General features: G+C 36.3%; 1 protein-coding gene across 1 annotated transcript; it reads left to right on the top strand.

The window, feature by feature from the left end:
• Window positions 1-3,936: 3,936 nt before the first annotated feature.
• Window positions 3,937-118,975, top strand: epha4b (eph receptor A4b). The gene is made up of 17 exons (XM_058796558.1): window positions 3,937-4,138; window positions 18,273-18,337; window positions 24,288-24,948; window positions 63,476-63,631; window positions 66,824-67,159; window positions 69,827-69,939; window positions 73,777-73,939; window positions 75,620-75,728; window positions 90,787-90,854; window positions 91,152-91,277; window positions 92,675-92,860; window positions 105,298-105,359; window positions 108,018-108,227; window positions 110,145-110,294; window positions 112,264-112,457; window positions 114,780-114,917; window positions 115,912-118,975. The coding sequence occupies exons 1-17, from the start codon at window positions 4,036-4,038 to the stop codon at window positions 116,009-116,011; spliced, it is 2,940 nt and encodes a 979-aa protein (XP_058652541.1). The 5' UTR covers window positions 3,937-4,035; the 3' UTR covers window positions 116,012-118,975.
• Window positions 118,976-144,179: the final 25,204 nt, after the last annotated feature.

The raw sequence follows: 144,179 nt of genomic DNA on the forward strand, positions 1-144,179 counted from the left end.
AATGGATATGTATGGGCACATTTTAATTCAAATGTAATGTTCCTATAAGCACTTTTTGTGATTTGTTTTTGTGTGTGATTATTGTTAATGTGTTTAATGGGATTAAAAAAAAAAAAAAAAAAGTTCTATTATCATTTACTGATCAAAAGAAGATATTTTGAAAAAAAATGTGGTAACTCCTCAAAAAGAAGAACAGTTTTGTTTTGCTGTCCATTGACAGTTTTGCTAGTCATTGACTTTTATTGTAGACATTTCTGTAAAATATCATCTTGTATGTTTCACAGAAGACAGAATGTTTTTGAGGTTTGGAATGACATGAGGGTGAGTAAATAATGACAGTTTCCGCTATTTTTGCTGTTATAAAAGCAGCTGCTATGTGTTACAATCATTTTTACCACAGTTTTACATGCCTAAAATTCTTGGCTTATTGCTTTAGTCTGTATTCCGATTGCTTTTTTAACATGCCTTAATAATTTAAGGCAATAATTTAAGAATTATATGTAAATAATTATTTAATTATAATTATTTGCTTTTTCCAAACTAATATGAGACATTTCATTATTTTTTTTCTGCCTAATAATGGCTAACTGTGGCACAATAATGATAAAATTTCAGCAATAAGATTTGAAATAAGTTGTTTAAGTTATGAGCCATACAAAAAGACACACACTTAAAAGTGTGATGAACAGCACACTTTTTTTTGTTGCTCTGTCAGGTTTATCATGACTGCAGTATTACAAGATGTGTCTGAAATCTCATATAGTGTGCTAATTGAGAGGACAGCATTTGTAGTGTCTGAAACCATAGTGGACTAGTGTACAAATACTAGTGTATAACCGATGTACCTGTTTATTGAATTCCCACGTCTCCACAGTGGTGGTCTCCAAAATGCAAGTTGTATCAGCAAGCACAAACTGCGAAAAGCAGCAGCCCTTTTGGTGCACTCAGTGTCCATATTGGTTCACTGGTTTTCACTCACTCTTTCAAGTGGACTATATACACTGTTAGACATTTCTGTAATTTCTGCAGTTATTTACTGTATATCACCTAGTATAATACTGCAAATTCCCTTTACATTAAATAACTGTAATACCCTTTGCATCATGGGAATTTTCTGTGACGTCAGACCCCACATACAAAGACTTACTATATTTTTAAAAATTGCTGTATACTACTGTATTTGCTGTAACGGCCTCTTTGGCGCCATTCTATTGAGGTTGTTTTATTTTCCTCATTTCTTACATTTGGATCGACACGATTTGCCCTGCACCATGTCCATAATGCCGCAACAGCTTGGGACTGACTACACTGGATGTGTTACATCGCTTGTAATGATTGGAAAATCCGTTTGTACTTCGTGTCAGAAACAGCGCGAGCGCTTGGAGTGCATCTGTACGTCAGAAATACACCGGGGCATCACTTCACTGTCCGCATCCACTGTAGTATATAATAATACTGTATATACTATATATAATGGGTTCTATATTGTTTTTTATCGAAGACACAGATCCAGTGGAGCAGCGCCGCGGGTTTTTCCCGGGGATGTGGGAAGCTCCGGAGAACATCTGCGCTGTGTGTCGATGCACCTTACGAGAGAATAAGACCAGCAAGCAAGGTAAAAATATATGTACGTTTGTCTGTGTGTTTGTGTCAGATTTTTGCACACCAGTTTACCTATCGTTAGTAACATTTACCCATCAACATGGCGGTAACAAACTTACAGAGAAGACATTTCTGTCACTAACAAAGTGGATGGTGAGCAATGGTGGTGGCCACGTTTTGGAGCAGCACCTGCGTTTTGCAGATGTTTGTCTTTATTCTCCATTATGTTTCGGTTGCCTAAAGATTCTTTGTGAGGATAAATCCAGAGGACACAACAAAATGCACTGCAAAACGTCCTAAGACAGGAGAAATGGTGAAGATGCACTGTTCCGGCATTGGAAGACTATATTTTTAAGTGTTACATCCAATGTTTTAAATAAAGAATTTGATATGTTGTAATTATTGTGTCTGTTTTAACTGAATGCCAGTAGTACCTATGTACAGTAGAGTAATAATAAAATGAATTATATATAAAAAATAATCAAATCTAATGAAATCTATATTAAAATGAATGAATTACAGTAGTATACTGATGAATTGGATTTTTTAAAAGTAATTTACAGTAAAACAGTACAGTTTGCAACTGTAAATCAAACGCAGTTTGCTACTGTAAATCTTAATTACAGTAACTTAGGTTACTGTAAAAACCCTCTGAAATGTCTAACAGTGTAAGTTATGTAGGGAATAGTGAATGGCAATATGTAAGCGATCTGATGACCCCTTTAAGGTAATCATGTTAAAATAGCTATCTGTTTTTATTGATTTTTATTACATTTTTATATCTAAAGGTTAGTGAAAAGAATAAAAATACAAAACTTTAAGATATCAATCATTATAAGCCTATGTGATGATCATTGTTGTATGCATATGCAAAACGCTTGAACTGGAAGCGGCGACACATGTTAACAGAATGCGTAAGTCTGTTGCGCACAGTATTGGGCAGTAACTAGTTACTAGTAACTTAGTTACTGTAATAATATTACTTTTTGCAGTAGTGTAACTAATTACTAATAAGATTTCAGTAATAATATTACAGTTACCATCCATAAAACAGCTTAATTTTGGTTCGTTTTTGATACTTTTGATGCCTCAACCCTGCTGATTTAAAATCTAACAATCAAATAATTCCTAGATTTTCATAATTGTCACGACTCGCACATGCATGTGATGTCCCCAGTGCAGCAGGCAAGCTTGGAATATGGAAAAGCATACATTCAGCAGAGCGGAATATTGCATTATATTGATTTTGTCAGGAAAAAAAGATGATCTGAACACTGTTGTGTAAGTTGTGGCTTTACTTTACTCTGGCATTACATCCAACCCACATCCCTCTGATCAGCATGTGGTACATTATGTTACTATAATTAAAAATCTTTTGGAAAAATTAAACAGTTTCTTACACACTTATGTGATTTGAAAATACATAATGAAATATAATCGTATATGGGTAACGGAGAAATTACTATTAGCTTCAAGCTACACATGACAATCAATGAGGTAAATACAACACTTCTACTTGAATGTCACTATCAATCACCACTGAGTGTTTGTAATAACTTTTTGTAATAACTTTTGACTGTGATCCAATGTGGATTTTGGTCAAATGATGAGGCAGAAATATGTTGTTAGTAATATTCTAGAAGAATTTTATGTGGAAGATACACAGTTACAACTTCTGTGGGGCATGAAGAAAAAGTAACTAGTAGTGTAACTAATTACTGTTGCCAGAAAGTAATAAGTAAAGTAACAATATTAGGCCTACTTTTGAATGGAGTAACTAGTAATGAGTAATATATTACATTCTTTGAGTAACTAGCCCAACACAACTTGCGCATAACCCCTACTGCAACTGAACAAAATCGCATAACTTGCATAGCTAGAAGCGCTATAGTACTTACCTTAATTTTTACCTTAAATTGACCTTTGACCTTAAATTTTCTTAAACCTATACTGTATGTCAACGAAGTGCAATTTTATGGCTAAAAAGAGGATCACTTAAATTATTCCATGTTTGTTTATTTCGTAGTAATACGAGACGATTTCTTTTTTCCCGCCTAATATAGCTTACTTCAGAAACTTACACCATCAAACAAAGTGTCCCTACTACTAAACTTACCTCAGAAAATTAGAATTAAGCAGTTTTAAGCCAGTCTAAAATGAAATGTGACAGCTGTCATCGTCCGCGCTTCCTTCAGTTTCCGTGTGGCGGTTGAGATCTTTATCGAGCTCGCTCCTTTAAAAGCAGCCGCGCGCCTCCCGCCGTCCTCCGTTTCCCTGGCAGCCCGGGATGATTGACACTCTCCGAGGCTAGTCCAGGACCCTCCCTCTCCTCTGCTCTGCTCTCCTCTCCTCTCCTCACTTGAGCTCTGATCGCGAGCCTCAGTAACTTTCTACAGCGAGAGGGATGCAGCGCGCGCTCAGCGCAGCCTGAAAATGGCAACCCTTTGGATTTATCCGTCCCTTCTTTTCTTTCTTTTCCTTCTTTTCCCCTCCCTCACACCGAGTCAAGCCTTACGGAATTACCCAGAGAATGAAGGTAAGAGGGCTTTTTGTTTATTAACTAAGAATAGGATTAATTAATGGCTGAGGTTTTCGGGAGACACAGTTTCTGAAGTGCGCTCTGGATGCTGTGGTTTCTATAAATCATGCATAAGGTGAATGAAGCAAGCAGGGGAAAATAGCAAGTGCATGTGTTTTTAAATAAGGTTTATTGAAATATTAGGGTACAACACGTTTGTCCTGTAGAACTCGCTTTTGAAGTGCTCCCTGTGGATTGCAGTTGGACATTTTTTAATTTTTTTTTACACTACACACGTGCCAGTTATTAGGATAATGAAAACGATTGCACACGATCAGATCACAGATGTGAAATTTTAAGAATTATTGTAATGCACGTTTGCTACCACAGCTAATAAAATAAAATAAAATAAATAAATAGAAAATAAGCTGTGAATACTCTTATACTCTACTCGAAAGTCACAGTACAACAGTAAAGCAATATATTTTTTAGTTTATTTATTTATTCACCCCCAGTTAAAAGTTAACTGGAAGAACTATGACTATGTGTTAAAAAGTTATTTAATATGTTATTATTTAATATTATAGCAAGTGTTAAAAGTTATTTGAAAGCACATACATTTGCTAAGGATTAAAAAGCAAATAAAACTAAACTAAGAATATCATTTGAGCAGGTAAAAGTCTTATGTGTCCAGAAATTGAGCGGTGTGTTGTGTGCAATGTGCCGTATGGCCAGCTGGAACAAGAGAGAAGTCTCTATAAGCCTGATCATTTATCAGTGACCATAAGGTGATTTGTTAATGGTGACTGCATCTTGTCTATATAGCAGTCTCCATACACGCTAGAAAAATCTGTTCCACAGTCTGTTAAATAAATAAAAAAATCCTAAAATAGCATATAAGTACCAGTTCTCTGCCACAAGAATGAGAACACATGAAACTGGCCAAGTAGTTTATCACTTTATTTAAAAATAAATACATTTGTAATAGTAATTTATGCTTATGTTAATGAAGGTTTATTTTCATTATCTCAAAAAAAAAAAAAAAAAGAGCATGTTTCTCTGTGTGTGCCAGAGGTTTGAGTTGTCCAGCAAATATTTCAGTATGGTTTTTTTGTTGTTTTTTGTTTTTTGTAATAAAGACAGTCAGATCTTATGAATGCAAAATGCATCCTAGATAGACAATGAAGATAATGCTTCCATCGAGGCAGAGAGATTTTGCAGTAATTTCCTATCCCGAGCAGAAGAGTGAAAAAACTTCTCTTTTTTCTGGGTCCTTTCAGTGAATTCATTCATAAATGGAAGAAATCAGCTTTTTGAGTGAAAGAAGCATTTAGATTGCACCAATGCCAACTCTCAAAACCTGAGGAAAATGTATTTTGTTGGATGAAAAATGCATTTTAGAAGATGATGAAACTGTGTTTAACCAGTGGAAATGGGAGACAATTCATTTTGTGCCCAACAGAAGGACTAAACAGTGCTTTAAAGGTTGGTGTCTCTGGCCGTCCGGTGACTGAAAATCACTTTCGCTCTGTTTCTTTTTCCCTGTGTTCCCTCCCAGCAGGGCTTGTTCTTCTAGCCTCTTTCTTCTTTATAATGTTTTCTGCTTTCTTCTGAACCCTCCACTCTGTTATCGGCCTAATTGGCCGACTTTAGTCGACTGCCCCATGTCTTTGTATTTTCGTAGTAGCATGTGCTGTGTATGTGAGCAGAGTGCATAACAGCTCATCCAGTGGCTTCCAACGCCTAAGCACGGTCTCTTCTGCTTTGTCTCTGCTATGCTCCGTGGTGCTCTATGTGACTGTAAATAACGTCTTCTCATCTGGAGGACGCCCGCTGTGCTTGCTCACCGAGCCGTAAGACTGACCAGCGTTTGTTATTTTAAGCCGCAGTGGGAGTGCGGGTGCCATGTTACACTGGAGCAATGCGAACACAATGACACGGGAGTCATTTGCCACATATGGACCAAAATGTGGAAGTCATCTAAGAAGGAATTAATTCAGAGAGGTCAGGGGACAGTGCAGCAGCTGGTGTGAACAGCAGAGGGCGCCGTGTAGCACACAAATTATTTTGTCAGGGTTTTGTTTTGCGGTGCATCTCACAGTTTCGTGAATTTAGAATATGAAAAATTTGGGGCAGAACCAAAAAAATTGGTTTTTATTTTGACAAGGGTTGGGATTTTGAGCCCCATTCATGGAGATCTTAGCACAATTATGCCAAGACATCACCAAGCGTGTTTTCCAGAGTTTCAACAAGCACACGACTAGACACTGATTCAAAACTAATTTTACAATGAAATGAAGAAGAGCTCTGTTTAGTCTCTTGCAGTCTGCCAGCGGAGGGTTCATACCACCTGCTTGAGAAAAGATTAGATTGAGTCTGATCCGGGTTGGTGAGCTTAATTCGGTTTAATGGCTTAAAAAGAACATTTAATCTTTTTGCTGAACCCCTGGAATGGTCATCGATTTTATGTTTCTTTTTTTCTTCTTTCGCTTTAGAATTAGTATTCTAGCTCCACCATGGGCTGTTTTCACAGCTCTGATATTCCTCTCTCTCTTTCCTCCCTTCTAGCGAGTTTGGGTGACCTGTCCCTGTTGCATGCTTTCATTTACTGGGCAGCAGGATTAGTGGCTCAGCTTCCCCCCAGGGGAAGAGGCTCTGTTTGTGAAGGAGCCTCTGTTCTCTGCCTTTTCTCCAGGTTTAAACAGTCTGGATTAGAGTGCCCTCATGGCCAAATGCCTCGGCTAAAACAAGCAAGAGAGCAGGACACACACACACACACACACACAAAAAAAAAATCAAGTGTCCATGCTCTTATAATAGTCAATGTTTGATTGACAAGCTCACTGTAAGTCAAGGTATTCTAAAATGTTAAATTAATTTAAGATTTGGTTTACAATTTGTATCGAATTATAAAATTGCATAAATCTGTCTATCTGTCTCTCTCTCTCTCTGTCTGTCTGTCTATCAAGACCCTCTGAGTAATTGTATATATAGATATTCGGCTAAATAGACATCAGTCTTAGTTCTCAGAGTTTGCATCTTCTTAACATTTAGGAGACATAATGAAGTTTCAGTAATGTGTCAGGCAAAATAATAATAGAAACAAATGAGACATTGTGTGTGAAGAATACCTCAGATAATTTGATGTTGGATAAAAATGAAATGAGAAATGTTTGACTTTTGGTCATGTACTCTCATGTTGTTCCAAATAGTTCCTTCCATCTGTGGAAAACAAAAGAAGAATTACTTTGAAATTTTTTTGTTGTTTCTTCATCAGTGGGATCCAGTGTTCTTTGGGACCCCATTGACTTTTATTGTTTAAGCTGTTTTTGTCCATACATTCTTCAAAATATCATCTTGTATGCTCTTCGGTAGAGAGATGAACAATCCCTTTAAGATCTCTTCGAAACTCTAGAGTCTTTCTTTTAGGAGAATAACTATAGATCTATTTATTGATTACACTTGTTTAACTGTATAATGAGAACGGGAATCATAATATAATTTTATGATTAATCACATCAGTGTAATTGGATTGCTTTTATCACCATCATTATTTTGTTCATGACCTTGAGCTGACGTGGGCATTGATTGGCTGCCTCACCGCACTGATTCACCTCTATTACTGGGATTACTGATGGCTTTGCGCTGTAGGTTGCACACCAATGTGCAATCATAAAAAAAGACCTTAGAGAGCCTCTTAATTTCCCACCGTACACACCATTATTACCACACACGAGCAAAGGCTGAGAGCAAATGATTTTCTGGACACACAATGGCTCGAGCCAGGTAATTGATTGCCAATATTATTTGCAATGAAATTAAAATGAAATAGGTAGGGTAGACATATAGCTATTGATTTTAGGACATCATCAGCCTTGAATTGTGCACAATGGCCTACAAACAGTGTGAATTGGCAGATCGCTGTAGTTTCTTTGTAAAAAAGGATCATTTTACACGATTGGTTATTTGTTTTGGTTGAACTCGGGTCATTTGGGCTCTATCTGTTGTTTTTGTAAAGGAACCCTTCCTATGACATGCTGGGCTGGTGACCTGTATTCACTGGGATGCCCTCTGTTCTGCATTGCCCTGTCAGCTACGAATACTTCTGTCTCCAACAAATGAGCCGCTCAGTCCTCCCTTTTTAACTCTCTCACTCTTTCCTTTCTGTTTCTACAAATGAACGCCTCTGACACTCATGTTCGGCTCCTGGTTCTCTCACTGGAAGCTCATTAGCAGGCTAGTCAACACAATGGAGCCTGACTCTAAACGTCACGCTGTGCGCTCCGCTCTCCCTGCGGTCTTGCTGGGTCCCAGTCTTGACCTTTTATTTGTTTTAATTGAATTCATCTGTCTGCCTTTGGCCTTAGCTTCTCTCTTTTTTGCGTGGTTTGGAGAGGCGATTGTGCTCAGAGAATTGCCGCCTTACCGCAGCGCTAAACAAACAGCAGGGTTTTTCAATTTGCTCGGCTCTGTGTTATTGACCGGGTGAAATCTCTCAGTGCCTGTGTCCCGCATGCTTCAAGTCTCTGTATTCTGTTTGTCAGAGGTGATGGTGGGCTGTTTGCTCAGCTCATCTGTGCCGGCTCCTTCTGTGTGGTGGGTCAGACGATGGTTAGATTCACATTTCCATGCAATGCGACCTTGCCACTCGATGAACATCTCTTTTTCAAAAGCCAAAACCAACATCCTGCTCCGGACGGCTGTTTCCTGGGTCATTCTGATATCACATGCTGTCTCTGTGACCTGATCCAGTCTTATGCGGTTCTTGAGACGGCACTTTAGATGGTCAACACACAGTGATAAAAGAGGTGTAATTTAAGTAATGCACCTCTTAACTGGAAAATAATACAGCCTGGTCATGTTATAAAGATCGGGGAGCATTTTTGGTAGGGAAAATAGTTAAAGTGATACGATAATGCACCACAAAACTATTGGTGGTCACAAGTAAGTGCACTGAAAATGGATGGAACGAGGTTTGTGAGTAGATGATGGTGAAAATTAATTCTCGTCTTCCTTTGCAGATTTAGGTTTCTGGTGTCATACGACCCACTTCTACAACCACAATGTGACAGAACTACAGTGACATAGGTCAAGAACTAGTAACAATGTTTTGAAATGAAGTAATGTATCTTTTCTTTTGGCTGATATTTTTAAATATTTCAAATATTTCAATAGTTTATTTCAATAGTTCAATAATTTATTATTTAAAAAAAATTAATTATAGCTGCAGTCTGTAACTTTTGGCGCTCTAGCGGTTAATAAACAGAACTGCGTGCATCTTGCGGAAGAACATTGTAGCCGGAGCTACTTCTCTCTCTTTATGTCTATGACGAATCATGCAGGGACCAGCTACTCCGCAGCGGTACCTACCCGAACCAGTCTAAATAGTCTGAATATAAACACTTATTATAGGTGTACTGTAGTGATTCAAGACATGCCAAAACCACTGTTTGGAAAATGGATTCATGGTGTACTCGCTTATTTATTATATAAATTTTGTAAATTTTGAACAAAAAGTTACGGACTGCAGCTTTAATTGTCAGTTGAATATATATATATATATATATATATATATATATATATATATATATATATATATATATATATATATATTAGTGCTGTCAAATGATTAATCCCAATTAATCGCATTCAAAATAAAAGTTTTTGTTTACATAAAATATGTATGTGTACTTTGTATATCTATTATGTATATATAAATACTCACACATACAATATATATTTTGAAAATATTTACATGTGTATATATATATATTATATTATATTTCATATTATATATAAATATATTTAATATATAAACAACATATTTTTCTTAAATATATACATGCATGTTTGTATTTTAAATTGAAATAAATTTTTATATAAATTTAATATAACGGATGTTGCCCAAATTGTAAAAATAAATAATAATAGTAAATTATATTTTATATATATATATATATATATATATATATATATATATATAATAAATATACACAGTACACACTCATATATTATGTAAACTAAAACTTATATTTTGGATGCGATTAATCACGATTAATCGCTTGGCAGCACACACACACACACACAAAACATTTTTAAAAAATAAATATATATATATATATATATATATATACTGTATATATATATATATATACTGTATATATATATATATATATATACTGTATATAAAATATAATTTACTATTATTATTTATTTTTACAATTTGGGCAAAATCCGTTATATTAAATTTATCTGAAAATGTATTTAAATTTATTTATTACCTCACAGGATTCCTTACTAATCAGAGATACTCCGGTTTGTGAATGGAATCAAACCTTTTCCATCTCGCAGCCAGGTGATTATGGGAATTTTTGTGGTCTTTTTGTTCAATCCATGTAGAGCCTGATGGCCAGTGGGAAATGGCAGAGGAAAATGAGAATGAAAGAGATGAAAAGGAGAGGAAAAGAGTGGTCATTGTCTGAGGGCTTCATTCTCCATGCACTCTCCAGACTGGGCCTGATGTTGGCAGCACAATAGCAGGGCGACCTGGCAGCTGATAGGGGGAAAAAAGAGGTAGAATGGAGATGTGTTTGTGGGAAGGATTTGTATGCCAATGAGCTTTAGCCTGGACTGACTGAAAGTCTCTCTCTTTCTCTCTCTTTTTCTCTCTCAGTCACTCACACTCTTTTCTCTTCCAGCTTTCTCTCATTCTTTCCCTCCTGTGGCCAATTTGGTGCCGAGGGACTTGAGGATGCTGTCATTCAAAAATCTTGTCTTCTAAAGCTTTGTGTTCCCATGACTCTAAGCTTTGTCCTCCTGTGTGATTGTCAGAGTGCATGTGTGTGCGTAAGCGGGTGTATTCAGTTTTCCTTCTCTCCTGTCCAGTTTTGTGTGTGTCTGTGCTTGCTTGGCTTTGCGGTGCTTCAGATAAATTCTACAGTACTTTCAGAGGGCTAACAAATACCAGTATTTTCAGTTTGCAACATTTTTACATTTACATTTACATTTATGCATTTAGCAGACGCTTTTATCCAAAGCGACTTACATTGCATTCAAGTTACAGTTTTTACATTTTATCAGCTCTTGCTTTCCCTGGGAATCGAACCCATGATCTCGGCGTTGCTAGCGCCATGCTCTACTATTTGAGCTACAGGAAAGCCTTTTTTTCTCAGTATTTTACAGTACCAGATTGAGAGAATGCTATTTAAAATAAGAACATATACATTACAAATCTGTATCTCAGATGTCTAAATTGTGTTGTTGCTGGCAGCTACATTTTCTGAATATAGATAATTAAAAAAAATAAATAAATAAGTTGCAAATAAAAGGTTATTGGAATAGGTTTACAAGAAAATACTATTTTAGTCTTAATACACACAATTGCATGTTTAATTCAGTGTTCCTTGCCATGTCTTTGTAAATAATTGTGAAATTTACTAGCAGTGTCCGAGTGAAAAGTATTTCTACATCATTGTTTTTTTTTTTCAGTAATGTGAACAGTCATGGTTAATGACTTAATTTCATTAATTTCACTTCTTCAGCACTTTTTACAATGTACATTGTTTCAAAAGAGCTCTACATACACACACTACAGTTCCAAAGTTAGTAAGATTTGCATAAAATATACGATGCATTGCATTGATTAATCTTTCTTTTGAGCTTTTATTCATTTAAAGATCCTGAAAAAAAGTAGTGCTGTCAAACGATGGATCATGATTAATCGCATCCAAAATAAAAGTTTGTTTACATAATAATGTGTGTGCACTGTGTATATTTATTATTTATATAAATATGCACAGTACACATTTTGAAAATATTTACATGTATTTATATGTATATATTTATATTCATATAATTTATATTATATATAAATACATTTAATATACAAACATAACATATTTTTCTTAAATATATACATGAATGTGTGTATGTATATATATATATATATATATATATATATATACACACACACACACATAATAAATATACACAGTACACACACATATATTATGTAAATAAAACTTTTATTTTGGATGCGATTAATCGTTTGACAGTATTAAAAAAATATATATTTTCTTTTCCTTTTTTGAAAATTGACAGTTTCCACCAAAATATTAAAGCAGCAAAACTGTTTAATAAGAAATGGTCATATTAGAATTTGATGGCCAATATTATTTATTTTAGTGTTCATACTAAAACACAGATCACAAATTTTATATGCTATTAATGTACAGTAATTTTGGGTAAGTGTTAAGTACTTTTTTTGCCTTGATATTATCTTCAGTCAGACAGATTCTGATTAAAAAACCAACCAACAAACAAACAAACAAACAAACGCTAATACTGATACAGTCACTGAAATATCTGGCATCTCTGTCTAAAAGGGTTTTATATACGTCTTTCCAAGCAAGCTGTGAGTTTGGAAGAGGAAGCGGTCTCTTCCATATGCTTTTCTGATGACTTTGGCTCATTATGGATTCAGCCCATGATGCTGGTAGCTGCTCGCAGGTACACTGACTCGGCCCTCAGCAGTGATTATGTGCTCACTAATGTGCCATTGGCTGCCGAGTGACCCAGTGTGGAGAGAGCTGACCAAACCGCACCGACTCCAGCATTCCTTAATGTCTTACTGCAGCGAGAACCACAAATCTTCAGTTTCCCCCTTGCTGTACCCCTGTACCTCCCTGTTACCACGACAACACTCTGGCCCCTGCCACTGAGAGCGGAACGAAAGACCCTAAGCACCATTGACGGCCTCATTCAGATGGAGAAATGCATCGGAGAGGTTGAGAGGTGTATGTGTTGTGCGTTTTTGTGCTTAATCTATTATAAACTTTATGTTTTTAGACCTAATGTGTTCTATAGGTAGGCTGTTTCAGTACACCTTTTTATCTTCATATTGATTCTGTTTTTCAGTAGGCAGTCCGTATATTCACACCTGTGACAAAGCGTGTGTTTTGGGCTGCCGCCCTCATTGTGAAGTCGTGCGGCTCTGCCTAAGGTATTGGAAGGGCTGGCGGGGCGTTTGATTGCTGGCAGGTAGATTAAAGCAGCTCTTCCGCCGGGATTAGAAAGCGAAAGGGGATGGAAGTGGAGATCACAGCCAGAGGAACACTGAGCTCTCCCCACTCAAAGCGTCCGTAATCACCCCTGGCCTGGACTCAAGCACTTCAACAGCAGGCGAGAGAGAGAGAAAGCGAGCATCATGGGAGATCTGGATAAAGAGAGAGGGCTAGAATGAAAAAGGGAACAGTTTTGATGTTGGTCTCAATTTCTGGATGTATGTTGTTATGCTAGTGATCGAGCGAGTGAAATTGTTTTTTCAGTGGCTGATACCAGATGACAGCCAGAGAATTTTCTTAGAAAGCATGTAGATTAACGAAGAATTCAAAGATCTTGAATATTTTTTAATTTATGTGCAAAAATTTCAAAAGCGGTGCTTACCAAGTCTGCATTAATTCGATCAAAATATAAAAACTGTAATACTATTAAAGATTACTCTTTAAATCACATGATCTATCAGAAATTACTTTAATATGCTGATTTGGTGTTCAAGAAACATTTCCTTTGTTATTATGTTGAAAACAGCTCCTAAATATTTTATGGAATTTATTTTAATATTTTTATTTTATTTATAAATGTTTTACTGTTGATTTCTTGAATGCTTGTATGCTGAATAAAATAAATAAAATAAATATTTTATATACTGTGTATATATATATATATATATTATAATTCAAACAGTGTATAATATAAAATGTTAATGTTAAATAAAAAAAAAAAAAAAAGTGCAGTAGCGACCTAATCTATTCATGTGATTCAAGCAATTTTAATCACTGTCCAATGCCGATCATCTTAGTGTGTGTTTAAATTTGTTGTTTGCTTCTCTTGGATCTTTAAGTCTGGACCAGAAAAGAAACATGGTATATTTAGTCCTGGTTCAGTACAGATAGTGTTCACACTGCAAATATATTTTGCAAACTTACTGAACTTACCAAACATGAAAAAGGTGGATCTCGGTCCACTCGTTGTGCACCAAGGTTCGGTATGGCAGCCTTCACACTTATTCAAATGAACAACACTAACAGAGCAATCGCACCAGAGTCTGTTCAAACCAAGCCTGCCAAGTGTAAACACACCCTTAAACTGTCCAAATGTCAGCTAATTTTTCAGCCTGGCCACAATGTATGTCAGACAATAACAAACATTTTTCTTCCCCATATGCTTCCAGTACAGATTCACTAATGCAATGAACTAAAAGTGCAACAGATCAATGGATTATGATAAAAGTGTTGTATTTAATGATTTATTACAATAAAATCCTGGAGTGGACTCTAGCTTGTCTCTGGGGCGTCCTGTTCCAGTAACATGGTCCCACAGTCTCTCTGCTTTTCTTGCCCATGTACAATGCTGCCTGCCGACGATAATCGATACATGAGCATGCCTGTTTGAAACCAAACCCTGTGAAGAGCCCATGCAGTCTGCTCCTGCAGACAACAGAGGCAGTCATGGGAAAATGATTCACATGTTGTGTTGAGAGAAACATTTATCTCTGCAGCAAACATGAATCCTTTAAAATCCTTACAGTAAATCCTCAGACCCATTTTATGTAAGGCGATGGAACTGTGTGATAAGGCAGTGTTTTATTTGCCAGAAGTGTGAGATGAGGCGAGATATGAATCTTACTGTAAAGTGTTTTGCTGGCTTTGATCTGGTATCGAGTCATAGATGGTGTTTTGTATCTGGTTTTATTGGATGATGAATCTGAGCAGGGCTGGGACACAAATGGACAAAAGTCTTTTAGATGTGAGAAAGCAAGTCAAGTTAGAGTTACACTTGTAGATGAATTCACTTCTCTAGGGACAGAAATAGAGTGAGATAAGTAAGAAAGAACAGAAGAGACAAAGAGATGAGAAATTAGGAAGGTTGTCTGTCTGTCTGTCTGTCTATCTGTCGTTCTATTTATTGTTCATTCTATCGTTTGTTCTGTCATTCTATCTATCGTTCTATCTATCTATCATTATATTGTTCTATCATTCTAATGTTCTATCTGTCTGTCTGTCTATCTATCTATCTATCTATCTATCTATCTATCTATCTATCTATCTATCTATCTATCTATCTATCTGTCTATCTGTCTGTCTGTCGTTCAAGAGTTCTATCATTCTACTGTTCTATCATCTATCTATCTGTATGTCTGTCTGTCTGTCTGTCGTTCTAGAGTTCTATCTATCTATCTACTCTTAAAAATAATGGTGCTTCAAAAGGTCATTCAAACGATGCCATAGAAGAACCATCTATCTATCTATCTATCTATCTATCTATCTATCTATCTATCTATCTATCTATCTATCTATCTATCTATCTATCTATCTATCTATCTATCTATCTATCTATCTATCTATCTATCGTTCTATCGTTCTCTCGTTCTATAATTCCATCTATTGTTCTATCATTCTACTGTTCTATCTATCTGTCTGTCTGTCTGTCATTCTATCTATCTATCTATCTATCTATCTATCTATCTATCTATCTATCTATCTATCTATCTATCTATCTATCATCTCGTTCTGTTGTTCTATCATTTTATCTATCGTTCTGTCATTCCATCTATTCTTCTATAGTTCTACTGTTCTATCTAGCTGTCTGTCTGTCTATCTATCTATCTATCTATCTATCTATCTATCTATCTATCTATCTATCTATCTATCTATCTATCTATCTATCTGTCTGTCTGTCTGTCTGTCTGTCTAGCATTCTATCTATCTATCTGTCCGTCTGTCCATCTGTCGGTCTGTTATTTTTTAACAAAACAACTAATACAAGACTTTGTAAAAGCAAATGCAAACTCAATTTTTTAAAAAAGTTTATTTAAATTTCATTTCATATTAATTCTACTTCCTTGCATACAGTTTGCAAGTGGTTTTCACTTAAAGCCTCTTTAGACACACAGTTATGTTTGTGAAGCGTCAGAGCTGAACTGTGATGTGTGGTGTTTAGTTAAATAAAGTCTCTTTTGTTTTGCCACCACAGGCTTTATCAGAAGCTATGTGAGTAACTGATATAACAGTCATCCACCTGTGTTATCCGCATTATCACTGGCTTCCTCTTTCCTCTGCCATTTCGTAATTGTTTATCCCGATTTAACGCGTCCAAATTAGTGGTTCTCATCCGCAAGGCGGTTGTATTGGGTCAGCTTCCGCCCTCCATTAGACGCTGTGCTATTAAAGACATCAGTAATCACTAGGTTTAACCAAACAAAGACCACAGAAATGCTCTTTATCTGTTGTGTGTGGGTTTTAAAGAGCGACCTTTCCTCAGAGAAAAGGCTACCTGTTCACTGAACAAATGGCCTCAGCAAACACTCTGACACACTTTCGCTGCAACTTTATTTATTTGCAAATGTCACCGTCACCGGGGCGTAATGTGTTGCATCAGGCGTAGAGCTCTTTGGAAAAGCGCTCCTCATCAATCCAGAGGATTTAGATGGGGACAGAAGAGAGGAGGAGGGGGAGGAGGAAGGGAGATGCATCTGGCTTCACTGAATCACTCCATATGAACACTTTTTTTTTTGTTTCGTATTGTCTTTTATGTACATAGAATATTAGGCTATATAGGCGAAAGCATTTCTATTAAAATGCATTTTATTCAAATGGCCTCTTCTATGATTGGTTAAACACTTTGAATGTGAAATGAGCAATTTACATCAGCTCTGTGTCGCTGTAGTTGTTTGGACATTTTATGCAGTGCACAGTATGTGAGGCAGAGCAGATCCTCTCACCGCTTAAGGATTACAGTCATTCTGCGGGAAAATATTTATGATACATGACTCCATTAATCTTACACCGACACTGCACTTGTCACTATAAATCAAACACACATCCCACTCTGCTTCATACACGACAGCTAAGGATACAGTGGTCATACTTTTGTTCTCTACCTTTTTTTTTTTTTTTTTTTTTAAATCCAGTTAAAACATTGACTTCCGAGAGGGTGAAAGACAAACAAGGCTATTAAACCACTTAAGGTCTGCATGCCAATAAATTGCATGTGTGCCAATATAAAAAAGGTGCTGTGCTCAGCATTTCTTTATGCGGATATCATGAAGTATTGACTAGAAGAAGTTGTGATTGTCTTTGTGTGTGTGTGTGTGAGAGAGAGAGAGAGAGAGAGAGAGAGAGAGTCTGAGTGTATATCAGTCAATTAGGCTGAATTATTTTTCTAAAAAGAATAATGTAATGATCGATAATTCTATTAAATGTATTATAAAACAATATTTAATAAAGGCATTAATATGTCATGTATTATTAAAATGTATAATATACATATATTACATTTGAATAAATATAAATTCTGATTTTGATCATTTCATTTCTGTAATGTCAATGTGACAGCTGGTAACACCAACAACAGTGCCACCATATTTATATAGGAATCAAATATATCTAAATCAGTGTTTTGTTAATTTTGTCTTTTAATTCTGTTCATGAAAAGTAGAACTGAAATGTAGAAAATGGTTTGCAACACTTTATCAAATGAGCCGTGTATATGTTTTCCTCAATGTGAAAATGCAACATCAGAGGTGATTAAAAATTAATAGCTGTCGATGCTAAGACCTTATTTACCCTGGAATGTAGATCATAACAGAAAAACACAGTTTGCGATCAGCCGTGCAAGGAATAGAGAGAGTAGTATGAGAAATTAAATAGCCTTTTAGATGGTTTGTTGACCCATTCCCCTTGGCATACACACGCATACTCATACATACTCCAGAAATGAAAATGAAAACTATCAATACTGCGATTGAGGGCAAAATTTGTTTTGCTGGTAATGCTGTGTAAGACATGAATGTGTTTTTATTGATATATCTGATTTACAAAACTGTCTTTCTCTCGTAACGGGTTCCCAGCATTGGGTTTCGCCGCTGGATGAAGGAGGGCATTGTGGGAATGATTTAAACCGTGGGCTAGACTCTCGTCCCTCAGGCTACGGACCTGATTGTCTGCAACTACTTTGTGATTTACTTGCCAAATATGCAATCTCATCTAACCAGCTTGTTTTGCTCACAATATGTCACGAGGTTGAGTGAACTTTAACAAATCATTACTTTTTTTCTCTCCCCTGTGTACTCTTTCTCTTTCTTTCTCTCTAGTTACATTGCTGGACACTATGTCTGCTCTGGGAGACCTTGGCTGGGAGGCCTATCCAGCTGAAGGGGTGAGTAACACGACCAATCAAAATCAAGACACAAACACACAAGCCCCCCAAATGTCTTTAATCAATTCTGACTCTTTCAACCAGCCCAAATTATGGTGCGTTTTGTCTGCGCCTGTTTTACACAAAATGATTTGAACCACGCTGGGACAAACTTTTTAAAATGAAAATGAATCTATGCTCCTGGGCTTCGACACACTTTTGAACCCCTCTAGCACATTTTTTTCTTGCAAACAATCATCTGTAATCACGCTGTCGCATTTCAGATGTGCTGGAATTGCATATGGTTAGACCCGACCTGCGCATGTATATTCATGAGAGTGGATACAGCATATTTCGGGCTCATGGGAAAGAAAGGCTGTAAGCAAATTCTAAGATTCTTATAAATAGGAGCCACTGTTTTTTGTGTGTGTAAATTGTAGGATGTGGTGTCAAGGTCATGTGGAGTCTAGTGAGCTTAGACCTGTTTCCAGCCAAGAGGCGTTCATGTTCGGCTTAACACCAACTTCCCTGGTCTCTTACTTCCAATTTATTTGAGGAAGACGTCAAGATTAAGAGTCTCTAAAGCAGGAACACAATCCCCTGTGCCAAAGAGCAAAAGAAGGAGCCTTTATTTTGAGTATAGAAGGCCTGTTCTGTCTTTTTTGAGGCACCCAAAGTGGTCTAAAAATAATTGAGTTTGCAAAAACCATGGTGAGCTTAAAAGAAAATCAATCTTTGGGATTTCACAGCCGCCTTTTAAATGATTTAATAGAGCCATCAGAAGCTAGATCAGATTGTCTGTGCCATACACGCGTGTCTACGAGACGTGTCGTGTAGCAGCTAAATCTGGAGATGAGCGGAATTTACAAATGATTTTTTGCTGAAAATAGTATGGCAGACATGAAGTCTGTACCCCCTCTCAAACCGAGAAATATTAGACTTGCATAATAGAGTATTGCATTGCATAACAGGCTGATACATTGTCAATAACTCAAACCCGCTGCCTCACCCTAGGAGAGCATGTGAATACTGAATGACATTTGAAAGTAAAGTTGTGGAAACAATGCAAATCCTATAGAGCAAGATCTTCAAAACAGATACATCCTATAAGCCAAACTTAGGAGTTATGAGATTTGTCATGTTTAATAGTCAAAGTATTCTTTGCAGGTCTCTTACATTTATATAGAGGAGATTAGCTTTTGTAAATGGCTCGGATTGCTGTAGTGGGGTTGAGCGCTGCGCTGTAGTGTGAGTGAACCCATCACCAGCCTCTCAGCAGATGACTAGAGCGTCAATAAGGGGCTGTTTCTCTACGACTGCATTTCAGTTTGCGTACTATCTGTCCTAAATATTACACTGCATAGGAATTTGTGTGTTTTAGGGATGCATGATATTGGGATCAAATCACTTATATGATTACTTTTACTACCATCTAACACTAACTGAAATGGATCGTGCAATTTATTTATTTATTTTTACTTTACAGTACAAGGTTATGATGGCATGTGGTATGTAGTAACATTACTGATCTGAATTCTTTATTTTCTTTCTTTATTTATTTATTTATTTTTAATAGAATGCAGATTTTTTTAGGCCAGTCCGGAAGTTAGCATCACTCTGGTTTCATTAACAAAAATACCAAACAGGTGTGCACATCCCAAACACCCAGATCGGGCTCAGGTGGAGAACAACTAAGTAATTAACGAAAACAAAAGGATTGAAATCCGCACACTGAAAATAGCTGTTTAAAATGAATTTATTAATAGCAACGTTTCAACCCTATTTAAAGTTGAGGCACGTTGAAGTACAATAGCTCCTCCCTTATCTGCGGGACGCACTACCACCGTATTGTCTTTGCTAAGATCAAGTAAAGCATCCCTCTCAATTTTCGACAAATTATTGTAGACTTTATATTGCCTCTTATTCTTAAGTACATTTTTTACATCTGATTCCACAAGTCTACAATAAGTGTCTAAGGACGAATTTCTATTCTTAGATGGAATAAAGGTAGATTTCCTCTTGAAAGGAAGACGAGCAATAGACTGTTCAAGAAGAGTTTCCTGTTTAGCGTGATGATGTTTAACGTCCTCGACGACCTCTTTTAGTCCCATGTAGACACTTGTTATCAAACATTCAAGAGTTTAAAAATAATCATGTGTACAGTATAACTGATGCATTTTATTTAGAATGAACCATGAAAATACCTTGAACTTGTGTTAAAAACTCATTGACATTGGGACAATTGAACCTGAAGTGCAAAAATGCTTAAAATGCTTTTAGAACTCATTCTTGCCGCACTCTATGCTATAGATTTTTAATGTCATCCATTTAATCATTCATTTTGAGTTCTGCTAAAGAAATAAAAGTCTTACAGCCTGTGCACAGAGGAGATGTTGTAGATGTCCCAACGCTGTCTTATTCAAACGTGTGTAGTACACATAAACAGCTTTTAAATAGATAGTATTCCTTTTTTACAGCAAACCACTAACCAAATTTAACCATAAATTATCAGTTTAAGAATCCAAACTAAGACACTTTAGTTACTGGATTGGGTGACTCCTACATACTGTGAGAGTCTCTCCCAATTGGCCTGTTTCAACATGACGTCTGTTAAACTCTTCAGAGAACATTCCTCCCTGTCCTCGTGCGCTGTTTACCTTAGATTCAATGATAGTAGGAGTCTCTTTGTTTTGCTGGTATGGCAGTTATTTAATGGGAGTGAACTGTAAGGCTAAATCAGGTCTCACAGCTGCGGCTTGCGTTTCATACTTGAGGATTATCGCGGCGACCCGTGACCCGCTGAACCCGCTGATGGTGCGCTGTTGTGGAGCGGCTCACAGGAAAGCCGACATGTTCCCAAAGCGGCCGCTTCACCTCCGCTGGATATTTACCTTACTGACTCAATCGACTGCCACTTGACCTTCGCAGGTCAAGACTAATACAGCTTTCCCTGTCCCAGATGTGGAAGGTTTGTTTTGGATCGGTTATCAAATGGCCATAGTCATTTAGGGTATGTGTGCGTGTCTGTTACTAAAATAGAAGGGAGTAATTCACCTAGAGTGATCGAAAACAGATAACACTAATAACATGTCCTCCAAAAGAGGCCTTCTGCCCAAAAAAACAGACGTTCTTTTAGGGATTTAAAGTCAATTGCACTTAAGTATCTTAAACTACCAGATGATTGTGGGCCTGCAATTAAGTTAAGCCAATGAAGGACTAAGCAGACCCCCTGTTCTGACATATTTGCTTGGCTTCAAAGCGGTCAGACATTGTGAAGGGTGACTGGGGAATGGAGTTAAGGTATTTCGGATGAGACTCTAGGGGAAGCGGCCAGCTGGAGACGCTAATTAACAAGACGCCCACGTCACACTTATAACCGCTACGTTGATTGAGAGTGGCTAAGCTTTACCTCCTGTCCAAATAACCTGTTTTTCACTTAACAATTGTGAGTGTGTGTGGAACTAGCTGCACGTAGGAGGATTTATGAACGCTTTTGCTAGAGGTTTGCTAGTTTCGTTCACGAATATATCAACTGCACATGGCCAATTTCCTTTCAGATGGCTGTGCCCTATCGTGGCATACTAAAATGCGTAACTAAATTGTATATGCGCGTCTGGAGATCTGGAGTGTGTAACACAACCCTTTAGACTTTTGTATAACCACCCATCTGTGGTAAAATTCTTCATGAATTCAGACAATGCGTTCCCAAAGAAACTTTCCGTAGCGGTTGGATTCAGACCGAGTTTTGAAAATAAATAAACAGAAAGGCATAAACCTGCCTTTATCCCTGTATAAATATTCCTTCAGATGTCATAATTATTGCACTTGAAGGGAAAGAACGTACCCAAGACGTTCAGTGGCTGTGTCGCTTTGATCTGTAATGTCCGCCCATTCCCACCAGTCAGCATATGGCTCAGTTTAAAGCCAGACTGCGCAAGCAATTGACCCTCGTGCCTCGATCACTTTTTTAAAGCTATAAGCTAATGGCAACGTGTCATAAATGCTCTCTTTGTTGCTATGACATAATGGCTAGAAAGTGATGTGCACTCCAGACTCTGCTGACGCATGGAATAAAATACTTGAAATGCTTGATTGCGCTGATGTGGAAAATGGCTCTTTTGGAGACATTCTGATGTACTCTGTCTCCTTGACCATTTGTTTAAATGTGCACCCATATTCAGCTGCCAATCAGTTTAAGGGTTGTTAAAGGATTAGTTCACCCAAAAATGAAAATGCTATCATCATTTACTTACTCTTGTTTCATGCCAAACCCATTTGACTTTGCTTTTTCCTTGGAACACAAAAGGAGATGTTTCATGTACTGGTTGCTCTTTGCCATTCAGTTATGAATATTGAGGACTGGAGCTTTAAAGCTTCATAAAGAAAACAAAATGACCTTAAATCATACGTTTAAAGGATTCACATTCTGTTTTTTAAGTGTTACCCTTTTAGTATGATGGACAGACTGAAAGTTGATCTGTTATCTGTAGTATCTGAATCATTAAGTCATTGGGTTTGATTTCATGAAACAAAAAAAATAATTCAGATTGATGGCGTCAACCTATTCGTTGAAAATATTTGAATCAAAAGAAACATGTGTAGATGATTGTAACATAGATACTTGCTGTTTCTCATAAAAAAAATAGATTAAAAAAAGCCATTGCATGGCTTCTGAAAAAATTGCACTCGTCAGTTACTGATCACTTTTATGGCGTTTTTACACCCTTTTTGGGGCTTGAAAGCTCCAGTCTGCATTTACTGTAATTGGAAAAGAGTGGATAGTTCTCATTTTGTGTTCCACCAAAGAAAAAAAAAAGAAAAAATTCATACAGGTTTGGAACAGCACGAGGTTGTGTAGATGACAGACTTTTTATTTTTATGCGAACTAGTCCTTCAAAAGAACATAGTGCTCTTTAAAAGAACCAGCTATAACTTTCCATGCCTTCTTGCAGTCACAGTGGATTGCTCCCATCATGCACTGTTCAAGAAATCTTGAGCAGAAATGATGAGGAATGTCTTCAAGTGGCAGCTCAAGTGGTCAAGCACCAATTTCTGAATTCTTAGTATTTGAAGTCTAGTATGTTACTCGCTGATTGATCAGAAGCTCGAATGAATCCCTAAAATCACTTAGAACTGAGCCGGTGGTCCTTCAGCTCATTTCTGCTGCAAATTATATAGAGAAGGAATAGAATTTATTGAAGCAAATCAGAATCTTTTTTGAGAAGCAGCCGTTCAAGAAATTGCCCACCCCTCTAAGACTCCCTGGATGGTTTATTTTCTCTCCCTTTAAGGAGTGAAATGTTACTTATGCATGAAGTGTTCCAAATGAAGGAACCTTAGACAAGTGGAAGCAGATGGCAAGAGATGATGGGAGACGAGTCCCTTAAACATACTCTATCTACTGCTGCCTATACTGGAGACATACACACACGAACATAACTAGCTGAGGCACACTATGTGTTCCATAAATGAAATAGAAATAATATAGAAATGCATGATGAAAATAGAGATACATGAATTAGAAATAATATATAACAAAAAATATGCATGCAATATTTAAGCCCAGAGTTCAGAACTGATTTTCATTTTTTTTTTTTTTTAATGTATTTAAAAGTCTCTTATGCTCACCAAGGCTGTTTTCCATTTTAAAATGTAATTTTTCAGGATTCTTTGCTAAATAGAGATGAAGTTCAAAAGGACAGAATGTATTTGAAATGGACATATTTTCTAACATTATAAATGCTTTACTTTCTCTTTTGATGAACTTAAAGCATCCTTGCTGGAAAAAGTATATATATATATATATGTATATATGTATATATATAATACACACACACACCAAAGCTTCTAGAATATAAAATAAGTTTATTCTACTAAATAAACTTGAGACAGAAATGTCACAGTTCATATTACAATTGTGAAAAACGTTAGTACGTTTTTGCAACCATAACAGTTGTTCTGTCTGTTGCAGTGGGAGGAAATCAGTGTGATGGATGAGAGGAACACTCCCATGCGCTCCTACCAGGTGTGTAATGTGATGGAGGCTAATCAGAACAACTGGCTACGCACACGCCACATCCCACGAGATGGAGCGCAGCGCGTCTACATCGAGATTAAGTTCACCCTGCGTGACTGCAACAGTCTGCCTGGAGTCCCTGGCACCTGCAAAGAAACTTTCAATATGTACTACTACGAGTCCAACAACCCCAACCTGTGGTTTATCAAAGAGAGCCAGTACATAAAGATCGACACTATCGCGGCCGATGAGAGTTTCACGCAGACAGATGTGGGTGATCGCGTTATGAAACTAAACACAGAAGTGAGGGACATCAGTAACTTGAGCAAGAAGGGTTTCTACTTGGCTTTTCAAGATGTTGGAGCCTGCATCGCTTTGGTGTCCCTGAGGGTCTTCTATAAGAAGTGTCCTCTTGCCGTTCTGAACTTGGCCCAGTTTCCCGACACGGTGACAGGAGGAGATTCGGCTTTGGTGGAGGTTAGGGGATCTTGTGTGAATGACTCGGAGGAGTTTGAGGCGCCGAGGATGTACTGCAGTGGAGATGGTGGATGGCTGGTGCCCATTGGACGCTGCGTCTGCAAGCCAGGCTTTGAGGAGAATAAGGACTACTGTCAGCGTGAGTTTTCTATACAGCATTTTTTACTCCTGTATTGGCAACATTTGATATACAGTGGACCTAAAAAGTATTTAGACACTTTTGTACTTTCAAGTTACACTTAAAAATGCAGGGATGCACATATAATTTTATCGACTGATATAAATACTTTTATTGGTCAATATTGGATATTTAATTGTGCATGCTCTTTTCCCCTCTTTTTACATTAAGGTTACATCATCTGATGCTCACATAAAGTTAATATTTAAAAACGCTAATAATAATACTGTTAAATGTAATATGTAGGATATCTCAAAAAGCATATCCATTTTTCGTACTGTACATTTTAATGTTGTGATGCTTAAATTCATCTGTTGTTAGCCATAATAAAATTAATTTCAGCTTATTAGAAGGTACTGGCCAGAATTGTTATATCAGTGCATCCCCACTTATGTGTTTAAATGTCATTGCATTACATAGATATATCAAAATATCAAATATCAATATCATGATTCTAGACCTATCAGAATGCTTTCAAGGTATTTTTTTTTATTTAATGTGTGAAATCATCAAATATGTTATGTTTCTTTAAAATTAATGCTATTTGGCTTGATATTTTGTTACATAATGCAATGATATTCATGTGTTTTAAATGTGGCAAAAGTGTCCATATACTTTTGGGGTCACTATATAATAAAAAAAAAAAAACATGTTTTTCTGACTTAACAGGACAGTTTATTGGGTAATATGTGACACATTATGTAGTGATGAAATGTATCCGCAGTCAGTTTTTTAGCAGTTGCGGTCCCTTTGTTTGCTTCTGAAGTGAGCGTGTATGCGTGTGTTTGTGAGTGAATGCAAATAAGTTTGCAATGAAAGTAGCTGAGGGCTTCAGTGACTCATTCAGATTCACTCTGTGCCTCGTTTCCCTGTGTTGGGGAAGGTAGTTGTGCTCCAGGATACAAATTATTGAGACATAGCATTCCACAGACTATCTGTTTACTTGCTCTGCAAATCCATAGGCCTCCAGCAGGCAGACTAACTTTTATTTGAGAGTGTGTGTGCATTCGTTGGATGAGTTTGTAAAAGTTTACTCCATAGAAGTCTAAGCCAGCTGTTGATTTTTTAAATCTTTTTATTATTATTATTATTTTTTTAATCTGCTTGCTTTTTGCATCATTTGAAGCTTGTGTAATAGTACCTCAAACCCCAAATCTTCTTGATTCATTTGGTTAATATTGAAGCAATAAGGTATGAGAGGCCATGCTGCTAAAGGGTGTTGTTTAGCACTGTATTCACAGTATAACTTTTTTCAATGTTTACTACAAAACACATTAAAATTTATAATTTTATTTTGTCAAAACATTATTTTATTAAGCAAATCCATTATTCAAATAGTTATATTCAGTATAGTCCCTGACATGTAAGCTAATGTTAAAGGCCTTTGTGGCTAGGTGGCTAAGAGGGGTTTTGAGTTATAGCTGTTGCAAAGTTTTATACTATATGGTTTTGCTGTATTTATTTTAGATCTGTTTTTATTTGATCTGCTGAGATCATACTAGCTTCAATTGCTCCTAATTCGTCTTGTGTTGTTCTTTTGCTGTTTTGACTTCTGTGCAGCCTGCAGTCACGTCAAAACATAAAAAAGAAAATATCTAGCAACCCACACAGCTCTCGCAGGTTCAAACCTCTTGTTGATTGAAACTCCTACTTATTTTATTTATTTGCATGGCATTATTATGCAGTGTATGTTTCTTTTATCAAATCTGAGATCTTGGACGGCTGTGGAAGCGAGGAAAGCATGACGGGCTCCTGTGAGTGTAATCGTGGGGCTATTGTTCTCTTTCTTTGTGCATTTGGCTGTTTCCCATCTAATGGCTGCTGAGTGGCATCATGTTGTTTGCTAATGGGTAGGCTAGAGCGACACAGAGGGACCTGCTGAGGAGCTAATGACAGCACCTTCATGATGAAACGTTAGCAGACTTCACACAACTTGCAAACAGATAGCATCTCCATTTTTCTGTGTTAACTACATTGATTTTGTGGTTTTAGCTCTTTTGCTATGTACTGTTTTTTTAGGTTAGCTTGTGCTACTTTCAAAGTGTCAGTTACTTCCTGACAATTTTAAGGTGACCGTAATATGTTCTCTTTTTGTCCTGGCAGGAATTTCTTAATTGCCTAAAATGTTATGATTTTGGCTTTGTTTTCCTATTGTTTTCGTACTTTAAGAAGGTAATGACTGAAAAGTAGTTTAAAGGTATAGTTCGCCCCAAAAAAGAAAATTCTGTCATTAATTACTCACCCTCTTGTCATAATAACTTTAAAAGTAATGACTTTATTCAACAATTTCTTCTCTTCCATGTCAGTCTTCTATGCGCATCCGGGTTTTACGTCAGAACGTCAGCTCCTGTGTAAGCAGCATCACATGCATGCATTGTGGTACTCTTGTGAACGTGCGTTGACTAACACAGAAGAGAAGAAATTGTTGAATAAAGTCATCATTCTTGTTTTCTTTGTGCACAAAAAGCATTCTCATAGCTTCATAAAATTAAGGTTGAACCACTAATGTCACATGGACTATTTTATCAATGTCCTTACTACTTTTCTAGGCCTTGAATGTGGTAGTTTCATTTCTGTCTATGCAGGGTCAGAAAGCTCTCGGATTTCATCAAAAATATCTTAATTTGTGTTCCAAAGATGAATGAATGTCTTATGGGTTTGGGGCGACATGAGAGTGAGTAATTAATGACAGAATTTTCATTTTTGGGTGAACTATCCCTTTAAGAAATATCATGTAGGTATTGTACATAATCGACTAGTCGTGTAGTGAAATAAAGTGTGTTCTACAAAGAACTAGTTATTTTTTATTTAATTTTGTCTAAAAATATCCAAAGACCTCTTGGGTGTCCAATAATAAAAATGCTGAAATTTGAAATCGCTGCTGATATTGCATCCAGGACGTTCATCACCGTAAAAATGAATGGTCATATTGAGAACATTGTGGGATACAGTATCCTATATAACTTTCCCCTATTGGATATTGCAGAAATAGTGGTATGGTATTAAATTTCAAATGTTTTGAAACCTTCCCTCCTCCTCAAGCAGCAGTTCAAGGAATGGTCACTCTTTGCAAAATAATCTTATCAGAACGTGCCAGTGTAATGAATTGCTCTCTGACGGTCAATTAACCTTATTCAAGACAAAGCTAGCTGTATCTTTTCTGGTCCAATCGCTCAATCAATCATGCGAGAGGTCAGTGGAAAAGAGAAATAAGAACTCACTGAATGCCTTGCTAACAGAGCGCAAGACTCAATAAATAGAGATTGACCGTGTTGAGCTATTTCTCAGTGTGGTGGTCCGTAGGCCAGCATGACGAAATGGCTAATCATGGAGTTCTATTGGCAGCGCAAGGCCAGAGGTCGTCTAATATATGGCCTTGTCCTTCATCTCAGGCAGTGAATTATAGCTCTATGTGTGTGGGTATGTGTAAGCGCAGGTTTTTTTTTTTTTCTTTTTTTTTCGCTTTCACCATAGTGACTGCATTACACATCAGGCCGGCAGATGGCTTTTCATATTTAGTACATGAGTTATCCCTGTAAGCTCTGATTATACTGCGGATTTGTGAATGATCCTCCATCTGTATTAAGCTGACAGACTCTAGAAATGGATTCTGCTGGTAGTACAATAGCTGCCTTGGAGACCACATGGTTGTTTAATCGACAGGTAGACATCTAGCAGATATCGGAAAGCTTAGCGTGGGATTAGGAATCATGGATCTATTGCTTTGTGCTGTAGGCCACTTTGGGTTAGCGTGGAGCCTTATTGTTGTGGTGGGAGACAATCGACTACGATAGAACAGCATAATTAGAAGCGCTGATGCTTTCCAGTAGTGAAAGAGTAAAGATGTTTCATAGCAACAATATTTAAGGCTTTAGTTCACTGAATTTGAAATCATTATTTACTCTTACAGAATGAGTAAATAATGATTGCTGAAGTTTAGCAAAAAGTAACAAAAGTAACTGAAAACAGATAAAGTATGTGACAGAAGTAACTGATAAAGTGAATTTCGAACTCCAAAAATAAAAAAGCACCAATAAGTAAATAAATAAATAATAGTAGTCTCTTGTGCTATATTGGTATATTGTTAAAAAATTTGGGATCAGTAAAAAAAAAAAAATTCTTTTTGAAAGAAATTAATACTTTTATTCAGCAAGAACACATTAAATTGATCAAAAGTGAAAGTAAAGACAGTTGAAATGTTAAAGAATATTTCTATTTCAAATAACTCCTGTTCTTTTGAACGTTCTGTTCATCAAAAAAATTGCTGTGTGTGTATCATAGATTCCACTAAATATTAAGCAGAACAACTGTTTTCAACATTGATAATAATAATAAATTTCATTAATAAATGCCAAATCATGATTTCTGAAGGATCATGTGACGCTGAAGACTCGAGTAATGGCTGCTGAAAATTCAGCTTTGCCATTGCAGGAATAAATTACATTTAATATATATTAAAACAGAAAGTGGTTATTTTAAATTGTAGTAATATTTCACAATATTAAAAAATGCAGCCTTCCTTAGTATAATATACTTTTTTTTTTTTAAACATTTAACAAATCTATAAATTAAATCTCCTTCAAATCGTTTTTGAATTCATGTATTTCACAGAGATGCATATCAAGTTTGATTTAAATGAGATTTTAGCAAACAATGCTTATATTTCATTTTTGCTTTTATTATGACTTTTCCCATTGTACTTGACAGCCCTTTTTGTGTGCCACAGAAGAAAAGAGACTCATACAGGTCAGGAACAATGATGACAGAATATGCATTTTTTTTGGGTGAACTAAACAATCAAGTATGTGGGCAAGGACATTTGGAGTATTTAGAGAGAAATTTCACAGCAAAGTGAAATTCAGAAACACAATGGGAACACTTCATTCTTTTCGCAGTTTGTTGATTGCGAGCCAAGGTGAAATGATTGTTCATCTAAACAGCAAGCTTTTCGAATGTTTTCGAGGGCTTGAGTGCTGGCTAAATTTGGAAACATTGCTTGACTAATGCCCACACGGGCAATTGTGTTACCTCTCCAGGACTGTTAGCAGCTGAAAAAAAGTAGTGAGCCGCTGGCATCTCAATGAGTCAGTAAAGGCAAAAGGTGTTGGTTTCTCACACTTGCTCCAGTGTTTATGCCCAGGAGAGCTGAATCCGTGCTATCCTCGGAGCCAGTGCTCAGCAAACAAAAGGTCAGAGCCCTCGGAAAAGCGTGTCAGCTGCGCTGAATAGCCTCTGCAGTGAAACTGTCAGCAGGCTAATGTATTAAAATGAGGCTTTTTTGCTTGTCTTCTTTATGCAAGGTAGGTGCTAATGGACTCATTAGCTGGGCCCGCTCTGCTTCTGAAATGGCAGCCAGCTCTAATTACTGACATTTTCCATAGTGCTGTTTTTGTAATATCCGTGTTTTTCTTCAGCTGTTCCATGGTCGAGTTTCGGTAATGGTCACCCCTCCTTCCCGACGCGGGCTCTAGCGACGCTCGGAGACCACTCAGGAGATGAGGCTGCTGGTCCCTGTTTAAATATTCATTAGGACTCATGGATCCAACTGTCTCTGCGAAACGTGAATAAAAAAGGCTAAGTGCTTTCATTTAAAAAAGGCAACAAATAATGGAAAATGATGACATTCAATTAGGCTTGGCTATGTGCTGCCCGTCAACGCTTCTCATTTGGAAGTCAGCAAGGAAGTCCATTTGAATGCTGATCAGCGTATGTTTGTTCAAGACTGCGTTTTTTTGACAGTCGTGCATAAATGTTTTTGAAAAGGCACGAGCGTGTGCGTTTGGTTGAGCCGTGTTGTCCTCTGTGCCGGGGCAGCGAGGCAAGCTAGAGCACTGGTACATTTCCATAGGGACTTCAGGACGAAGCACGTTCCCTCTATGGTTTTCTCAGATGACGCAGACAGTATCGTTCTGCTTATAAAATATTAATATCTTTGTGGAAACGTCTTTTAAAGTTAGTTTTCAATGAACTTTTTGAGTATAACTGCATTTATCAGAAAGATAGCTTGTTTGTGGCAGGTGAGTAGATCGTGATATAGTGCACTGCCAAACTTTCAGAGGACATCAAATTATACGGCCTCCTTTAGTTTTGGATGATTAAATAAATATATTATAATGGTTTAAAATCACTTATACTTAACATATATTTTTGTTTTAAAGGATCCGTTCACCCCAAAATGTTAATTGAGTCATTGTTTACTCTTCCTCATATTGTTTTAAACCTGTATAACTAAAAATGTAACCGTTTTATTGAAGATAAATGTATTGGTCAATCTTTTTTAATGAAATTACAGTAAAACAAGATTGGAGCTTTCAAGCTACAAAAATCAATGTAGAATATATGTAGATGCAATATTCCATATTAATATTTAAATATTTAAAAGTCGTGCAAAAGCATATATGCCATTATTTAATAATAATATTTTCCTCAAGTGAGCTGTGACTAGATGATGGAGTCAGTTGAACTGAATCAGTTTGATTTGTGAACGAGTCATTCAGTCTGGTTTTGTGGACTGGATCAACTGATCAAATAAAATAAAATAAAATAAAATAAAATAAAATAAAATAAAATAAAATAAAATAAAATAAAATAAAATAAAATAAAATAAAATAAAATAAAATAAAATAAAATAAAATAAAATAAAATAAAATAAAATAAAATAAAATAAAATACAATTGAATGAAATTAAATGATAAAATAAAATAATATATTTTTATCATTTGTATGCAGTTCATAATGACTCAATTATGTTAGAATTTCAGTGAGTAATGACTTTTGCTGCTCAACAAAGTTATGGAGACAGTCATGATGTTCTTCCTTTCTTTCTTTCAGTATTTTTGAAGTTTGACAGCATCAGTCCTCATTCACTTTCATCATATTTAAAAGTGTAGCCAGAATATTGTTCTAAAAATTCACACTTTTGTTTCACAGAAAAGAGAAAGGATGTGGCTGAGTAATGACAGAATTTAAATGCTGTGGTTATGTTTTGTTATCCCTTTAAATAGATGTGATAAGGGTTTGTCAGCAGTTTCACAGCAATGTAACACAGAAGGCCATCATTTACTCAGTTCAGCTTAACACACACCTTGAATGCTGTTTTTATTATTGATTCCTTAATGTATATTTAATGCTGGATCGGATGTGGAATTTAGTGATTTGAATTGGTCTGAAATATACTAAGATGCACTTAATGAGTTTACAGTAAATCTATCATCTATCTTACCAGAATAGCCCATCTTCTGAACTCAGATGTGTTCTCCATCGACAGTGGATCTTCCTCCTGAGTGGTTCACCCTGCTGTGTGGCTTCTTTTATTCCTGCATGTGGCATTTTGAAATGGGCCGGTCCAGAACCTTTGCACCCTGCTAGGTAATTAACATGCTCAGGCTGCCCTCAGTCTCAAGGGAGCTCTCATTTGCTCAGTCCTCTTTCAGTGGGCTTTATTCACAGCGTTGAGGGCCTATCTGATAAGAGCTGCCTGTTCTCGGGTCAGTTATTGTGTTTCTGCTGGCTTCTCATATCAGCTGTTTGAATAAGGCTGTTGCTTTCTTGGTTTGAAGTGTTCAGGATGGGTAGACAGGGCTTGTTTCTGTTGAGCTCATATTGCTTGCATGAATAGAAGAGTGCACATTTGTCTTTGCATATGTCATGTTGAAGGTAGTCTTGTAGAGCCAGATTTCTGAAAATCAGCAAAGCCTGGGCCTTATATCAGTACTAAATATATTATAGCTAGTTTTAAAATGCATTTGTATCAGTTGATATTGAATAACTAATTGTGCATTCTCATGTCACCTATTTTTACATTTAGATTACCTTTGCCATCATCTAATAATTTAATAACACTGTTAAAAATATTTCAAAAAGCAAATTTTAACATGAATGTCCACATTATAATGCTGTCATGCCTAAATTATCTTGTAGCATTTAAAATTATTGATTTTTGGTTTTAGTCTATTTTCTTTGACAAAATAGTATTGATCAATTAATCAGCCATACCATAAAAATCATTTTTGACTTAACGGTAATTTTAGTGTTGGTGATTCAATATTTAATTTAAATGTAGAAATATTCATAGAATATTTGGATTAAAAAATAGTAGAAAAAGAAAGATTATAATGCTGAAGGAGTAAGAAATATTTAAAATTATGCACTGATTCCAGATCACTTTTTAATTAAATTAGCAAAAACTTAAAACTCTTTGAAAATCTTCAAGAGCTTCCATGCAACAAAGTTCCATCAGAACATTTTTCAGCTAGACTGTGCTGTACTCATTCAAACCTTTCCACCCGTATTCCCAGAAATTGTATAAAACCAACCATTCAGATTGAGGCTTGGTATATAAAAAAAAAAAAAAAAAAACTCTTGCATCAGATGCATCAGATGAAACCCCAATGAGATGTTTTTAGGTGGGTAGATATTTATAATGAATGTTTTGGGCTGTTCCTGTGTACAATTTTTAGATTCTGCCAAATGTGTTTGTTTCTATTTTGACACAAGGCTGTGTATTTATAAGATACAGTCAGTGTGTCGTATTCAGACTTTCGTGGTACCCAAGGTACTGATGTCAGATAGTGTCTCACTGATTAAACAGAATAACTGACTGTACGAGTCCCTGTGCGCTGAGTAGATTTCTGCCATCCTTTCTATCTCTCAGAGTAACCCTACACGTCCATAGCAAAAAATAACCTGATGTGTACTGTCACAGGGATTATATCATTATGAAATTGAGATTTGCTGTCAAAACACACCACTGGATACATATCCTCAATTGCACTCATTGCACACTGTTTTGGTTCTGTCTCTTCCTCTCTTTCCATTTTCTATCACGGCTTTGAGTTTTTTTTCTTTTTTTCTTTTCTCTGTCTCTCTCTACCTGACCCCTGGAGGCCTGAAGCAGGCCATTCATGCTGTCTGCGTCTGCCACAACCAATTACAGTTCCAGCAGAGACCAGAGCAGCCCAGACACCTGTCATCTTCCACTCCTCTGTCCTGGAACCCAATATACTTTCTCTCTCCACTGACTCACTCTTACTCCTCCTGTATGACGTTGGCCGATCGCTCCTACTTAGGTTCTTTCCTTCTTTCTCTTCAGTTGGCGTATTTAATTTCTCTCTGTTCCAGTCTTATGCCCTTCAGTAAGTCCGGCTGTCTTGCACTCTTTTGAACAGTATGTCGTGCAGGATCCAGGAAATTGTATGGGATCAGCGTGATGCTTCAAACGGGTGAACAGGTCATTTTGTGATACCAGGATCAAAACACAGTTTTTGTTTTTGATGTGATGATTCAATGTGAGGTGGGACAAATGTCAGAATGACCATATTTGTGATATGTTTTAACTACCAGTGAGAAACTCAGCATTTTCTCAGAGTTATGTTAGTGTTGATTACAAAATACATAAGATTAATCATTTTAAATGTGTGATACAATTTTACTATACCACTGTATAAAAATAGTCATGTAAGTGGTTTGCACATCCTGTGCACAGCTAATGCGCTCTTCAATTTGATTCACTAATGCTAAAAAGCCTCGTGTTTTTGACGGTAGTTGAAAAAGAGTGAAAAATGTGAAATTCCCCAGTGCGTTCATTTATTTTATTCAGCTCAAAACCACTTGAACATGTGTCACTTCATATTTATAATTTCTGAACTCAAGAAGGAACCTCCCAGGATTACTTGGAGGCAGCATAGAATGAAAAAAATGGAAATGTACTTCATGGTGTAACAATACTGTAACTAGCCAAAATATTATTTAATATGACTTAATCAACCTGATTATATTAGGTTGCATCATTTACAGCCACATTAGGAAGACCGTTTTACTTTACTTTACTAATGGTGTGGGCTCTGGGATATTTAGTGTTCTAACATTTCTGGCTGGGTCCAGCAGCACACACTGGGTCAGTTTGCTAAAGATGCCCAGAGCTTTCTGGGTCGTCGAAGTGACAGCAGAATACAGATTCTGGCCGCTGGTGAAAGTGCGTCCTGGCTGATTGCCTGTGGGTCCCTCTTAAAAGCGATTAAGACCAGACTGATTTGATTTCACAGTAGGGAAAGTGGGTCATGGCTCTCAGCAATGAAAGAGCTGGTGAAGCTGGTCAACCAGCCTCATTTTGTTAGGGGAAGTCTTGTTGTGGTTTAAAGTCTGGTGAGGACACCAGCATCTTAAAACATATGCTTGTAACCACCAGTGTTGTTCTTTTCATCAGGGAGGACAATGATTCATTCTTCAGCCTTTGCACTTCCTTTTTACACTTGGGTCACTGCTCTCTGCTGTGTATTTATACAGTGACCCCCCAAAAATATTTGGACACTTCCTGGTTGTCAAGCATTAGTGGATTATGTCTAGTTTATAATGTGATAAACTACACATGTGGTTATTCTACTAGGACCTGCACTGTATTAACTTGAGGAGAATTGAACAGCCACTTAAAATTATAGTTAGTTAAAAGTCAGAAATGGCTTAGAAAAGAATGAGTTCTGAGAAATAGTGTAGGTCTACAATCATTTGTTTGCAGATTGCTATGCTAATTCAATGACATTTATACTAATTTATACTTTTTTTGTCCATGGCTTAGTGTCTAAACTTCTTGTAGTCCAAAAGAAGTAGTCCATTGACTTTTAATTTAATTAAATCAAGGAAAATTTGTAATGTAAACTGAAAAACATAAGGTTTATCACTATTTGTAATATCACAAATACAAAATTATATTATGAATAATATTTCCGTTAATATATTTCAGACCTAACCCCATATTGACAATTTAACTTCTTTTTTATTTATTTTTTAAATAATTATTTTTGAAAAAGAGGCAAGATATAACAATTAATTTCTTTGGAAGTTCATGGAATGAATTATCCAATTAATTATCCATCATTTATTTTAAATAGCCTTAAAATGGTCATAATTTATTTTAAAACGGCAAAATGTTTTATGGATTATTCTTCCTCCTGCAAAGTACACAGACTTATCTTACCAAATGTCTGAAGCCGTCTTAAAAGTAATACAGAGGTCTATCAAATCTTTGTCTCAGATATGTGCTCAATGAAGTTTTGACTGAATCTCTCAGAGGAGAATGACTCTTTGTAGCTCATAAGAAAAACAGACTTCATCTTTTAAAAGAGAGCTCCATGTGATATATGAACTCATAGTGATATATGAACATGTTAGAAGTTAAAACAGATGTTATGAAAGGTTATTCTTTAGTTCTGCAAAACGCATTTTAATCTTTTGGGGGGCATTTTTAGGCAGATCTTTTGGCAGATCATGTTCAAATAACCCCTCTTCCTCTCACCAGCGTGTCCTGTCATATATCAGAGGAGGTGTGTGTGTGTGTGTTAAACCTGTATGTGTTGGCAGTGTGAAGCAGCAGTCAGTCAAGACCCACCTGATCCCTGTTAAGTTCATCTGAAACAGCGGAGGATCTTTGAAGGTCAAGTGCTCCCTGAGCGGCTACATTATTCCTGAGTCCTCTCTCGTTCGTTCTTTCTTTCCCGTGGTAGAGGGTCAGTCAAAAGCCCAAGACCTCTCGCTGAAAGAGAGCTCTTGAAGCTCTGTGTGCATAGGGGCAATTTTACCTCATGCCAGATGTTTTGTGAGGGGGACTGATGGGCGATGTGGAACGACTCCTTGAATAACAATCTGGGGGCCGTTTCCAGCCCCCCTTTGCTCACATCCTCACAAAGCTTCAGTGTTACTCACTGCCGACCTCAAATACACAGCTGCACCTCATTTTCAGACTACATCACCCTCTCTTCCTCTTCCTCCTCCTTCTCTCATTCTCTCAGACTCTGAGCAAGTGAAATGAATAACATTTATTCCCCAGTATTTCAAGTCTAGGGGAAAAACAAGGCCAAAGAATGTGCGTAGCAGTAAATAGATGTACAGTTGGAAAATCTGAGGTCTAAATATAGATCGTCTTTTCCCCCATGGGACGATGCAGCCGTAATAGTTGTGTAGAACACCACAGTTATTCATATATATATTCATAGCTCAATACATATTTTTGCTGCAATTGGGGACATCAGAGCTCATCTTTGCTTGGACGGTGGAATATTGCAGATTGTTATGAGTGTTAGACACACACACACACACACACACACCAGCACCAAAAAGCTGAACTGTGAAACAGAACAGCAAATTATTATTGTAAGGTCAACATGAAATGCTGTTTGCAGCCTATTTTGCTTTCATAATATGATGAATTATCATGTGAAACAGTATCTACAACAAGAAAAAATAAATAAAAGCAGGATGGGGCTTGATTTTATTCATTGGGAATAGATTGGATTGTGAAAGTGCATGTTATTTACTGGTGGAGGAGGTGAACAGTAAAATGAAATAGTAAAAGAAAAAAGAGAAAAAGTAAAAGGAAAGTAATTTTAGGGGAGGAGCAAGTACTTTAAAAATAAATAAATAAATAACTGGTGAATTATCAACAATAAGATACAGGCCTGTTGCATAAATTTATTTATCTTTTTTTATTTCTTTAAGACTTGTCATACCCCCCTTTAAAAAAAAAAAAAAAAAAAAAAAAAACATGGTCTAATTTGAGAATGAAAATTAAGACTGGTCCTTTGGCTGACTAGTTCTTAACACACAGTCATATTATTATTATTATTTTAGATATTTTACACTTAGAATACCTCTGCCATCAGCCGATGCTCACTTAAAGTTATTTTTTTAAAAACACTAGTAATAAATAATCACTGTACTGTGATTTTTAGCAAATCTCAAAATGAATACCCATTTTCATATACAGATTTATAATGATGTGATGCTTACATTCACTTGTATTTTAGTTTGTAGTGTTTTATTTTCAATTTGTCTTATACAAAAATAGTGTAGAATTTTGATGTTAGCTCTTTTATTAGTTTTGACCATAAAATTCAAATAAGTATCAGCTCATCGTATCAGATAGAATTTTAATATCCAAAAAAATTTATGTAACATTTTACAATTTGATGCTATTTGGTAACATCAGTTCAGTAGATTACTAAACATGAATTAACAATGAAATACACTTTGAAACATCTGTAAATATTATTTAATGGACTGTAACATGAACTAACGATGCACAGTTTAACAAAGATGAATAAATACTGTAACTAATGCATTGTTAGTTAATGTTAGGTGATGCATTAACTGACATTAACTAATGGGACGTTATTGTTAAGTGTTACCAAATATCAAATAGCATCAGAGAAGATAAAAAGTGGATTTTTAAACGAATCGTGGGCTTGCACAAGAGAAGCGATGAGCCAAGAGGGACAGAGGTGAAAAAAGGATGGGAATATATAAGAGCTGGAGTTCTACATAAATTGCATTGCATGTTTGGAGGCAGCTGTCTCATTCCTGAAGGAAATGGAGAATTTACTCCTCTGATCCGTGGCGATAAATTCCAGATGTGTTTGAATGTTGTCAGACCGACAGCCGTGTCCGCATTGACCTCTGTACTGACAACACCAATCACAGCTCTAAGAGTTGGCGGCCGCTGTACGAACGAGGCCTGCTGTGTTGCTATGTTATCAATAATGCAAAAGCTCCGGTGCTTTCGCCTGCAGTCCATGTCTCTCATAACCCAATTTGCACCTCAGATCCCTGCTTTGCCTTCCTGGAGACTGCAGCCTTTTGTCCTCTCTAAAGTGCGGCTGCTCTCTGTCTGCTCAAACATTGTCGCTTTGGCACTTGAGTTCAAGGGCACAGAGAATCACAAAAGCAAATGGTACTTTTAGCCACACATGCTGAGTTTTTTTCCATCTTTCTAAGTTATTTTAGACCGTTTTTCTATGCTTTTGAGGCTGTGAGTGCTGACATGCCTGCTATTGTACAGACTGTAGGCCTGTTATCACACCAACATCACATAAATGTAACACGCTTGAACATTTTTTGTGTTTGCTTAATAAAATGTGGTCAAGGCAGGAACAGAGGGTGTGATATGAGATATGTGCATCTGTGATGTATTGGAGAGTGCAAGCAGGTGATAAGTATCGCTCTGAATTGATTAGTCTGTCAGAGGAGGTAAAGATCTGCACCTGCTTCATCAAACAACACTTCACCCCCACAGATTTATAACAGCCATCCACCAACTCTGCCCACCACCACACCGCAGGAAAACCAACTCAGCAACCCTGCAGGAAACAACCATGCACATGACCATTTACTGCACATGAAGTATATTTTTGTGTATTTTCATGCAGCGTTTTCATGTACCTAGCCTTACTAGGCCAGACTTTTGATTACTTGTAAGTGACAAAGTCACTTTTCCGCCTGTTATATGCCAGAAACATTTGCTTTGAAAACGTCTGGCCAGCATGTATATTGCCATTTCTTTTTATCCAATTTGTGTTTGTAAAAGTTAGTTCTTTTAGTTTTTATGTGACATTTGGAGGCAGATGGTTCTGAATTCAGTGATGCCACTATAATAGACTGTAGTAGCAAAAATAGCAGTGGTTTCTGTCAGTGATTGCATAGAGAACAGTGAACAGAATTCTGTCAGTCCTAAAATAATTAAAAAAACATTCAAAAGTTGTTTTTTTTTAAACGTTTTTGAAAGAAGTCTCTTATGCTTAGCAAGCTTGCATTTATTTTATCAAAAATACAGTAAAAACAGTCATACAGTGAAATATTATTACAGTTTAAAATAATAATTTTAGTATATTATAAAATGTATTCCTGTGATGGTAGAGCCATTACTTTCTTCGGTGTCACATGATCCTTCAGAAATAATTTTTATATGATCTGGTGCTTTAAGAAACATTTCTCATTGTTATCAGTGTTGAAAACAGTTGTGCTGCTTAATACTGTCTTAATATATATATATTTTTTTTTCATCTTTGATGAATAGGAAGTTTGAAAAAAAACTGCATTTATTAGAAATATGTATAAATATATTTATTATCGCTTTTGGTCAATTTAATTTAATTTAATTTAATTTAATTTAATTTAATTTAATTTAATTTAATTTAATTTAATTTAATTTAATTTAATTTAATTTAATTTAATTTAATTTAATTTAATTTAATTTAATTTAATTTAATTAATTCATCCTTGAGGAATCTAAGTATTAATAAATAAATAACCCCAATATTTTAAATGTACAGTATCCTGAACATATCTGAACATCAGGTTTGCAACTTTTGAAGCTGCCAATTTCACAAACTTTGGAGATTAGTTATTCCTCAAAAACGGTAATTGTAGAAGCCTGGTAGCTCATACGTGCAGACTGGTAGAAACCAATCCACTCTGATTTTTTGGAGTTGTGATTTAGACAATCATTTTTGAGTTTGAGAGCTTTGTATGCAGTATGCATCATATTGCATATTGTTTTTTCAGGCAAGAAAATCATTTCATCTGTTGAACAGTCTCCTCACAACCCAATCCCTTCTTGATAAGTGGAAAATATCACTAAACAATGTGACATTTGGAGCCTCTGTGATGAAATTGAGCTTTTCATGATGGACAAGTTCCAAATGTTAGAATCCGAGAGATTCGCTATTGATCCCTGTGGGGAGATTCGGTTTTATGCTCTGGATGGAAAAAAGTGAAAACAAAATCAATCCAGAAAACCGTTGTGAAATATCACCAAGCCAGCAGTTGTAACCAAAGCATTTAATGTCCTAAATCTGATGTACCCTTTTACTTCATTAGCCCAAAAATACCAGTTGCAATATCAAAGGGTGTTTTCTATCAGTGCTCACTGCTAAGTGATTTGATATCTCTGTAAACCGACCACTGCGGGGGCTAGTATTAGCAGTTATTAGCGTACGGCATTTGAGAGGCGGTGAGCTAATCAGTACTAATCGTAGCGGAGCAGTGTCTGTGTTCGCTGTTGCGATCTGTGGTCATACTGTGAGCGGAGCGTGTTGAACAGCTTCATTACACCGAGCTGTGAGTTGGACATCGCTGTGCTAATTATAGAGAGAGCGGTTTTCTGCGCCTGCCTTTATCATGATGCCGGCCGAAGCAGGCTATTACTGTTGTTATGCTACTCTACACTTTGGTTTAGAGTTTCGGCTCTTTGCCATTTTTACTGGAAATGACTGGGAGACGTTAAAACAGATGTTACTGCCTTCATTCACTGCGATTGGCTGTTGCCTGGCATTTTTCACCTCATTTGCATCATGTATTTCTAAACTTTCTCATGCTCTCACTGCTTTCTGTGCCAGCCAAGTGGATGCATACAGTTAAATAGCGGTGAGGTGGGAACGTGGCACAGAAAGAGTGAGCACATCGTTGGTTTTCAAGCCACCTCCAGCCCCATTTTATTTTAAGTTCATCTCTCTCAATAATTCATAACCTCTGTCCCAAGAGCGCACAGTAACACGTCCACAAGTCTCATAGCCCCTTTATCAGCTGCACCACGCTGTTCATTCTAATCACCAGTCCTGTTGACCACTATTTATTTATCTAGTTACTGAGCTACAGGGCCACAATGGTTGAAAATAGGGCTGGGCCTATATGTTTTTTTTTTTGGCAATATTTATCAGGTGACATTTCTTCACAATGTTGCTATTCATAAGTTGTATTCACCAAGGCTTTTATTAGGTTAAAAATACAGTAAAAACAGTAATATTGTGAAATATTACAATTCAAATTGACTTTTTATATTTTAATATATTTAAAATGTAATTTATTCCTGTGATGGCAAAGCTGAATTTTCAACAGCTATTACTCCAGTCTAGAGTGTCAGGAACTTTTTTTAAAATGTCCTTGCTGAATAAAAGTATTAATTAAAAACATATTTAATAAAAAATACTGAAAAATGATCTAGAAACAGTTTTCACTCAGAAATTGCTTGTAAATTTCACAAACTGTTATGGAGAAATGACAAGTAACACATTGACTTAAACTTAATTCTGAAAACTGAAATCATATTTTCTTGTAAAACGTACTCCAATAATCTTTATTCACAAGTACAGTGTATCTACACTGCAGTGTCATCTAAATCTCTATGTCTATATGTGACCCTAGACCCTAGAACACAAAACCACAAAAAAAATTAAGTGTCAATTTTTCGAAATTGAGATTTATATATCATATGAATATATTTGGCCGAGATACAACTATTTGAAAATCTGGAATCTGAGGGTGCAAACAAATCAAAATATTGAGAAAATCGCCTTTTAAAGTTGTCTAAATGAAGTTTTTAGCAATGCATATTACTAAACAAAAATGACGTTTTGATATATTTACAGTAGTAAATTTACAAAATATCTTCATGGAATATGATCTTTACTTAATATACTAATGATTTTTGGCATAAAAGAAAAATCTATAATTTTGACCCATACAATGTATTTTTGGCTATTGCTACAAATATACCCCAGCGACTTAAGACTGGTTTTGTGGTCCAGGGTCACATATTTATATGTACATCTGTATCTATAGAGGCCAATATTTGCTTTGAAGAACCAGCTCCTGCTAAATATTATTGTGGTAAGCCTATTAGATGTGCTTAGTGCGAAGAGCATTCACAGTGGTTTTCATTTTTGAAGCTATATTTATATATGTGTAAATCCTTGAATGACCTGGTATCAGAAGGCTAGCTAAATGAATTTGATTCCACCTGGTAACATCAGTCTCTAGACGGGATGCCTGGACACTGTATATTCTCCTTTATATTAATATCTGTCAGTGTAAGTGAGTAGGATTCTCAGAAGGCTCACTAATGCCCACTAATTCAGTACCATTAGCTCACTTGGATGGGTTTGAAGGGTTCTTGGCATTTGAATCAAGGAGAAACAGGTGTTTTTAGGCTTGAATTCTAATCTAGATCCATTCTATATTTCTTAGCTTGTGGTGATATGGCTAGACAGTAAGTATGGTAGACATGTCAGTTGGCAAGACTGCTTTACATCATTTGCGTGTGATTTTAACTCTTATGATGTGGTTTCTGTTGTTAACTGGACACAAAATAGTCACAAACTAATGAATCAGTATTATCTAAATCAGTTAATGAATGAACATCTGTCTGGAGATATCTGATTTGTTCTTTACTTCCTATACTTGAAAATATGGATGGAAAACTCGTGCCTTCTCATCTGTCCTTCAATATCAGACACTGCTGAATACTCAAACCTAACCTTTTGTGTAATATAGTTACAGGACTCAAACAGGCTGGACATGCAAGCAGAAGTGTCATTTTTTTATTTATTTTTTTTCTGGAATCGGTGAGCTGAGCTCATAAAGAACCCGCCTGGAAAGCTTCCTGGAGAGTCTATGACTCAAATCAGTCCAGGACAATAGAAAGCAGCGGCCCGCCACAGAGGGCGAAACCCGGATATTATTGCGCTTATCAACGAGGAAGAGCTCATCAGGGTTCATTTGTACTCTCAAAGAAACGGACACTAAAATCCCTATCAGCCAGACTGAAAGGAGCGAGCTTTTCCTATTAATTCTGACAGAGGGAGCATATGCTTCATCTGAATCAGTATGCAGTTTCCAATCTGAAATCCATAACCTCCCATCTGAAGATGAAAGGAACAATGGCCCGCGGACAATCTGCCAGCTTTCTCGCAGGAGTTTGGCGGTGTGTGAATGAGTGAATAGGGATGAGATATTGTGTCAGGTCAGGCCTGTTATCAGTGTTTGATAGTGTTTGCTCTCATACAATGTGTGCATGCGTGTGTTTCTGTGTGCCTGTAGGCAAGAGGAAGCGTCACTTGCCATGTGGGCCGGGGGGTCAGATGAACGGAGCCAGGATGTAATTTGCCGAAACCTAATACCTGCTAATGACAACAGGCAAAAATTAATTTTACTCTGGATCTAGTGATTTCAGTTATATCGACTTTCCTAACTGAGAATGAAAATAAAAAAGTGATGAAACAATAAAGAAGGAAAAGAAAAATCTAGTTTCTCTCACTTACTGCATATTTATTTCGGTAAACACCCTAGTTCCCAAATGATTTCCTTTTGGAAATTAATCATCATTAAAAAGGGATAGTTCATCCAAATATAAAAATAAAAAAAAAATCTGTCAGCATTTTTCATATGTTGTAACTCTTAAGACTTTCTTAATGTAGTCCATATGACGTGCTTTAAATAACATCTTCTGAAGCCACATAATATTGTGTAGTTTAGTATTTATTTATTATTATAAACAATCATTTATACTATACATATTATTATGATTACTTATTAATGTTGTGATTATCATTAAATTATTTTAATTATTAATCATCATTAAGGGATAGTTCATCCAAAGTAGAGGGATAGTTCATTTAAATATGAAGAAAAAAAATCATTTTTCATCCTTGTTGTTCCAAACTCTAATGACTTTTTCTTAATTTAGCCCATATGACATATTCTTTTTTATAACAAGACTTTTGAAGCCACATAATATTGTGTAATGTACAGAAAGCATGTCTTTATTATTAGTATTATGATTATTTATTATTATTTGAAATATATTGTGTGTATACATAAACATATATAAATACACACACATATATGTACAAAATATAACTACACATTTAAGTATAAATATGTATTTGATGTATATTTCCTATAGATTAACTTTGACAATAATAGTCTTTGTTGATATAAATTGAACCATTATTGTTTTGTTATATATATATTGTTCAGCTTAGTTGAGTTTGCTTTTGCCCTAGACACTACACTTTCCATTTCATTTTTCTGGAATCCCTACTAAAAGTACTACATACTGCTTGGGACATTGAATGATACTTTTAAAACATTTGATCAGACCAAATGGATGTGTTTCTCCTGATTCCTGCTGAGCAGAGAAATAAAATTAGGCTAGTTCTTATGAGTTCAGAAACACATCTTGACTCTGGTCTCCCAGTGAGAGATGTGAGGTTTGGAGAGCAGGGGGTTGTTTGTATTTCCTCATGTCAGATATTTCACGCACAGAAGAGCTCAGAAGGAGGTTTTGGAGTGGTGTGGTTGCAGAAAGCTGGGCCGCAGTTTTATAAACCTTTATTTAAATGCTGCTCAGTTTATCCTGTAAATGGCACAGAGCGGGGCATAGTCTTGGCGTTCCTCCATCTGAGAAAAAGTACATGGACAAAAACTTCTAAAGCTTACAAAAACTAACATGGCACTAGGGATGTGCAAAACTACATACGTCTGTCTACGCGTGTATATGGCTGTAGCTTCTGTCTAACAACTAAAACGCAGTTGGTGTTAGCATTCTTATTTTAAAGCACAGGCATACAAATGTAAAAATCTACAGAAGACTACATTTGTGTGTATGATTTGCATTTTGCACTAGTTGCCGAAGACTGAGTGTCACGACATATTATGTGCATGTTTACTTTGGTAAGAAAGCATCTGGTGGGGAGATAGATGTAAATGTTCATGTAGAGAGAGAAAGAGAGCGGTCTCCAGACAGCAGGCGCAGGGCTGTAGCACCTGCCGCAGCAACGTGAGTCCCAGCCTGCAGCGTTAAATATTTACTGCTCATCCTCACACATGACAACACAGATCACACAGCGAGCTCCCATCACTCTCTCTGCATCCCTCACTCCTGAATCAGCCCTATCCTCGCTCTTCTTTTATATTTCCTTTTCTCTAGTAAGCTGTTTTCTTCACCTTGCCGTTTTTCTGTTTCTAATCACTGTGCTCTTGGTTTGTCACTCTCTTTACACTTTCTAGTGTAAGGCAAACAGCAAAAAACAAGACATTATGATTCCGCTCCAACACTGCTGCAGCTAAAGGCCTGTTCACAGAGCGTGAATTGCTGCTTTCCACTGCAAGCCTTTCAATTGAAATGATTCACTTTTTTTGAACTATTAAAATTCATTTGCATTGTGACTTTTTTTTTTCCCCATGGAAGTGGAAAACACATTTTCCTCCCAAATTATCATAAATTCTTATTTTGAAAAATAATATTTTTAATAATAATGTCAGTTATTTAATATTAATAATAAAGGATTCTAATAATGATAGTGGGAAAATAATAGGATAATTTGTTAATAATTATAATATAATTAATATAATGTAATATAATAATAATAATAATAAACACTGATATAACAACAATAATAATAATAATAATTTTCTTCTCCTCCTCCTCCAACCTAATTATTATTAATTCCAGCAATGAGAATAAGGTGTTTTTATATTACAGTAGGTTACTGAGATTTAGTGGACTTATTTATTAATGTCTTTGTTTGTTTGTTGAATTACAGGACATAAATTAAGTATTGCTTTTGTTTAGGTAGGTGAACTTTTTGTAGAGCCTGAGGAATTATGAAATTACTTGAGGTGAAATTTTGGTAGCAATTTTCATTGTCAGTGCACAAAAATGTGTGTCGTTGCTCCTGTTTTGCATGAACTTGAAATGCTTAGGACGTTATATAGCAGAACCAGCACATGCTGCTGTCCAGCACACAAACGCTTTATTCCTCATCCTCTCTCTCATTTCTTTAGGCTCAGTTCCTGAACACATGCTGCGTCCAGCTATACTCACATAAGCAGAAATGCAGCTGGGATCGATTTAGGTTTTGTTGTGTGTTTGGGTGATTATAGTGTCTGTAGGCATGCATGAAATTAGTGAGTGATTAGTGTGGCTCACTGCTGAGTATCTGGAGCGAAGCAGTAAGCCTGGGACGTCCAGCTGAGATTTACCTCACTGAGTTATTTTTCTGTTTCTCTGGAGATGTTTTTTTTCCCCCTCATCTTCCATATTTCTCTCTTGCTGTCTTTTAAGTGTTGTCCCATCTCCTTTCAAACAGTTGGATGATCCTTCTCTTTTTCCAGCACTCTTTGCAGGGAGTGTTCGGGAAATAGAAGAATGAAACGGCAGGCCTCACTCCAAGCTTTTTTTTCCTAACCCATTTAGCATTCGCATCAACATTTACGGGTAGTTTTGGGGATGGGAATGTCTTCAAAGATGGTTTGTGTGTGTGTGTGTGTGTGTGTGTGTGTGTTTGCCTCCTGCTGTGGCTGTCTGTCAGACTCTGACCCTGACCCCTCCAGAGCTCCTGCACTAATATTTATTTAATTTCAAATGGCCAGCACAATGCCGAGAGGTCAGAGAGGAATAACAATCACAAACTGGCAGACGGAGACCAAAGCTTGAGCCCTGACTTCCTGTCTATCTATCCGTCTACATATCTGAAGGCATCTCTTTTTTCTAGATTTATCTGTTTGACTGACTGAGGACTGGACTGCAGGGCCACTTTTTTTTTTTTTTTTGTGTTAGTGAAACTGTTTTAGACTATCAGAATTTTATAATAATACACACACGCGCACACACACACAAGCGCGTGATTAGCATTGTAGATGTGCAAGTTTAGACACTGTCCTATGTACAATACTTTTCAATGCCCCTGTTGTGCGGTAGTACACTAAAACATTTAAATAATTTAAATAATAATAAAAACTTGAAAAAAATATTTAACATGAACCAGAATACATTAAATAGATATTGTTCCATGTCACATAGAAATGTCTCATATTTAACCCTCAAAAATAAAATAAAATATATTTTTGGACATTTTGGCATTCTGACATTACTTTCAGGGCAGCTAAAAACATTTTCTTACAAATTAACATTAACGTTATAATTATTATCCAGCGATGGGAATAAGATTTTTCCAAATTACAGTAGGTTACTGAGAATTAATGGATGGGTTATGTTGTTAACTATTATAAAAAAAAATAATAATTAAAAAAAAATTAACAACATTAATAATAATGTCACCATTGCTGAAGATCTTAGTCTTAAGATCTTGTGATTTTGGGATGAAATATCACATTTCTTCACATATACTAACATATAGTAACTCTATAATGAGAAAATGATTCAGCAAAATCAGTGAAACTAGAATTAACCATGAAATGAAACTAGAATGACTCATGAAAAATATCATGTTTCTAAAAACACATGTTCTACAACTATTTGTACCTTAGTGCAACAAAGCAGCAATGCCTCATCCCACACAGTGCTGCTGTCCCAGAGATTGATGGGAAATGAAGTTTTGTGGTGGAATGGCCTAAATCAGCGAGCCAGGAGAAACATGCTGTTCCCCTTCACTGATCTAAATAATTGGAACGGGTTTACTCAGTTTTGGAAAGGTGCTCTGCTAACATGTGGCAATGCGGGCTGACTAGGGTTTTTTATTTATTTTTATTTTATTTTTAAAGTGTGCCTGTGCATCCAATATCCTTGTGTGCATGTTTGTTTGTTCATGTGTGAGAGTGTGAAGACTTGTGCATGTTTTTTCCATTACAAGAAGGGGTGTCACAAAGCTTGACCCAGGACGTCTGGGATATTTCCATTCAGCCCCTTGATCACAGACGCTCAGTGAGGACATCTATTGGAAATCTCTATAGAAAAAATATTTAAATTTTTTGTGTGAAAACCATATATGCCAATGATATATTTGTAATATATCATTATAAAATATTTTTGTAAAATTATAACCTTTTTTAAAGAATTTATTATAATTTTTTTAATATAAAATCTGCTGGACTGTGGTGTGTTTTTGCAAACTAGCAAAGTAACCTTATCTAACATTAACTATCTACTTACCAAATGTTAGTTAAAATGAGATATAGCGTAAACTACTTCCATGCATGCTGTAAAAGTGTGCGGTCACTTCTCTCCTTTGCTACAACTGTTTTAGATCTTCACTTTTTTTGCACCTCAAGCCGCAGCTGTTATTTTTCCCTTTAATCTTTCTTTTACCAGCAATCTTTCCATTGACAGAGATAATTATTCAGTGACCCGTTTAGCTCAGAAAACAGCAGCCGACGAGATAAATGCATTTTGTTGAGGCAACTCCCGGGTGAATAGCTGCCCCGTGCATTATTGTGGGCCGGCTGTAGCTATTACAGAGAAAAGCCCTTAGTTCAGCTCATCTGGAGCTCTGCTCAGCCTGGAATAGCGACATGTTGATTTTCTATTGATGCACTGCAGCGCTCAGGCTTAGCATGAAGAGGAGAGAGAAGAGTTTAAAGATGATTTTCAGAGAGTCTGTCCTCTCTTGGATGACACAAAATCAATATTGTAGAGAGGCCTGGCCCGGCCTGGTCCGGCCCACTGCCCATCAGGTGAATGAAAATGGTGAGAGAGGAAGAATCTCTTGGGTTTTTGTGAGGCCGTCAGCAGAGTTTCATGTTGAATTATGCTTCTCTGTATTTTAGTGCTATTTTACTATCGTCAGTACCACATTAAAAACCTATTATTATTATTATTATTATCAATATAATAATAAAAAAAATAATAATTATTATTATTATTATCATCATTGTTATTTTATTATTTATATTTATGAGATGACCCTGACACACATGAAAAAGCAATAAAAAGCAGGATAACAAAAATAAATAAATAAATAAAAATACACACACACACACACAAAGCTGATGTATTAGAAATCATACTTGTGAATATTTAGCTAATTAAATGATTAGTTAATGCCTTATGAAAACTTACCAGAGATGTTATGTGTGTGTATATCTATAAGGTGTGGTTGGTTATTTAGTTATTTATTCATTAATTTATTTAAATATTAATAATATTTATTATTATCTATCTGTCTGTTTATTTGTTTTTAAAAACATTTAACATTTAAAAAAAAAAAAAAAAATCTTATTAGTAGTAGAAGTAGTAGCAGTAGTATTAATAATAAAAAATAAAATAATTTATCAAATTTATATTTATATTTGAAGTCATATTTATATTAAGACCACTGGTTTGTGTGTGTGCTGCCCCCTCATCTGAGGTTAGATGAGTCATGGTGTCTGAGCTGTCCCCTTCACAGCTGATTGGCAGCCTGCCGTCTGTCTCTATCTCCCTCTGAGAGAAGCCGAAGGACCGAGGAGGAGAGCGAGAGGAGGAGCGGCGCGGGGATTTGGTTTGCTTCAGTGCTTATTAGGATTTAGCCCTGATTTGGGCTCTTACGGGGGAAAGAAGGCACTCAGGTTGCATTTAGCCAAGCTGTGAATGTCTCCATTTGGCCTCCAGAGCTTTAGCTCAGTGCTTGCTAACCGGGCAAAACATTTCAGGTCACAGTTTTCTTTTATGTAACCCCTGAGGAGAGCTTATAACCCTGGTGAGGTAACAGCTGTAGACAATATTCAGCTCAGAAGTTTCCAGAAGGCACAATAAGAGCTGGTTAGAGCCAGAGTGATTTTAGAAATTAATTGAGAGCGTGACTAGGGATGCATGCTGTTAAATGAAGGAGGAAGAGTTTGTACCCAACCTGGAACCATTACCCAACCGGGAATCCTTTAATCTGAAAAGTAGAAGAACTACTTGCTAAAACCCTGTCCTATGCAGTCCTGACAGCTTATTTTATTTTATTTTATTTTATTTTGTGTTTAAATGTCTTTTTACATGGTTAGAGAGAAGTTTTATCATTTTACTACAGGTTCAAAGATGGGGTTAATGTTTTATCTATTTCTAGAGTTTTTAACCTAAAACATTCTGTAAAAATTAAAATGCTTACATATTTTTATAGACAGTCCATTCCAGTGCATTGTAGTAGTGTCGGTTCATATGGAAGCAGAATAATGACAATAGTTTTTGAAACATAAAGCATGCTGAATTCCACAAATCGAAAAAAGATGCATTGCAATTAACAGTGCTTGCATTTTAATGCCTTGTATTTCCAGGGCTTGCATTTTTAGGTCCTGAAATTTAACATAGTTGTTTATTTAAGCTGTGAATATTTCAATTCAAAATATTCACACACATTTTCATAATTAAAAATTCAATAATTCATATTCACCTTCCAGAATTCACTTCCAAAATATTCGATCTGTTTAAAAATACGATATATAATATTCGACAGGCAAATTTCAGTCATTTTATTTCACTTTCCAAATTCGCTGCCACAAATTTAGTGGTAAAATTCGGCAGAAAATTCAGCGTTGCACATCTGGGAACCGCAGGAATAGCAGTAGAGCACCGATGCATGATCTCCAGCTGCTGTCAGCCGCTCACCAGCAGGTGGCGCAAGCGGCTGTTGATGAAGGCCATATGTGGATCAAGTCACTCATTTACAAAAACTGATTTGCAGAAATGGAGCTAGCGCTAGAAGTTTTGATTATCGGGGCCAGTATAAACGTGGAAACGCTGATTGTGTGTATGTTTAATTCAACATTTTCGCTGTTTCCCGTAGCCTACATATATGCAGCTTTCTCTACCACAAAGGAGATTATAATGCTCTTTTACCCAACGCTGAAGTACAGAACTAACATTACATCTGAGGAAGACAGATATTGCTTTCGGGTTGCTTAGTTTCTGTAACTCTGTATCATGGCTTGTGTGATGCCGTGCTGTAATACTGGGGTTCCCCTTAAATGTCACACTCCAGGATTCCCCAACGACGCGTAATGCGCCTCAGTGAACTAATACAGTGATATAAGACCTCAGATCTCAGAATACACTTTATACAAACTATATACAGGCATGCAAATGAGGTCAGAAGAAAGCAACGCGCTGCATTTTCGTTGCTTTCCCTTACCACTGATCTATAGTCAACAGTCCTACAAAGATATCAATACCACGATTAGTTTTAACAGTAAGCAACCACTTTATATCAACATAAAAAAGGAGTTCAAAACCGCCTAGGTGTATTTGTGCAGCAAATGTAAACCTGAGAAAGCATTGTCGCGCTATCGCACCCAAGGGGCCGTCTGACAATTCCACCGACTGGGTTAAAACGTCCAATGTATTTAAATTAAAATGACTTTTAACATCTAAAATAACACAGTCAAATTGTAAAGCTTGTATTGCTCATAGTGATTTACTACAGATGAGATTTTGCCAATATATATACTGTATGTACAGTACACAATTATTTACATATAAAAGATCCCTGGTAAGGTTTTTTTTTTCATGTTCCAATGGTTGTAGTACATTGCTAGATACAAAACAACTGTGTGATCGATATTTTTGATGTTGGTAATTGTTGGTAAAAAAACTACAGTAATTCACCAAAAGGGTTTTTCATGTTCCACAGGTTGTAGTACGTTGTGAAATTTTGCCAATATCTCCCTTACTGTATGTACAATTCACTTTTTTCATTTTTAAAACAAAAACAAAAATCTCAAAAGGAATGGTTAATTTTCCAAAGGTTGTAGTATAAAATATTGATGTACTTTATGTACATTAAGGGAGGTATTAGCAAAATTTCACCTATAGTAAGTAAGTCTTGTCACTAGGAATGGACTACAAACTTTTGGAACACGAAACCCCCCCAAAAAAAATCTTTGTGGATTAATTTCTTAAGAATAATTATATACTGTATGTACAATGAGGAAGATATTGGCAAACTTTCAACTGTAGTAAGTCAGTCTGGTCACTAGTAACATACAACATTTGGAATATGTCCGCCTTGTTGTCATGTCATGCTGACGTGTGCCAAAAAACTCTCGCGACGGCGAGGCGGCTGTGTCGGATTGAGCAGTTGCTCTCCAACGACTGCTCTGATCAAAAGCATGATAGGAAGAGACTGACGGACGACAGAGCTTAACGCTCATTGGTTCAGACAAATATGATGCTGCGTTCTCTGCTAAAATGTTTTTTAAAAATCTGATTTCAAGTGATTGTGTATTTAAATTATGCGTGAATATTCCCAAACACTATGTTAGTGCGATCTCTGTGTGAGATATGTGATTGTTGTTATATTTCTATAAAAATCTAAAATACATGTTTGTATTAAAGTAGAATGGATGATAAATATGCCTTTCATATGGGATTAAATAGGAAGCACTTTGAGTGTCCTGTTCATCATATTTATATTCATATAAAAGCAACAGAACTGAAATTATATCACATTTATTAGCAGAACAGCACATGAGTGAGAATAACGCGATATCCGCCTTTGATCTCGTATAGTCTATCTGTTCCACTTCGAGAGGTCAGAACTGTCCATCTTGACTGCGCTTATTTCACTCCTCCCCTGACTGCAGCCGCCTGCTCTCCCTACATTTAAGGCGAGGCGCATCTCAAACAAGTCTAATAGCTGTTATTGTGTTAGTGCACTACTGAGCCACGTAATGTGTTCTCTTTAACCGATTTCTGAGGGAAACAGCATGAAACCTTGTGCGTTCGTTCATATTCTACATCTGCTTAACTGTCCATTTAGTTCGCATAATCATCAATAAAGTGTATTCTGAGATCTGAGGTCTTATATCACTGTATTAGTTCACTGTGGTGAGTTATGCGTCGTTGGGGAATCCTGGAGTGTGGCGTATGAGGGGAACCCCAGTATTACAGCACAGCGTCACACAAGCCATGATACAAAGTTACAGAAATAAGCAACCGAAAGCAATATCTGTCTTCCTCAGATGTAATGCTAGTTCTGTACTTCAGCGTTGGGTAAAAGAGCATTATAATCTCCTTTGTGGTAGAGAAAGCTGCATATATGTAGGCTACGGGAAACAGCGAAAATGTTCAATTAAACATACACACAATCAGCGTTTCCACATGTTTATACTGGCCCAGATAATCAAAACTTCTAGCCCTAGCTCCATTTCTGCAAATCAGTTTTTTTAAATGAGTGACTTGATCCACATATGGCCTTCATCAACAGCCGCTTGCGCCACCTGCTGGTGAGCGGCTGACAGCAGCTGGAGATCATGCATCGGTGCTCTACTGCTATTCCTGCGGTTCCCGGATGTGCAACGCTGAATTTTCTGCCGAATTTTAACCACTAAATTTGTGGCAGCGAATTTGGAAAGTGAAATAAAATGACTGAAATTTGCCTGTCTAATATTATACATCGTATTTTTAAACAGATTGAATATTTTGGAAGTGAATTCTGGAAGGTGAATATGAATTATTGAATTTTTAATTATGAAAATGTGTGTGAAATGTTTTGAATTGAAATATTCACAGCTTAAATAAACAACTATGTTAAATTTCAGGACCTAAAAATGCAAGCCCTGGAAATACAAGGCATTAAAATGCAAGCACTGTTAATTGCAATGCATCTTTTTTTTCGATTTGTGGAATTCAGCATGCTTTATGTTTCAAAAACTATTGTCATTATTCTGCTTCCATAGGTTCTGTTTCAGCTTTTTCTCAGTAAAGAACGACAGCAGGCGGGCAGTTTGGCAGATGTGTCCAGATCGCTCTGGCCTCCAGGACATGAGCAGACAAGCCCTGAACATTTCATCAACTCATAACGACTTTTTGATATCATGCTCTCAGTCACTGACTCTCACTCTCTTCTTGTATTCTTTCTCTCTGTCCCTTTTAGATGATATATGTTTTACAACGCCTTAAAACGTTCAATCAGAATTCAGAAGCATAACCATCTGTTTTACAAATCCCTATTAAAGGGCCAGATCACCCAAAAATGAAAATTCTGTCATTTACTACACCTGTATGACTTTCCTTCTTCTGTGGAACCCCATTGGCTTTCCTTGTATGAAATCAAAACACTGAGACATTTTACAAAATATCTTAGTTTGTGTGTACACGATTACATATTTTTCCTTTTTGTGTCAATTATCTCATTTATACACTAAGGTACAAAATCTGTCACTGGGATGGTACCCTTAGGCACTAGTATGTACACTTTAGGTATAAATATGTACCTTTAAGGTACTTATATGCACCTTTTAGGGGTTAATAAAGGCGTCCCTTTTGAACCAGAGTGCTGGTGTATATAAAACAGATGTGTTTCTGAATTGTGATTGGACAAAGGCTCTAAAAATAATTGATGTTGGCACATTTCCTGAATTTGGTTTTTGGTTTGACAAATTGTTAACGATGCTTTCAGTTTCTGAGAAGAATGTCATCTTTCAGTGGCCTAATATGTAGCACCCTAAAAGCCAAGTTTTGTGAACTGCTAATTGTGTTTGTTCTAGGTTATTAGATTCTATGTGCCTGCACAGGAAGTGTAGCTAATTATGTCGTCGTTACAGCGGTCCACCGCATGCACGGCATTGTTCTGAAATGTTAACGGCACATCTGTCATAGGCATCAAAATCCAAGAGGAAAACAAAGAGCTTGGGTTTTACATCTCACTCCTCTACGCCACCCTCATTCCTGCAGAGATATCCGTCTGCTCCTTTGTCTGCCAGATACACTCTACTCTCTCATGACAAATGAGGCCTGTCATTGTTTAGAGCCCTTCAGGAACAGCTCCTTATGTCAATGTCCAACTCTAATACATTCGGGGAATGGTTTTATGAAATCATAAACAGTAAATGGAGATACAGGTAGAGGCCCTGCAGTGAAGGCAACTGCCGGCGAATGACAAAAAGAGTTCCTGGAAATCTAACACTAGGCTTTGAAATTGAATCCCTTTATCTCGCCAACATTTATTATAGGCAGGAACAATCATCTGCCGTGTTTTTCATATCCTGAGATTTGAATGTGATTTGCGCCCAGCCTGGCTGATACAGTCCAGTTGTTTCTTCTTAAATAACATTAGCACCTGTGTCACATTGCCTTGTGAAAGATATCAGTAAATAAGCCGTCATTTCATCAGAGCTCTGAGGTTCGGTGCTCAAGTGCATTTTGTACCCTGATCAGATAGTTGTAATGGCCTGACCCATGCGTCCTCTGCATGTGAGATTGCAAAATGTGGAGGAAGTGGTTGTGTTTACGTGCTGGATGTCCTCGACCCCTACGGTGGCCCCTCAGGCTTTAAGACGAGTCAAATCCCATTATCTCCCACCCTGTGTCTATTGATGCTTTCCGTATTGAAGTTCAATAGAGAAGCCGTGCGTAATCCCATAGAAACATCCCGCTTAAGGGAGGGGATTATTAAATGAGAGAGTTATCTTAAAATGACATTGCCCTGACGACCACAGAGGCCAATCACATCTTTCTTTAGGCTGTGGGGAGATGTTCAGAGTGGCATACTAGCTTTTTTTAATAATTAGTATGCAGTGTGTATGCTATGCGCAATTTAAAAATGCACATAATGGACGGATGACCTACAACATTTGCCAGACATTTCAATATACAGCCAAAGCACACTATGTGAGATTCTGTATCCCACAATGCAGTGCTGTCAAAATTCCAGTGTGATTAATGAATCTGAAGCAATATCAGTGTGATTTTTAACATAGTCTTTAACATTTTGTTATCTTGCCTTATTATGAACTTCCAATACTTAATTTTAGCTGAAAATTTGATTAATTTTGGACTAAATTAATTGGACGCCACTCAAATAAAATTTCAGGGTTCCCACAGTTGTGCAAGACCTGCAAATATTTATATTCCTCTATTAGGGAAATGTTTCAAAAATGTAATCTCGCACACACACACACACACACTCACACACACGTCTGGTTTGCTATCCTTGTGGGGACTCTCTATAGGCGTAATGCTTTTTCTACTGTACAGACCGTATATTCTATTGCCCTACACCAACCCTACACCTAAACCTACCCCTTACAGGAAACTTTCTGCATTTTTAGATTTTCAAAAAAAATAATTCTGTGTAATTTATTAGCTTGTTTACCCGTGAGGACCTCAATTTAGGTCCCCACCGTGACACGAATCCCCATGAGTCTGTGTATTCAGGTTTAAGTCCCCAGCTGAATAGAAAAACAGGTACACACACATATACACACACTTGTTTGTTTGTTTTCAATTATTATGCAATTTATGTTTCTACAACTTTAAATCCTTATTTAAAAAATGTAAATGTAATGTATTTCAGCTTAATTTTGAATAACGAGCATGATTTTTAATAATTTTAGTTGACAATTACAACATTGCTGTAAACATGCCTGTTACTCTGCAAACTGGTAAATAGAGACAAAATAGTGTCAAAGATATCACGAGCACAGCAGATTTCAGATGTGATTTTTCGATTACATTGAATTTTTCATTTCCAGTGTGGGTGTGTTAAGAGGAAGGCTTATCTTAAAACCTATCTAGAGTGTCTTCTTCCATTTTATTTCCCTGTGAGTTTGTTGGCAATCAGATGGACCCTCACCCTCCACCATGAGTGTGATGGGCACATCCTGATCTTCCATGTCCAGATATCATATGATGCAGTAACACCAGCTCTTAGAGCTCCGTCTGTGAGTCTCCACACAGCCTTATCACACACAGACCAGGAAGCAACTCACTGCTGGTGATTACCTACCTTTTGTGTGTGTGTGTGCGTGTGTGCATGTGTGTGTGTGTGTGTGTGTGTGTGTACTCTCCAGTAATGATGTCATCCTCCAGGATGTAATTCACAGTTATCTAGGAGTGTGTGATTTCTATTTCTCTGCCTGAGGTAGCGAGAGACACCAAGACACCTCCGCTAGTATATTCTCTCTCACACACACACTTGTTTAGCCCGGGGACTAGGTATTGCTCTCTCAGGATGTGATTGTATTTCATATGAATTTCACACTTGTTGGGGAAAAAACCCAGCATATCCTAGACTGTTGTGGAAAGAGTTTGATTGACACATCCATATTCTACAGCGGTTTTAGGCCCATTTGCTCAACTAGCCGTCGGATTGCTGTAGCTTTTTTTTTTTTTTTCTCAGCAATTTATTGAAAAACAGTTAATTAGCAGCTACGTCTGTAACAGTGTACATGTCATGCATTGTTAATCTCAGGTAAACTTAGCGATTAAATAAAAAATTGGGGAATGCAAATGCCAAATAAATTGGCAAAGACATGCCTGCGCTTGTCTTCGCTGTGCAAATAACATTGTCCTTATTGATGCTGATGCAAGGTAGCTTTTGCGAATGGCATTATTGAGGAGGCGTGGGTCGTGCTCAGCACCAGAGCACTGTTTACTTACTGTCATTCCTTTAAAAAGACAAACGCCGACCGATGCATTATGTATGAGCATGACGACGGCTGTGGGGTTGGTAATTTTCTGTCTTGCGAATTTGTTCTCTAGCCGAACAAAGGCCAGTAATTGAAAAATGCACACCTCTGCTTTGACGTCTGATTGGATAAAGAGGGATGTTGTTGAAATCCGTTCTGCCTGTTTACTGCTGTGATAGCCAATTAGCACGGGGAAAATTTGTTTAGATTATAATCAGTGATACATCGATGCGATGTGACAGCGTTGCAGTCGGCTAACCCAAACGGGTCATACTTCATCAGTGGCGTACGTTGGGTTGTCGGGTCCTGTTTGACTTCTTTATAAGAGATGGAGGAAGTGAATCGGGATATGTAGATAAAAAGTGAACTCATAAATGAAGAATTATTCATTTCGGAATTGATTACTCACTTGACCATTGACTATGATATCAGTACTGCTGAGATCAGACATTTCATCTGCATTAAGTGGATGCATATACTTAACATAAATCTTTTCAAGCTCTTGTATTTTCTCTCTCGTTTTTTCCTTTTTTTTTTCCTCAAGCATTATTATAACATGGCACACAATTATCGAACATCATAAAATGCTTTCGCCATAAAATATTTGAGCAATGCCGTAATCAAATTTCACGGATGACCGCTACTCTGTAAATTAAAATGACAATTAAGTTTGTCTCATAAACAATGGTGTCTTGCAAGTGGATCGTTTTCATCTGCCCTCGCCTCCCTGAAGCGTTATGTTTTCCCTTTTCTTATGTTCAGGAATCATATCTAAAAGCTATTGATTGCCATAAACAAAGAGCTGGAGTCAGATGGGTATGAATTTTTAATGGGGCAAACCTCCTGGAGATATCCGAGATGTAGATTTCTGGAGCGTTCACTTCCCCTTGTCTTTGATTTACTATCGGAGTGAGAGCGCATGCTGTTGGGAGGAGCGGACGCAGTGCTTCACGTTTACTCAGATGTATTGCTGCACTTGAATACTGAAGTATTGAAAAATCTCTCTATTGTGATGTATGAAGTTTGGTCTGCCTTATACAAGAGGCATAGATGTAGATTTGGGGGTCCCAAGTGTACCACCTCCATTCCATGGATGTTTGTAAGTTAGTGAGTTGTCCATAATCATGCATCTAATGCATGCATCTCAATTCATTAAAGGTTTAATACAAGTATGCCCAAACTGGAGCTTATTTCACTGGTAATGTTGTGAGAAACTTTAATTTGTGCCTCATCATTAGTGTATGGCTCCAGTAGATTCAGGCAGTGCTTCTGGTTTCTTTCTGTTATCACAATGCGGACGTTTGTTTGGGTCTTTCTCAACCTCTTTCCCACTACTGTAGATACACACACTTTCTCTTTCTTACACTTCCAAAAAGAACACAGTTGCACAAAATAAAAACACCCTTCAAAAGCTATCTTTACTGAAGTCCAAACATATATTACAATTCAATCCTAAAGGCATGTTCTCAAAAATGTATTTTAAGAAGCTTGCTAAAACCCTTATGGGCAGTTAAAATGTATTTATCTTCGTAATATTTAAGCTATATACTTTACAAACGAACATGCATAAATACTCACTATTTCAATTCTTTTTTCAAAGTTTATTTGTATAGCGCTTCTCACAACACACATTATTTTACAGTTAGGAAGTATTCTGTTTTTAGCCAGAGACGAGTATGTCAGAGTAACGTCCATATGGCAGTAATATGTTGCTATAATATAATATATGTTATGTGGTTAGTTAATGTAATGTATTCAGTTAAGCAGATACAACAAACATTTACTATTGTGCTCATAATGATTACAGTATAAGGATAATTATTGACAGTTTTGTATGTTGATCCAAAGTTGGCATCACCTGAGGTCTTTGCAAGTGTTGGCATCGTCTGAAATCTTCACAAAGGCTGGATCCATACTGGAGCTGGTGCAATCTGTAGTTAATCTGTAGAGAATCAGAAAAGCAAAATGAGAATAATTAGCTGCTTTTCATAGCATTTCAGGCAAAAGATGATCACGTGCATTTGGTGCTATTTCATAAGATATAATAATGCACGTTAATGAGAGCACTGTATGAATGCTTGGCTAAAGAGATGTGTCTTTAATTTAGATTTAAACAGGGAGGGTTGAAAAGTATTGGATAACTAGTCAGCCATCCTGACCCTTCACTTTTCCTGACATGAAAAGTATACTGTTGGGAAAAATTTTGCTCAAATAGTACTTATGTCTTTAATTCTGTCAAACACTGCTTTTCGAATAGACATCAAGCTTCCCTGAGCCTTATGACTCCAATAGGAGCAATTTTCAGTATTTCACTCTCACTTGAAATTATTTGCATTGTATATAATTTGGGTTTGGCACAATTAACAAATTATGGCTATTCAATCTTCAACCCAGCCGTATTATTTTCACTGCTTGTGTTCAGCACGTACTGCTGAAACGATTGCGGTAAAGCTGAGTCTTTGAAACTCATCTAAACAGATGCTGGAGGTCATAGACTTCTTCTCTCAGAAACACTTTGAAAGACTTTCAAAGATCGTTACGCAGAAGGGAATTTCCTGTGGCCGTAAGGGCATATGTGTGTTTGCTCCAGATTGTGTGTGTGTTTGTGTGTGGTCAGGCTGCCTGGGAGTTCTGATATACCGCTGTGGATCAGTGCCAGGAAGGAACAGCCAGGCAACCCTCATCAGCAGGCCAAAACTCTCCAGTGCAGAGGCACGGTGCCCAGCCTTCACCCCAGACACTCCGCTTCTGATTAGGCTTTCAAAGAGCAGAGCCCTACTCATCTCTTTTTCTATCTCTCTCCTTCTCTTTCCAACGGCTACGACCCAACAAAAGGCCCACCACACTCAAGACTAACATGCTCTTGAACCTAATTTTAATTTATTTGTTTACTTATGGCTATTTAGGAGGCCATGAAATGTATCCGAATTGGCTGACTTTTCATTTGAATCAGAACAATGAAATGGGGTGGTGTGGTGTAGTGGTTAAGGCTCCCAGGGTGGTAATTGGAAGGTTGCTGATTCGATCCCTCCTTTCCCATCCAAAGGAACAAATATGTTTTTGTGGCTCAGCAGGTAAAGCATGGCTCTATCAATGCTACGGTTTGATAGCGCCTCACTAACAGGTGAGGTTTTCCCACCAGTGAATTTTATCAGTGAACATGTTCAGTGACAAATATTGATCCAAGTTATTGAGATTATAGTTCTGGAAGGCATGTGTTCCTGCAGGGAGAATGGAGCTGTTGGAGCCATAGACTAGCTGTTAGCACCAATGCTGGGAAACCACTTTTACTGGTGTTTAATAAGTATTCCAGCTTATTCTACTTAACCCTAACCATAACCTAACAGTCTACTAATGCTCTAATGAAAGTTAGTTGACATGTATTTACAAGTTTACTTGTAGTTAACATAATGTCTAAAGTGGATTTTATCATCTAAATAAAGTGTAACAATATATAAGAACAATTTGTCGCTACATTACTAGTTTCTAGTATAACTATCTTTTAAATTATGATAGCTAAACTAGCAGTCAAGCTAAACTTTAATATAGGTAGTCATTGCTACTTTTGCTAATAAAATGTAGCTAAATACATTGACGTTTATTTGGGCACTCTATATTTGGCATAATAATAGTAAGAAAGAAAAATAAACTAGTTATTCCTTTGAATTAAGTAACCAGTTTCACTCGAATATATGTCACAATACAGAAGAAAAGACTAGGACTGTCAAACAATTAATCACAATTAATTGCATCTAAAATAAAAGTCTGTTTATATAATATTTATGTGTGTACTGTGTCTATATATAAATACACACACATGCATATATTTAAGGAAAATTATATATTTACATATAAAATGTTTGTTTATATATAATATAAATTATATATAAATGTAAATATATACATATCAATATTTTTAAAATATATACATGTATGTGTGTATTTATATACATATATGCATATTATGTAAAAAAAACTTTTATCCTACTTTAAATCATTTTGTTTCTCAAGTGAATGTATCTTTTTAAAGAAAGGTAATATATTTGTAATGTAAAAACAACACAAATGAAAACTGGCTCCCATAATAAATCAAAGACGCAATGGAGGCTTATGAAAGTTGCACATTGTATTTCTATTCATGTTTTTTAGAGGAAAAGAGAAACAGCAACAAATGATATGAGAATGTATAGGAACCGAGGTGGAGATTAGATATTTGCGGTGCAGGGTTAGCATGCTGCTCTCTGCCGGTTGTGGATTTATGGGCGAGCAAGGGAGCTGCAGGCCTTGATTAAATCCGTGACCTTCACCACTCACACAGGCAATCAAGGCGAGGATAAATTCATCATTGCATTGATCCATCAATTGAATTGCGTTTCCGACACTAGCGATGGCTTGACCTCGGCGGCCGGCAGGATTGTCTAATTTGCTCGCGGTGCAGATTGCTAACGCTCTCGCCTTAACTGCACTGTGAATTTACGTCTCTACCCCTGAGACACACCATCACGAATCGCCTCCCTCCCACCAACATCCCCTCGACGAGTGCCAAGCAGCAAAGCAATCAAATAAATATGCTCTTTCCAATTCATTAACATTCACACGGCCTCCGAATTTAAATACATTAGAATATGCAGAAGCCCTGTGTGGTGTTTTTTACTGGTGCCTTGAGCTAGAGTGAGGCTAACACCATGCTAAAGTCATACTTGCCACCTTCATCTACTCCTCTACGTGCTCCTTCTCTCAGGCCTGTGTTTGTGAGAACACTTCGCATTTGTAAATGGGTAAAAGGATGATTTCCTCCACACGTATTTCACATGGTTCCTCAGAGGGACCAAGAAATTGGGTCATCCATTGGGGCTCTGAAGCAAACAAATGAATGTGAGAGGCAGATGTTAAAAAGATGGGAAAGAGAAAGAGAGATAGATAGAAAAGTGAATGCGAGATTGCTGTTTTCCCCTTCAGAAATGGCCGCATTTTGAGAGGAGAGTCAGGTTGCCGTTCTCTAGTTTGTAAACATAATCGTGGTGTACTCTGAGACAGGGAAATGTTGGAATTTGAATCCAGGTCTCAAGGATGTGTTTTGGTTTTGCGAAGTCCTTTAGGGACGCTCTGCTACAAGAAACTATTTGTAATTCCTGCACTCGGGCTCATTTTTCTCCACTGGTTATTTAAGTCCATGTTGACTGACCCATTTTTACAGAACATGGGATGTTGTAACAGCTCTGAAAAGGGAAAAGGAATGTGTATTTACAGCTGAAAACTATTTACTTCCTGTGCCTCTTTGAAAGAATTCCAAAAATAACGATATTTATAAACCGGTTGTTCAAATGCAGTCTACCATTGGTCAGACAAACAGTTAGTCATGACCCAAACTCATCCTACTCGCTTCTGATGGTGACGACTGGTTTTGTGTGGTTTTTCTATTGGCAAAGATGTTCATTTATGGACATGAGAGGTCAATCTGGAAGACCACCTAGATGATCTGTTAGATAATCTTTAAAAACTGGTCTACCTTTTGTTGTGTTTTGTTTTTTGTTTTATTTTCATGTTTCATTTTGTGTGTTGTTTTGTTTTGTTTTGTATCGTTTCGCTTCATGTTTTGTTTTGTTTCATGGTGTTTCACTTTGTGTTACTTAGTTTGGTTTGTTTTATTTAGCTTTTGTTTCATTTCATTTTGTTTAGTGTTTAGTTTTGTTTTTTGTTTTGTGTTGTTTTACTTGAGTGCTCTTTAAAGCTGTATGTCTAACATTTCTGTCTTCATGTTTCCGTTTTGCAGCCTGCAGGCCAGGCACCTACAAGGCCTCTTCCATGGATGCCTACTGCACCAAGTGTCCTCCTCATAGTTTCTCCCATCAGGAGAAAGCCTCCGAGTGCTCCTGCGAGAAGGGATTTTACAGAGCTGACATGGACCCGCGGTCAATGGCCTGCACCCGTGAGTGATCCAGCACTAAACCAATAAATCTGTGTTAGATAGATCATGCATGAATGTTGATGGGCAGAGAGATCCATGGATGGATGAACTGATGGAAAGAGGGGTGAAGGGATAGGTGGAGGTAATTAGGAATGCATGAATGTACTGTATAAGTGTATCAATAAATTAGATGGATGAACAAATTGTTGAAAATAAGGATAATAGGTGGATGCATGGATGGATAAAATGATGGTGAGTTAGTTTAATGGACAGTTCTAATTATGCATGGATGGACTGACAGACAGACAGATGGAAAAATGGATGGATAGAGGACAGGTTGTTTATAAGAAGAGGCTAGAGGCTGTTTTCCTTATTTATTCTTATAGACTGGGCTCAGTACATTTTCACCTCCATCACTGTCTCATCACCATACATCACGTCAGATTGGACATTTAACGCTGCGTTTACAAGACTGGTGAGGTCACCTTATATAGACCAGCATAGTGAGTCATTTCTTATATATGTGTGTTGGTGTGTGTGTGCTGTGGATTGAAGTGCGGAAGAACGAAAAAGAGAACAGAAAGAAAGGAATGAGAAAGAAAGAATACGACAGATCCTAATTAAAGGACTCATTCATCTGATAAAGGCAAATCATGCGTGCAGCTAAACATATGGATGCACTTAATGACCTTTAGTTGTAGTACATCACGCACACACTTACACACAAACTCACCTCCTACCCCAAACACACACACACACACACACTCTCTCTCTCTCTCTCTCTCTCTCTCTCTCTGCTTGCTTAAAGTAATGATAAAATAAATTAGGGCAACAGCGGTGAAATGAGACTGTTTGTACTGTATATGAAAATGATGTGCCAGGAAATAAAAATGATGTGCTAATGTGATTACTTAGAAACTAGCTGCAAATCACACATATGCATGTCAACAACATCACGTTCAGTTTATGCGCATGTCTTAACTCTTACACCTCAAACGAGACTATATATTTTTATGCCCATCTTAGTGTTTCCATCCAGCCTTTTTTATGCAGTATCCCAAAATGTTTGTTAAATCTGTTTGAAAATGGCCATTTTGCTCTTATGCTCATCAAGGTTGCATTCATTTGATTAAGAATCCACTGTTAACAGTAATATTGTTAAATATTATTACAATTTAAAGTAAAAGTTATCTATTTTGACATATTTTAAAATGTAATTCATTAACTGAATTTTCAGAAGCCATTACTCTAGTCTGAAATGTCACATGATTCTTCAGAAATCATTCTAATATGCTGATTTGGTGCACATTTCTTATTATCAGTGCTAAAACAGTTGTGCTGCTGAAATTTTTTTGCGAAATGGGATACATTGTCTTAGGATTCTTTGATGAACAGAAATTTAAAAAAACTAAAACAAACAAACAAAAAAAAAACCTCATTGAAATAGGAATGTTTTAATGCATCCTTGCTAAACAACAGGAATTAAATGTATTTTAATCATTATTCTAAATTTGTTTATACAAAATTTGTGTATAAGGGTCTTTTTTAACCCTTAAAAGAACACACTCTCTTTTATCCCAGTGGCTGGAATGACCTTTAGGTTGTGCAACATATAGACTTCTTCATCCACAGGTGACCACAAACACACACACACACACACACACACACACTGATCTGTGTCCCAGAGGAGCCCTCTCTGTCCTCCAACAGCTAGTAGATCTGGTGAAATGTCATCACCACAGACATTTAAAGCCCTCCACCCTGATCCCCTGTTTCCTCTGCTTCATTTACTCTCTCTATCCTAAAGCTCTCTTGCAGACTCTTCAAACCCTTTGAGCAGTGAAAGCAGCCATCACTCTCTAGGAATAGAGATGAGCGCGTTTGATTACTGAGGCTTTGCAAAAACAATTTGTGTCCGTGTGGAATATGTGCATTGGTGGATATTCCTATCTTATTCACTTTCCTTTGGCTGTATTTCCCTGTTTTCATCCCGCACACTCATATGAAAACTTATTTCAATGAAAAGACACCCTGCTGAACAGAGTAGTGTTAAAAAAACTTTACTGGAGTTGCAGATTTAGCAGGTTATTAAAGAAAAGACCCCATGGCAGCACTATCCAGCACCCCACAACCTGTTCAGACCTACCATTATCATGCCCTCCTTTGAATGAACGTTACCCTTAATGCACTGCATCAAGACAATATGAGAAGCATTTAATGTTAAAGTTACAGCTTAACAGCACAGGAGAACCTCCAGGTTTTTCTTCTTATTTATTTGTTCCTTGTTGTCTCAGTTGGTGTGCTTGCTTTAGTGAGAGTGCTGCACAGTATGTTTTTTCTGTTTCTGGTTGGCAAAAATGAAAAGAAAAGTGCAGGAGAAGTTGCTCAAGTGTAAGTGTTGTTTTATGAGCATTGTTTGCTAGATTTTACACTGACTTCAAGAATTGTATTTTACAAAATGTGGTCACCCAATTTATATGTCAATGTCTATGGAGAAATAGTATTGATTTGAATTTAACAATAATAATTGATTTGATTAATTTATTATAATAAATATGCAATATTTAATTTTAAATATATATATATATATATATATATATATATGCACAAATAAGATGTTTAAGATGTATTTATCTGTTCATTTTTATAGAGAAATCAAGTAATAATAACTGAATGATATTAATTGATATTATGTTTTTTTTATATAGAGAGAGAGATTTATAATTATAGAGATTTATATATTAATTTCTTTGGAGAAATTGAATGGGATATTTACCTTTAAACCCAATTTTTGTTCTCTATAAGAAAACTGATTTTGTTTGTTAATGCATAGATGTATTTGTGCATTTATTTGCCAAGATTTGTAAAGATTTACCAAACTAAGACATTGTACCAAATGTTGTGTTTTTGTGTTAATCATAATTACCAAGTGACCATTGGTCATACATATTTCAGCACCAAAAAATACGGAAAGTGTTTTATCCTCCTTTTTTTAAAGTTAATAAAATAAATATATTTTAACTTATAAAATAAATAAAAATAAATACAAATTATATTATTTATTTATTTATTTTCTTATTATATTTTTGGGACCTTTTTTGAGTCACAGCCACCAGTTGAGAACGATGTAGATTCATACAGTACAAACACAAACTGGATTTTCAAACAAACTGAGTAAATTGAAAATAACACTCTTTTATTTTTCGCTTCCAGGGCCTCCGTCTGCAGCCGAGAACCCTATCTCCACCCTGAACGACACCACTGTGACTTTAGAGTGGAGTCCTCCCAGAGACAGCGGCGGCCGAGGGGACGTCACCTACAACGTCCACTGCAGGAAGTGCGCCAACGACGGCAAAACATGCAGCCCCTGCAGCAACAGTGTCCATTTTGTACCTAGACAGTTTGGTCTCTCGATCCCTAAAGTGTTGATCACGGACCTGCTGTCCAACACCAACTACACCTTCAGCATAGAGGCGGTGAACGGAGTGTCCGATCTGAGCCCGACCCCTAAACAACAAGTCACTGTCAACATCACCACCAGTCAGACAGGTAGATTGCGTCTTTTCTTCCATGATAATGTTTAAATGTTGCTTGGTGTATATTTTTGACAGTGAAATATTATGGTTTAAAACCTAACATCAAATACGATCTGATTGACTGAAATTGTGTCACTTTGTGCAGCATTTTGCTTTCAAAACTGATAAATTATTCAAATGTTGCGTCGTGTCGGACCTGGTTAGGACGCAGTGTTATACTTTGAATGCCAAAGCTGACACAACGCTACATGTTGATAAACTGAAAACCAGCATGCCTGAGGCGATTGTTTTTCTGTGAAGAAGTCCTCATTAGATTGTCATAAACAAAACACTCTCCAAATATGATTTGAAGGAATTTTTGTAGTCAACGTGTGTGTGTCTGTGTTTCAAGAGAGGTAAACAGTGTCTCTGTTTTCAGGTTTTCCCCCTTTCTTATTCAAAATGTTATACATCCCAACCCTTTACGCTGACAGCGAAGGTTATCTTTTTTTTTATTCAATGAGATCTCTCAAAACTCTCCAGTGTTTGACAGCCCTTGCGTCTGGTGTGTGTTTGCGTTTGTGATGCAGCGTATTGTGGATTTTACCCGGCAATGTTGTTCTGTTCAAGGTCCCAGCTTTCGATATCAGACAAAGTAGAGGTTCGGAACAGCCAGAGGGTTGTTGTTGGACCAGATTGGCATTTACAGATTCCCATCTCGCTCTCTCACACATACACACAGCCTCTGTGGAAGTTCATAAGTTCATAGTAATCCAAATGCTCTAAATAATACATGTCATCGAATATGTTATCTACAGTCAGAACTCGTTCTGTGGTGCTAAAATGTGCTGAAGACGCAACTGCCCTCACAAATTTCTGTCTCACACCCCTGACGGGCTGACAGGGGTCATCAGTGCAGGCGTGTTCTCATTAAATGTGTGTTTGTGAATGTGTATATGGTGGTATTGGGCCTTGTGTAAGGCTCCGGCTGAGGTATTAAATATGTATGAAGGTGTTCAGGCTGTAGAGGGAAGCTCTTGAGCAGAACGGGCACATGCTGAGAGAGAAGCGCTTAGTGTCGGAACAGGGTCAAAGATCCCAATGATTTATACATTCAGCCACATCAAACCATGAACCAACCCGAATTCGAATATTATATAGTTTAGAGCAATTTAGGAATTAATGCGGCTCATAAAAATTCACATTTAATGGCACAATCTTCAGAATAAAACTTCCACAAAAAGTTTTCTCAGCCTGATGCAATGGGAGATACATTTTAAAGTACCACAAGCAAGTTTTATTTATTTATTTTTATTTCATTTATTTATTTATTTGAGAATGTGTTACTTGTTTCTGTGTACTAGTGTTTTAAAACACAGCAAACCAGAGCAAATCAAGAACATTTCTTTGCATTTGTGTTATTAATTAATCAATTATTATTATTATTATTATTATTATTATTGTATTGTTTTATGGAGATCAATAAAATCTTCATCGGATTTGGCCATCGGAATTTGCATGATTAATTATTAATGTAATTATTAATAGTATAATGAGCGTTTATTATTTCCATACAAATATAAAATATTTTTGGAAATTAAAAGTAGATTTGAGAAAAATAGAGTAAAAACAGTAATATTGTGAAGTATTGTTACTACAACTGTTACAATAATTTAACAAATGTTTTATATTTTAATTCATTATGAAATGTACTATATTTCTGTGATGGCAAATATGAAATATATTACTTCAGAAATCATTCTAATATGCTGATTAAGTGCTCAAGATACGTTTCTTATTATTATCAATGCTGAAAACAGTTTCTGCTTAATATTTTTATGAAAACTGTGATTCTTTGAATAGAAAATGACAGTGTTTATTTGAAATAGAAATCACTGTCACTTTTGATGTATTTAATGTGTCCTTCTGAATAAAACTATTAATTTTCTTTTTCTTTTTCTTTTTCTTTTTTTTTTATGTTATTGTATTTGTGGTTTCAATCTTTTTAAAATATTCTTCCAATAATAAATAAAATAATTATTCATTAATCACAGAAAAATGAACTGGTAAAAATGTGTAGAAACCTAAAGTGATTGTATCTGAACAGAAAATGACATTAAACGTAATTTGCGGTCATGAAGGAGTTTCTCTCTGTGTGTGTGTGTGTGTCTGTGTGTGTGTGTGTCTGTGTGTGTGTGTGTGTGTGTGTGTGTGTGTGTCTGGTGTAATTTTGAAGGCTGTTCACAGATCTCAGAGCACAGAAAAGGTGAAGGACACCAGGTGAATTTACCTCCAACCATCTGACCAAATATCAGACCCGCTGTCTCTGCTGCCATCTCCCTCCCCCTCTCATTCTCTTTCTCTGTCCGTCCTGCTGTAGTGAGAGAGATGAAGGGACAGATGAGAGAGACAGAGAAGGTGTTAGACTGTGTTCCAAGAGTGTAATTACCTGCTGTCGTGTGGCCCCCTTTGTCTCTCTTTAGACAAAGGTTTCACTTGTGTGTATGTGTGTAAAGCACTCTCTGTATGTCTGTAAGGGGATTGTGAGCTCTCAGTGGCTTTATTTTGTATCAGTAGAGGTGTAACTGGAATAAAACCATATGGGTCAAGGAGCTGCGATTGAACTGAATACTTACAGATAGAATTTTACCATTTTGTATGCACACCATCACATTGTGCTTCTGTCTCACTCTGTTTGCAGTGAATGTGATCCTGAAGGAGAGAAAGAGTAAAGACAGTATCACACTGGCCTGGCAGGGACCCGACAGACCAAACGGAGTCATAGTGGAATATGAAGTCATTTACTATGAGAAGGTACATCTACTTTCATCTCCTCTCCTTTCTTCTTCTCTCCTCTTTTATTTCCAGCTGCACTACTCTAACAGGCCGAGTTATCATCCTCACACACAGATTACACACATGCTTCTTTGACCTCCATTAAAAGCTGTAACGATTGCAGTTGTCCAGGCAGCCCTGGCATGTGTAATTGAGGGCTGAAGCATCATCGTGCCTTTGGGAATGAAAGCAATCAGTAGACCCTGTACGCCACAGCCGGCTGCTCACACACATACGCATAGCTCTTTAATTATAATGGGAGAATGAAACCAGGGTTGACGTCACCGATCAAAGAGAATACCTTCACTGTAACACACCTGTATACACAGACTCACTCACGCACACGCACACACACATCCAGACTAAAGGAAAACAAGCACACACACAGTTGTTAATAAGATTTTTTTTTTTTTTTTATCTTGAACCTGTAGTAAAATTTAACTGAGCTTTATTATATCTAATATTCTATTTTATTTTATTTAAATATTGATGTCTGATGAGATAGAATTTTATTTTTATTCATATACATTGAACAAGCTGATCTTCATTATATCCTATTTTTATTTTTAAGTTTATTATTTAAAATATTTATTTATTTAATTTGTGTATACTTTGAGCAGGCTGTACTTCATATATCCAATATTTAATTTTATTTTATTTTTAATTTTATTTTTATTTAATTTTTTATTTGCACATATTGAATAGATTGCACTTCTATCCCTAACTCAGCCTTATTTTCATTCCCATGAAATTAAATATGGCATCTCCTCTAAGATCTATTCTTAACCTGGTCACAGGCAAAAAGTTTTTATTTTATTTTTTATTTTTTTACATCAGTTCTGCACAGATGCAATCGTTTGACCCAGTCTAGTCTGGCACACATACTGATTGCTGTGCGATTATGGGATGTCAGCTCAGACTGAATGCCCAGATGGGTGTCTGGCATTGGAGATCGTGTGGTGCATGCTGTGTTTGTTGGAACTGGAACGATCCCACGCTTTCAGACACAAACCTGCTCTGCACTCCTTCATTCTGGGTGTGGTGGACAGGGACCAAGTCTTTCCCAGAACCCATTTGGTTATGGGATGCTCTTTAATATTTGGAAGAGATTTATTCATTTTGAAAGGGTGTTTTGACTGTTTTAATGACTGGTAGCTAGTGGCTGATTTCTCTGAGGAATATAATCTCTCATTTTGTCCATTCTTGATTTATATGATCAGTTTATAAGTATCATACATAGGCGTAAATCCCGGGGGCGGGGAGAGTCGCTTGTAATGATATTTTTAGGGGGACAAGCCTCAGATAGGGGGTCCTGTCCCCTAAAAATATCATTACAAGCGACTCTGTGTATTGAAAATAATATAATGGACATATACTTAAAATAATTGTGTGATTAGTAAAACAAAATAAACGCAAAAAAACGTTTTAAGTTCAGAAATGTTTAGATTCCCCCCCTCCCTTTCCTCACAGTGGTTTGGTCCACTGCCTGCTTTCCTTCTTTACCGATGCACACAAGAGTCCGGTGAGCGAGAGCAAGTTAGTTATGTGTAAGTAGGCTGTTAAGGCTATTTTATTCTCTAAACATCGGGTGAAATGATTATTTCTCTTTAATACAGATGATCATTAATAAATTAGTCATGACAAAAAAAAAAAAAAATGACATCTGATGTATTTTCTATGACCGATTATAAGGTTAACAAGCTTAATACCGTAGCTTGTCACCCACTACAACTAACACGGCGATAAGCCTGTGTGTGAACTGATAGTAGGCTAATATTGTAGACCTACCTGTTGGGTTTCGTTCAATATGATGTCAAGTGGCAGATCAGTGGGTTTAATGCGGTTGAATTAATGCGAAAGAGACATACTAGGTTTCAGACGAAAATAATAATTATAAGCCGCTTTTCCACAATCGGGCCGAACGGTTCTAAGAACGGTCAGGTACGGTTCCAGTTGTTTTTCCACGTGAGCCTGGTACGGCGCGGCACGATTACAAACCGTCCTTACAGGTACAATTTTGGCTGTATTATTTGTGTCCCCTTCAAAAATTGCTCTTGAGAAATTTTACGTTTATTGTCCCCCCCTACTGTCAGATGAAATTTACGCCCCTGGTATCATATTGCAAGATTTTTTTTCTTCTTTTCATACCTTGAATGCAAGTCGCTTTGAATAATAGTGTCAGCCAAATGTATGAATGTAAATGTAATGCATAACCAGACTGCTGACTGCAAGTAAAAATCTGTCAGCCACATCCAAACTAGCACTTTCAGCCAGCTCTTGCCATTTTTGTGTACAATATGCATCAGAGAATAAGTGAATCTGCCATGTTAAGTGTTAGCTGGCATTCTTGGTAATTACTATAAAATTAATCAACTCACAGTATTCATAGACTCACATTCACACACCACTGCAGATGTCTGACTCATGTAACTATAATCACACCAATAATCATGTCAAACAGTGTAAATTAAATCCTTGGCCTGGTCTGTTAGCACCCCAGCATCTGCCTCTCTAAAATGACTCAAAATATGATGCCTGCTGGCTACAGTGTTAACATGCTGCTGAAATAATATCCTCCATTAATCCTCTTATGTCATATTCTACGGCACAACCTCGAATTCTGCTGCTCTACATGCTGCACATCAGTGCTGCCACCCTGCCGTTCACTTTAAACAGCTTTAACAAGTATTTTAGACTGAATGGTTAACATTGTTAGCATAGCATCACAGTTAGCCTTAACAGAAGGCTTGTTAAGTTTTACAGATGTGTAATTCCATTAAATAATCCAAAGAAATTCTGTTTTTTGACTTCTCATCAAAGAATCCTAAAAAATGTATTCAACTCTTTTCAACATGGATTATAATAAGAAAGTTTCTTGAGCACCAAATCAGCATATTGGAAGGATTTCTGAAGGATCATGTGACACTGAAGACTGGAGTTCAGCTTTGCAATCACAGAAATTAAATTACATTTAATAAATATATTAAAACAGAAATCAGTTGGAATCCAGTCATGAAAACAGAATTTACTGTATAATGCGGAATGTCACTGAATTTGCCAAATTTTGGATAAATCAAAAGTTCACTTCAAAACATGATATGGACCAGTGTCTGTGAATATTAAGCCACAAAAATACTGAATACTGAATTAAGTATGAATCTTGCATGTTCTACGTGGGTCTGTGTGAATGAATGGCGCAGATGCACGATTTCGTTTACTACACACATTCTGAATCGTGTGTGACGCTCGCGGTGTTTTCAGCCTCTGCCGCCTCAATACATGAGTACATGAGCACATTAACATAATCTCGTCATATTTACCAGAATCTATTTAGCAGAAAAATAAAACATATTTCATAGGGCCTTAAAATTTAATTTTTGTTAAACATTTAATAAGTTGCTATTTAATATTGCAAGTTGCATGATTAGACATGCTTTTTGATTAATACAATTTAATTTAACCATTAAAACAGAGTCTAGAAAAATCAGAATGGAAAAATGGAATTTGGAAAAAAATAAAACAGAATTTTGGGGGAAAAAAAAAAAAAACATAGGGGATCTCATAGGGGCCCTATTATTGCTATTTTAAATATTGTATTTCTGATCAAATATATCCAGCCATGGTGAGCATAAGAACATTTTCTCTCAAATGCATTTATATCGACCCTAATCTGTTATACAGTAGTGTAATCTGCAATAAAATCGGACAGGAATGCAACTCTAAATTTTGCATAATTTTCTATCCTCAGTCTCTGAATCCAACTTAACAAATCTCACTGTAAGTGAATGTGAATGTTGCTGTGTTTTTCCATTCCAGAACCAAAGAGACCAGAACTACACGGTTCTGAAGACCAAAGCCCACACAATGACAGTGGAGGGGCTGAAGCCGGGCACCACCTATGTGTTCAGAGTGAGGGCACGCACTGATGGAGGCTATGGCAACTACGGTGGAGAGATAGAGCTGGAGACCAGTCATGAGGGTAATGATTTTATGCTTTTATCAATGGTTTCCTATTTCTTTTACTTACTTCTATATATTTGTGCGTGTTTTGTTCCTCTTTCCATTGTTGAGCAGATACTGGGAGTTTCAGGATACTGCTTTTGAAATTAATATGGTGAGCTAGTGTGTGACTTATTTACCAAACATCCTGCTTATGCTCGTTGGGAGGCGAGCACGGTGTGTGTCGCCATGTCTTGTGAGGACAAACAAGGCTGTGTTGAGTCATTGTTCCTTTGATAGGGATCAAAGAATGGAGGCACATTTTAAAAGGCTTTGGGGCATACGGTAAACACAGAGACCTTGTGGTATATTCACCTAATTTAAAGCACGCTACGGCCCAGCGAGCATCTCTGGAAGCATATCACAGAGCTCAGTGGACCTGATCTGCCAAGCTGAAAGTTAACGGAGTCCAGTATAGTAATTGCTCTTTTAATTATATGAGAAATGCTTAAGCCTTTGGCTCACAGTGACATTCATAAACGGCTTACACCACATGCATTTGCTCATACGATACACATCAGAGCAGAACAGGCAGTACTGTAAATTGCATATGTTTATGCATATGATAATGTAGAAGAATCCATTCATGAAACCATTGGCTAGTGGTCAGGTTATTATAATAGTGAATTTTTGATTATTATTATTATTTTTTATATTTGTAATTTATTTATTATTTATTTTAGTTAGGGCTGCTAAATTTAATCTGCATTTAATAGTATCTAATGGCAGTTTTATGTTTAATGCAAGTTGACTGTAAAGGTGTTCAGTGTTTTATATATCATGAATCCTACTTGCCTCTATTCTCGATGTCTTTTCTGATCTTATCTCTCATTGTCCTGTCAAAATAACTGTCAAAAAGGGCAAAATCCTTTATAATATAAAAAGAGAGAGAAATTCCTATTTAGCATATTTCATGCACCTGGTCCTGACTCAGAAAGTTGTGATCTCTTTCTGTACGTGGTGCATAACTGAGATTGCTGAATGGAGTTGAGTGGAAATCTAAATCAATTTCTGTTGCTGGAGATATTTATTTACCTGAAAGAGGCGGTTACTCATGTGTTGCCGTGCTTGATAAATGATGTATTTGTTTTGAGTAATGAGTCGATTGCGGCAGCATAAAATCCATATACTCGCCGTGAAACTTTCAAACCAAGCCTGTTATTCCCTCTGTTAACATACCTATTTGGATGGCATGCGTAAATTAGAAAAGTGACTCCTGCCTTCGTCTACATACTTAGTGGCCAAATGCAGCTGGTTCTGGTTTTTCAGAGAGAACCAAAGCAAAGTTTGACATTGAAGCTAGGCATTTAACCCTCCTTGGGGTCTAAGAGACCACATACTTGAAGAAAACATACTTTGTTGATAACATGTTCGAAGGTTCTCCGCGGAAGATGGAAAGATGAGTGAAAAAAGTGAAAGATTATTGTTATTGTTGTATGTTCTTTAATGTTAAAAAAATAATAATATATATATATATATTTTTTTTTTTTTTGTCCCTAGCTGATCACATGCCTGAATAACTTTCTTGTGTGTTTTTATTAAGTCAGAGGAACTCATTGGGGTCTTTGAGGCCAAACAGGAAGCGAAGCAATCTCAAAAAGAGAACATGAGGGTTAACACTGACGCAAATGTGTCTCTTTTTCTCTTTCTCCATCTTTAGATATGCTGGCCATTGGGGACCCTAACCAGTCCACAATCCTTGCGGTGTCCATAGCCGGAGGCATTGTGCTCCTTATCTTCCTGGTGGCGTGTTTTGTAGTGAGCGGACGGTAAGAAAAGGCTTCCTTTTAACACCATCTGACCTTTGCTTCAGTCGTTCTGTCCTTCTAAACCATCTTGGAGGAAGGTGTACTGGTCCCGAGGGCTGATATTACAGAGCAAAATAAAACACTTCTGTTCGTTAGATCTGAGAGCTGCTGTCAAATGCCGATTTTACAAGAAATTGAACCTTGAATTAGAAAATGAAGTGTGGATTCTTCCATGCCGAAGCATTTAAAAGAACTAGAACAACCCAATACAGGCACTCTGTGAGGTGTGTCTTATAGGCTCCTAAAAACCAAGAAGAAAGCGTTTGAAATTGAAGTCTGAGGAGACATTTTGCACAGCATCTTTGCTATTCAAACAATAGCTGAAGCAGAAAAGACGGTGCAGTCAGTTGGATGAGACGTACTGAGCCTATAAATTAATGCTGATAATAAATATACTCTGACTGAATTAAATAGTGGTTTCTTTCTCGAACAAAGCTCGCCCGAAGTCTCTAAAAACATTAGTATTGATCTGAGGTGATTGCCTATCATGCTGAGTGCCCTATTCAGTATTGACTAGAAAAGACCCATGTTTGCCTTCTGAGAGCATGTAGAAATGCACGCAATGGATTCGTGTGCAACAAATAATTAATCTCAAACCACTCAACTATAAACCAAAACAATAAATATGTAAGATTGGAATACACAAAACCAGAAAAAGTGGTGTACTAGAGTGATTCTCGGCAGGTTTTACTCACAACCCAGTGCAGCTTCATGCATTTCCAATTAGAGCTTTCTGTCTGGAGTGAAAGCAGGAAAAACAGAATGCGTTGAGAGAACATGCAGTGTTGATTGGTGCTCCTCAAATAACTGTAAAAGAAAAGACAAAACAGAAAAGAAGGATGGTCGATTAGTGAAGATGGCTAGTCGTCTCATGTTTTTATCTCTAATATTTTTAGGGCCAGAGTTTGAGTTTGAAAAATGAATTTAAAGACGCATATTTTCTGAAAAGAGTTTGACAGTGTGTTGTCTTTAGTGTGCTGTTGGACTGTCAGCACATCGAACTATTTCAGAAATGTTGCATCCCTAAATTCCTTTCCTTTGAGGTGTCGTGAGAAATTCAGTGCCTTGAACAATACATTTCAACACAATTACAGTCAGATTTCAAATGGCCTGCTTTGAACAATGTTCCTGGCAATGCTCACCCTTATGTAGTTTTTTGTGCAGACAATGATTTGTTTTGTCCAGTAGTTATTTAGTGTATTTGTTAAATATTTTTCAATCACTCTTCATACTCTTGCATTCAGTCTGTGCTATTTTTGTAAATATTGGTCAACGTGTATATATATATATATATATATATATATATATATATATATATATATATATATATATATTTGAGGTTTGTATGTGTATATATATATATATATATATATTTAAATAATTTAATTCAGCGGTAAATTGATCAAAATGACAGTAAAGGTTTACAAAATAATTTTTCAAATATATATATATATATATATATTTTAAACATTCATCATAAACATAAACGATCATCAATGTATAGTGAAAAAAATTAAAAAATAATAAAAATATTAAGCAGTGCAACTATTTTCTACATTGATAATAATAAGAAATGGTTCTCAAGGATCAGCAGTAATCACTGTTAAATAAAATAGTCAAATTAAATTATAAACAAGTAAATAAACTATATTAAAATAGAAAGCAGTTATTTAATTTGTAATAACATTACACAAACTTTTTACTGTACTTCTAAACAAATAAATGCATCGCTGGTGAGTATAGGAAATTTATAAAAAAATAAATAAATCTTACCGATCCCAAACTTTTGAATGCTGTTCTTATGAATCTTGTACATTCATTACGTTAAATTGCCATGTCAAGTTAAAATAGCTCAACTTAAATGGTAGACATGTCCATAATATGTCTAATTAGGGCTAATTAAATAGGGCCTACATAAGTCATTTAGACGCACTGTTGTAATGTGTTAGAAAAGCTATGTAGACTCTGAAACATATTGCAGATATACAGTCTTTCCCACAAATTTGAGGCCCCCAAATGTCTTTTTATTATTCCACTGTATGCAGGTTTGCCAGAAGATTATTCCTTTGGCTACGGGCCTCAGGCGTAAGTCTCTACTATAGCACAGCTGTCTGACATACTATAGAAAGATTATGCAAACGGTATCGTTCTTCAGAGAGAAGTCAGGCCTCAATAACCCCTGCAGGCCAGCCATGTCCCGGAGCTGAACTGTTGGCTTACTTTCAAACATTGCGAATAGTTTCATTTCATGCAGCTCAGGATTTCAGGGTGAGAGATCGAACAACATAATCACCTTACTGCTCTTCACGTCTTGGTCTGCTAAAATCCCACTTGACCTGTTGAGTCCATTTTGTTTCCTCTTACCATAATAGCTGCCAAGTATATCCATCTTTTTTTATAAGAAACACACCAGGAAAAAAGAGCAAACGAATGACAAATGAACAAACAAATGAACGAGTGAACGAATGAGTGAAAGAACAAACGCATAAACAAGCAAACATTTGAACGAAGGAACGAGCGAATTAAAAAACAAGCATTAACGAACAAACAAACAAGTGAACAAACAGTAGCAGGGTGGCTGGTTAGACTTGCAGTATTCAGCTTATTTTTCTTCATTATTTTCAATCTCTATTCCCCATACTCCTCTCTCTGTCTCTTTCTCTCTCCCTCCCTCTTTCTCCCTTTTCTGTTTGTAAAAACATGAGCAATATTTTGCTAAGGCTATGGCACCGTTAGCATATTTTTGTACTGTTGATGACTTCACCTGGCTCACAGAGATAATGCATAATTTAGAGATTTTAACATCAGCATTGCCTGCTCCACTGCTATAATACTTGTAGCCTACAAGAACGACTGAGGCTGGGATCTATGCTTTAATATAATCGTTTGAAATACAGCTAATTAGCATCATTCCCCTTGTTGAATGAAAATAGGCAAGCGTGATTAGCATACCATAAAAATGCATTTTTGTAAACAGTCATAGACAAATTCTCAGTAATAAAACTGTAAGTGCACTGGTTAATAGAAATAAAGTTTTAGTTGGAATCATTAGTGCACAAGCTATTGCTTTCTCTTATTTCCGTTCCCTGTGATCGCTTTACTTTGTGTGTGAATAAAATAGCAGCTGAGATCAAAATAAGTAAGTAAATAAATAATGCTATTTTAATTTGCTTGTTCAGTGCACCAGGGACTTACATTGGCTGACAGAATACAGAATATTTGTGGTCTTGTATATGAACAACAGGAGAAACTGGCATGTGCAACAGCAGGCAGATGGTGTTCAGTCATCAAATTCGGACTACATTTTTTTTTTTTTTAAAGTCTGTTTCCCTAAAAATCAATTAAAACACGGCAGGTGGGTGCTAACGGCTGGGAAACTCCTGCAAGTTTAGCTCTCCGACTTATCAAACATCACTGCTGCTCTCATCATTGCCAGACAATTATTTTTGTTTTCAACTTAAGAGAAAGTTGGAAAATCTATTCTACTTCCACGTCTAACTCGTTCTATCCTTTAGGATAATCTCTTTTAAGCCGTATCCTCAGTGGAGTGCCTAATTATTTGTCGTGCGCACTACACATGCCAATATTTGTCTTTTTAATTACATTTTTTATATTTTCTGCTGCACGCAAATCAAGCACATTATTTTTGAATAATTATCAATAGCTACTGTTTTTTTTTTAAATATCCAATAAATTATTCATATGAATTGCAGTATTATGCATCTCAAAGATGATTTTCCCTTATTTAAATAGTTAGGAATAGTTCAGCCAATAATGAAAATTTGCTGAAAATGTACTCACCCTCAAGCCATCCAAGATGTAGATGTGTTTGTTTCTTCATTGGAACAGATTTAGAAAAGTTTAGCATAACATCACTTGCTCACCAGTGGATCCTCTGCAGTGAATGGGTGCCGTCAGAATGAGAGTCCAATGAGATGATAAAAACCTCATAATAATCCACATAACTCCACTCTATCAATTAAAGGGATAGTTCACCCAAAAATTAAAATTATGTCATTAGTTACTCACCCTCGTGTCGTTCCAAACCCGTAAGACCTTTGTTCATCTTCGGAACACAAATTAAGATATTTTTGTATTTTAATTTTGTTTTCTTTGCGCAAAAAAAAAAAAGTGATTTTTGGACACTTTTGGAATAAATTCATTAAGATCGAGTGCAAATAATGCATTTCTACAATGGCATGAGTAACTGTAAACATTGAAAAGTATTTGCATGATTTAATGCAATTAAATGTGCATGCTTGTTCTCGAGAAAACTAATTGGAATTTTAATTTCTAGAGCTGCCATATTGTGCATCATGATTTTTCCCATTCATTTTCCCTTCTTATAATGTCTCCGGTACACCTCTAAGTGAATACTGTGTGTTTAAACCCCTCTACCACCTTTTTCAGATATAGTCTGTCATGACGGTGGAAATAATTTGAGATTTTACAAGAGATCATTCACTTATCTCCTTGATGATGCTAGTATGGCACAGATGGATTTGTCTCTGTAATGAAAGATGAAGTGCACAGGAAGATTTTCAAGCCGATCTAATCAGACAGAAGCAGCAGCTCTTTGTCAATGAGATGTTATCTTCGAAGCATCTGCTACAGGCCTTGGGTTATTCTTAAAACTTAATGATGACAGGAAAGTGTGCTTCATACGCTCACTCACTCTCATGCGAGTAGAACGTTTCTTCCAAGAACCTGAAGCTGAGAGCACTTCATGCTCTCCAACATGTTTTCGATAATTTTCATCCTCCCATTATCTGTTGAACAGGTTGTTGCGCTGCCATGTTCATAATGGATTTCTGCATAAAATGTTCAGTTTTACCTCAAGTGTGCTTGTGTGTGGTAACATCGAAGTGACATCTTTGATTGGCCAAATGGCACCAATTTAACAATTTAACGTTTGGCTCTTTGTTTTTCTGCCCTGGTATAAATGCATATGTGCTGCTAGCAGACTCACCAAAGCGCCTTTCCGTGCCTGAAATTATAGCACAACAGACATAATGTTTTAGAGCCAAAACTGCTTATAAACTGAAGAGTTGGAATGGTGAACACAAAGCTTCATAGGAGCTCAGTTTCCAAGTCTATAGCCAGCGGGCCCTTCTCAGTGCATTCTCATTTACACACACATGTGCAAACACATTCACGCACATGCTTCTCACATTCATCCAGAGGTGTAATGGTGCTCCCATCCTCTTAACGTGATGGACTGGCCTCTCACCGCAATATACTCGCTGTGTGTAAAAGCACTCTTTGGCAGCGGCACCGCTGCTATAATTGTTTCTATAGGATGGTCGGCACTATAGCTCAGTTCATTTTGAGCGGTGCGATTTGAGTAGCGACAGAAATATCGCACAGTCAGCACAAAAGAGAAGTAAACACTGAGATAATGAAAGCAAAGCAAGCTGCCACCTGTCAAGCACAATTATACAGGAAGGGAATCTTAAACCTCTTGCTAGGAAAGAGGTGACAGGCCTGTTTGTATGGATCGAGCTTTAAGCCTTCAGGGAGGGAGTGTAAATTTCCATGTACTGTAGTACTTTCCTCAGAAAATTTTGCTGAGAACAACAATAGAAAGTTAGGTGTAGGTTACGGCATTATAAGTATGATTGGTTTTCAGAGATAATTAATAATAATACTTGTATTATTATAAAATAGCATTGTTATAATTCTTTATGAAAATATTTATTAATAATAATAATAATAATTATACAATAATATTATTATTGTATAAATATAAATATAGTATTATAAAATATTAGTAGTTGTAGTATTGGTATTAGTATTAATATTATTATGCTTCATGAAAATGTTATATTACTATTTTATTACATCAATATAACATATTAATGTTGTTGTTGTTGTTATACAGTTTTATATAATGCTTTTGTTAATATTTTTCTTCAATCTGGCATTAGAAATATAACAATAATACTACTAATAATAAGATTTAGCGATATATAAAGCAATATTTTTCATTTTTCTTTTTTTTTTTTAATTATAATTTTAAAGATTGCTTTCATAATTAACTGAAAAAATAAGCTTTCACGATTTGTATCCTTAGTATTTATTATCTCTAATTAAAAGTCAACCAAAATGAACTTGCTATCACGCTTAGTCTAATTTACACAGTCGTTTTTCACCAAAACAAAGGCATGCACTTTATGTCCTTTCATTTTCTTTGGGCCGATTAGCAAATGAGAGTTTTATTACATGCGTGGCCCCTGCATAGATTAGGGCGACACTAGTCATCGTGTCAGAGGTCAGACTCCTTAATTAATTGGATTCTGACTGCTGTACTGAATCAAACTAATAAAAAGCGGCTCTCAGAAATAGGATCATTATCACTGCAATTTTCTCTCCTGCATTCTCAATTACTGTAATGAATCGTTAACAAATGAGATGTTTCTCCACACCTATCAGAAACACATCCTGGAATTTAGCACATATCTCAATTTAATCTCTTCACTTCGCTAATAATGACTTTAGCTGGAGTAAATCTTTTTTTAAAATAGCAAGCACAGGCCTTGGAGGTCTGCCAGGTCTCCTCCAACAGAGAAAGTAGCTTAAAGAAATGAGGGATCAAGAGACAAGGGACGAGCATTTTGTTTCGCATTCATTCTGGCTATCTGTTATTGCTTGATAATGTAATGATCGTACGGTGCAGCGATGACGGCTCCTGTGAGCTGGAGCCGTGGGTGTCGCTGATTGCCATTAATCTGAAGAGCCACTCCGTGTGATGAAAGCGTTAGGGAGGCATTTCTCTGTCCGTCTCCATCCTATTAGCACTGTGGCAAACACACCGAATGATTAGAAATCGTCTGATCTTTGAGAAAAGCCTGTCGTTTATGCTAATCAGCCCTGCTGACAGACACTGCGGGCCAAAACGTTCCCTCACCAAAAATACGGAGCACTGGAGAGCCCCTCTGTGCATCCCTTTCAGCTTCATTGTCAATTTTTCAAGATTAATTTTGTACGAACACTGTGCAGTGTTGTTGTAACTTCTCTTTTGTTCTGCATTGTGTGCGGTGTAGATGTTCTGAAGCCCAGAAACAAATCCTATTCCTATTTCTCTCCCTCTCTCTTTCTTGGCGTGACAGTAGTGAACAAAGGGTTCAGAACAAAGTGCTGTCATTTGTTGAATTTCTTCATTACTGAATGTTGACGAGATCATTCGCGTAATTTTCTTTTTTGTTCATCAGTAACAGAGGCCTCTCAAAAGCATTTACTTTGATTCTGACTTCAAACATGGACAGTGCTGTCTAATCTGAATTATACCAAAAGCGCTTCGCTTCAGATGTTAACAACGTATAAACGCAACATATTATGCAGCAATCTTCAAAATAAAAGTTCTTCAGTGTTCATTGTAGTACCTTAGGTTCAACTCTTTTTAGTTAAATGGACTGTAGAGATCTTTAGAGATCAAAAAACGAATTGATGTGAGATTGTAGGTTGTTTAGATCCGCATGCCGTAGTCACCCAAAACATTACATTCTGTTATCATTTACTCACCCTCATGTCGTTCCAAACTGTTTTTTTTTTTTTTTTGGTCCATACATTGAAAGTATATGGGGTCCAGTGTCGCTTTGGACCCCACTGACTTTAATTGTCTGGGCAAAAACAGATGAAACATTCTTTAAAATATAATATTTCGTGTTTTGCAGAAGAAGAAAATAAGTCAGGTTTGGAATGACATGAGGGTGAGTAAGTAATGACACAAGTAGTGAGTAAATAATGACTAATAAATAATAGTAAATCATTTTTTGGTGAACTACCTCTTTAAGAAACCATTTAAATAATCTATAATCTCAAGGAGATTATGAAAAATGAAAATCAATGCTTTGTTAGACAAGTTGAAGCAAAGATGCTGCAAAGAACCATTAAAAAATCTTTATTTTTAAGTTACATTTATACATTGTTAATATCTGGAAAAAGGTTCTTAAGATTTTTTAAAAGAACCAAAAACGGTTAGTCTATGGAATTAAAGTGAGATTTCCCTTTTTATTTAAGAGAATAAAAAGTCCTTTGTGGAACTTTGAGCAGTTCGTCTGCAGCATCAGGCTGTGAAAGTTTTAGTTCAAAAAATATATATTATATAAGAGCGCTCAGTAGGTATTTTTAAACAGAATAATTTTCCAGAATTGCTAAAACCTTTTTAGAATTTCAGCATAAGCTGCATGAATTGTCTGTAGACATGTTGCAGACCTGAGAAGGTCACTTTGTCTCCTACGCTTCTCTAGTTCTCCCATTAATAAAAAGTCAAATCCACATATCAGCTTGACCGTAGCTGTTTTGTGTCGTCAGCATGGGCGGTTATCTCAAGGTCACATGCTTATTGTCAAATGAAAGGCTAAGGTTGGTCACCTCCCGTTTTAATGCTGTGGAAAACACAAGGTAATCAAACAAGCAATTAAGCATTATGGGAGGAAATAACTTCATGCTGTGCCCTTTGCAGGTTCCTTTCAGGTTTTACAGCTCTTCTCCAGCCCAGACTCGCGCCAAACAGGAAGTCAACATTTAAAATTGCATGCCATTCATCACTCTGAGATGAGCAGAATGTTTTAAATGTGGAACAGAGCAGTAGAGAAGGTCAGCGTGGAGGTCAGATATGTGTATTTTGCAGAAGCCTAGGATAAACATCCATGTTCTTTTGAATAAAAATCAAGGTCAAAAAGGAAGTTGTAATTTTAAGTTTATTATAAACTGACTGGTATTTCAAAGGGTCATTGCTTTGACCAAACAGTCACTGATTACTCTTTAGCGAAAGGCTTAGTTGATGCTGACTCTCTTGCTCCCGTTTCTACGGCGGTCCACTTTGTGTTTGTAAAATGAGATGCCGGATGAATTAAACCAGATGAGGTGATCGTAATTCAACACACTGCTGGAGCGCAAGGGTAAGGGCAGCGGCAGTCATGGGAATATCTGAACCATTTTTTTCACCTAATTGCAAGTCAGTTTGAAACAGTTGGCAAGGACACGTGGCTAGGGAGGCTTTAATGGAGATGAATGGAATGCAAGGAGGATAGAAGAGAACCCTGACCCATCCTCCTATTTCTGTAGTCCTGCTTGTCTTGATCGACTGATCTGAATATAGAGAAATCTGCTTGTCATATGAAATATTTCTCATTATGCAGCTTGTTTGTCGTCATTTGTCCGAAGTTTGAATTTCGAGAAGGTTCAGTCAAGGTTGAGAAGTTCCTTTGTGACTTTCCAGCCTTTGAACTTCCATTAGATTCACATTTCAATTTGAGACTGTTTGGTTTCAAAGCCTCCCTTTACATCCATATTTACTCAGTTTAAAGGTATCAAACTTTCTTCTAAAGGAGTCTCGGCGTAAAAAAACCCATCCATCTGAACTCACGCAGAGGAGAAAGTTTCCTTCCGTTTGATCACGCCGCCGTCTTTGTCTGGCCAGTGTTCTTGATCCTAAAGAAAATCTGTTTTGGGGAGAGCCGTTTTTCACACCAGGCACCTCGCAGAGATGGGGGAATCAAAAAGCGCCTTAGTCAGCTCGGTGCTCAGGGCAGAGGCTGATGGGAATGGGCTCTACAGCTCTAGGGTTCCTGTTACAGCAGATCACTTTCTCCCCAAGTCTCATTTCAATAGTGTTAGTATGCTGCAGCCCAACTGAGCGCTCCGAGCAGAAAGCACACTGTCAGCACAATCATCAGCTCTGCTCCGACTCAAACCCTCAAAGAGTGTCAGGATGTAGATGTGAAAATATAGAGAGAGAGATGAAGGGAGAGGAGAAACTATCGTGATGGAACTTCCAAAAAGTGAAAAGGTCAGATAAGAAAGAAGGAAAGTAACTGTAACATTGTGAGACATGCATAAAATGACAAACATACTATAACAAGCTGTTCTGTTCCTGATTGCATTTTTATTAGTACATTTATTTAAATACATTTATTTTTTTTTTACATGTGTGTATTTGTGTTCAAAAGTTTGAGTCTGTAAGATTTTTTAATGTTTTTGAGCGCAGTTGCTAAGGCTGAAATTATGTTATCAAAAATGCAGTAATTTTGTGAAATATTATCACAGTATTTTAGTGCATTGTAATGTGTAAATTATTATTTTTATGGCAAAGCCGAGTAAATTTTTAGCAGCATTTACTCCAGTCTTTAGTGTAACACAGTTCTTTAGAAATTATTCTGATATGCTGATTTGGTGCTCAAGAATCATTTATTAGCAATGTTGAAAAAGTTTGTGCTGCTTAATATTTTTGTGAAAACCATGATACATTTTTCAGGATTCTTTCATGAATAAAAAGTTCAAAAGAACATAATTTATTTGAAATACAATTGTTTTGATATATTATAAATGTATTTTATTGTAACCTTTGATCAATTTAATGCATCCTTGCTGAATAAAAGTATTAATTTCTTTACTAAAAAAATCAACTGACCCCAAACTTTTGAACAGTAGTATATATTTAATGATACTGTACTTTGACAATGTAAAACCTCAATTTTACTATACTAATAAAGCTATTTGACTCTAAATAAGAGTAAAAGTGAGAGAATAAGACAAATGGTGATGAATAGTTAACCAAAAAAAAATAAAAAATAGAATTCTGTCACTATTTAGTTATTTAGAAATGATTACTTGTTGCAAACACTTAGGATTTTCTTTCTTTTTAAAAAGCTTAATTTTTGAAAATGTTTTCTGTTAGTAAGAATTATTAAAAGTCGGGTGCAGTCCAGCACAAAATAAAAAAAAAAAAAAGGGTATTATATTCCAAGTTTTCTGAAGCAATGAGATAGCTTTATGTAATTAAAATAAATAAATACAATAAGTGAACAAATCTTTCAGATGGTTCTGTGAACAATCAGTTCATTGGAAATATTAGACTCAAAATGATTAGTTGATGGATCAGATATCCTTATTTCAAATGAGAAATCTCATGAACATATCAGTGAGAGCTATGTTGAATGTCGAGATTTTGATAACTTACATTTCTGTCAGTTCATCACACAAAGCTATCGAATGGCTTTAGATGACTGATTTGAATGGACTGCTTTTATTATACTTTTATGATGCATTTTGGCAAAAGAGTGGCCAGGATATTGTTTAAAAATTAAAATCATGGAAGAAAGAAAGTCATACAGAATGACATGAAGGTGAATAAATGATGACAGAATTTGCATTTTTAGGTGAACTATTATTTATAGAAGCCACAGTATATGGTCTGCAGGACAGAAAGCTGGAAGCTGTCATGAAGAAGAACGGCACTCATGTGACAGCATATTAGACCGGGAAGGTAAATTGATATGTAAATTGAGTGTGCGACTCAGAGAACGAGGAAATATGAAGCTGAAATGTGCTAGACCTTCACGTAGAGCAGGAACAGCTTTTTTTCTCCCGTCAGCAAAGTACAATAGCAGACCCCGGTGTACCGAACATCTCATATCTGTCTGCTCCGTGTGGCAGAATGTTCTAGAGAAAGAGAGCGAGAGTGCATTAGGCAGCACAAAGTGATTTGTCCTCATGGTGTTCAGGCTGTACTGAAAAAGCAGAGGCCTTGCTCAACAAAAGCAAGCAGCGCTCGCCCATTTATTGGAGGAACACTGGAAGATTGGAGTCGTTCATCAGGGTGATGCTCGCTGCTTTGTTCTTGTAGGCGAGACATTTTGTCAATATAAGATGCTCTTTTTCTCATTAGATTTCTGAGAGGCCTGTCAGCCATACGGACTTACAGTGAGAACAGCTTCATAAGATTTGTGGTTCTCAATATCCGCATACACACTTTATGTAATGGAAATGTATGCTCGTTATCGACATGCGGCACAGAATGTGCACATTTTCATTTCAAAACAAACTGACTGTAGAAACGGTTGAATTGTATAAACTATAGAATCCTATTATTTTAACTTGACAAGTTTTCTCTTTGGTATAGTATTATTTTGATGCCCCAGTGAAGATATTATTATTTGATAATGAATAATAGCCATAAATGATCGTAGAGTTCAAAATTCAAATGTTAAGAACTGGCTACCTTTCAATTCATGAATTTGTATTGAATTTGTAAATTTAACACGTTTGTCTATCTATCTATCTATCTATCTATCTATCTATCTATCTATCTATCTATCTATCTGTCTATCTGTCTATCTGTCTCTCTGTCTGTCTATCTGTCTGTCTGTCTGTCTGTTTTTGTTTGTTCTGTCTTCCTGTTGCTTGTTCTCTTGTCCGTTTTGCCGTTCTTTCGTTCATTCTATTTATCAAGCTATCATTTGTTCTGTCTATTGAGCTATTGTTCTATCGTAATATAGTTGTCATTCTATTTATCATTTAATTAGTTGTTATCTATCTATCTATCTATCTATCTATCTATCTATCTATCTATCTATCATTCGTTTGTCCGTTCGTTCTCTATCATTCTGTCTATGCATAAAATTCTAACGCTTTTAACTATTTTCAAAACACAAGACTCAAACATAACCAACAATGCCATCTGACACACAAACAAACCTTCAGAAAGTGAGACGTTAGAGTGCTGCAAATGTAATTGTTGTGCTTTTAAGCATCTCTATAAAAGGATGATGGCATTGGATTCAGCCCTAACAAAACATTAGAAAAATGAAGGCAAAGTCTTTGTCACAATATGCACGCACGCACACACACACACACACACACACACACACACAGAATGTTGGTGTGTACTTGTGTCACTTTCCTGACAGCACAGCTGAGTGCTGTCATAATAAACAGCTGTTAAATTTGCTGATATTTTCCCATTTGTTAGATTGCGTTCAAGAAAAACAATAAAGTTAAGATTTTAATGAATGGCTTGTTTTCTAGTTTTGATGGCCTTCAGCCATTCATCTTGTTATATGTCACATTTTTCTTCATTCTCCTTGACATCAATGACGAGATGAGTCAAGGTTTCCACACACACACGCACGCACAGGGGGATCCATCCGTCCAGCCAATTAGTGGCGTTTACACGATGACAAGCTTGTGTTTGATTCAGCCAAATAAAATCAGCATCAAACTGAAGTGATGGAGCATGATGAACACTGGCAATCGGTTCCACTATGTAGTGTACACACACATGTGTGCGAGTGAGGTGCGCTTGCCAAAGACAGAATCATTCTCACTTTTCTCTGCCACGCAATCACAGCTCCAGCCTGCCAACTCGCCATGGCTGGGCTCCTGTGACCCTGGCATGGGCGGCCCCTCTCCTCATCATTACTGCCAAATTAAAAGCCAGAAGCCTCCAGCTCATCTGTCTCCCTGCTGCCGACTCTTATCACGAGCTCGGCCGCTCCCTCGCCGTGCCGAACCCAGAGCACGCTTATTACGGATGCCTTGGAACTCACCCCAAACCAATTATAATCAAAAAATGATTTTAAAATGTACTAGTCCTTGATTGTAATGAGAGAGTTCTACATTTTCTTCTCAGATTAGCTGTCATGAGTGATTCTTACTTTGAGACAAATTACCGAGGGGAGTTTAGGCACAGGAACAGGGGAGAGAAGAACCTGAAGAAGGGAAATGTAATTCCCTCATAGCTTCTCTCGTTAAAGCGTAATGCTTTTTGCAAGGGAGCATGAAAGATTAGGCAGTTATATGTGGGAAGTTGCAGAGGCTGATTCGGTTCAAGAGGATCTTCAGTCAAGCATCCTCATGACCTGCTCTAAGGTAAAGAAATGGGTTTCTAGGCACATTCAAAGGCTGGTCAGTTCATTCGGCATCTTGGTAACATCTCAAAATCAATTCCAGTCATGCAAATATTGCTTATATCCTGAATAGAGAAAGATTTTTGTTGTCTCTGACACATGGCACCAGGGCTGAACATTTACAAATTGTTTTGTGTTTTTTGTTTTGTTTTGTTATTATATATTATTTATTTGTTTATTTTATGGGCACTATTTATTATTAATCAGATTTTTTAAACTTACTGGCACCTTGTTTTTATTAAATGTTTGTTTGTTTGTTTGTTTGTTTGTTTGTTCGTTCAACTTTATGTTGAATGTTATTTTATTATTTTGATCATTGGCACCATTTATTTATTTATTTACTTATGTATTTACTTACGTACTACATAAGCTCTGTAACTCTATATAAATATGTATATATATATATATATATATGAAGGAAATAACTTAACATAAATATAGGAGCCTGATAAAAATGCTAATTTTAGAAGAAAATTTCAGACGGCACTTAGAGGCTTTTGCATCTGAACTCTTCATATATATATATATATATATATATACTGTATATACCTCTTTAGTTCACGATGGAAATTTGAGCTTGAGTTTAGTCTCATATTCAGTCTCCCATAGCAGATGCAAAGTCAAACATGGATTTCATGAAAAGGTGAACTTGTACAATTGAAATGTAAAAAAGCTATTATTTAATTTCACTAAATGAAATGCCTTTAGGAGACACGCTTCAGGGGTCTTTTAATGCGTAAACTGCAACTGCATTTAGTTGACAAATGACTGTGAGGGGGGCTGTTGTTTTGCAGTGATTTTTAAAATGTTGCTAAGCCTCTAGGAGCTTTTATACTGGGTGTGTTGCACTATATTGCTGCAGGCGAAGGCAGACGGTTTCAGAATCGTACCCACGGAGACCCAGAACACCAGTGGGTATTTTTAGACATTCCAACGTGCCCTCGGAGACTAACTCACAGATGTGCTAGTGCGCTCAACACACACACACACACACACACACACATACATACATGCAAAGACTAACTTTTATCAGGGCATACACTTCCTCAAACTCTCATTTGAAGACTTGTATTCATGTTTTAGATGGCATACTCATTCAAACGTGTTCAGACTCAATTAATGCTATATATATGGACTGGAAAACAGTGATTGATGTTACAGCTGAGTCTAATATATGAAGGGAACTTCATCTCTTCGGTAGCATGGAAATGATCATAATCTTTTCCTCACTCTTATACAGTCCTGAATGGCAATTTTATAGCTGGTTTATAAAAATATACATTTTTATAGGTGATGTTTTTATCTTTTTTTTTTTTTATGTGTTGCAGACATTGTGGCTACATTAAAGCGAAGCAAGATCCAGATGAAGAAAAAATGCAGTTTCAGAACGGGAGAGGTATGATGGCCAAAATAGCACACACAAACACACACACAAAACACTCATACATAATGGATTGTCAAAACAAACGGTTGTTTTTAGAGGTAACATAAATGTAAAAGGTCTCTCTTCCAGTCTCGGCTGTGAGAGTGCAATATAAATCAAAAACCCTCATGCTCAACCTCACCACAGAGTTTATCTTTTCCAACTTTTTTAGGAGGCTGTTTGGGTTTATGGTGCAGTCGTGTCTTGGCATTCATTTGGACTGAAAATCCCCGTGTGAAAATCATATGTGTTTTTTTTTTCTTATTGCAGTGAAACTGCCAGGAAGCAGGACGTATATTCACCCCCATACTTACGAGGACCCAAATCAAGCTGTCCGAGATTTTGCCAAGGAAATCGATGCCTCCACTATACGTATAGAGAGAGTTATAGGTGCAGGTGAGAGTCTTATTCTTCTATAGATAAAATTGTGGAAATAAAATGAAAATAAAACAATACTGAATCTCAAATATACATTATGCAAATTGTGTCAGTGTAGCTCCTTCAATATAGAGGTTTGTTCATTTCATAAAACGTGTTTTCAGTGTTTAAGCGCAGTTGTGTGCTAATGTATGTCAAAGAACGGAGGTTTCTATTTGAGCCCTAATTATAGAACGTCTGCTGACTGTAATCCTCACACACAAAGCTGTTGTTTGAAATACTGAGCTGTTAATACCGCATATCTCTGCGTCTGAACTTGGCTTTGAAATCTCATTTTCCTCAGCGTATGCTTTCTCTGTCCATGAGTGACTGTTTCTCCATTTTTCAGACTTTTTTATGTTTTATCCTGGTTCTTTATTTCTCTGTCTCATTTCCTATTTCTCTTCATCTGGCTGCAATAGTGTGCAATAGAGTTCTTTAGGGCTTTAGGAGCTCTGAATTAAACAATGCCATGGAGAAATCTTCTTAGATTCTTTGTGTGAGAACAGGACACGCGTTTAACCCAAACATATTTGGCTGAGATGTTATCCATCATATAACAGAGCTTTCCCAGAACAATATATATCTATATATACTGTATGTGCTGCTAAACTGTATAATTGTTCTTTGTCAATGCTAATTGGTTTTCTACAAAGCTATTCTAGTTTTATGTTGCTTGTGTCCCTCCACAGTCCCTTTCTTCTCACGTAATAACATTTCAACAAATATCAGTAAAATTTTTGTCTTGTCTCTCTCAAAAAAAAAAAATTAATAAATGGGTATATATCCATTATATATATTATTATATATTGTGTACTTGTATAAATTATTTTCTTACCCCATTGGCAAAATGTTTTTTTGTTGTTGTTGTTGTTGTTTTTATTCAATTCAAATGTGGTCAGAAAAAAGAACTAAAATTGTAATATATATATATATAATCTGCTGTTTTAATGAATAGACATATCTTATGCATAAAATATATCTATATTAAATTGTTTATATATTTGATCACACTTTATTTTAATGTCAAATTTTGGCTATTAACAAACCATTCATTATGACTTTTGCCTCAATAAATTCCTAATTTGTTGATTATTAACAGTTAGTAAGGTAGTAAGAATAGTAAGATATAGAATATTGTCATGCATATGTGCTTTATAAGTACTAATAAACAGCCAATATGTTAATAATATACATGCTAATAAGCAACTAGTCAATAATGAGAAGTGTTACCATACATTTTCACTGGAAAACAAGACAGCACAGTCACAGTCACAGTGTCCAGTCAAGTGAATTTTATTTATGCATATTTTCCTTCATAAATCCGCCATAGTCTGATGCTGATGTGCTGATGATAGCCATGCGTTGCTTTCCAGGTGAGTTTGGTGAGGTTTGCAGTGGCCGTCTGAAGCTCCCCAGCAAGAGAGAAATATACGTGGCCATCAAAAGTCTGAAAGCAGGATACTCAGAGAAGCAGAGGCGGGACTTCCTGAGCGAGGCCAGCATCATGGGCCAATTCGACCACCCCAACATCATCAGACTGGAGGGAGTCGTTACCAGATGTAAGTGACTGACATGTACTCTCGTCTTCACCTTCACCCAGTGGCTTTTAAAAGACGGATTGAAAAGTTTATGTAAGTAAACATACACTGCATTGTAAGCACTGAGGGAAAAATAAGCTGTTCTCAAAAGTGCTTTCAGAAATCATTTTGCGGGGATTCAATTGCACAGTTGAGTTCTTGGGTCGGTACAATTTTTATACAGCGTGGTTGAATAGGACAATATATGATTATTGTGACTAGGGGTCGACCGATTATCGGCCTGGCCGATATTAAGCATTTTTATGATTATCGGTATCGGTCATTTTCAAAACCGATGTGCCGATAAAATTATTTAATATTGAAACGCGCTATTTGGCTCTGATGCAGCCTGTCAGAACTCATCACTCTGTGGCCTCGAGCAGTCTCCGCCCACCACGCATCTGATTTGTTGGGAGTCACGAGTCAGACCAATCAATGTGGAAGACTAAGGCACTCTCACACTGAAAGCGCTTGCTACAGTTTCAGTGATCATCACGCATCAGTTGTCTCTCAAAGGCAGCAGCAGACGTTGCTCAAGTTGCAATAAATCACAATCCACTACACTGAAGTTGCAAAACACCTCAATATTATCTATTTATGGTTTCCGCGATGGGGAAAACGCAGACGGAACCGCGGAATCCAGTCATATAAAGGGAATTTACTGTATAACGCGGAGTCACAGAGTTCGTCAAAGTTTGGATGAATTAATCAAAAGTAGGTCAGTACACTTAAATCGACTCGCGCTATGGACTAGTATCTGTAAATATTAAGCTGCAAAAAGACTTATTTAAATATGAATTCTGCATGTCTCTGTATATGTGAATGGCACAGACACGCGGTTTTGATTACACACACACACACTGAAGTGCGCGACGCTCGCGGTGTTTTCAGCATCTGCCGTCTCACTAAATGAGGACATAAATACATGACCAACATCCCCAGAACTGCTCTGAGAGTTGCTTCATGAGCATTTGACCGTTTCATTTGAGTAAAACGATCGTCATATCACATACATAGGCTATACAGAAACTTAAGAGGTCCTCATGGCAACCCGTCAAAATAAAAGTTCGGTTTATCTACTACTACTACTACAACAACAACAACTTTTGTTTAAAAGAATAATCACACAATACGCTATTTATTCCATGTTTTAATTTTAATGGTAAACCCATTTTTTTGCCAAAAAATTGAGTTTAACTCTCATTTGAATAAAAGATAACTGAAATTAATGTTTTATGGCTTCATTTGCACTGCACTGTAAATTAAAACTAATCGAAATTACTGTCACATAGGCCAAGATTAAGATACTGTCACACAGGCCAAGATTATGACGGCATAAATTGTGTAATTTCAATAGGCTATTGAACCAAGTGTGCCTATAACAGGCTATTAGTGTTATAGTTTAATTAAAATAGTTGCAGTCTTCTTCACAACTTCTACAATGGAGCTATGAAGACAATTAAATTATTTACACTTTTATATTATAATTATGAGAGGTTATGCTATTCCACATACATTTCTAACATGTAAATTATTGAAGCCAAATACTTACATTTCCCCAAGCTGTTTAGCTGTAGTACAGTATTCATAGGCTTAATCATGAAGCATGCAGTGGCCCCACTTTTAACTCTCTCTTTATATTACCCTTATTGTAGATGGATGCATGGAGGATGACAAGAGTAAGAAGTGCAATCAACACCAGGGAAGGCAGTTTTTGTCAGAGCCCTTGTTATTCTTAATTTTGACATTAATTTTCATTTTTACATTAGACATAATATATCAGTTAAAAATATCGGTTATCGGTCCACTTGGTCTGTAATAATCGGTATCGGCATCGGCCCTGAAAAACACATGTCGGTCAACCCCTAATTGTGACCACACCAACAAACCTTTTCCGCCACAGCAGTCACAAAGTGTTTTCATGGCGTTGTGATTAAGAGCCAGATGGAGGTGTGCTGTACTCACTGACGTGCTCAGCCTTGGGGAGGACAGAAACAGAGCTCGACTGTTCCACCTGAATGGCTCTGTTGAGTTGGATCCGACCACACAAGAGGGTTGGAAGACAAAGACTCGCTACAGCAGATGTATTGCAGAGCAAGCCTTTAAACGTGACTAAACATATTATCTCTAGAATTCACTTTTCATTTGGAAATGTTCATTTGGCTACTTGGGAACTTTTGATTAGGGAATGTTATGCAAAAGTAAACCTAAGTACATTAAATGACTAATAAAACTGGCGCTTAACTCGTCCCCTACTGTTTGTGCTACAGACAATTAAAGAAAGATGATAACTATGTCATTTTTTTTTAAACCACCTAGCAAATAAATGCCTAAAACCAACCAAAAATCCTAGAAAACATATAAGAACTTGCTAACATCCTAGCATTGCAGTTTAGACAATGATGTGTAGAAAACAGTCCGATTGTATTCAGACAGTCTAATATTTTGAGTAGAATTTGTAATAATTGGTGTCCTTTAAACATTTTTAAGTCTTTAGCAAAGTTTTACAACAGTATAGATTAGGTATAATCAGTATTTTATAAAAATTCAGCAACATGAAGAACATTACAAGTCTAGTAAGTCAAGTGTAAATGTTACGCTGATCTTTAAATAATGTAAACTAGGCTTTTTTTAACATTCTTACAAGCAAAATGAAATGTTTAGAAACTTTTAGGGATATATATTTGTTTTCCTTATATCACTTGTTTCTCCAATCTTCAGCTGCCGTTTTGCACTTGTATGTTTGTGGCCTGATGGCGTTGTCTAAATTGGATCTTAATCGCATACTGAGATAGACTTACGCAGTGTTATGTGTGTTAGAAACCTTTCAGAGTCTCATTATCTCATCAGTAATGGGGGAGAGCTTATCGGGGAACTTCAGCTTTCACCAGACGCCAAACAAAAACCCTTTCTTTCGAGCGTCATTATGACTGAACAAACGTCTGCGGCTCTGCACTACCTATAGAGCACAACAATGAAAGTATACATATTTATGACTGCATGAATATTAATAATTTAAATAGTTAATTGGATGTGTTTTAAGTGTCATAAATATTCAGCAGTGCACATATGAACAGCGACATCTCGACATTTCTTATTCATTTTTCGCTCTGTTCTCTCTAATGCGGAATGCTAATTTTGACCTTTTGTTAGCATTGGTTTGTGCAGTTTACAGAACTATTTTCTCCGTAAATCGAGTTTGCTTTTCATTTTGAAAAGGCAGACGCTGCCTAATTGCCTGTCCTCCAGTTATAAGTGGTGTATTTATGTTCTGAGCAAATATCAAGGGCTCGGGGGTTAAAGCTCAGTTCAGTATCTCTCGGAGCACGCAGACTCTTTGGAAGAACAAAGTAGCGGTTTAAGTGAGAGTAATGCATTCAACATTGGGCTGCACTCTGACCTCTGTCTTCGTGGAATAGACCAGTCCTCTGTTGGAATCTAAAATAAGCAGGCTTTTGACAGGGTTTGACAGAGAGTTTAGGGGAAGATGTAGAGAGGAAATATTTGACATTCTTAGAAAAAAAACTTGCTACATGTACTGCATTAGGCTAACCGAGACTTGTCATAGCACTTGCATTTTATTGCTCTTTTGTTGGTTTTGATTGCCTCTATTGTAATCATTTGTAAGTCTCTTTGGATAAAAGCACCTGCTAAATGACTTAATGTAAATGTATTCCAGCTAGTTGCTGTAGTTGATATACTAAAATAACTAAAACTAAAAATTAAATAATAAATGTATAAAACTGCATAGACATATACGGGGGGAAACAAAACTGCAAAAAATAACAATAAAAAATTGGCAAAAACACAACAAAATTACTAATACTTTATCTAAAATTAAAATAAGAGTGGAAAATATGAAAATTAAAATTAGGTTAAAAATATTCATAAAAAACTATAATAGTATCTCAATGCTAAAATGTGTGTTCAGTGTGTTCTGCTCTTATGTTTACTAATTTAAGAATCTGCAAGATGCTTGTCATTTAAAAAAGAGATCATAAAACATTTTTTTAAATGAAGCTATTGAATTTACACAATTTGTGTTATTTTTGTGAAAGGTTGTGATTTAAATTTTGTCTTGTGGAATATACTTGATTATCTTTAATAAAAATTGTAACTTAAAATAAATTATTATTATTAAAAAAAAAATTGTACTCTTATGTTTAAGACTTTATTTCTCTTATGTATTAAACATCTTAGAGATTCTGAAAGTGATAGTCATGTCACTGTCCATATGGCTGCATGTATTCTGGCTTTGGGGGTTGTGAATGGCCGCACGTATGACAGCGGAGAGAGGCAATTTCACAGATCACTGCTCAGCAGGTCAGTGGCTGCAGGGCCGAGGAGAGGGCAAGGGAACAGCAGGGACAGCTCTCTAACCTTTCCCTCCAAACAGTTATTCAAAACATCCATTTCTAACAGCTCCCAGCATTCAAATCCTTCCATCACGATTGCCACTTACTGTAGCAACAAAAAAACAACCTTTGGGATACATAAAATCCTTGAAGGGTAATGTGTCTCTGGCTGTTATCATATCTTTGAGCTAAAAGTGTCTAATTCATAAGCAGTCATTCATTTTAAACAGATTCTCAAACTGATTTGCAAAGTGTTGATAAATTACTCTGTATTTAGCACAACAGGCTTCCAGTGGTTATGGAAAACTTGGAAATATCAGCAAATTTGCAAGCATGAATGGACTTTTAATATATTTAATTGGTGTTCATTGCTTTTTGTGAGTGCAGTCTCTATAAACTCATTTTAAAACATTATTAAAACACCCAGTAATCTCGAACATCTGCAAAAGTAAAATCATAAAAATCCATTTGTGATAAACAGCAGCATTTCATACACCACAAAACAACATCAAATAAAATGTAAAATGCTGCTGGAAACACTTTTGAATAATGACTCAGATGAGTTGGTAAATCAAGTTATAACTGGTTCTTTGACTTCCCAATGTTATCCTTCAGGGCTAATTTTAGTGATGTACAAAGAAGCCTTTGTAAATGTAGGTTTTATTGTGTTTTTTCTTTACGCTCGTGGCCTCAGCGATCAACAAATCCAAAACAGAGCTCCAATCAACAGTGCATTATCAGAATAATGTTCCAAACCCTCCCTCTCACTGTGATTGCTTCCATTGTTATGTAGATGGTGGGTCTGGTGCGACTAAAAGAAAGCTTTGGAAATAGCCCTTTTAATTGCTATCTCGTCATTTGTCAGAAAAGTTCTGATCTCTCAGTATCTCTCATTTCCTCCTTTATGTGCCAACAATCGCCTAATCTGGAAGCATTCAATTTGGAGGAGGCTATCATCTCCTCTCATCGTGCTCTTTCCAGCGCAAAGGATTTTCCTCTTAACGAAGTGGCTGCTATTTCGAGAACGCATTCATTAAAACCACCTCTCCTTTGTTTAGGGGACAATGAAAGTTTAAAGTCTTGCGGAGATTCTTGTGTTAAATTACGCTAACTCTTGTGGTAGATTTAGGGTTGCGATGTAGGGAACAGCGAGGACTTGGAAAGCAGCTCAGTGCTAAGTACATCATGCGTCATTTAGTTAAAACACAATTTGGAAAATCAATAAGATTGTAAAGTTGAAGAACAGCTCCTTTTGTTCTTTTGTTCATAATCGTGCACAAAGTGAACCATCAGGGCATCAACCTGGTCAATTTCTCTTTAATCCTATAAGTTAGTTCATTGTATATCAGTGCAGAATATATGGAGATATGAGTTCTGCTGTTACCATGCTGCCGAAATAAACCGCTTTAATGCAGGGTGTAAAATCAATACTCTATTTGCAATAGGGGTTTTCGCTCGATGGATGAACCAGCATTGAGAATGGGCCTGATTTGAGCTTGTTAAGGGGTGTCACTGCTGGGGTCCTGATGGGACGACTACAGGCTAAATGTAAAGCCTCTGGTGTGCCGCTTTACACACAAACATATGTTTATACACACACGCTCAAGCTGGTGCGCCTCCCTCCCAATACGCAATTACACAATCCGCCTCGTATCTGATGTCACAAAGCATTTTTTATAACGTACATGCTCTCTAAATGTCAAATCACCTGCAACAAAGGTCTGTTTCCTTTAGTGATTATCCTACAATACCGGTTAGAAGTAAATCACAGGGGTGTTGCATTACACAGATGAGCTGTTATGTGATATTGATTACTTGAGTTTGTTGCAGGTATTCATTTTTCTCTCGAACGTGCGATACAAACATGTAGGTCAGAGGGACTCCGTTGGGAATAGATTTATCCAGCGATTTTTCCCGGTAAGTACGTATAGAGTTCAAGAGATTCTGTGCAAAACGCCTCTGACAGCAGCGTGCTGTGACAGCTTTATTTAAGCGGATATGGTTTTTAAGTCTCTGTCCTAGATATTACAACACAAGCAGACCTGGATCCATGCTTCCATTTTCACCACAGACAATGACAGCTTAATCTTTATTTCTGTACTTTTATAGTCGCATTTACATTTTACATTTATGCATTTATCAGACACACTTATTCGGAGCAAAAACAGTACAATAACATAAACGTTTCATATTTGTATTATGTGTGTGCTCACGACGGAGGTGTGTTTTTAGACGTTTCTTGAAAGAGTTCTGAAAATCATGCTATCAAGCTTTGAAGAAATTATTTTGTGTCTTTTAAATTTGCTTCTATTTATTTGTTTATTGTTATATTTCATTGTTATATTTATTTAACAATTTTTGGGAAATAAGTTTTTGTTTTGTTTTTGAAAGAAGTCAAAGAAGTCATGCTCACCAAGGCTGCATTTATTTGTTCAAAAATACAGTAAAAACAATGATATTATGAAATAGTATTACGATTTATTATTTTTTATTTTCCATTTTAATATTTTAAAAATGTAATTTATTCTTGTAATGGCAAAACCATATTTTCAGCTGCAATTTTCCAGTCTTAAATATCACAGGATCAATCAGAAATCATTCTAATATGCTGATTTGATTTTCAATAAACATTTCTTATTATTATCAATATTGAAAACAGTTGTGCTGCTGAATATTATTGTGGCAACTGTGATACATTTTTCAGGATTCTTTGAGAAATAGAAATTTGATTAATAGAAAAAGTTTAGCATTTATTTGAAATATCTTGTTTTTCTTTAGTTTTTTTTTTCTTTTGTAACAATGTATTAGTCTTTACTGTACTTTTGAATTTAAATGAATTTAATGAATTCATTAATGCATCCAAGCTGATTTCTGGAGTGAAATAAGGGGGGGGAAGTATAACTTTTTATAAGCTCTTTTATAACCCACAGCAGCATCATGATATATCACTGTAAGAAAATATCTTCCATAGAGAAGTTTACAGACATTTCCTGTTAACCTAAAACACAGCACAATTTAGTGCGTAATCTAAAATACAGGGAAAGCGCTTACAAAAAAATCAATAAGGACAATTCCTGCATATTAACAGAACGTTGTGTCAGACAGTTGCATTGTCTTCTGAAGAATGATTTGTAATCCTGCCTGCCTGAGCCATATTTAGTGTCACCCTCAGGGTTTCTTGATCTTCACAGTATGTAAATCTATAACCTGTTGAAGCTCTGTACCTGAGGCCACACTTAGTAAGCCACCAGTGACATTAACTGCTAGTTCACTCCCACACACACAGAGCTCATTGTAGACCGCTGCTATTCCAGCCATGCAGGGTTCACGAAGGGTTAAACATATTCGTCTCTTTGTAGAAACAAAGCAAAAAGAGAAACCAGGTCTTGAGGGTGAAATCACAGAGATATGCCTGCCCTCTGTTCATAAGACATGTGATGCTAATGCAGGAAGCCCTCAATGAGCTCCATTGTGTGCTTTTGAGATAGCGACCACCGTCTGCACCGGATGAAGCTGCTTGTGTGTGCTTGTGGTTCTGCCGTAACCTTTTTGTATCTCGTCAGGAAAAATTGCCATGTCAGATGTCCAGATGATCACTTGATAACACATGAATTAGAAGGGAAATTAAAAAAATCCCCTCAATATTGCCAGAGATAAATGTCAAGAGTGAATCTTTCAGAGTTTTCCGAAGAGGACATAATAAGGAGTGTTTTTTTAGTTAAACGCCTGCTGTAATCGTGGCTGACGGTTTTTTAACACTTAAACCCACATATAAAATCAACATTAGATGACCTTTCAAAAAGATTTACCAGAGCTGTTTTATTATAAGATTTGAGACAAAGTTTAGTCAAGTGTTTAAGGTCCTTGCATGCATACCGAGTCCGAAATTTTTGTATGCGTTTTTTCATTGGTTTTGTATTCGTCATCCTTTCCCATCAAAATACTTGCTACGGATGCGAGAACACAGAAAATCGAACCTGATCCGTTTTTTTTTTTTTTTTTTTTTTACTTGTGGAAATTTCGGACGAGATTTTCGGACTCAGTATGCAAAGACCTTTAATATGAAATTAATTTTCTTTGTAAATTATAGATTTTGAAACCAGTTCTGTTTTGGACGACTCCCACATTAAAGCATATACTGTATGCGATCCTGTTAAATTTTATTTTATTTTATTTCAAATAACATATTAGATGAAAAAACTTAATTAAAAAAAAAATACTAAAAATGAAAATGAACTTTCAAACTTTCAACAAAAATGAGTTTTGATTAATCCTGTAAAATACTAACTGCAATAAATGTTTAAGCTAAAACACGTAATGCTGTTAAATCCTCACATCTGCCCTCACAGTGTTTAACTGCATGTCCAGCTCGTGTTTTCTCTCTCTGGGCTCGGCTCTGAGGTCAGGGCCCCGGGAGGCTGCCGTAAGCTTCTCTGATCGGATCCACTGCCTCGGCCACCCGCTCTTTCAGGATCAATGCCAGTCGCCGCTTCAACTCACTTTCTGATAAGGCAGTCACACACACACACACACACACACACATAGTGACATCAGATGGCCACCCGTTGTCGTTCCATTCCCAGAACACAGTGCACCGCGGTCCATTCCCTCTCTTTCTCTTTCAGCGGCTGACAGCTACATTAGTCTGCCTCCGAAAAGTAAAAGGAATTGCATTTTTTTCCCCTCTTTTTTCAAATGAGACATGGGGCTTTAGGTTTGGGGGTGTCGTGGAAGGCATTTATCTTGGTGAGATAGTGATTTAATTTTAGGTGATGTATAACCAGTCTGTTGCTGTGGTGATGCTCGGAGGGGGGTGATCAAACCTGTTTTTCACAAACTCATAGAGACATATATATTTATATACACATACAGACCTCACGTCCCATGACTCGAGCACATATCTCTGTATTCCAGAGTGGAGGTGTCCGGAATGCAAGTCATTTATCAGCACTGACGTGGCTGGTGTTTACATGTCCCTGAGAGAGACAGGGACAACAGCACCAAATAAACACTGATACACTGACACACATTCTGAGTGCTCACATTTTTTGGGAGTAGTAACCAAGGACATTTCTATGTTGTTTTTTTTCTTTTAGAAAGAAAATGCCAATTTATGCATTGTTTTCATCATCATTTACTACTATACCCATATTGCATTAGTGTTATTATTGTTAACTGAAACTAAAATGTTTTTTGTAAAATTAAAAAAAATTAAAAAATATTAAATGAAAATTTGAAATACTGTCAAATAACACATTTTGACTATGTCAAATGCTAACTGAATCAAATGTTTAAGCTGAAGTACTAAAAATACTAAATAATAAATGTAAAAAAATTCTAAAATTAAAATGAAAACTACAGAAATATTTCAATAAAAACTAATAAAATGACAAAACCACATAACAGCGTTGCTAACAATTAAAATTAATTCTGAAAAGAAATATTAAAGAATTTTCAAAGTATTAATAAATACTATAATAGTATATAAATAACATGAAAATGACACTGCTTTGCATGTCAGTTTATAAAAAAAAAAAAAAAAAATGGCTGAAGCTGAGTCTATTGAGCAAATGGTCAATAAACTCAGCTGTATATATATATAGAGAGAGAGAGAGAGAGCACAAAAATAAAACCCCACCCTCTACTCAATATTCCTTTTCAGTTGGAAATACCGTTGAAATAAAGTCGACAGCAACTTCATGCAGACTTTAAAATTTTGTTCAAAAAATGCAGGTCCTCCATAGACTAATATTTGTAAAGAGCAATTTAGTGGCTTAAAAGCGAATGAACACTACATCTCTCTGGGTGCTAACAAGATGGCCTGTTTCCTGCTATCTGGCTCACTATAAGCCCACTTAGCATTCAGTGTCTGTACATGAACCTATAAGCCTCCGCTCTGGAGACCTACTTATGCTTGGCGTAGGTTCATACACAGCGCTGATATGCCCCTTTAACAAGGGCAAACATGGTGTACACCACCAGAATCATACGCCCCAACTAATCAACAGGCATATTTGACACGGTCATTTTACCCCAGCGGTCACGTTTGGATTCGTTCCGTCAAATCTGCACTTAGACGTTCTGTCAAATGAAGCAAGGGTCGCTAAATTGTTGAACTCTCGATGACCTGTGAGTGATGTATTTAGGTCAGAGGATTGAGAGGAATATGACAGAGCTTGTTAACCGAGACTCAACAAGGCACTGGAACATTTTTTTCTGTTTATTTCACTCTGTCGCTATATTTCAGATATCGGCTTGGAGATGATGCCCTGCGGTAGATTGGTGGCAGCAGTAGTGCTTATTAGTATGAGTGTATTTGTAAGACTAAAATTCTTTCAAAACCCAATGTGCTGCATTTTTGCCTAATATCTGCAGAAGGAGCTACCTTGTAAGTGGGCATTCATGCAGGATGCCTCTTGTGTTCAAAATAGCTTAATGGTATTGAACAGAAGACACATACAGTTGCTAATATAAACAATGAATATGTTAGTCTGCATGTAAAAACTGTATGCTTGTCCGACGCACAGATGATTGGTTATTTTATTAAATTTTTTCCCATTCTTTGTTTTTCCCCTTTGATATAAATCAAACCAACCAGCAACAAGGTGAATCACAATATTAGAAACTTTGATTTAAGGCAAAACACATTTGAAAATCAGACAAAAATACAAATGTACAAGACAGTGTACTTAACGTCTGATGAGGAATGAGGAAAAGAACTACAATCCCATGAAGCATTGCGAATGGCATAATCAAATGAAAAACGATAGATAAATACAAAACTGTTGATTGCATAGAAATAACATGTTTTAGGATTATTGAAAAATATGCATATATGTACAAATGTACAAGTAGTTTGAGAGTGTAGGGAGAATCATGCAGAATCATAGCTAATGTAGTTTTTCACCAGGAATTTTGTTGTTGAACACAGTTATTTAGAAAAATGTTTACCGGACTGCCGGCTTCAACAAAAGCATAAACTATCAACTAACAACCTTGTACAGTAGCTCACAGTAGGTCTGTTTTCAAAGTTATTGGTAAAAATCAGTTCACCGATCGAGAAAATGAATGGGATTTTTACTTCCAGAACCTGAATGTCTATACTGTTTGGCATTAGCACATTGCTAAGCTAGCATGTTAATCTAATAGAAATAAAAAGCACCAACAACAGATATCCAACAAAAATATTGAGAGAACTAATGAAATGTCCACAGCCACTTTTTCTTTTTTTTTTCTTTGACTAGTTGGCTGACTGGTATTGCATATTTTGTAAAGGATACATGTGATGTTATATTAGCATTTGGCTAAAATGAGACCTCTGAGAAGGCAGCATAATTTGCTGACCTACATTTGGACCCTTTCTGTCAGAAATGCACTTATAATGCATTACGTTTTGTAATTGTTGGAAGTTAATTAACTTACACATGAAGAAAACTATGATGCTAATGTTTACATGTGTGAGTTTCTCCGGCTAACCAGTAGACTGATACTTGTCTGACTTGATCATGGTTGTATTGAGAGGGCAGACGTGGTGTGCTCAGGTGAATAATACTTTGTTTTCTCAGGTTGGGTTCTGGAGTCATTTGTGAGACAAACTAAGTGCACCGTTAGACGTTAAAGTGTCGAGATTATAGGAGATCTTCCTTTCACTACCTGCCATCAACAGGTGCTGTGGCCTCCCATCGGCTCTCACAGACTGTCCTACCCGCCCATCATTGCAACAAAGCTCTCTAATTGGTTCTCAGTGGATTAGCCGGGGTTAATTAACTGCTGTCTTTGACGGTGGAAGGCTCTGATGAAGGTCTGTCATGCTGAATAATGGGGCTGCCCGGGAGAGAGGCTGAAAGTGTGGCCAGGGTTTAGCCCTCTCTTTTCTCTCCTTCATTCCTGTGTTTCAGCATCTCAGCTATAAAGGATTAATGACACCATTACCATGATTTATTTCTTTGTGGATTTGTGTAGAATCATCAATCTGTTACGACATTTTATGCTTTTTTCCTTCCATCTAGGCTGATGGTAAATCTTGTGTTTTTGTCTTTTCTCTCTCTCTCTTTGTGTCTACAGGCAAGCCTGTGATGATTATTACAGAGTACATGGAGAATGGATCGTTGGATACTTTCCTGAAGGTGAGGAAGGCAAAACGCCCGTGGCACAAGTCCACACCGATGTTCGCATGCCATTTAAGATGCTGCCTTACATTTAATTACCTACAGCCAATAAACGAGCATCGCTCAAGGGTATAAGCCACGGATACCTCCCTGAAAGTCTATTACTGGAGGGAAATTAAGCATGGAATGGATGCCTGGTGGAAGCTGTGCGGATTCAGTTGCTCACTGTCCATTAGGGCTCTCGCGTCCTGTCTGTTGTACAGCAAAAGTGCCAAGGTTATAATAGTCCGACTTTTGCAATACTGAAAATTCAGTTTAGTTTCAGTACACTTTTTGTTTCATGAAATATTCCTTTTTTGTTTTATAGTAAATGTTGACTTAATCTGCATCACAGACTATATCACCATCTATAGTGTGCCTACTATTTTTTTTTTTTTGCTATATTGTACTTTTTCGGCGAAAGTTTTATTTATATTTCTTTTTTTTTTCTTTTTTTTTGCATTACTTTTTAATGATTATATTATTTCTGCTTACAAAAAAGTCGTTTTCACCATTGTTTTGTAAGCAGAAATAAAACTAAGCGTGTATTCGAGTGAACGTGTTGCAAATGTGTCTCATATAGAGACATGAAGTGAGTAAATGAACTCGGTAGATTTATAATAAGGGTGCGCTTGCTCCACCAAGTTGCCATAACGTCTCCGCCGCAATCCTCTCTAATTTATTACCGCCTTTGTCACCCAGCGGATCAGGCCACGAAGTTTTATTACACGCAGCGCTGATACATTTTCCTTTAAGTCAGGACTCTTTTTAATTGCCTACACTTTGAGAAAATGAAAATGAAATCTAACACCCCCCACTCCTAAAAAAGGGCCTGTCTGAGACTTTCGATCTTACTGCAGCGTACATAATGAATCCCATAAATACCCCCTTAGCCCACATAAAAAGCTAATATAATTATGGGGTCAGTTTTATGGCTAATAGCTCATAGTTCGGCCACCCAGTTACATGTGTTTAATTAGAGGACAGATCAGTTAAGCATCACTTACTAGTACAAAAACAAATGATTTCTCTCTGTCTCTATTTCTGTCTCTCTCTGCTCTTCCTGTAAGTAGTGTGGCTTCTGACACTAGATTGATAACAACCAGTTGATCAGACCAGACGATCAATCAGCGGCCACATTTCACAAAACACAGCGTAATTAACTTACCCACATTATGATGCATGAAATACTATACGAGCGCGTGTTTCAGATTGATATTGCTCGGAGGGACAAAAGTGGGGTTTTAACAAGATTAGTGTACTGCCCAGATATGGAGATTAAGACATTGGGCTAATTGCTCATTGCGAAGATTATTTTTGAGGCAAAATGGATGTCTGGGCTCTTTTGTTTAGTTAACAGAAGCACCAAATCCAGATGGTTTTACATTAATAAAGGCCTGTAAACATTATAGCAATTATGGCAGAAAGAGCTGTAAAACCAGAGGTCAGAGTCTTTTGCATAATGAATCAGAACTCAGGGCAAAACCATTGGAACTGTGAAAATGGAGTGTTTGAAAAATGCATGAAAGTCTGAATAATGTAATTTAACAATTTTAACAGAAAAAAGCCTTCAAATATTACCGAGCAAGGGTCACCTACCAACAACATTTATATAATACTAATGATATATACATATAATAATTTAATAGAAATTATTTTCTGAATAATGCAATGTAAAAATTTCAACAGCAATGCATAGCAAATTGACTATATTAAAACATGATTTAATCATTATTATTTTATTATTACTGAATATATATATATATATATATATATATATATATGCTGTCAAACGATTAATCGCATCCAAAATAAAGGTTTTGTTTACATAATATATGTGTGTGTACTGTGTATATTTATTATGTATATATAAATACACACGCATGCATAGGTATGTTATATTTGTATATTAAAGATATTTATATATAATATAAGTTATATAAATATATACATGTAAATACATTTAAATATTTGCAAAATATATGATGTATGTGTGTGTATTTATATATACATAATAAATATACACAGTACACACATATATTACATAAACAAAAACTTTTATTTTGGATGTGATTAATTGCGATTAATCATTTGAGCACTCGTTCAGCACTAATATATATACAGTACACACACACACACACACACACTCAACTTAACATTAAAAATGCTTAACAATACAATAAAAAACAATAAAACAATAAAAATGTTGGCAACGCTTTAATTTTAAAGGTGTCCTTGTTACGCGTTACATGTACTTACTATTATAATAACAATAAATCATGCATATATATGGTTGCAAGTAACCCTAACTCTAACCATATAGTAAGTACATGCAGTTAATTTATATTACTCAGTACTTAAATTTATAATTGTACTGGAACAAGGACACCTTAAAATAAAGTGTAACCAAAATGTCCTATTTTGCTAGTTCATGATATCTGATATTATATATTACATAAATTGCCTCTGCATATTAAATTAGCCAATAAAAACAAAATAATAGTTCCATTTATAACCAGTTTTACATCCTGCTGCCACAAGATAACATTTTTAAATTATTCAAACCTTTGTTTTTAACAGTGTACACCACCTGTACAATCTATAAAAAATAACAGATGCCTTCTCTTTCTCTTGCAGAAACACGATGGGCAGTTCACGGTCATTCAGCTGGTGGGGATGATGCGTGGAATCGCTTCAGGAATGAAGTATCTGTCTGACATGAGCTACGTCCACCGTGACCTGGCAGCACGCAACATCCTGGTGAACAGCAACCTGGTGTGCAAAGTGTCCGACTTCGGCCTATCCAGAGTGCTGGAGGACGACCCTGAAGCTGCATACACCACACGGGTAAAGCACCTTTCCCCCCTCAAGGTTTTATTAGATCCTAGAGTGAGTCATCATCAATTTTACAGAAACAGGGAATGAAGGAAGAACAAAACGGATTAAAAATGAATGCTGTTTTTTTGTTTTGTAACATCTTGTTTGCAGTATAAATTTGAGTCGCACTTCAGTTGTTTATTTAATGGTTTTTCAGAGCTAGCTTTCATCATTGTCTTTGCTTAATACAGTAAATCTGACTCATTACATGAGTCCTCAGTTGAGAAATAACGATAGACATTTTTAAGGAGATCAGAGACATTTCACTCATGTCTTTTGAAAGTGTTTGATTGTGTGAAAGAACTTCACCAAGACACCGAAATAAAGAGACAGAGGAGGGATGTTTGAGAAGCGAGCTGGCTTTCTCAGGGGTCAGTTTCTCTGTCAACCCAGCATGTATTAATTACATCCGTTTCTGACAGGACAACCGCCTCCAAACCCCCTACACTCGTTCCTCTCTCTCCTTCTCAGCTCGGTAATTGGTGAGCACCCTGTGGATGCGTATGAAGGCCAAGGGCAAGAAAGAGGCATATGTGTGTGTGTGTAGCCATCGGTGTCCACTCGGGTGGACAAAGCATAAACTCAGCAGGCGAATCTGTTGTCACATGCAAACAGGGGAGAAAAGTGCTCGTACAACCCTGAACAGACCCCCGCAGATTGCTTTTTGATGTCCGTGTGTGCGCATCTGAGGAAAAATGTGTGTTTCGCACAGAGAGGAACTCTTAAAATATAAGTGGCTCTGACATTCAGCACCCCGTGCCCCGTTGCTTCAAGTGCTGAAATCATGAAGAGACAAAGCCCTCCAGGCCACGCGAGGCAGCCGTTTATGTGCCGTGACTTTATATAATTAAAAAATTGTAAAGATTGCTTTTTGAAATTCTCTTTAAATGATTTTACCCCATGGGCCCCGCTGCCGTTCTTTGGCACTCTTGTCACGTATATCTATACAGAGTACAGCCTGTTTGTCTTTTGTTTGACTTTGACTGTAGAGATTAACTACAAACCACTGCAGCTATTTAAAAAGACATTTAGGAAAATACAGACCACGCCATAGTGTTGGAATACGAAAAGACAAATATTGACTCTATTCTGCTGTTTGTTTATGGGTGTTTCTTTAACTTTTAGAAGATAAACTCTATTGACACACTTTTCCCATCAATTTTATTAGTCTACTAACAATGTCCAACAGTGGAAATTACATGGAAATGGAAATTACACCAGAATATATATTTGTGTTTAATAGTATTTTGTGATGGAAATGACAATGATGGAAATTTTAACATTTTCAGACAATTAAACCATAGACAACCATTCAAAAGTTTGAGGTTGATAAGTTTATTCAAATGTTTTCGACATATAATAAATTTTGATTAATTTCATGTATCCTTGCTGAATTAAAATATTTAATTTCTTCCAAAAAAAAAAAAAAGATCTTACTGACCCCAAACTTTTAAATGATGCGTGTTTATTTTCACACTTTCTGCATAATTTGGCAAGTTACAGCTTGAATGAAAATGATGCACAATTAAACATTGTTTTCATTATATGTCATGCGTTTCATATTTTATCTCAAGCTCTTTACTGACTGTATTATCTCTTTGGTTATCAAGTATATTAATGTTTTTAGAAAACGTGTTGGAAATGATGGCACAAAAAATGATCATAGTTTTAACTGGTAATTTTTTTTTTTTTTGGTTTTATTTTTGGGTTTTTTGTTTTTAAGATTGGAAATCTGGGTTTGAGACAACAAAATCTACAAAAAGTTTTTAGTGGCCTTTATATGCTGTAACAAAAAAAAAAAAAATGAAATCAGTAAAAAAAAAATCAGTCCCTAGGACACCAAAGTGCTTGAAGTGAAAAAACCCTCTTGTTTTTTGTCTTATTTAGGGCGGAAAGATTCCCATTCGATGGACGGCCCCTGAGGCAATAGCATACAGGAAGTTCACCTCAGCAAGTGACATTTGGAGTTACGGCATCGTAATGTGGGAGGTGATCTCATATGGAGAGCGGCCTTATTGGGAGATGTCTAATCAAGACGTAAGTGTCCTTGAGAAACTGGAAACACACGTGTTCTCGTGTGTATTGTTTAAATTGAAATCTGCTCCACTAATATCTAATATCTCCACTAATATCATTTCCACTGAAGCCTCTCGGGGGGGGTTAGAGGCTCTGAGCAGTGTGTCCTTGCAAACGTTCAGAGAGTAACATCTTCCTGCGGTGATGTCTGTATAGCAACCGCTCGAATGACAATGGTTTTTAGAAGCCTCATAAACGAGAACTGTCCAGCTGCTCCTGTCTTTAATACAAGCCAGTTAAACACACTTCATCCCTCACTGCTGTATTATGCTAACGCTTTCTGACTTCTCCCTTTATTACCATCAGAGGAAATGTCAAAGAAATCTTGAAGACCTTCAGGGCACCACAGATAATGATTTAGATCTTCAGTGCTCATTTTGAAACAAAGAAATGAATGTTAGAATGTTTCCTGTCTAAAAGAAATAGTTCCTTTGATTTAAGAACAGGAAGTGGCAGAGAACAGGAGCTGTTTTAACCATAGCAATGAATTATAGCCATATAGAAGATGTTTAAACCATTGAGTTGAGTTATAGTCTGGTATATTATGGAAATATAAAAGAAGTGATGTTACCTGCATGAATTCATGGTAACCATAATGTTCACCATAATAGAATACCATGGGCTTGATGTTAACTGCTAATACTGTCTTCAAAGGATAAAAAATCTAACAAAAGGACAGAAAGATTGAGAAAACTGTTTGAAGATCCTATATTAATGTGTTTTTTTGTAGCTGCAATAACAAAATTAGCAACAACATTGAAAAGAAAGTAACCTTAATAAGGTTACAGTGACTAAAGTAGCTTTATGGGAAAATCAAATAGAAATATGTCCTTAAAGCTGCAGTCCATAACTTTTTTTGGTTAAAAATGATTCAAAATCAATATTTGAGCAAGTACATAACCAGCCAGTGTTCAAAACTATTGCCTTACTTTAGCCCAATTCACAACTGTTATCTTATAATAATGTTTTCTAATTTGAGTGGTACGGGTAGGTTTTCGCGGGAAATTCGAGCATGGCACTGCTTCATTACGTCACATCTGTAAACATAAAGTTGTCCCGGCTAGTAGGTTATAGCACATGCGGATGCTGCAGGTAGCGCATCGTTTATAGCCTTTTCTCACAGCAGCTGGAATAATTAAATTTATCATTTTGATGGCGGATTGTATTCCAGAAAGTATTATGTGTTTATGAAACACATGTGAATGAAATTATATTCCAGTTTTAAATGTGCTTCTGATTACAGATAGCCTGGGATTACACAAGATTTGTATTTTAAAGAAAACCAGTTCGAAGGGAGAATAATTTGATTTTTGGGTTAAAAGAATTTCTTAATATGAAATTTGAATGGTATGACAATTAGAGATTAGACTGTACAGAAATTGAAATCTACACACTATACTCATTGTCACGCAATGCTGATGTTGTTAACATTAATAATTTGAGAATAAAGTATAACAATAATAATAATTTGCACGGTTTGATGTGATATGAGCTAACTGATCTTTAGATTGAATCACCATTGGTAGCGCGATTTATGGTAATGATTTTTTCCTCAGTTGGTCAGAACAAACGTGACTGACTTGTTACCTACTTGTTCAGATGACAATATCTGGTGAAAATTATTATTTGGGTCATACTGTATATTCCAAGACGTAAACTAATCTGTGACTGCGAAGTACAGTAAACATCCACACCGGTGCGGTGACTGACTGCCACACATTCACCTCAAAACATTAGATTCATCCGTGCTGGAGCTGTGCCAGAGTACAACTCCATGCACGGAAGATAATTCCGTAAGTAACTGCAATTCCTGGTTTTCAAACATAGATGGCGACAAAGAGGCAAAACTTACGGACTGCAGTTTTAAATATACATTTGCACATGCACATTGTATCGTACAGTATTTTTAATGCATGTCTTTGTCTTCCAGGTGATTAAAGCTATAGATGAGGGTTACAGGCTGCCCGCTCCGATGGACTGTCCTGTTGTCCTCCACCAGCTGATGCTGGACTGCTGGGAGAAGAGCAGAAGCGAACGGCCCAAATTTGGGCAGATCGTCAACACTCTTGACAAACTGATCCGCAACCCCAACAGTCTGAAAGAGCTCGCCAACAGCTCAGTCTGGTGAGAAACTCATATGAACACTCACTTCATTAAAATTCAGCTGATACTTGTGCATACACAAGATTTTCACTCTGTTTTTAACCCTGCATTAAAGGGATAGTTCACCCAAAAATGTAAATTCTGTCATCATTTACTCACCCTCAAGTAGTTCCAAACCTGTATGAATTTCTTTGTTCTGCCAAACACAAAGGAAGATATTTTGAAGAAAGTTTGTATCCAGGCTGTTTTAGGGCACCATTGACTTCCATAGTAGGAAAAAAAAATACTATGGAAGTCAATGGTGCCCCAGAACTGCTCTGTTTCCCACATTCTTCAGAATATCTTCCTTTGTGTTCCGCAGAACAAAGACATTCATACAGGTTTGGAACTACTTGAAGGTGTGTAAATGATGACAGAATTTATATTTTGGGGTGAACTATCCCTTTAAGGCCACTTTTTGACCCTGGATTAGGCAATGTTCGCACTCCAATAAATCATGTTAAATCCTGTTTTCCTGTTAAAAAAAAAAAAAATTGTTAATTTATTTATTTATTTATTGGTGAGAGATTATACAATAAATTATACAAAAATGACAATAAAGACATTTATAATGTTGCAAAATATTTCTATTTTAGACAAATGCTGTTCTTTTGAAGTTTCTATTCTGAAAAAAGGGTATGTTTTTTTTTTTTTTTTTGGTTTTCTTTTGCTTTTCATATTAAGCAGTACTGTTTTCAACATTAGTAAGTTTCTAGAGCGGGAAATTTGCATTTTTGAATGATTTCTGAAGGATCATGTGACTCCTGAGGACTGGAGTAATGGCTGCTGAAAATTCAGCATTGCCATCACAGGAATAAATAACATTTTAAACAGTAACAGTTTAAACAGTTTTACAGCATTACTGTTTTTACTGTATTTTTGATCAAATAAATGTAGCCTTTGATGAAAAAAACAAACAAACAAAAATGTACAGACCCCAAACTTTTGAAAGGTAGTGTATCTTAACATCCTTAAAACAAGATCAGTTAAAGAGAGGTTAACACACATTTACTAGGGAAGGCTCATTTTCAGGGAATGTCTCAAATTAGTCCTTTTTCTTACCCCATTGGCAATTTATTCTTGTTTTAAACGTAAACGTCTCTATACGAAAATGCATTATTTAAATTAATTCAAGTGTCTAAGGGAGGTTATGATTAATAGTGATAGCAAACATGTTAAATTGTTGAAAAGGCACTCAAACATGTCACATGCTCTTTACTAGACTTGCAAATTAGAAAACTACCCCAAGGTTATGTTAACTCAGGGTTAACCATTTCAATTGTGAAAAGCCTGATAATGTGGTGGAAACATGAAACACGAAGGACAACACCGGTTTAAACCAAAGGATTGTCTTTTAAAGTGATGTACAGATAAAACATTTAAAAGCCACAAAAACAAATCCCTAACAGCTCAAATAAATCCAGAGAAAATCCAATCCAGCTTTTTGGTGTCTGCCCCATGAACTCTCAAATCTTTCGTTTTATGTGAAACAACAAGCAGATAAACTCCGTATTGTCTAATATAACCAAACCTAGTGTCACTGATCCTTTTCCAGCAGACATCCATCTCGCAGCTTTGTAAAAAGACATAGTCGTATAGATGGTCTGAACCCCCATTGTAAAACCTGACATGAGACAGAGCGCAGACTCTCCCTCCACCTGCGGTTTATCAGGAGCGCTGGAGACAGAGAGGCAGAGTTCACATTACAGCCGTAAAGCCAGTGACACAGAGCCCTTCGTGAGATATACGCTTCCTCAAGCCCATCACAGTCTCTCTGATTACAGCCCAACCTGCCAGTCATTTTATCCCTCTGTGTCCAAAGAGGACAAAGAAGTACGAGGGCGTTAAATACATCCCAGGTCTGAGATTGAACTGACCCCCGGTTTTCACTCAAACGCTGCTGTCACTCAGCAGTGTGAACCTAACCCATCTGTCATGAAGAACGGAAAGGCAACACAATAGGTTTTAACCTCAACTGCAACTCCTGAACTTTTATCCTCTCCTCATGAAATTGCTTAAGATATCGGCTCTCGGAAGAAACTGCTGTATACCCTAGTAGAAAGTTCTTGGATCAGCTTGCTTTGTTGGTTCGGGAAAAAAGGCTATCATTAAACTATCACAAAATGAGAAACAAGTGACAGTTTGATTAGATATTATTTACTGTAGGCCTGAAGCTAAATCCTTAATATTATATTCTGCATTTCCAAAGATGATTTATAATGCAAGACCAGTTTTCCAGTTCAGTTCTCAATGCTTTAGCAATGAACCAAACCGAAATTGATACAAATTCAATTTCCTTTTCAGGGAAGACCCCACCACCCCAGAGTTCAGTGTGAGCACGGTGGATGAATGGCTGGATGCTAGCAATATGGGCCAGTACAAAGACAACTTTGCCAGCGCAGGCTACGTATCTCTAGACTCCATACTGTACATCAGCTTGTGGTAAGTTTGTATACCAATATAAATACACTTACTGTATACATGTGAACCCAAAAGTAGTATATAAACACACGTTTTGGCAAGTAGGAAATTTTTATTGTATTTTATTATATTTATTTATTTTTAAAATAATTTATTACTTTTATTTTTAATACTGGGGCTTTGCCATCTCAGGAATAAATTGCATTTATTCAAATAGAAAACATTTATTTTAAATAGTTTTTTACTGTATTTTTGATCAATAAATGCAGCCTTGGTTAGCATAAGAGTGTATAATGTTTAAAACCAACACAAAACTTCTGAACTGTAGTGCAGGTCTAATATAGTAAACTAAAACTAAAACCATTAAAAAAATAATAATTGCTTGAAATAAAATAAATGTTAACTGAAATAAAATATCAAAAAAACAAAAAACTATTTTATTTCAGCTAGTTGACATTTCTAATTTTCGTAGTTTATCTTGGTATTCTGAACTAACTAAAACTAAAACTGAAATAAAAATTAAAATAAAAAACTATATAGACATTTAAAAACAAAAAAACTAATAAAATAAAATAAAAATTATGTATATATATAGTAAAATAACACTGCAAGTCTCTTTGTTTGCTTTAACACAGTGCTCTAACCAGTATAGACATAATCATGATTTTTGTTTTGGATTTCTCTGTTATTCTGTTATTCAGAATTCATATTTTTGTCTCAACCAGCTGCAGTTAATGGGAAACTATCTCTTGGTTTGTATTTTTATAATGTAGTGCTGGATAGCTCCACCCACAAAAAAAAATCTATTTGGTTGAAAAACCATGCTCCACATTGTAGTATATTAAACATTAAACATCAAAACAATTACTTAGAAACATGAAATATCAGAGAAATGATGCTACTCTTAAATATATTGTTGTTTAATCATTGCTTCTATAACAAAACAACTACTAAACTGAATCCAAAATTAAATGATTTCCTGAACCTTTTTTTTTTTCTATCCCTCCTTCCTCAGTGAGTTAAGCAAGATGGGCGTGACTCTGGTCGGGCACCAAAAGAAGATTCTCTCAGCCGTCCAAAGTTTGCACGCACAGGGGACACACGTGCAAGTATAACAAGCCTTCAAGACCGTACAGACTGAGAGAGTTACCAACTGCTCCCACCACAGTCCCTATCAGCAGCTTCACCCTACAGATCCCACCCTGGATGTTTCCGCAAACGACCCTTTTGTCAGCACTCTGGCTTCCGTAAATGCACGCCCGGGCTTCCTACAGGCAGAGGAACACACCGAGACCGATCTACAATCACTTGACAAGGCCACGGCAAATCAGATATGAAGTATGGTTATTAAACAAAAAAGGAACAATAACACATTAGGGAGAATTCACAGCTTGTGTTTTACAGTTTCTACATTTGCATTTCATATTTGACGTTTTGCGTATCAGAGGGCGGACTGTTATTCTTAAAAGGAGGGTTGTTGTTTTGTTTTTCTCACATCTGTGTTTGGAATATCAGTCTGTCCTTCTACATCACTTATAAGCCACAGTAAAATATCAGATGTTTATAGTATATTTATTTTGTCATAATTGAGGCAGCGTTTGAGCACAGATGGATTCAAGTCCCAGTATTCAGACGAAAAGACGACAGAGGTTTGCGTTCCACAAGCAAAGATTGCCAGAAACATCTGCGACGACAAAGGCTGTGCCTTGCACAGGACGACAAGATAAGCTGAGAAATAATTGCTCTTCACTCATCGCCGTGTTGCAAGCATTTGAATAAGAAACCGTTTGACTTCTCAAACACACTTCCAGAAAATAGAAATGTGATTTCTGTCCATTCGCTGCACAGATATGCCAACGTGTTGTACCACTGCAAGGTTTGTGCCCGTCAGATCAAGCAAAGACAACTTCGAAAGGTCATTTTCGTCATTACGAAGTTCGCATTGTCTTTACGTTTACACTCGTAGTGCGTGACGACCATTGTACTATAGTGTATAAAATGTACAGTGATTTAAAAAAAAAAGATGAAAAAAACGAAAAACACGAAAAACTAGAATGTTTGTAATGATGTACTTTTCTTTAGTATGAAGAGGAGGAAGTGGCCGTTATCAGCGTCGTTTGCCGATGTGCGATAATAACTCATCTTTGGAATGTAGCATGGATCCTAAGCTTCATCTTTGATTGACAGGTGACAGTGACTGCAGTTTTTTCACTCAAGTGGTGCCCTTAGCTGCTTGACTTTAGATGCCTTATTAACTGTGCAGTTCTCTCTCTTTTTCTCGTCCTCCCCTTAGAAACGATATCATGAAGTTTAATGTATATAGTATTTATCATTGCGTCACTGAAAAGCTGGAGCTCGATGTTAAAGCCAGGCTCGACGTGTTGTTTTAGTCTGCTGTTTGTGGAAACGCGTTCGATCTGTGTGGAACAGGGACGGAGACTCTATTGGGCCGAACTAAATTCCTCATGCTAACTTTACCGAGACTGATTTGCTGCACTGTATATTTTTGTACTAGTGAGGTTGTTCTGTAAAGTAGAAGTCTACCTTTTATTTAAATATATATGAGACATAAATACAGGAACGGATGGAAATGAGAGATAATCATACTTCAAATCATGATTCCCTGACGTCATTTCACATTTTGATTTATTTTATGTCACTGATTGTTTCGATGCTTCAGCACAACACTGTAACTAATCGCAAAAACTTGCACGAAATCTGTAGGGGTTTTTCTTCCACATTCTGCAGAATTTTGCTGAAAGGATTTGAATATGCTAAAACATCTTTATTCAAAACTCATTTAAATTGGAATTATAATGAGTACAAATAAATAAATCAAATGTCAGAAGTCTGTCGATTCCGCAGATTCCGTGTGGGTTTAACTAAGCACACATAACCACACTTCCTTTCGTCAATTTTTAAGGAAAATCCATCATCATCTGTTATTAGAGAATGTATAACTGGATACTTTTCATAAAAGGCGAAAATCCTGAAAATTACACCTCAAACCATGTTTAAAATGGTCACATATTTAGTTCCCCAAATTAAAATGGCATAAACAACAATACATTAAAAAATATATAAATTATACTGATAAATGCAAGGATCACTGCTATTGCACTTTTCTTTCGTTTTTTTTTTTTCTTTTTTCCCATGCATATTTTAACGAGAGAGAAGAAAAACACTTCCTTAAACAAGTGATTATGCATTTAGATTAATTAATTTGTTCTATCCTGCGATTGTTAATGAACCTTATACACTAAATCTGAGATTTCAATATGTAAAGTAATTGCAGAAGGCCAGAAACTCATCCATTTTTATGCTCATTTTTCAATCCAAAATTAAATCCATTCAGCTCCGTCTGCAGGGAGGCAATATACTGATGTGGCAAAATTGCATTGAAATAAAAACATGATGGTGATGGTGATGATAATGGCAATATTAATGACCATTAATAAAACATAAGCTCCAGTTTTTACTACTGCAACATAAAACTTCCAGTTTTGCAAATACAGCTAAGTAAAGAATTCTATCTATATATCTGCTCTCCAAATGGATCAAAGCAGGTGGTTGTGTGACCAAACAGTGTTAGTGACAGGATGTGGAATGTTGTTAATATGATAGAAGATGATAGATGAATCTTGCTTATAAATTGTCTATCGAGTTGTTGTCTTTTGTTCTGCCCCGGCTCTGTACATGTGTTTGGGCTGATCCTTTGTGAATGATCTCTGTTCTTTTGTAAGCTATGTGCCCATCTCTCCACACACTGCAGGTCTCTATGAGCTCGCAAAAAAGGGTGTATGCATTGAGATTCTTCATGTCGCTGTAATAAATGCTAATATTTTTAATTTCTCACCTGAAGCTTTGGCATCTCTTTTCCTTCTTCTCTAAATGCACTTATGGTTCTTTATCACACACACACACACACACACACACACACACAAAAAGCCTGAAAAAAAAACATTTTTAGAAAGTCTTGCATACCAAAATATTAGAATCAAATTATGACCAAATTTCAGATTTCGTGATGCATGGGATTTCGTAAATAACCGAATAGTTAGATATAAATGAAATATGAACAAATTTATGTAAATAAAATATATTAATTTTCCTCATTAAAGAAAGTCTTGCACACCGAAATATTAGAATCAAATTGTGATCAAATTTCAGATTTCATGATGTACTGGATTATTTAGTAAAATATATTAATTTATAAATAAAATGTATTACTTTTAAAATGGTATATTTTATTTTGAACTTTTCATTTTATTCTAAAAGGAGCAAGAAATCCTTTTAAAAATAAAAGTATATATATATATATATATATATATATATATATATATAATAATTTTTTTTTTTTTTAACATGAAGTTTATTTAGCAGAATTATTGAGTCCACCTTTGTGTGCCTCTAACATTTGCTTTGATTTAAAATGCACGAAGAACAACTAAATATAAAAAACATTCAGCCTCCTAATGAGGCTATAACTGCAAAAAGTGTTTTTTGGGGTTTTTTTTAAGACCGCATTTATGTTAAGCAAAACAGGGCCTTTTTGACCTGTGCGCTGTGCCGGAGACGGATGTCATATTCTCCGGAGAGAGAGAACAGGTCATAGAAGGTCAGCTTTTAAAAGCACTCCTGCCTCTCTTCTCACTCTATGTTATGGCCATTACAACCAATACCCACTCTCTTTTTCTCTCCTTTGTCTTGCTGTGCATTATACAGCACACACACACACACACACACACATCATATGGAACACATAGTCATTTTTCAGCCATCATTAGTATGGCAGTCGGACAGATTTATGGGCAGCCTGTAGGGCCACAATAATACAATCAGCAGGCAAGACAGTACAGATGAACGTTACGGACGGTTTTTCAAACAAATCATATTGCGCTACAGAAGTTCAAACAGTACACAAATCATCTCTAACGGTTCACTTTTGCCATAGCGGATTCGTTACATGTCACGGGCCTCTGTCCCGTAGTGCTGAGAACTGAAAAAATGAAAGTAGTTTCTCCATTTAATGAGTATTACATGGGCGTCTGTGTTCCCATTACACAATGATAAAACATGGAGTGTTTATAGAGTAGACAAATCACAAAGGTGGGAAGTTTTCTCATTAAGCAAATAAGTAAAAAAAAAAAGGTATTATCAATGTTTATTTTGCGTGGGGCGATCATTCAGGGCCATTTTTACGAGGGGCAGGGGTCAGTTTTCCAACACTGCTGTCCGAAGCCTCCCGAGGTCTGAGTGGATCTATATCGCACCATCCAGGCTCGGGCTCCTGTGTTCTTTTAATGCCTTCTGCACTCACATTAAGAGACACCTAAGCCCCTGTCTGACAGCATGACTGAGAGGGGTAATTAGACTAAACACCCCCGGGACTCGCTACCGTGTGCGTGTGTGTTACAGAGAGAGTGAGTAAAAGTGAATTTGTTCGCTTAGTGTGTTTCTACATTTGTTCGGAGTGAATCAGTGCGCCGTACGAGTTTGTGCACACGCCCGACAACCCCATCCGTCATGCTTTGGCCTTTCGAGCCTTCTTCGCCTCACCATATAACCTTTTCAAATTATGTCAATGTGTATTTCAAAATGAATCAATATGTCCTACTGTGGCCGATTGTTCGCATCTGCTAATATATGGACTTGGGCCTAATTTGTGGTTTGGTAAAATGACACATTATCACGGGGTGATCCATCACGCCGTCCTAAATGACAGCCGGTCATCCTTTCAGCCCTGCTTACTGGTGTCATGTGATTGTTTAATATGGTGAACATGACAAAGGGAGATTGAAGAGGATTCAATTTGGGTCACTTGACTGTCCGGGAAACAATCCGTTCCCACTGCGCTCTCTCTTGGATGTGTTGGGAACTGGGAAGCACATAATACATTAAGCTCGGACGCATACTTCTTGAATGCTAATTCAAAGCCACTCCAATCTGAAAATGAAATATTGTTAGATAAATGCGCAAATAAATTTTCTTATTACTCTTAGTTGTGGCCCAGTGGCTGTTTTTTTTATTATTATTTGTCATGTAATCCTGGTTGATTAGCAGTGACATTTAGCGTTAGCTCCCAGTGCGTCCGGCCTTTACTTTCATTAAGGCGAAGACAAAACATTCGGAGCACAACAAGTGCCATCCTCACATCACACCGAATAGCAAAAAGGTCACACACCGTAGCACTTTGATCAGTACTAAAGTCCTGAAGGAAATCTAGTATGCTAGTGCCCTCGTCATGCTAGCTCACGGTGTCTTAGCCCAAACTGACAGCGCTTTACATGTCAGTCTGCGACTGCTGAACCTAGATGGCTAATGCTGTTTGAACAGATGTTGTTTTTCATAAATATACAAAATGTATGTCAGTTGATTTTCTATGTCACTCCCTCTGCAAACCAAATCGCATTTGTTGCTCGGTGAGGAAAAAAAGCCTAGCTGGTTTTACTCACTTATTGAGATACTGGGGGAACATGTGATTGTGGCGCAGTCCTCTGTGTTTAATATGATCCGGCTCCTCACTGAGCTATTGTTTGACTGTGGTAGAGGATGAGCCACAGGAAGTGTGGGAGAATTTCAGCTCACAAAGGGGATCTTCACGTTTAACTAGATTAGTCCGGCCGTCATCCTAATCCACTTCAGCAAAACACATCTATAGGGACGGCTTACTTACAAACAGCGCTGTCATGGCTGTTGTAGATGTGTTCAGCGAGGGCTCTGTGAATGGTGTTTTTCGAAGATTGTACAGTTACACCATTGTAAGCGGCTTTATTAAAATTGACAAGCAGCCACACTAGGACACAATGAACAATTTGCATTTTTGATAGGGGCTTTCCAGTAGCTCCTGAACTGTAACCATAAAATCATTTTTCATATTACGCCCCCCCAAAGTAACATCTTAGTCCTTGAATGGTGGTGTCTTGTGGTTAAATATCTTTGAGTAATAGTTACTTTTTGGAAGATAGATAGATAGAGCAAACAAAATGCTCCCATTATAATCCATTAATATATGAATATTATATTACATATACTGTGGCACAACAGTATATAGTATAATGCTATGTTGGAGAGCAAAATCACTTGTCCACAGTAATATAAAGTAATGTAATAAAATAAACCTATTATTATATTATATTATATTATATTATATTATATTATATTATATTATATTATATTATATTATATTATATTATATTATATTATTTAAAAACTGCAAGCCAAACTGCTACTGACTGTTTAGCAAACAGTCAGAAAAAAATAATTTTAATTATAAAAGCTTTAACTTGATTAGGAGTAATGCACACTCTTTGAAAAATAAAAATAAAATACAAAAGCTGTCAATGTAGTTTATACATATTAGTACCTAAAAGGTACAAAAGTGCATCTTTTGAAAAGGTACTGCCCCATGTTTTGTGCCCTTTTTTCTGAGAGTGCAACAGTAGAATGTTTCATTAACATTATTCAATGTTATTGTTTTTTATAAAACAGTTAACAAAAATAAAAAGATGTACAACTTTTCATTAAAAAAAATGTGTTCTAATAAGCAAGTGTCATCCTTTCCCAGTCCCTCACATAACAGAATGTTATGTAACAAAAATAACGGTTCACTAAATGAGCTGCTCAGTGATATGGTGAACAAAATTGTATTTGTACATTAGGAATTAGGAAAGGCCAATAACTGACCAGTCAACATCCAGAACTTGGAACTATATATTTTATAATGCCTAATTTACATTTATGCATTTAGTAGATGCTTTTATGCAATGTGACTTACAAAAGAGAAACAAAAGCAGATTTTATGGAATACTAATATCAGGACTCCACATATCTGTCACACTTTTCCATGCATGATCAGCTGTAGCGTTTGACAGTAGAGATGTTTCTTCACAGACGGCGGATGTTAATTAAAGCATGTTGGAACAGATGCCCTTCTATCAGCCTGCTAGAAAACCATCCTACCAGCATCACTCACAAAAAAAGTCTAACTGCTCCTCTGACTAATGTATTGATGAGTCAGCACATCTCAGTCTGCAAGCACACTTGCTTATTTTACTCAGGAATTCTTTAAAGCATTTGACCTTGGCTCGTACACTAAAAGCGTTTTTTGAGATACCATAGTTGACGCTGTTGCTGTGCCTGTTTTCATTCCAAGTTATTTGGTTTTTCATGGAATTTTAATTTGTCTATCAAAGCACTTCCTGCCTCAAATTTTCATTAGCTATCAAAGTTCCTTATTCAATTTAAAAAGTGAATATGGTGCTTTAAACTGTATTACATGCATGGGCTGTATCACGCCTGCTTTGATCAGCGTGCTACAGCGAGACGCTCAATACTGTTGACCCATGCAGGAAAGAATGCGCCCGTTGCATTCTGCTGTGCCAGAGAAAGAAAACGAGAAGAAAGAGGAGAGCTGTCACCATCTACGCTACATGTTTTGACTGCTGTCCTTGCTTTCCACCAGCACCGGGCAGGTCGCCAGTATTCCCATTGTGAGTGTTACAGTGAACCGCTCAATAACATTTGGTTGACTTTCCTCTTTCGAAAAGAGCATTATTTTGGGGTTTTGTGGGGAGTTGGTGGATCGTACAGGATATTTCTCAGTGGAGGTCTGGATTTCCTCTAACCCTCTGCAGATGTGCTGCTTTTTGGTGCACAGCTGGCACTGGTTTCTGGAAGAGTCGCCTCTGCTGGTTGCAGTTGATTGTGGGGTGAAAAATGAGCGCCAGTTGTGTCTTTTTCGTGGTGTGTTTCAGAAACATCGTGCCGCATCTTGCAAACGTTAAATCGCAGAATGTCCCGTCTGAGCGCTGGAAAAGAGATATTAAGGAAAAGATTATGGTGGATGATGCCATTGTGTGAGCTGAGGGAAATCTAGATTTAGTTGCTGATGGGCTTTTGGCCATGATGAACTACCACACACAGACACCGCTCTGATCCAGTTATATAGCAGTCTCACAGTCTGGTACTCATTTCAACTTATTCTGGCTAAGAACTGCTCAGAAAGAGGCCATCTGAGTAACATGTGACGTAAATTTTTTATACTTCACATTTAGGGATGGGAAAATCCGACACTGGATCCAACCGCAAGAGGTAAGCTGAATATATGTGGAAGCTAATTGGAATATATAAAGGTCTGTGTCTCTGTAACAATTTGGGGTCAGTTTGTTCAAATATAATTTTAACGGGGAAAATGCTACAGAAAAAAAAAAAACAGTTAATTGGTTGATGGTAATTTGACTGCAGTATGATAAAAAACTGTAATCGATCAAATGGGACAATTTTTGTAATTTTACAGTAAAATACTGTTTTACAGTGCAGATTTTGAAAGTAAAAATGTAATAGTCATCTTCTTATTTACAGTGAAAAAACATAAACATTCCCACAATTCCCTGTGACATTTTACATTTAACATTCTTTAATTTAAAAGTTATATTTCAATTTTTTTTTTTTTTTTAATCAGTTATATAAATTTTGGTTAATCATTTTATATATAAAAATTCTAAAATTTGGAAACTTTAAAAACCTTTTTATAACTTTCTTCTTAAGTTATATATATATTAGTGCTGTCAAATGATTAATCGCGATTAATCGCATCCAAAATAAAAGTTTGTTTACATAATATATTTGTGTGTACTGTGTATATTTATTATGTATATATAAATAGACACACATGCATGAATATATTTAAGAAAAATATGTTGTTTATATATTAAATATGTCATATAAATTATATGAATATAAATATATGCATGTAAATACATGTAAATATTCTCTAAATATGTACTGTATGTCTGTGTATTTATATATACATAATAAATATACACACACATATATTATGTAAACTAAAACTTTTATTTTGGATGTGATTAATCGCGATTAATCATTTGACAGCACTAATATATATATATATATATATATATATATATGCATTAGGTATCAGACAATTTTGCAGTATTCCTTTAATTAGATTAAAGTTAATTTAAAAACTATGCAACTGCATATTTTTTTATAATGGTTTTTAATCATTTTTCATACATACCATTCAATTTTGTAAAAATGTAAATATTTTTAAACAAGTCTCCAAAAGAGATTGCATTCATTTGATCAGAAATTCAGTAAAACAGTAACATTGTGAAATATTACAATTTAAAACAATTGTTTTAAAATGTAATTTATTCTTGTAATGGAATGAATTTTCAGTAGCCATTACTTAGCAGTGATCATTCAGAAATCATTCTAATATGCTGAGTTGGTGCTCAAAAATATTTCTCATTTTTATCAATGATGAAAACAGTTGCATTGCTTATTATTGTGTTTTTGTGGAAACTACATAAATCTTTACATTACATTATCTACTGTCACTTTTGATCAACTGAATGTGTCCTTGCTGCATAAAATCAATAATATCTATTGAGAAAATATAAAGAAATAAAATCATACTGATCCCATACTTTCTATAATTTGTATACAGACTGGCCATCCGTCCATCTGTCCAGGGATAAACTTCAGCACAGGACAAGCAGTTTGGAAAACGTGTGCACACTGAGATTATATAAAGTAGAGAACAACCCAACTCACTAAATATAACCAAGTTTCTGCATTTATAAAGAGAATCTACCTGTCAGTGATATATTATTTTATCTCTTGTTTCTAAGCAACATATGCCTGCAATTAGATTATTTAGATGAGTATACAGCACATTTATGAAGAATTTATTTTATCATTTGTTTGCATTAACATTCCATTACACTTGCAGTTGGCAGATGCTGTTCAAAGTGCATTCAAGGTACACATTCTTTTTCGGTACCATGACATAGGTGTTGCTAAAGCTCTACCCGCTGAGCTACAGCAACAGAGTTTGTCACAAAAACAGTTTATTTTCCACAAAAAAAATGCCTCAAACTAGCTTTGTGAACATTTTTAGCAGGGCAAAAAGCCCAACTGCAATCACAGGATTTAGCTCAGTGGAGAACAAGCCTGTTTAATCACACTGTTCTCCACAAACATGAGACTGATACTTCAGCAAGCACACTGAAACACTTGTCCCTCTTGCATCACTGCCTGTACCAGAAAAAAAAAAGAAAAAGCAATTGAAAGATTGAAAGTGGAAAAGTAGGTCTGTAGTCATGATATGTCATAGAAAAAGCACATGAGAGTGAGATGGCAGCAGAACACTGAGGGAATGAGAAGCAAACTAAGGCTGTGGATGGAGTGCGAGAAAGAGAGAACGAGGGAGAGGAGTCCCACGCTTCTACTCTGGTACTGTAATGATGAGTGATTGGAGGAAAAGATGATCTGGTATGTTGGACGAGCAGAAGTGGAGAGATGAGTATGCTCATGGACAGAGATGAAAGATGATGACGAAGGGCTGTCTCACACACCTCACAGCAGAGAATATAACTGCACCGCTACATTAAACTCAATTCAGTGCTGATGATTTGATCTGATACATTATAGAACATATAGCGTACATTCTGTATTCCATTCTGACAGTTACATGAAGCTAGATCTGCGTCACGGCTGAAGTGGAAAATGCATCTCAGCATGTGAAAAATGTTCAAAACATTATATATACCTAAATTAATAGTTCACTGAAGAAAGGTCATTTGTTAGTCTCAAGTGGTTTAAGCTGTTTACTACTTTCTCAGCTTGGGTGTTTAGCTGTTAAGTGCTTAAGCTGATAAAGGCCCCCACCAATGTCAAAAGCAAACCTACGCCCTTGATATATATATATATATATATATACAGTATATAATGCAATCCCTTTGTTAAATTAAATTCATTCTTTTTTTTTCCCCTACTCAACTCATTTGAATTTCAGATCAGAGAGTTTACCTTCTGTATTATTTTTCATTTTCATAGAAGTAATTATTTAGCAGAATGTTAAAGCTGCTTTGATCAAACAAACAAAATGGATGGTGATTATCGCAATCGAATCATTTACGTATTTATTTATTTGTTTGTTTGCTATGTATCTGTACAGAAAGATATTAAAGGGTAAGGTTGGGGAAAGATGCCCTCTTTTAGAAAAATGTGCCTGTACTAAATTGGGTAACACTTTATTTTAAGATGCCCTTGTTACACAGGTTACATGTACTTACTATTATAATAACAATAAATTATGCATAATTACATGCAAGTAACCCTAAGACAAACCCTAATCGTTACACTAACCATATAATAAGTACATGTAGCTAATTAATATTACTCAGTACTTAAATGTTTAATTACACTGTAACAGGGACACCTTAAAATAAAGCGTTACCCTTTATTGTAACATACAATTAAAAAATCAAATATCGAAACTTCAACATAATAAAATTTCCAGAGACACAAAAATAACCTCAAAACTGTTCTGATTGACTAAATTTGACAAATGTTGAGGTTAAGATAAAAAGACAAAAAAAAAAAAAATGTTTAAAAGAAAAATGTAAGGTTACCCTGTAGTATATCTTGGAGTGTACTTAAAACTGCATGTCTAATGAAAATGGTGGCCCTGAAATAAGTATTCAGATAAGTAAAAAACAAAAAAAAATAAAAAGTATAAAAAATGAAAACGATCCAGGTAACATATTGGTAAATAAATAATGGAAGAACTCATTTTGGATGAGCTCTTGCTGCAACCCTACACTCAAATGAAAACCGACTTTCTTCTCGATATCTTTTTCTCCCAATCAACTGCAAATCCAGAGCATTTTAGATCAATGAGGTCAATTCCAGTTTGAAAAGAGGGGATGAGCGCATTGCCAGTGAAACGCGAACTTCCCCACCCCTGTTCCCTCCCAATCCAATCCCATTTCCAGAAGACTGCAGTCCATCCACAGCCCATTTCCACCTGCCATGAGGCAGAAGATAGGAGCAGGCACTGGGGGCTTGATCAATTTCCTTCAGCCACGCCCACTGTGGAATGGAGCAATCTCTGGCCAACTGTGCAATCGAACAGCGCTGTCAGTCAAACCAGCCTCTGACACTTACCAAAAGTAGTTAAGTTAATGAAAAATCATCCCCCGCCAACTGAAATAGACCCGAACACAGACAACAGCATGTGAAAATGGCAGCGAGGGAGAAAAACATCTTGAACAATGCAATTATTGGAACAAAACAAAAATAAATACATTTTTACACAATGCGCTTCAGTTTGCAGAGCCATCCAATCGCAAAGAGAATAAAACGCTTCAGAAGGCTTTAGGGCTAAGAGTTGAAAGACTGTAGATACTCAGGAGAGATCGGACTAGAAGACAGCAAAATGTTCTGGATTTCCATTCACTGCCCCTAATTACACAATTTATGATTCTCCAGAGGACCTCAAGGGCTCCTAAATAAAAGAAACAATTACAAACATGCAAACAGAAAAGGCATAATTGCGGCTGTGACTTTGTCATGCTGCCTGGAGACGTTTCGTTTGACTGAACGCTGATCTCAAGTGACTGGGTCCTTAAAGCTGTTGCGTCGCTTTAGATTATGTTATCTTCTGAAGTGGTGTGTGCTGAAATTACACAAGTTTAGATTGCTTGAAAGGAACCAATTGTGAAAAAAAATTACCCTGCTTAAAGGACCAGCATGCTTTGGGTTTTGGTTGCTTTTGGATGTTTACTTCGGTTATTTTAAGTATCATTGAGATGCTATTATTGTTTTAATTAATATTCGTTTTTTTATTTTTTATTTTTAGAAGTTTTTATATCTTCTATTTTCATTTTAATTTAAGTTAAAGTTTTGGTAATTATTTTGCATGTTTTTGTCATTTTTATTTAATTATGTATTTAAAATATACCCCCCCCCCCCCCCCCCAAAAAAAAAACCACTAAAAAAAAATCTAAATAAACTAAATGAAAATGAGAAATGCTGCTTTGGTAACTAGCTGAAATAAATTAAAAAAAAAAAAAATGGATTTTTTTCTATTTTGTTTCAATTCAGTTAAAGTGCTTTTATTTCAAGTAACAAAAAATATTATGGTTTTAGTTTCAGTTAACTATAATAAACCTGGTTTGCATAGACATACTGTATGCTAAAACAGAATATGGACAATAATATTGACATGTAAAACACAAAAGTATTCACGTATGCACAGCTTCAGAAAGGTAAACATTTTAATGAATGCTTAATATTATAAATATAATTGTATGCTTAGATTTTACAAATCACACTATACTATTGGACAGATTTTTTTCTTTCAGTTTTAAATTTAGGTTATATTTTATATATAAAATTATATGTCAAATGGATTTTTAGGAAAAACAAGTAGATCTGTTTTTAGTTTTTGAAAATTTTGTTAAAACAAATATATATATATTTATATATATATATATATATATATATATATATACAGTATATATATATATGTATGTATGTGTGTGTGTGTGTGTGTGTGTGTGTGTGTCCATTTGTGAAAAAATCCATTTGTATATATATGTAATATATATATATATGGAATATAATGCACAAATGAACAGTATTGCTATGCGAGTCCACCATGTATATACCACCATAATTTTTTTTTTTTTTTTTTCAGTAGGGCAGCTGAAATCATATGTCCCTCTGTAAAGTTCCCATGGGCAGGATGCACAACTTTACAACTCCAATTTATCTTGTTTGTGAAATGTAAAAATTGTAGCACGGCACCAGATTCTCAGTTGCGACAATAAGCGTGCTTTGTTCCAGTGCTAGAAACTATAAAACATTTTACACTTGAAATAATGAACTAATATACCAGGACTCGCTATTCTCCTGCTATGAGACTTCTTTGTTTTTAGTTAAAGACTGTTTTATTGCTCTTGGACATATCTGGATGTGTTTACATCTGATACCACACAAATCAACTCACACAATAAAACTGTCCACCCCACAAGAGTTTTCCTCAGTTTTTAAGAGTGAATCAGCTCAAATTCTGTTTCAGATCAGCTAGTTTTACTCACACATTCAAAAACACATAATTAGAAATCCTCTTACAGATTACTGAGAATGACATCATTCGGGACTAAATTTCCTGTTCAGTTTCCCGCACGCAGACACTTGTTTTCAGATTAAAAAAGCCAAATCAATATCCTCTGACCATATGGCTGTGAGTGGTCACATGCACAGTGAGCAAACCCCAAAGTGAGGCGCTGGATCGTGGAGGCATGAAATTGCAGCATCTGTAAGACATAATGTCAGCAATGGTTAGACTTGCAATAAAAGACCATCACGTGCCCTCTGGAGAAGAAAAGCAGATCGAAGATGGAGGCAAACCAGTCTTTGGGGTAGACCACTTCAGTCAAGCCCTCCATGGGACCCACTCATTAATTTTAGTACTTAGGCATTTTGTTTCCCCAGCACTGCTGTTTCAGCTTATTTATTTACTTTCCCTCCAAATGAAGGGTTCTGAGAATAGATTGCGCACCAGCTAAGAGGAATGCAGCATGGAAATGCATGTTCATTTTGTGCGCGCATTTGAGCGTGTACGGTTGCTGACGGGGTTTTGGAGCCAGGTGGTTTCTCAGATTTCAGTTGTTGTCTGAATGAGAAATGTTTGTGTGTATTGCTGAGATTAACAGCTCTCTGACCTTTGTCACAGTAAACAGGAAAATTGCTGTGTGTTGTTTGTTATGTCTGAGGAAACATGAGTGAGGAAGTGGTTGTGCTGGTATGATAACATCAGCATCTTGACTGTAACATACTGAAGCTATTCAAATAGAAATGTCACCCAATTCTGTCCTTCCATTTTAACCAGCGACAGTCCGCCAGAGGAGACACTAGAAATTTTGTAAATATGGACATAATAAAAGGTGTTACGTTTAATGTTGTTTGAATCAATTTGACTACAAATGTGCATATCTTAGATGCATGTGACGTAACAAAATTATTTTTACATGCTTTTTATGCCTGCTTAAAAAAAAAAAAAAAAAAAAATACTAAACATATACGTGATAGATCAATCAATCAATCAATCAATACATAGTCTGATCAATGTTGTTTTAAATATCAGCATCTAAAAAAAATTCTAACTAAATAAATAAATACCCATAGGCCACCACTAACTAGCTAAATAAATAGTTTGATCTATATTAGTTGAAATATTAGCATCTCAAAAAAATTCCAAGACATTAGAGTCCCAATAAAATGTTACACACAAGAAAAAAAAAAAGGGTTTGAACCATTATGAAGATGAATAAATGATGGCAGAACTTTGACTTTCGTTGAACTATCCTTGTAAATCATGTAAAAAAAAAAAAGATATAATCTTTGCTTTAGTACAATATAGAGAATGTTTTCAAGATATGTAGGTCACTGACAGAGGCACACAAACACAAACATAAATCTGTCCCGCTCTCGCTCTCTGTTATTCTACACTCTGCATCATCTCCTGAGTCAGCTCTCTCTTCTCTCTTTTCCATTATATTCTCCACTGAGTCCTGAATTGCCTGGAGCCAGAGTGCCTCCCCATGAAGTTTTTCAACTGTACAGCCTGCCCAAAAAAATCTCCTCTCAGGGTCCAGAGGTCTCTGGCAGCCCTGAGCATGCCCGAGGCCACTGCGCGCCCTTAAAATTTCCAAAAAAGACTCGTACCATTAAAGCTTAAGAATAAAACCTGCTCATTGTGATCAAAGACAGCTAACACATTTAAAAGTCAATGACTCACAGTCATAACGTACAATATATCTTAAAGATTTAATCATCTCCAGTTACCAACAGAATATTTATTGTCTGCAAATCAATACAGAAGATATTTCACAGTTTATGAGTATACAGTATGGAGGTCTCACGTCTTTTAAATACTTTAATAGTTTTGGACTGTGCACAACACACATTAGCCTCACAGACGGACATCTAAGGTTGCTGGATACACGCCATGTGATTACATTATACAAAGAGAATACAGTAATGTGCATTTCAGTGTTGAAACAGGAGATGGTTCTTTATGAAAACAGCCAAGTGTCAGGCACGGAGATCACAGCGTTGTTGAATTACAGCAAAGGCTGAGCAAAAACACAGAGGAAATGAATTTAGCGTGCTGCGCTGCTGTAAAATCACATGTGTTTGCCATTATCGAAGGCTGTGATTGTATCAGATCTGAACAAGCTCTCAGATTGACTATTTCCTGCTTATTTTAGAGTGTATGGTCATCATTATCTTTTTTTTAGGTCACATTTTTGGCTTCTTTTTGTATGTTTTCACTTATCACTGCTGCTGTGAACACAAATGTCACAGGCTGTTGACTAAAGCGGATGCACTGTTGCTTTCTGAAAAATCTAAATCAATAACCAATTTAAGGCAGTTTGGGAGCACAAACTCTAAGCGTGTTTGTGTTTTATTTTTTTTGGTTTGGTTCTGTTTTTTCCCATTTTAATTTTTCTGGACTCCTTTATGATGGTTAAATTAAATTGTATTTATCAAAAAGCAGGTCTAATTTAACATCGATTTATTAAAAATTACATGTTTAGGGCCCTATGAAAATTTTTCCAACCTTATGATTTATTGTTACCAAATTCTGTGTTTTAGCATGTCTTTCATTTATTCTTACAATAGCCCTATGATTTTTTTTTCCTCAGAAATTCTGTGTTGTGTACTTTCAATTTTTAAGGCAAAAAACATTAATTTAATTTATCTTTTAATTAATGAAAATTAAACAAATTAAATTTTTTGGAAAAGAAAGGGGATTTAATATTACAATTAAAAACATTGAAGAAAGGATCGGGAGCTGCAAAGTTCTATCAGTGAATGCCTCACATTACCAGATAATCTGCGCCGATCATCGGGACCGATCGAGGTGCTCGACAAGATTTTCTCGGGAGGGGGAATTCGGGGCTAAATCGGGCAAAAAATCCTGTAGTGTGAGCCAGGCATAAGGGTTCATGATTTTCTTCTAAACTATTTGAGAGATACTGATTTGATTAGAAGAATTTAGTTTGTTTGTTTGTTTTTATTTTTTATTTTATTTATATATTTTATTATTATTATTTTTTAAATAGTATATAATATTTTAGTTCATCGAGGCCTCACACTCCATCCCAGTGTGTGGCGGAAATGCACCTTAAGCTGGTTTGCCAACCGCCATTAAACACAAAAGAAGAAGAAGAAGGTAAACCGAACTTTTATTTTGACGGGTTGCCGTGAATACCTTTACATTTCTGTGTGTAAATGATATGAGGATAATTTTACTCAAATGAAACGGCCAAATGCTCATGAAGTGACTCGCAGAGCAGTTCTGGAGATGTTGTTCATGTATTTATGTCCTCATTTACTGAGACGGCAGACGTTAATATCACCGGAAGCGCCACGCGCGCTTCAGTACCAGTAGTAAACAAAACCGCGCGTCAAAGAGACGTGTGGAATTCATATTTAAATAGTATTTTTGCGGCTTAATATTTACAAATAGGCTATGACTTCTGCTGTGACCTGGCGCTATAGAGAAAATAAAATTAAATAAAATTAACTTGACCTTCAAGGCGGCCTCCCCCCTAATATAATGGAAGGGGAAACACTTGAATGAGAATCGATTAAGATATATATATATATTTTTTTTTTATAAAATAAATGAAATAGACTAGACTAGGAATGCCACACATTATTGAGACAAGTTAAATGAATGGAAATAGGCTAATAACTATCATTATTTAAACATGGCATTCGAGTAAAATATTTAGATAAAAGGTCGTTTTGAAAGAGTAGTTATTTAATCATATAAAACTATGAATCATCTGACCATTCAAATGAATTATCAAGGTCAGTAACACAAGACATTTGTACACAGTTCACCTTAATCAGAGTCTGTCTGTAAAATAACATATCCATCACTGGATGTAGAAATGAAAACCAAATCAAAGTTTTTTGTGATTCCTGGTTTCGTTTTTTTTTTTTTTTTTTTTCATTTCAGGTGGAAAAACCTTGCAAGTTAAAAATGTAGGACATACAGCACTTTCTTTCCAGATACTCAAATGTATAACACCTTGTTTAAAAATCTGCTGAATAGTGTTTTGTGACTTGCAGCATTTATTTGATGAAACTTTAAGGACCACAGGGCTTAACAAGCGCTCGTGTAGCAGTGTTTGACAAATTCCGTTTGATTCAGGAAATTAAATGAACCCTTAATTAGTGCCTCCCTGTGCTAAAGGCAAACTAACAGAGCAGTAAAAGGTTCAGGCCCAAGGACAGTCTGAATCTCCCACATGCCACCCTTCACACATTCTCTCCCTGCTTATTTTTTTTGCCAATGCCATCTTAAGAGCTACCAACTGCTTTGATTACCTCCGATAATGCAATCAAGGCTTAAAGCTGAGCGCTTAGTCTAGGACAACAAGGCTGACAAAACTGTTTATGGTTTGACTTTGGTTTCAAGGGCAAACTTCGCATTCTTGCACTTCTGAGGCAAAACATCAGCTTATGCGAGAGTTTCATATCTGACTTTTTCTACACAAGGCCTGTCTCGGTACAGTCAGTCAGTGTAGACAGCAGACATCTCCTCCTCTGCCCCCAATATGTCAACAGTAAGTACCCCGTCATGAATGCTGTGTCAGTTTGGGCTAGCACATCTGTCACATCAAACACATCTTGATATTCTGGCATCTCTGAGGCCTGGCTGCTCATCTTAGACCGATTTTCCAAATGTCAGCATGGTTTTGGAAACTGAAAAAGAGGGAATATACAGTACAGTAGAAAGATGAACACATTATGATATACAGACTCACACTTACAGTTTTGTGACAACACATTATATAACATTGCACTTGGTTTTTCAAACATTATTCCATGGAGATTCGCAAAAGGATATGTTAAGGTATTAATATTGCATAATTAGAAACCCTCCTACAGTTTTAAAGAGAGATCCAGAGCATCGGTCAGAGTGTTAAATGGTTTTTACCAGTCTTTAAACTCATTTAACCTTTGACCTTTCACCAATGATGTGATTATCATAATCAATCCTATTGATCTATGACTGAAGGGTTAAATTAATTTGAGCCATCAATGGATTACAGTTAGTGACAAATGACAATATAGGCGGGCATCTGATGTGCTCGGTCTTCCTGTGGGCTGAACCTAACCTTTAGCCTTCAATTGCTTTATTCATATAGCAAACAGTAGATTTATTTAAAGCAGGCTGACTAACAAATTAACAATATAAAGTCTGACAGTTTGTTTGTTTATTTATTTAAAAGATATGTTTGTATTTATGTATTTATTATTATATATTTTTTTATATTTATATATATATTTTTTATATACTTTGAGTATCATTTGTGATCCATCATGCTTTTAATGGTTCATAGTACAGTATGATATAGAAGAATATGAAGCTCATACTGGATGGGGCGGGTGGGGGGGTGGGGGGGGTGCACCTTAATTTTATTTCAGGGCAAACTGAGCAAAAATGTAACCTTTTCTAAAAAAAGGTATTTGATAATTTGCTTCAGTCCATAAAGTGTTCATCTTAAAATATAACTCACAAACAATATAATAGATATTCATATGTTTATTTGACAAAAATCTGTAAAGATTTCACAGCAAAAAAGACGTGTTCCATGATCTAAAGGTGTAAATTTGCTTATTACGATGCTTTATATTATTAATAACATCCTGATAAAGAAACACTTGCAAATCTTAAATGATAGATAGATAGATAGATAGATAGATAGATAGATAGATAGATAGATAGATAGATAGATAGATAGATAGATAGATAGATTTTCATTAGAAGCATTTTTGATTGAGTGCAGGAAGCTGTTTGCTCTGCAGAGTTGCTGCGTGTTTGGAGCACCACGTCAAAGTCAATTAAATAAGAGGACACCTCACAGCTGCGATACAGATGGGTAGCCAGATTCACACGTCTTCTGAAATATGGCAAGAACAGCCGAGAGTAACACTGCGAAAGAAATAAGTGCTTATACAGCAAGGCATTTTACACAAACAAAGACACTGTCATGCACACATGCTTTATATGAGATCATAAACTCAGAACACACATACTCATCAAATAATGGAGTCCAACCTTGAATACACAACAACATCAGCTACAGTACAAGAAGACCTGGAGCTTATAGAGCCAACTTTACATTTCATGCATGTTTACATTAAAATACTGTTAAATGTTGAAAGTAAAAATACTGTGTGTGTGTGTACATACACACAAGGTGAACAGTTTTTGTTTTTTTTCAGTAAAAATGACACGATTGGGCTTTTTGTGCACTTTTAATGCACTATTAAATTGTGAATTACATTTAAAACATAAAAAATTGATTCTATACGATAAATGAAATAAACAAACCATGCCAGTATTATTTGACATGATCTGTTTTTATACAAAGTACATCACTCAGTTGTGCGTGTTCTTTCCAAGCTGTAATTTTGTCAAATTATGCAAAAAACTGACAAATTATTATTAAATTGGGTGCAATTAGAACACATAAAATAAATAATTTGAAATGTGGTGGAAATATTTTTGACCTTCACAAAAAAAAAAAATGACAGTCCATTTTAGTGTACAAATATAACTACAGCAGAAAAAAAGGAGTTTCATTTTTGAAAGTTTCCATTGCTAAAGAAACACATGTATTGGTTGACTTTACAGGTGTGTAATCACATGAACTTAACTGCACAGCAGAATGATTTTGTGATTTTCCATGTGCAGTCCCATGTGGCTATCCTATATTGCCCTAAAAGGAAATATTTAAATGCTGAGTCTATTTTTATTCAGTTATTTGTGCACAGGTCCATTTTCATGGCTAAGCTTTAAGGTTGAAAATCAATAATGATATCCAAGAGATTCCACAGAAAAGAGGGCTGAAATTCGATCAGGTATCCTCAAAAGTGCGCTTCTGACGCGAAGCCTTGAAATCTGCTTCGGCTATCCATCATGCTTTGCGCTACATAAGACATTACAGCGTGACCAAAAGAGAAAGACAAAGATAAAAGGAGGGGAAAAAGTAAAAAGAAAACCCAGCAGCCTTTTATAATCAATATCCATTTCCAACAGCTGTCACCTTGTTCTTCGGAGCAACTCTCCAAAGTTGTGCATTAGCAAATTGATAGGATAATACCAAATAAAATATCACCTTGAACCCAAATGCCTGCATTAATCTTCATTTAGAAAGCTGCGCTCAGAACAGTCCGTTTCTCCACATTCACTCAAAGATAAAAGCGTCATAGACTACGCTCAGCGGAGCAGGTGACAGGCTTCTCGCTATAAAAGAGAAAGAAAAGTGTCCTAAAATTGAGATTTTTATTTACATAATAAAACTAGATTTTACAATCTTTCAGTGCTTTAACTTGCTACACATGACATGTTGGTGAAATTAGTCAACACAAATTTGACCCTTTTTGGTACTATACTGTGATTGATTTCTTTAATAAATAAATAAATATTGTTGAAAAAATATATATTTTAGCAGAAACTGAATGCATCATACAAAATGGAATATTACATACCGCAATGGAGCCAGACTGAAAGCATTATTTGATCACCCACATCACTTAAGTGACGTCAGTGTTGTTTCAGAGGAATTTAGATTAAAGATTACAAAGTCAAACCGTGTTTTTCTTTTGAATAATATGCACTGATAAATCATTCACAAAAACCCCAGGAACAAGCATTAAGAACCCAATTATAGGGTTGCTTAGATTTCAGGTCGAAAGCAAAATATAAATGTGACTGCACAGAGTAAAGAAAAAAAATAACACATGGTCACTGGCCTAATGAACAAAGTCTCATACAAGGGCTTGTATGATTGTAATCATCGAAACACATCTTGTCCAGCTATGAGGTCATAAAGCACTATGCTGAATGCCCACACACTCCAATACACTCTGCCATTAGCAAGTGCCTTCCTACTCTCGCAAAACAAATTATTTTTCCATCTACGACTGAGAGCTAACAGGGGAATAAACACATCAATAGATGGTGGAGCTATCTGTCAGTTGGCCCCTACAGCTTGACAGAGTGGAGTCAGGGTACAGAGGCAATAATGGCATCTTAATGAAATACATGACAGGCCAGACCACAAAGGAATTATGCTTAAATTTCAGAATACTTTTTGGAATCAGGTTCTAATAATGCTCTCGTATTTCATATTATCTAACAGATGTCAGTGTCATCTCAAAGCACTGAACTTGAGCATTCTTAAAGGAACATGAACAGAATAGAATCAAACTTCAAATAAAATAAAATAAAAAATAAAAAAAGGTTTTACAATAAAGTACAGGGAGAGTTTAAATGAAAATTAGTGTTTGGAAATTTATGTTTTCAATATGAAAACAGAATTGTGAACAAGTATACTATATTCGGTACACTATATTTCAGCCGTTATTACTCCTGTCTTCAGTGTCACATGATCCTTCAGAAATAATTTGAATATGCTAAATTTGGTGCTCAAGAAACATTTCTTATTATTAATCACAATTGAAAAAAAACAACAACAGTTTAATCTATCCTTCATTTGACTAAAATTAATTTATTTAAAAAAAAATACAGAAAAGGAGAAAAAGAAGAGAAAGAAAAAAACAAAAAACAAAAAGTAATAGAAAAGACAAACAAAATCTCCTAATGATTTTTCAATTAGTGGAACTTCTCTATTTCTTTGAGTATATTTTAAAGAAAAGAATAAGAATTTTGGCTTATTTTTATAAATTCAAAGTTAACTGACTACAAACTAACTTTGTAAATTCAAATCCAATTCTCCAAAAACGAAAAAAAATCAAAGTCATGATCAAATCTTTATTCCAGGACATTTTTTGTGTGTGTGTGTGTTAATGCAAAACAATGTAAAATTACATTTTTCAGTATTTCAAGTATTCACACATACCTTTAATTAAACAGTCAACCAAATATGAATATATGAATATGAAATTATGCATTCAGGTCCTGAGGGTGCCAAATCAATCACCTTCAACATTTCTAAGATTATATACAATATATTTTCTGCTTTCTATTTAAAAGTAAAAACTGGAGTTATTTCAGGACTACAGATGCACACACTGTTGAGTAAGACAAAGTGTGTGCAATTTGACTGACTTTAGGTTTAAGAGCAGCTAACAGACATACAGAGATCAAAAGACTGATGAAAGAAGACACCATGAATTACAGATGTGATGAGATTTGTACAGGGATCATCACACGTTTAACAGACTCTGTGATTCAAATACTTCACCATCAAAAGATACCAGATTACATGACTCAACAGCTTCAGAATGACATTCACCAAACTCAGGGCTAGTCATCACACTTTCCACACCAGTTTATATTGGTACTTGCTAAGGCTGTTGCCGAGCTGTATGGACCAACACATCATAGAGACTCCAGAAAAATTCCAAAAAACTGCAATCAACCAAAAACCACTCTGAACACCTTGGAAACCATATGCTAATAACTACTCCAAACACTTTAGCAACCATATAACAGCAACCTACTGTAGCACTCTACCACTGTACTTTAAAATTCTCGCTTTAACTCACATTTAGTTCAGAAATTATTTAGAAGTTTAATTGTTGACAAAAAAAAAAAAAAAAGTGAATAAATAAGGAAGGAAAAGGAAAATTACAACATATAACCCATACAATGCAAAATATTTTGTCAGTGTTTTGTCCTGTTTTGCAGTAGAAATAGCAAACCATGTCTAATTCAAGAATGCAAATCCAAATGTTTTAAGTATTAACTCAAAAAACATGAAGGGTATTATGAATGGTAAAACATAACCAATTTCTCACAAAACAAGACTTAATATCTAATAGTCATTTTGCTTCTCAAGTAAATGGGAATCTTGATATAAGAATGTTTAGATTTTTGGACCTGAAAACAAGGCAAAAATAGAATTAAGATTTTTTTTGTTTTTCTTAATGTGTATTATTTGGCTCATCCTAACATTTCTGAAAAATATCTGGTGACGTCACTCTGCTCTCCACCGAAATTAATGGGGAGGATTGGCGTATCATATGCACGCAAAATTGGCATTTGGCGTATGCATTATACGCCATTACAAAGTGTAAAGCCGTGTTATTTATACGCAGATTGATGAGAACGGGTTGAAAATATTTATGTCCTGAAGCAGTTAAAATTATTACACAATTGTGCCGCTATTATTGTATATAGGCCTACTGTATGTCAATATATGTCTTATAAGCCGCTACATAGTATATATGTCTATATATACGTTTTTGATAGGTGTTTGAAACAAACAACTGGCTACACGAGAAAACCTTACAGTTACTGGACTTTCTAACAACCACGGTTACCAACACTCTCAGAAAAACTGGGGAGGCACGTTTCCGCAAGGTACATTTTTGTACCTTTAAGGTACTAGTATGTGCATTTAAAGTACCAATATGGACCCTTTAGGTACAAATGTGTACTTTCTCAAAAGGTACCACCACAATGACACCTTTTATATCTTTTTTCTGAGTGTAGTCTCCCCTATAAACACAAACTCACAAAGTCCAGTACATATATATCATTTTGAAGTGTGTCATCCAGAAAAAGAAAAGACTCAAAACTTAAAAACCGCAAAGCTAAAAACAGTAAGATATTGGTGGTCTTGGCAGGCAGCTCTCCTGGTGTTTCTCGGCAGGGCTGGAAAGAGGTTTGGACTCCTCTGCATGTGAGCTTCCATGACAGATTCTCAAATGAGAGCCAAACACATTTATCAACGGTTCATTTGACACTGATTACTCTCCGAGGGCTGTCCACTACACTTGTCCGTTAAAAAGTGAACAGGGTCCTGGAGGTCAAAAGCAGTCTCTTATTGCCAGCCCACATAATCAGATCTGACAGAAATTTTCCCGGTAGACAGCGAGGGGACCAGTCCATCATAAGGGGGTGAAGCAGAGGTATGGTGTGGACAACCACGGCAACAGATGAGTGTTCACCCTCCAAATCACTTCCGTCTGTCAGCCTCACCTGAAATGGGGATTGATTGCTCCCAGAAAAACATGGAATTATATTAGGAACGCAGAAGTGAAATGATTTTGTACAATCTGTTCCATAACTGGCATGATCAGGATAGGAAAAACAGAATTCCAGTTCCATCATGATTCAGTCCTTTTGAAAACCATAATAAATACATCACGCAGTCATAAAACATACATAAAATCATAAAAATAAATCAGGCACAACTTGCCGTGTGGGCCATTGAGTCTACCATACTTGATCAATCTTAAGCCGAAGCTCCTGCCAAAAAAAAAACGTACTATTTTCTTTAACCATGATTAAGCAATTAGTAAACGATGTTAAATAATCGTTCTTGACCTCAAATCAAATGCCATCAATCTTGAGATATTACAGTCTGGATGATCTCTGCGCTACAAACCCCGTTTTACACCATTAAGCAAAACCCAACCCAACATTTGCGGAAAAGGTATTTGGCCAGATACGTGCTGCCAAAAATGTCCTCCGGGGTTAAAACACATCATACACACCATTAGTTTTCCTCATAGACAGTTAGCATAAAATTGTTCTGTAAATCTCTTTCCATTTAGACAGTCAGTTTATAGTCTCAGACACCTCAACAAGGGTTAAACAGCAAGGATTTTTTGTCCTACTGTATTTTGTGTTTGTTTGTTTGATTAGATTATATTTTTACTTGCCCTGTCGATATTGTCATTGGTTCTGCATCAACAATAACTCTAGTATACAATAGTAAATTATTTTAAATTATAGTTAGTTTTATTTTAGATGTGTGTGTGCTAGAAAAAAGTAAAATAATTATTATTAATAATAAAAGAGATTCCACAGAAAATATTTTTAATAAAAATAATTAAAAGATTTGTGCAAATACCAAAAGATGCTATTTACACTAAGTGAAAATAGCATATTTTCTTAGATATATGCTATTTACACTAAGTGCACATAGCGATAGTGTAAACACTATGTCTAGTCTATGTAAAATAGCAATATGTTATTCACAATAATATTAGTTAGATGATATTTATACTACTTTATGCAACTGGCAGATATTTGCACCTCGGCACCATAGTACATTATAAAACTGTAGTAATAGGTGTCTTTTGAAATGTTGTCTAACCCAACCACACGTTGGTGTGCGGAGTTAGTGTAAATAGTCTCTGCCAACAAGGTGGGCTTTTTGCATTTAGTGTAAATAGACACTCCAGTAATTAATTAATTTAATTATAGTTTATTTACTTCCCACAAAATACTGGACAATTAGTATTTTGCATGAATACATTAATATTGTTTTATATTATTATTTAAAGGGTTTTTTTTTTAACAGATATTTGACATCTATATTTGATATTTCAGCTCTCTCCCTGTTCTCCCTGAAATCAGGTGGTCAGTTTCAGTGGCATAAAAATGTGCAAAGTTTGCAAAATAGCTTAAATTGCTTAAATCACCTGTAGAGCAAGATGAACAAATGTAGCCTATATTTACTGACAATGCAGCAATTTGACCATTTAGAAAAAAAGAGCATCCTTTGCACCATAGTGACAAAAGAGGATGATGGGAATATTAATCAACACAAATGTGACATCTGTCCGGCCCAGCTGAGCTGAAATACGGGGCTGAGATACCGTGAGGGTCACAATGACAATATTTGTGAAACATAAGAACACCCAAAGGCATTCTTTCCCTCTTTTCCTCCCATCATCTTCTATCACTCTTTCTCTCCTCCTACCTCTCATTAGGTCACCAGAGACCTTGCATCTTCGAAATGTTAGCGTCTGTCTCCAATCTGCCATTACCAGAGTACAGACACCTCTGCTGTCACTGCAGAGACTCATGGGACATTTACGCCCTTTCACCCACAAGGCCACAATCAATTCCACAGCTGACAAAGGACAAAGACTGTTTAAACTCTTCGATAGCGCACAATCTCCAGCATGTAGCGGGTGAGAGATACACATCTAAATACTTAAGGAAAAGGTACAGAAAATGACTTCTAAAGAGCAATCTGTTGTGCTGAGCATGAGAACACAAGGGCGTCAATATGGGGCCCTGCTGTGGAGTGAGCCAGGACGGCTGTATGGATCTGTTATTGAAATCTAGCCAAGCTGTCAATGTGCTAGCTAAAGCAGGTGCCTGGCGCTACACAGATGCTGTGCTCTCCACATTAGCATCTCTTTGTTGGTGGAACGGCATCACAATAGGCTGGAGGGAGGTCAGGTGAAGATCAAGTATTGAGCCGTTAAAGTTGAGCTTGTCTGCTCATTAGGCCAAATAAAGAGGGAAGGCGAAGTAAACATATTTATAGGATGCGCTGCAGGACAACCACCACCCCACGGAGGTAGAGCGGAGGCATTAACAGAAAGAAGTGGAGCCTTCGATATTGATTTCAACTAGCCAAGTTTCTTTATGAAAGAGGATCTGCGTCCAAGAGTAAGACTGTTTTAACTGTCTTGAAAGTCCGATCTATTTCGATTGATCCTCCCCTATCAGCTTACAGTCTCGGATGTGATTTCGGAAAGACAGGGACAAAGACAAGTGTTTGGCGAGTGCATTAGCCGGAAGCGCCTTTTACTTGATAATGAGCCTTAAAATCAAACACACCAAGCTTACAAATTTTGGACATACTGGATTTTATAGTGTGTCAAGGACATGAGTTCCCGACACATGTCGAAAAAGCTTCTTCTAAGATATTCTGCACTTTTGTTTTAGTGCATCTGAACCATGAACACACATAGAAATAATGTTTCCAATTGGAAACAGCCTGATTCCAACTTTAAGTTCCACAAAATAATTCTCTAGCTTGTAAGAACAGTGGTGCTTAACTTGTTTCACTTGATGAACCAGATTATACCTTACAAATTGCCTTTTTTTTAAATTATGTTATTATTTACTGACAAGTTTATTCCAAACCTGCATATGTTTCTCTTTGTTCCCATTGACTTCTATTGTATGGTCAAAAAATACTGTAGAATTCAATGGGAACCCATTCAATGGGTTTGGATATCAACGTTCTTCAAAGTATCTTCTTTTGTGTTTAGCTTAAGAATTTATATGAGGGTGATTAAATGACTGTAAAGAAATATCCCTTTTATATTGAAAAGAACTACAAAGGCACAACAATATGTAGAATTTGTAAGTGTAAAACAACAGCATGATCTAATATGTGAAATAAACACTGGGACAAATATTACGTCTCACCATATTATGAAGTGATAGGAGAATTTTACCCTCCATAACCTTCAAAAGTATGCAGACTGTCTCTAAAAACTTTTCAAAACTCCATTCTAAAGAGATTCACTGGATTGGAAAGTGAGCTGAACCTTGTGAACAGCAATGACAAGGTTTCATAAGTGAGCAGCATTCAACAGTAATTGGTTTCAAGATGATGCTTTTAGAAAATGAGCACACAGAGATTTATTTGA

Source organism: Onychostoma macrolepis, chromosome 02, assembly GCF_012432095.1.
Source record: "Onychostoma macrolepis isolate SWU-2019 chromosome 02, ASM1243209v1, whole genome shotgun sequence".
Taxonomy (NCBI): domain Eukaryota; kingdom Metazoa; phylum Chordata; class Actinopteri; order Cypriniformes; family Cyprinidae; genus Onychostoma; species Onychostoma macrolepis.

Bases quoted from the DNA above. Each gene is read 5' to 3' on its own strand.
- epha4b (XM_058796558.1), top strand. From the start codon at position 4,036: ATGGCAACCCTTTGGATTTATCCGTCCCTTCTTTTCTTTCTTTTCCTT. The intron at 110,295-112,263 runs GTAAGTGTCCTT...TTTGTCTTCCAG, and splicing joins GGGAGATGTCTAATCAAGAC to GTGATTAAAGCTATAGATGA. The intron at 114,918-115,911 runs GTAAGTTTGTAT...CTCCTTCCTCAG, and splicing joins ATACTGTACATCAGCTTGTG to TGAGTTAAGCAAGATGGGCG.